Raw genomic sequence first — 144,179 nt, forward strand, 5'->3', positions numbered from 1 at the left:
CATCTCATCAAGACAGCAGAGTAGGTAAATACTGTGTTAGGATCCCACTACATCCACATCGGAATTTCAACTAAACTACAGAACAACCATCATCGAAAACCACCTGAAGTCTAGATAACAGAAGTCCTTCAACTAAGGATGAAAACAAGAAGGCACATCAAGACTAGTAGGACACATGAGATGTAAACAAACTGGTGCATGGTGGTTAGAAATCAGGAGGAATATCTTGGCTGCAGAGGTTCCCCTGAGGACTAAGAAGTCACAGACACATATGCACTCCCCAACCCAGGATTCCAGTGCTGGGAAAAGAAGTCCCCATAAATTCTGGCTGTGAAAACCAGAGGGAATTATAGCTGAGTAAGACAGAGTTGCCAGATTCTCAGGCAACTCTCTTAAAATGTCCATGCATGAACTTACTTGCTGACAGACTCACTAGCTCTGAGCTCCAGCACTGAAGCAGCATGTCAAAAAGCACAAGGGACAGAGAACAAGTGAATTACTTGGCTTCAGAGCAAGAGCTAGAGGGGCAGCTTTCTCCAAGACAGAGATCTGTAAAACACCATTGCCCTTTGCTCCCTGAATGTGTAGGCAAGTGCCTTATGTGAGTTTTCCTCAAGGGAGCTAACACTGTTCATCCTACCCTGAGACCCCCCACCACCCAACTAATGGGTCTACCCAAGCCATTTCTAGTGGAATTTCCATACATATGGCCTGTATTGGCTCATGCTGCAAACTTTCCTAAACTCTCTCAAAGGTTCACCAACCCCCAACAAGTAGTAGCTGGCCTTAGCATGCCCTGTACCCCTTACTAAACTGCCCCAAACCTGACACTAGTGGTAGTCAGCCTCAGTTCATAGCTTAACATCTCATAGTTACAGCCAAGCCCTGAACAAGAAGCAAACATCTGCAGATCATGCCAGGTGGCCCCAGGCAAAGCAAAGGCAGAGGCTAACTTGGGCCAACACCGGAGCCCCAAACCAGCACACCTAGTAGTTAGCTTCAGACCACACCATAGCACCAACCAACCATCTTCATTAAAGACACACCTGAAGGGTAGACTTGGTAGGCCCTAGAATCCTATCAAAATGCATCCTGCTCCATGAAGTCAGTCCTGGTACAACAGTTCCTCTGCCATAGTCATGACCAATCCTCATAGCCAATCAGCCTGAGGGTCAATCTCTCCCACTGAGGTATCTCAAGCCATCAATGCTCAACTACAATCAGAAGACACATAAAATACATACAAGAAACATATGTGGAGCACCTAGCTCAGATGAACAGGAAGATTGTGTCCCTGGGCCCATGAGACATCTACTACATAAGATCACCTACTAGAACTAGGAGCAGCTCTACTTTAATACATAGAAATAAACACAGGGAGGAAGCAAAAATAAGGAAACAAAGAAAAGTCCCAAATAAAACAGCAGAACAAAACTGTAGAAAAAGAATGAAACCAAATGGAGACTAGTATTCTGCAAGATACAGAATTCAAAACACTGGTTATAAGGATGTTCAATGATCTCAGTGAGAACTTCAACAAAGAATAGAAAACATAAAAAAGAACAAGAAAATTGTAAAAGAACCAGTCATAAATAAAGAATACAATCACTGACATGAAGACTACATTAGAGGGCATCAACAGTTAAATAGATGGAGCAGATAATTGAGTTAACAAATTGAAAAATAAAGTTGTAAAAAAATCCAATCAGAATAGCAAAAAAAAAAAAAGAGGATAGTTAAAGGGTCTCTGGGACAACCCTAAACATAACAACATTTGCATCATAGGGATAGTAGAAGGAGAAGAGAGAGAACAATAAATTGAAAGCCTTTTTAAAAAAATAGTGATGATAAACTTCCCTACCCTGGTGAAGAAAATACACATATAAATCAAGAAAAAGCAGGGAGTCCCAAAGAATATGAACCTGGAAAGGCCCACACCAAAATCTACATCATAATAAAAATGCCAAAATTTAAAGATAAAGAGAGAATCTTAAAAGCAGAGAGAGAAAAATAGTTACCTACAAGGTGGCTCCTATAAGACTGTCAGCTGAGTTTTTAAGACACTTTGCAGGCCAGAAGGGGTTGGCAAGAAATATTCCAAGTGATGAAAAGCAAGGACCTACAATCAAGATTACTCAACACAGCAAGGCTGTCATTTAGAATCAAAGAACAGATAAAGATCATCACCAAACAAATATTATAAGAAATATAGAAGGGATATCTTTAAGAAGAAAAATTTGAATAATAAAATGGCAAAAACTATATAACTATTAATAATTACTTTAAATGTAAATGAATTAAATGTTCCAATCAAAAAACAGGATTGTTGAATGGATAAGAAAACAAGACCCATACATTGCTACTTACAAACACCCACTTTGTATTGAAAGACACAAATAGTCTAAAAGTTAAGAGAGATGAAGGAAAAACATAGCTCATGCAAAGGAAAACAAAATAAAAACAAAAAAATAATCTGGGATACCAACACTTAGACAAAATAGACTTAAAGATTATATAATAAGAGACAGATGAAGACCTGGTAATTGCACTCCTGGATATTTATCCAAAGAAACCCAAAACAGTTATTCATGAAGACATATGCATCATTATGCTCATTGAAGCATTATTTGCAATAGCCAAGATGTGAAAGCAACCTGAGTGTCCATGAGTAGACTAATGGATAAAGAAGAGATGACCCATATGTACAAAAGAATAAAATCTTGCTATTTGTTACAAATAAGGAAAAGAGAAATACCATGTGATATCACATATATGTTGAATCTAAAAACAAAATAAATGATCAAACAAAACAGAAAGAAAGTCTGAGATACAGAGAATGTTTTGATGATTGCCAAATGGAAAGGAGGTCGGGGGTATGAGTGAAAATGGGGAAGGGATTAACATGTGCAAATGTCAGTTATAAAAACAGTCACAGGGATGTAAAAATAGCATAGAAATATAGTCAATAATATTGTGATAACTATGTATGGTGTCAAATGGGGGTACTAGACTTATCAGGATGCTCACTTTGTAAATTATATATATGTGTAGTCACTAGGTTATACACCTGAAACTAAGATAACATTGAAGGTCAATTGCAAATGAAAAATAAAAAAATTAAAGTCAAATTTTTTCCCTAGTGGGAAAAATTCAAAATAGTTTACTATTATAGCTATATTAAATAACACAAATTTTAATAATTTATTAATATAAATAAAGTGTATGTATCTCATATTATTAAAAATAAATAGGGCCCTAGCTGGTGTAGCTCAGTGGATTGAGCACAGGCCTGTGAACCAGAGGATCGTGGTTCAATTCCCAGTCAGGGCACATGCCTGGGTTGCAGGCCAGTTCCCAGCAGAGGACACACAAGAGGCAACCATACATTGATGTTTCTCTCCCTTTCTCCTTCCCCTCTAAAGATAAATAAATGAATAAAATCTTTTAAAAAATAAAATAAATAAATAATATTTGTAAACAGTAGAGGATTACATATAACTATAACCATAGGCAGCTGGTCAGAGAAGGTTTTAGAAGTATTAGTTGATTAATAAAAAGAATTAAAACTGAATATACTAAATTAATACTTTACATTCCCCTGATTTGAATTCAGACACTGCCAGTTATTGGAAAAGACATTTATCTACAAAAGTCTTAGTCTCAGAGCACAAAATAATGATAAAAATAATGAATATAATACTGTTTCTAATATTATTCTAGTATTACTAAATATTATTTAAATATTTCTAATATCTAAAGTTATTAAGCAATATTTCTAATATATGTAAGAGTAGTCCCTCGGCAAACTTTCTGGCTCCTCACATGCTCTACTTTGAAGGTAACTTAAGTCTGCGTGTGGTACAGGTAGCTTCAACCTGTGTTGAAATGTTGGAGATGAAGATCCAAATCCTGGAAGTTTTGATTTTTCCCAGCTTTACTGTACATAGTCTTCATTTACCCAAATTCAGTTGTACCTTTTCCCACTGTAGTTTATTTTATGCATTGACTACCTAGATCAAAGCTAATCCTTTAGTCATGTTGGGAAAGGCCCAGAAAAGAACAAAAGGATTTTCCAAGAAATACTGATAAACCAAACATTTTGTTTTGTTTCATCTAAAAGTTTGTTTCAACATTTTAATACTACTTTGTAGAAGCTGTTAAAACTGGAAAAATTTGGGAAAAAGAGAAACATGTGACTGCCAGCTGACCTGCTAGCTGGACTGCAGTGATTCGAGGTGCCCACCTCTCTCCCATTTTAGGAATGAGCATTCTTGATCACCTTCCCCTCTCCCAAAGCTTCCATATAAACATTTAAAATTTGGGGGGGGGGTGCAGAAAACAACTTATCTTGTAGCCCCCCAAAATAGGCTTCCTAGGTAAGTTCCCTTGCTCATTGAAGCTGCCATCTACCAATCAGGTGTGGTTTGCCTTTTTTGGTCTCCCCCTGTTCTCCACATACGGATGTTGGCTTCAGATTATAACCACCTCAAGGTCCTCAGGAGTTTTCAAAACAGCAGTCTCTTGGCACATCTATCTTTTACAATACATTGCACCAAATTTTTGAAAAGGAAAAATGCATCTTTATAAAAGTGAATTTAATGAATAATTAATAAAAATGCAAGAATTGTATCATTTGATTAGTGGAGGGAATTCCATATCATTACCTAGGTATTTTTCACAAACTCAGAAAATCTTTCCAATTTTCTTATGCCTAAATCCCAAAGTAACAGGCACCATTCCAGTTTTGTGTGTTAGAATCAGCCAGAAAGACCTATGGGTTGGGCAAGAGATTGTAGAGGCCTCAGTTCATCCTGTCCTTCCCCACTATTTCCTGCAAACATGCCTCGATGATGTTATAAAAAGAAGAAATGTGCTGAGATCACTTTTAGATACTTATTAAATGATAAAATATATCTATAGTGACAATACAATTTTAGGATCTGAAGTTCCTTTTGAATGAGAACATATGTGTTAAAATTATTTCCTAACAAGAAACAGGGATTTGCACTGCATGATTCCTGCTTTAGAAATCCTTGACATAAGAATGTTTCTGTTTCAAATATAAGGAATAAATCTAAAATAAATTGGTTTGTTGGATTAGTAACAGCTAATTTTCAATATCTATGGCTAGCAGTATTTATATTACTATTTCTAAATTTATATTAAGTAATTATCTTAAGATGGAAAAACAAGCACAACAATTTTTAATATATAATAGATATTGGAATTTAAATAACATTAGTCCCCTAGACTAGGAAGCTAAGTAGTTATGCCTGTTCCATAGAGGTAAGCAGCCATTTATTTATCTTCTCTTCTAAATATGAATAGCAACAACTCTGACTGGACTTGATTTGGAATAGTAGCATATGAGGTGTGGTAGACACAATTCCATAATGGTCTACATTTCTGCTTCTAGCGTATACATCTTGTATAATTCTCTGCTCTTGAGTGTAACTGGGACTGTGAATTTGAAAATTTTCACTCCATTAATTAAAGTATGTTATGTTGCAAAACTGCAGAAAGTCAATTAGGTGGGAGGCCTTAAAAGGGGACAGAGATTTCAAGTGTGAGAATTTCATCTGCTGGTTTTCAGGAAGTAAGCTGCTATGTTGTGAGAGGGTCACACATACCTAGGACTTGTGGGTAGCCTCTGGGAACTCAGACAATCCCTAACCAACAGTAATCAAGGAAGCAGGAAACTTAGATGTACAACCACAAGGGATTTACTATGTTCAACAAAAACAGGAGCTTAGAAGAAGACCTACACCTCAGATGGGAATGTAGCCCAGCAGAAACTTTGATTTCAGCCTACGGAAGTCCCGAGGAAAGAATTTAGACACTTCATGCTCAGACTTTGAGACATAGAAGTGTGACCTAATAAATGGATTTTGCATTAAGCCTTGAAGTTTGTAGTGATCTGCTATGAAGCAATAGAAAACTAGCGCATTAGTGGTAGCTATTTTGATTTTGCTATTTCTATCATTTCCTGTATAAAGGCCCATAAGCTATGTGAAAGCTATCACTTGGACTATAGATGTTCCATTCCCCAGGGAAATTATTTCATATAATTAAGGTTCAACATTAAATCTTAAATACATTAGTTTGGGATTAATACAATAAATAAATATATAATGCATAGTTTATTTAACTAGTAAACAAATATTTTCGGTATGCTCTCTATGTGCTGGGTATTCTCCTAAGTAGCAAGAAGTATGAAAGTGAATAAGACAGTGAAAATTATTTGGCCTCAAGGAACTTACATGTTCATATGGAAGATAGATATTAAAGATTTTAAAAATACCAAATAAATGCAAGGGTGGGAAAAAGTAGGTTTGCAGTTGTGAGTATGCATAACACAGAGTTTATTTTTGTATTATTATTTATTTACTAATCTGTATTATTTATTAGTTGTTTTTCCATATGAAAACCTGTAGCCGTACATTTACTCACCCCTGTATGTGATAAAATTAGGTAGCATAATTAATAAAATAAAGTAAAATTAGAATACAGAGTATAGTGAAAGATCATGCTTTAAAATACTGTACCTTGGTCCCTAGAGAGAGAACATTGCAGCAGAGAAGCTCAGTAAACAGAGGGAGCAGAAGCAGCACACAAATAAGGTTTGAAGTAAAGAGAAGAGCCAGCAGGAGGTCCAGAGGCGTTGTGTAGTTCAGAACATTTCAGTAATAGTTTGAACAGAGTTGATGAAGTAAAACATAGTAAGAGTTAAGGAGGGAACAGTGGCCAATAGCCAAACCATACAGGGACTTTTAGATTCTGAGTCTTTGAAGATATTTTCTGTTCAAACTCTTTGAAGATCCTCTCCATTTTAATGTTTATCTCATAAAAGTCTACATAATTTATCTTAGAGTTTGGTATATGAAGAAATTTAAGACTTTTCTGAAAGACTGCTGAGTTTTTGTTGTTTTTTTTTTATGATGAGAGCTTTGAAAAACATCATGGTACCCTGTGGTCCTGGCTGCCAAGACATACCAACTTTGGGCTTGGGCAAGCTAACATTCCTTAGATAAGGTTTTGATGTAATCCATCTCTCCTCTTTCACCATTATTTTCCATTGATTTTATGTTTTTATATTCCTTTTGGAGATAGGTGTCTTTGGTGGCCAGCTGGATATTGAGCTGGACAGGCCATAAGACAAAGGGAGTCCTGGGAGCAGGCAACACCAGGGCCCCCTTGGCAGGTTGATTGAAGCTGGAGTTGAGGTAGGTGTGTCTGTGGGAAGTCCCGGGAGGAAGCTGCACCAGGGTCCAGGTCTAAAGCTGGAATAGGTGAGACACATGCAGTAGACCAGGAGCAGACCTTGTAGAAGCCACATGGGTGGGTGACTGGGGCTAGCTCAGGCCATGAGGTATCTCAGTGTCAGTGTCACTGTGGTCACCTTGACAGGCTAGCTGGAACTGGAGTTGGAGGAGGCTTGGGCTGCAGGGAGTCCTGGGAACAAGCTGTACAGAAGGCCAGGCACAGAAGTAGGCAAGGGCCAAGGGTTACTCTGGGGGTAAGCTGCATTGTAACCACCTAGAAGGGCCGGTTGAACCTGTAGTTGAAGTGGGTGTGGTCTGCAGGAAGTCCCAGAGATAAGCTGCATGGGGGTCTTGGGTCCTGGAGATGAAGCTGGAAGGGGTGCGAGCCTCAGGGAATTCTGGGAGTAAGCTATGCCTGGCCCTAGACCTACAGTTTTCATGAGTGCCATGGCAGGCAAGTCAGCTTCCAGATCCTTCAGTGAGTGTTTTCTACTTCAGTTTGGTGCATTGGGGGAGGGGGGTCCCATGTACTGGGGCTCCATCAATCCTACCTGTTTCTATTTGATTTCTTTGTCATTTGTTGTGCAGAGGCATTTAGTCAGCCCTCAGTTTTTCTTCAGGGACAATTGCTGTCTGTAGAAAAGGTGAGTTCAGGGTTTTCCTGTGCCAACATCTTGGAAGAAGCACTGGAAATTATGAATAGAAAAAATATTTGAAGCAGTGGGAAATGCAAGGTGAGAATACAGGGATAGTTTCATTGAAAAATAGACTTCATGCAAGAATAAAAATGAATAGAAATGATAGTTTAGGACTTCAATAATTGTCTAAGAAGCTATAGTCCATATTCTAAGCAGTGGGTGCTAATGTTTAATTTTAAATAAATAAATCATAAAGTCTACTTTGCATTTATTTTATTTTATTTTTAAAATTTATTTAATTGTTATTTAAGTAGTTTTCTTTTACTCCCATCCCAGCCCACACTCCCAGTGCTCCCCACCTCCCTCCCATTCCCCCCCCCTTAGTTTTTATCCATGTGTCCTTTATACTTGTTCCTGTAAACTCTTCCCCCTTTCCCTTGAAATTCCCTCCCCTCTCCCCTTTGGTCACTGTCAACCTGTTCTGTATTTCAGTGTCTCTGGTTATATTTTTCTTGCTTGTTTATTTTTTTGTTTAGGTTCCTGTTAAAGCATTTTAAGAAGATCTGTCCAAAGCACTAGAAAGGACAAATGAGAGAAGAGTAATCCTGTATGCAGGAAAATCAATTAAGAGACTCTGGCAATAGTCAAGACTTGGTAATCAAAACCTGACTTAGGTAGATAGACAGTGAAAATGAAACACAGGAGACAAATGAGAAAGATATGGTGAAGTGGAGTTGTTAGAAATTAGGAGATAATTGGGTGTATGGGGAACAGTTTTAGGCTGGGCAAAGTATGATGATGTAATTTTACAGAAATTGAGAACACAAACTTAGAAATAGGGAAAAGGTAATGTGTATTTAAGGCAGCTGGGTAGAGATGTCCGTGGAAGGTTGATATGATGTAATATCACAGTGGAGTCAATCATCACACTGTGTAAGGGCTCCAGACATAGAGCCATGAAGACCCAGGCTCCAATCTAGCCTGGGTCAAGCCTTCTTAAAATCAATGCTCCAAGTGGAGCATTGTAACAGTGAGGTAAGTTACTTTACTAAACCTCTATTTAAGCTTGTAAAATTGTAAATATTAGTTTTATCTCCAGGAATTAAAAAAAATAAGTAGGATGATATGGATACTAGATTAGTTTTACTAGTATACAAAGAATTCTCAAAAATGCCAACTAAATTTACTATGAGTATTGAATTTAGGGGCAAAAATAGTTTGGGGGTTAACTTCAGAAGAGCTAAATTAGGCCAAGAGAAATACACATAGCCATGGAAGAGAAGATACAGGGAGAAAAGAGAAAGAATAAGCCTAGACCTTAGTAGATACCTACATTTAGAATGCAGTCGGAGCAAGGGGAACCCAAAACTGGACAGGGGAAGGGTAATCAAGAAGGTCAGTGTCTGATCTTCACATGAAAAAAAAAAACATGCATAGAAACAGAGGACTTATACTTAAAGTATAATCTAAGGGCTGAAGATCTTAATTCTAGAGCTTTGTTAGAATCTTTTGATTTACCCTAGATTTGTTCTACTCAATTTTTCCAATTCTTGAGGAAAATCGCGCAGAACTGCAATGCACTAGACACTACTTTGTGCAATTGTTCACCGAGAAAGTAGATACGAATTGCCTGATAATTACATGATAACACTGAGACATAATTTCCTAAGCAGAAAGTGCTGCAGCATGGAAGTAGTAATTACAGCAAGCCAAGGCTCTCTCTGACTTAAAAACCAGTGGGACATCTGCTTGGCTGCTACCATAATTGGCTATTGGCCTGTTGTTTTGTTGTGTTGGAGAAGGACTTTATGTCCTGTGGATATTATTTGCTCTTGGTCCAGAGGGACCCAAGTTTCCATTAGATTATAAACTCTATACACATAGCCAGATTTTTCCAAGACACTTCAAATTTTCTATCATTTAGTATTGGATTCTTTCAATTTCCTGTGTTTCCTCCTCTGTAACCATTATCTCTTCAGGCTTCTAGTCTCTAAGGTTATTACTTGGTATGTTGTTATTCTCCCTGCCATGGCCTTGTGAAAACTTCCTGCGACAACCCAAATGAAAAAGCTATATAATAATGTTGCAATATATCTGTTGGCTCTTGTTCATATTGTACTCAATTCCACTCAATCCCCCACTCCATTCAAGAAATGTTGTTTTATCACCAGCTATGTGTCAGTCACTGAGCTAGATCCATTTTCATGTGTTATCTGAAGAATAAATGTTTATGTTAGGGTGTAGAATGATTTCTAGAACAGCTTCAATTTAAAGACTTTCCTCATACACCACTACTTCCACCAAAATCTGTTGGATTTTTCCTGGATAAGATGGCTGGATACTTCCTGGATAAGATTCATATATATTCATTTATACACATATAAATAAAATAGCCATATTATACATAAAACAGTCATATATGTATAAATAAATGCACACTATGGATATACACTCACATACATATATTCATATATATTCATATATATATATATATACTTCCTTGACCATTCAGCTTAGCTTGTGGTATAAAACTTTCACAATGAAACTTTCTTTTCTATTCTTCCCAGTTTATGATAATCTCTTATTATTTGATAACACTAGAGTCTCTCTTCACTAAACAAAAAAGATACTTGAGAGCATAAAATTTACTTTTATTTAGCATTTTTCCTAAAAGAGTAGCATAATGCCATATAAACAAATAGAAACTCAATATATGTTGCTGTTGAATTAATAAATGGTTAAATGATTTCTCATCTACCTTAAAAGGGAAGGATGTTGCATTGGGGGTTATAATATTTTATGCAAATTCTTGATAAAGATTTTACAACTGATAAAGATGCTATTGGAAGAAAGTAAAAAAATAAGGGTCTAATATTTAGCAATAATTTTAGGCCTCGGAGATTTAAGAGCACTGCTCCATTAGATTATTTTCAATAGTAAAGATTCTCACAAATTCTCATTATTTTTGAATAATGAACATATAGCCAGCCCTTCCCCCTAAAATCAGTTTTGAGAGTAAATGACAATAAAAACTTTTCCTTAAATTGATGTTTAGAATAAAGACAATTCACACGTGTATAGATTTAAGTTGAGCAAGTTAAGCAGAGAAAATAAATATTAAACCTTTGACATAGCAATTCAGCAGGAAAATGCTCCTTCAGACAGTTTTGTGTGGAATTATTTATTACATGCTAACCATGCTAACATGGTTCAGTTAACAGACACACAAACAAATAGAAGACCCTGCTAAGAAGACCATGCTAATAAATCAGTTATAAACTAGCTCCAGCAGTTTTTTCAGATTCTGAATGTATCCTTTATGCAAACTGATAATAATCCAAGGGTGTTTTGCAAATGTGTTTTACCTAAAAACAAGTTAGCAGGTTAATGTGTTGAAGTATCTTGGTGAATATTCTTATGGTTTCCAAGTGTGTACAATGCTTATATCAAATTTTCCCACAAGGCCACAGACTATTTCTTTCCTTGTTATGTTATGCTACAGAGCCAGGGATTCAAGGACAATTTACTGTTAACTCTTACACAATGGACAGGAATGTGGAATAAAGGGCAAATCTTTAATTTAAAATTTGAATTTCTCTCAAGGGAATAGTTTTTAAAGATTTTATTTATTTACTTTTAGAGAGAGGGGAAGTAAGGAAGAAAGAGAGGGAGAGAAACATCAGTGTGTGAGAGAACAGTGATTGGTTGCTTTTCACATGCCCCCAGTGGGGACCTGTGGGGACCTGGCCACAACCCAGGCATATGCTCTTATTGGGAATCAAACTAGTGACCTTTCGGTTCTCAGGCGGGTGCTTATGACTCCACTGAGCCACACCCATCAGTCCTCTCAAGGGAAATTTTTCAAGCATCATATTATTAAAGTCCCAAGCACATCCATGATGACATACTTAAGGACGAAGTCAGTACTGTTAACAATCAATGAAGTACACTAGGTGATGCTAGCTGACTGGAGAAAAAAGCTCTCTGAAAGAGAAATAGCACCCTGAAAGCAACAGAAAAACTGATTTGGGGAGGTGTTGGGAAGGAGAGAAGATTGAGTACTACCACCACTGTATCAGTGATGCTTTGCATATGCACAAGGAAATTAAAGTGCTTGCTCTGAGAAATTTTCACACAGAAATGGGAAGTTACACAATATCTTGAGAAGAATATTCTATTAACAGCTGGCAACGGCTGCTGTGGGCAGCAGGACTGACTCAGCTTTACTGCCTTAAAGTTATACCACTTGTTGTGCAACAAAAACCAGATGAGGTTTTGATTTTGTATAGTTCAAAATTTTAGGGCTGTACAGACTTGAAAGGCCACCAACTTTTCGGAGAGAGAACCCTGGGTTTAACTGAAATTTTCTGATGAAATGTTTAATTCTGAAGTTAAATTCAGAAGAAAGTGTCTGATTGTTCTGTGGATGAAGAAGGTTAGGGTCTCGACCTAGTTATAAAATTGACCATCTTAACTATGTTTAAGAGTCTTACTGAAGTGCGCTACTGAACTGAAACCCATATTCAGAAATTTCCTTCTTTTAACTTTATTAGAATGTATTTCTGCCAGTTTTTCAACAGTTTTCCTTTTTAAAATATATTTTATTAATTATGCTATTACAGTCATCCCATTTTTTCTCCCCTTTATTTGTCTCTGCACTGCACCCCTCCTACCACCAGCATTCCCCGCTTAGTTCATGTCCATGGGTCATACACATAAGTTCTTTGGACTCTCCATTTCCCATGCCATTCTTAACCTCTCCCTGTCTATTTTGTGCATACCATTTATGCTTCTTATGTACTTTTTGGTTTTTAGGCTCAGTTTTTGATAGTTGTGAGTTTTTTGTCATTTTACTGTGCATAGTTTTGATCTTCTACTTCTTAGATAAGTCCCTTTAACATTTCGTATAAGGGTTTGGTGATGATGAACTCCTTTAATTTGACCTTATCTGGGAAGCACTTTATCTGCCCTTTCATTCTAAATGAAAGCTTTGCTGGATAGAGCAATCTTGGATGTAGGTCCTTGCCTTTCATGACTTTGAATACTTCTTTCCATCTCCTTCTTGCCTGCAAGGTTTCTTTTTAAGAAATCAGCGGATAGCTGATAGTCTTATGGGAACTCCTTTGTAGGTAACTGTCTCCTTTTCTCTTGCTGCTTTTAAGATTCTCTCCTTATCTTTAATCCTGGGTAATGTAATTATAATGTACCTTTTTGTGTGCTTCCTTGGGCCCATCTTCTTTAGGACTCTCTGAGCTTCCTGGAGTTCCTGAAAGTGTATTTCCTTTGCTAGATTGGGGAAGTTCTCCACTATGTTTTCAATTTCTTGCTCTTCCTCTTCTCCTTCTGGCGCCCCTATGATTCTGATGTTAGAACACTAAAAGTTGTCCCAGAGGTTCCTGAGCCTCTCCTTATTTTTGGAATTCTATTTTTTTTCATTCTGTCCTGGTTGAATGTTTACTTCTTCCTTCTGCTCCACACCATTGATTTGAGTCCCAGTTTCCTTCCTGTCACTGTTAGTTCCCTGTACATTTTCCTTTATTTCACTTTTAATAGCCTTCACTTTTTCCTCTATTTTGCAACCATACTCAACCAATTCTGTGAGCATCCTGATTACCAGTGTTTTAAACCCTGCATCTGATAGGTTGGCTATCTCTCCATTGCTTAGTTCTATTTTTTCTAGGCTTTGATCTGTTCTTTCATTTGGGCCATTTTTGTTGTTGTTATTGTCTTGGTGTGCCAGTTATGTAGTAAAGAGCAGGACCTTAGGTATTCACCAGGATGGGGCAACCCTGTCACTGCGTTGTGGTGATATATGTGGGGTAGGGGTCCAAAGGGAACAATGCTGCTTGCTCTGCTCTCCCCCAGCTTTCAGTCATTTTCTCCACTACCCACAAGCAAATTGGGCCCTTTTGGTGCTGATTCCCTGTGGGTGGGCTTGTGTACACTCTAGGACCTTTTGGGTCTCTCCAATGAACTCTCCTTTGAGGCTGGGAGTTTCTCCTGCTGCCTCAACCATCACGGGTTTTTACAGTCAGAGGTTCTGAGGCTTTTTTCCCCGCACAGTGGAACTCTGGGTTGTGTGGTCTCCCTCCCCAGTTGTTTCTCCTGGTTTATCTGCACGCAAACACGGGACCATCTGCTCTGCCAGCCGCTGCCTTGCCAAGAGTCCTCTCTGTCAGGCTGCCCATCTCCACCCCTGCTACCAGTCTGGATGAATGTTTCTCTAATTTCTCAGTTGTCAGACTTCCATACAGTTTGATTTTCTGGCAGTTCTGGTTGTTTTCTGTTTTTAAATTTTGTTGTTGTCCTTCTTTTGGTTGTGGGAGGAGGCACAGTGTATCTACCTATACTTCCATCTTGGCTAGAAGTCCCAGAAATTTTCATTTTGAAAAACAACAGTTTTCCATTTTCTCTCCCCACCAGCCCTTTTACTTTGTTTAAAAATAGAACACTCAGGTGAATCAAGTGTAAAACATTAGTGACACCAACTGAAACTTCATCACCTATTCAGATCTGATGTTGACTTATTGCTGGCATAATGTAGTCCTTTCTGTTTGCTGTGTTTCTCAATTTAATGCTAAAATTTTCAATTTAGTTGCTACCCCATGAAGTTTGAAAATGTTCTCTTTGAAATACTTTGTATAATTTGCTATATCTGCAACATATAAAGTATTTTTTAAGTTTTTTATTAAATTTATTGGGGTGACATTAGTTAATAGGATCATATAGTTTCCAAGCATACATTTCTATGATACAAGTTCTGTATATCTCACTGTGTACCCAGCACCCAAAGTCAAACCATCTTCTGTCACCATATATTAAGTCCCCTTCTGCCCCTCTAGCCCTCTGGCAACCACCACACTGCTACCTTGTCCATGACCTTTAATTTTATAACCCACATATGAGTAAAATCATATGGCTCTTAGCTTTCTCTGGCTGACTTGTTTCACTTACCATAATATTCTCAAGATCCATCCATGTTATCACTAATGGCAGTATTTCATCTTATGGCCCAGAGGTATGCCATAGTATATACATACCACATCTTTTTATCCAATCATCTATCAAAGGATTCTGGTTGTCTTCATATCTTGGCCACCCTGAATAAGGCAGCAATGAAAACAGGTGTGCAGGTATCTTTGTAAATGCATGTTTTCGAGTTTTCATGTAGAGGACTAGGAGAGGGATTTCTGGGTTATATGGTAATTCTATTCTTAATTTTTTAAAAGATTTTATTTATTTATCTTTAGGGGGGGAAGGGAAGGAGAGAGAAAGAGAATATCAATCTATGGTTGCCTCTCATGGGTCCCCTGCTGGGAACTGGCCTGCAACCCAAGCATGTGCCCTGACTGGAAACCAAACTGCGATCCTCTGGTTCATATTCTTAATTTTTTAATGAACCACCAGACTGTTTTCTATCAACCACAGTCTTGTCTTTTGTTATTTTTCTTTGTTTGCTTTTTTAGCTCAATTCATCCCTATTCTTTCTTTCACCGTATACCCCTTATAGTTGATGCCCTGGAGAAAGTGAAGAGTTTAATGATAATGAATATATAATTCATGGGAAAAATCAGGGTGTCCTCTTCTTATTTATGAGATATAATTTATATTTGAAAATAATGGTGCTTACAATGTTGGAGAAATGCTATGATACTTATTATGATGCATAGAAAATATATGTGATCCTGTGTTCACTGAATTTTTAGTTTTTCAGTTCTTTGGTAAGACATTTGTTTAACAAGTTTCTAGTTCAAGTAATAAAAAAACTTTTATGCACACAAACAACACTTTTTAAAAGATAATTTAAAGGCTGCTGATACTCTGCACGTCCATCCAGGTTGTCATAAAAGGTAAGATTTCCTTCCTTTTTGTGGCTGAGTAGTATTCCATTGTGTAAATACCACAACTTTTTAATCCACTCACGTACTGATGGGCACTTGGGCTGCTTCCAAATCTTGGTGATTGTAAAGAAAGGCTGCACTAAACATAGGTGTTCATATATTCTTTTGAACTAGTGTTTTGGGTTTCTTTGGATATGTTCCCAAAAGTGGAATGGCTAGGTCATAAGAAAGTTCCATTTTTAATTGTTTGAGGAAACTCCCTACTGCTTTCCACAATACCGCACCAATCTCCAAAATGACCCTTTTCAGTATGAAAAAAGTATTGGGGGGTGAAGGCTGGGTGGAGGTGGGCAAAGGGGAAAATTTGGGGGACATCTGTAATGGTGTAAACAATAAATATAAAGTTAAAAACACTATAATAAACAAAGAACTGACATGCATGTTGATTTTCAAATGTAAAATAAATGTTTTTTTAAATCAAAAATGCACTGACAATACATAACACTTTCTGCCACATGAATTGAGGTAAACAAAAAATACCATTACTACTGAAACTATATAACAGAAAAAATACTAGAAAGTTTACCAGAGATATTCACATTTCAAGGACTTCCCCACAAAAGTTACTAAAAATAATTTGTCAAATAAATAATACTTAATATTCACTATTGTCTTTCTCTTATACCTAATCAAGAAAAGAAATTTGAACCTGTCTCAACACTATCACAGAAAATAATCAAGGAGGGAAGCAAACTGATTATTAGTGATTGATTACTTGAATTATGTAATCAATTACTATTATGAATTACTATTTTTCTTAAGCACTGCAGCTATCTGTTAAGGGACATAACAAGTTTTAAAAGGAAAAGGATTAAAGGTTTCATTTTCCTCAACCAAGAGGCAAAATGAGTGAGATTTTTCAAGTTAACTTTAATTTCATCTGGCTCAGGTGTCAGGAATCTATATTTATCTTGAGTTAGGCAAGCGCCCGAAGTGCTGGAAGTCTCAGGATATCAATTGCTTTCACATGTCAGAGTAACCTTAAAGACAGATGAATGGTCAGGACCCCATGCTGCATTTCTGAGTTCTCAGCTGCTGTGCTGTAGGAATCATGTGTGTATTTTCTGCATCTCCTCCTCCAAGACTCTCTCTGAAGCCACTCTTAAAATCCTACATCCCGGCAAGCAAGATCCTCTAGAAACTGGTGAGCAGATTTATTTTTGTACAGTGATGTGGCTATAAATAATTAATGGGCTATCATCTAGTAAAGAATAATTATTTTTAACTCTTTAAAAAGATAAAGATTACATTTCCACTAGTCTAAATTCATCCTGTGAGATTTCCATTTGTACATTTTCATGCTTTTTATCTAGAAGTATCAGAAAACTTAAGTTTGTAATTATTTCAAAAAGTAAAACTTTACTGAAAATTTTTATTTCTTCAGGTTCTCTAAGTTGGTCTGACATATACTAATCTACACTAATTTTATACTTCTTCAAAAAATTTTCTTTACCTTCTCATAGACTTTAAAAAATATTACTCTAAAAAATAATCCTCTAAAAATCTGACCAATTTGATTTTGCTTTCTAAATTGGAAGACCAGCTTTTCAGTAAGACTAGAAGTTGAATGACCTTTGTTTATAAGACTATGAAAATGTCTTTTGCAGTGTTGTCAGGACTGACAAGTATATTTCACAAATAATTTAAAAGCCCCACTCCTCTTAACAAACTGACTCCTAGAAGGAAAGAAGAAAACAATAATCTTTTCATACATAAACTGATTGACCATTAGTAATCACAGAAGTTGCATTGACTGTGGGCGCAGGACACCTTCTTTTGGGGGCAAGAGATTTTGCTGCATAGCAGATTTTTTGTAGCATGGTGTGTTTCATAATGTGGCTGTAAAAGAAGAAAAGCCCTGCAAGGAATAATAGGGTAGTGACTTATGCTGAAAGGAAACTTTCTTAAGAGTTATATATACATTTAAATACAAAAATTAAATGCTGATACAAAAAATAAAGTTCCCTCTGACTCTTTAGCTCTCTACAAAGACTGGAAATGAATTGGATAGGCTTCTTTACCTTTGAGGATCGCTTCCTTTTATTCTTTGCAGAATGGTTGCTTGGAGTTGGGCTGAATTCTGGGGAAAGCTTTCTGGGTTGATATGGATACACGTGCTAACTTCTTGTCATTCCTGTGAGAAAAACTCAGCATTCAGGTGGGTTTTAGATCAGGTGAAGAGAAATAGGCAACCTATACCCAGGCATAGCTGACAGAATAATGAAAGGGGGATTTGTTGGACAATGTATGAGACTTCTCTAATCCTGACAAGGGAAAAGGAGAAATATTGTCAAATGATGCACAACACACAAACAGTAATTATTTGGAATCAGATCCTTTTGCAAAGGACAACTTTTCAGTGAACTCTTCTGAACATTTAAGAAAGCAAGCAAACACCTGAGGATAATCAAACAATTTTCACCTGGGAATAAAAAATAAGCTCCTGAACTTACAAAAATTATTTTTAGGAGGGAAAAAGGAAATAAAATTTAAAGTGCTAAAAAAATCAAGTGGCAAAAACCATGTAAGACTACAGAATGGGCTAAATAAAAAATTATGTTTTTCTTAGAGTGAAGAAATACACAATATATTGCTGTGGATGTGACTATACCTCAGTTCGCTTTGGGCACACATTGCTAATTAAGGTGACTATGGAATTTAACTTTCTTAGTATTTATAAACTAAGCTTTATCATTAAATTATTTGAAAAAACTTCACAAAATTATGAAATGAAAAAGCAATGCTTTAAAATGAACAAAAAGGGGGACATTTTTTATTGTCACTTGCCTATATGGTTTTGATTGCTTTTTAGGTAAAAAATTGTAAAGTGCATCACCACTTTACTACCACCTAAAAGGAATGATCTGGAATGAGGAGCAGAGAGGTATCAGAAGAGCAGGAGTGACTATGTTTCCATATCAGGTTGCTGGAATCCTGAAAAAAAAAATGCCTAATCCAAAGTGATTCTCTCAGCTCACAATGAATTGTTTATCAGGAAAAGGAAATTGTCTAAAATTAGGAAAAGTGAATAGAGAATATAAAAAGAAATATAGTAAATAATTAGTTTTATTGTTTTATTGGTGGTGTGTCAAACTACAAAAGTTGGCTAAGCCACTGGAAATTTGTTTTCTTTTACAAAGAGCAATTAATATGCCATTGCCTCTTTCCATATGATGAGCTTTCTGCCATTTGTTTATGGAGAAGCTAAGGTGGATGCTGCTTTGTCCCTTCTGACAAATTCAGTCTGTGGAGAATAAATAACAGTTTAAGATAGGTGCTTGGTGGTACAATGTTAAGTATTTTAAGATGTTTTGAAATATACCCAGAGACCTTTGTCACACAAACCCTATCATCTGAAGGAGGAAATGACAGAAAATTGGCAGGCAAATGGAGGGTACATAGCAGAGAACTTGGCTACATTCACTGAGGATTCCAGAGTGTGCTCAAATAGAAAAGTATTGTTTGTCCTTCAGTGCTTGTGGAGTTTAAAACTGAAATAAGGACAGTGTTTTTTGTTTGTTTGTTTGTTTGTTTTTTAAAGATTAGTTTCATCTCTCAATTAATGTTTTCTTCTCATTTAATCTTCTAGATATAAATCTTACATTTCTCTCATTTTAATTTTAGGAAATCAGAAATAGTCATGTCATGTTTTTAAAAATTAAGAACACAGTGTAATAGAATTTTAACTAGAGACTCATTTTATTCCATGCTGGAAATTCATTATTACTCTATTTGAAATGTAACAGATGCCATTATAAGGGGGCAATTTTGGCCTCATTCTAGGAAGTTTTAGAAATGATACTTCCCAGTTTTCTTTATATAGAATAAAACCTCTGGAAAGTTAAAAATAAAGTCAGTTAACTTTATAAATGATAAAAAAATATAGCGAAGGTTGAATTTTGTGGACAGGTTCCCCATCACTGCATACACACAGAACCCTTAATGAACCATCAACCTCCTGGAGAAAATCAGCCCGACTAGTGACTGTTACAGAGTTGCTTCCCTTGACCACTCTTAGCAACTTGTCGTGATGTTTCTAAATACACAATTTACTCTTAAAATGCTAAGTAACATATACAGCACATGGAATAAAATAGCTTAAAGTAGTATACATCCTAAACCTAGGTTTGATAGTTCTGTGAATTAATTTTGTTGAACTGTCTTGCCTGAAATGGGGAACAAACACTAATCTAAATTTTGGCTTGGTTTCATAAGGGAAAGACCTCTGGTTTCTATGGAAACCTCTAGTTTCTAGGAGTCCTGTCCTTTTTAAAAGTTGCCTGGTCAAAAGTTACATTTAAGCAGACAGGTAGATGGGCAATTGCAATGCAGGAGCACACAAGCTGTGATAAGGGCAATGTGCACGGACCTTTGCTGTTACATAGAGTTGGCGCCCGCTGCTCGGCTGATAACTCCGGGAAGACAGGGATCTTTTGCAACTTGGTATCAGCAATGCCCAATGTCTGACACATATTAAACACTCAGTAGGGAGATTTTATTCATTTATTCAAGAATATGATGTGTAAATCTTCTCTAACCTAAAATGTTTACCTGGCTGGTGTAGCTCAGTGGATTGAGCACGGGCCTGCGAACCACATGATCACTGTTCGATTCCCAGTCAGGGCACATGCCTGGGCTGCAGGCCATTTTCCAGCAGGGGACTCACGAGAGGCAACCATAATTGATGTTTCTCTCCCTCTCTCCTTCCCTTCCCCTCTAAAGATAAATAAATAAAATCTTTAAAAAAATAATAAATAAATAAAATGTTTACCTACCACTAAGGACTATAACTAAAATTAAAATTTTTTTCATCATTTTAACAATTTAAAAATCTATTTCTTGAATTTCTTATACTTATTCATATTGAAATATCCAAAAAGACACATCTACAGTTGGCCCTTGAACAGCATGAAGGTTAGGGGCATCTTCCCCCTGTTCAGCTGAAAATTTGCATATAACTTTCAACTGCCCCAAAACTTAAGCTGTTCCTCCATGCCCAAGGGGGATTGGTTCCAACACCCCCACAGACACCAAAATCCATGGATTCCCAAGTCTCCTACATAACATGATGCAGATCAATGCACACAGTTAGCCCTCTGTATCTGTGGACTCCCAAATGTCTACTGGGAAAGAAAAAACAGGGCAAGTATTGAAAGTGATTTGCATGTAAGTGGACCCATGCAGTTCAAACCTGTGTAGTTCAAGGGTTTTCATGTGAGAATCCTCAGGCAGGTAGTTTTATGGAGTGTTACCATCTTTAGCACCATCCTCCCCTTCCCAAGTGTTTAGTTGTTTGTTTTTGTGTGATATAGGGAAGATCAGCTATTAAAATCAATAATGCCATTTAATAGAGAAATATTCTGTAATTCAATTTACACTAAGTATTTAAACTTAGAGACACCAATGATTTCTCAGTGAGTCAGTACAAGAAGCTCATTTATTTCACTTAACTCCTCTGAAGTCCTAATCCTTTTCCTGAATCCATGTGACAAGCTTAAATGTGCTTGCTTCTGTATTCACTCTCTCAGATATCTTCACTGAGTGTACCCAGTTTTGGATAAAGCTAGAGGAAAACTCTTCACTTGGTCAGTTCCACTCTGGGTCCAGTGGTCATCTTCAAACTGTGCTAACCTTTCTCCAGGTGTGGGTTGTGATTTCTCCACTTCTAACTTTATGGGAAACAATGACCTGGGTAATATTGTTCTTTGCTAGGCTCCTCACACATGCCCCCGAAACTTTTCTGAGGGTGAAGGTGATGGCTGGCAAATGGTAGAAGTGCAGGCATCAGCTGTTGTCTTTCTCAATCTCTTGGTCAGAATTCCTTCCCGACTTCCCTGAGAGCCCCTGGAAGGTTTCTTCACCTTTAGTCTTCCACACCTCTGAGTAGCATCCTCATATCGCAGTCCTATTGTAACAGTTCACAGAAACGCTCTGCTTCACCATGTATAGTCAGGAAAAGCAAGATTGGTCAAGGAATAAAGTAAATCCTAGTAAATAAAGTTTACTATCATTATTAGCCCTATCTTTTTTACCCCATGAATATTCCCCTTAAGTGTTAAAGATGACATTTTGTTTTCTCACTAAAGTGCCCCATGCAGAACTTCTGTACATAGTAACAGCAAGAGCATGTCTTAGGCTGAAATCCCGTAGATAAATAAAAGCAGTTGACACAATCTGAATGGTCTTTTGTGAAAAAAAAGAAAACTACTTAACAGTTATTTACCACGGCAAAGCAACAGCTACGAAGCTGGGTTTTTTTTTTTGTTGTTGTTATTGTTTTCTGAGGTGTAAGGCTGGAACTCCTTCCAGCTGCTCTCCCAACATTAACATATTCACAGTAAAAGCTATAAATATTAGAAGTGGAAATATTAGAATACTCTCAAACCAAGATACATAAATTTTTACAAGTGAAGACTATGAGGCACATAGAATTTAAGTGAGCTTTTATACGGTTGCCTAGCCATTAGATAGACTGTCATCTCTCAAATTTCCCTTTTTGAAGTTTTTCTGTGCCTCCTTGCCCATCAATGCCTACTAAGAGATCTTACCTATTTTTATGTCTTCACCTATATTCTGTATGTTGAATAGATCCAAAGCTACATCTCAGAACCCTAACCTCTTCCCCAAGTTTCAGAGTCACATATCTGTGTGCCTGCTGGTCACCTTCTAAATGTGGATGGTCCACATCTTGAGTTGAAATGACCTAAACTCTTTTAACACATAACCTTGTCACTGTGTTCTGACTCATGATGTGCCTTTTATGTACAAAATTGAATTGTAAATATCCCCAAGGTAGGTATGTCTCTTAACTATGCTTGAATCAATGTGCATACATGTACTCTGTAAATACTTTATAAATAAATGGATGGGTTAAGTAACTATAATAGCTCGTTATCACCTACTGGGTCCCTGCAAGGCACTCTGATAATTGTTTTGCAAAGTGTGTAGTATTTAATAAGAAGCATTGTAAATTATTAGTTGAGGTACATTTTCTATTTTTTCCCAGATTTTAAAGCCTTAGTGCCCTTAGGCAAGTCACTTTATTATTTTTTCATTGTTTATTTTATTTCATTTTAGTATTAATTTCTCATATACATTATCACTGATGTACCTGTTCCCCAGCCCATTGCCCACCTCCATCCATCCCCCACCCCCTCTTCCCGCTGGTTGTCTGTGTCTATGAGTTATGTATATACCTGTAGCCAGACTCCATAGGTTTGAAACTTGGATCTGTTACTTACCAGCTCTGTGACCTTGAGCAAGTTAGTTGGTTCCTATGCTTCCTCTCTGTAAAATAGAAACAATAAAAAAGTATCTACTTCATAGAGTAATTGTTCAAAATAAGCAAGTCTCTATATATAAACTATGTAAGTGCCCTCCACATAATAAGTACCATAAAAGGGTTGACTGTAACTACTTAATTGTCATAATAAATTTAATGTGGGTAGTGTTATTCTCTTTATAAGAATGTGTGAACAGACTCAGATAGATTAAGTAACTAGTTCAGGATGCTGCCACTCATTAGTGAAAATGCCAGCTAGGACTAACTGACCCCACTCCCAAATCTAGTGATACTGTTTCACTCTCCATTTTCTTTGTCTTGTCACTCAGTCTGAAGCTACGACACATTCTTGATTTGTATTTCTCACTGCCTACCTAATTACTTGCCATGAGACTTAGCTATTCACACTACCTTCTAAATGATCTCCTCCCATATGTCTGAAATCTTGTTCAACTTCTTCTTCCCTAGCCACTGACTTGATTCAGACCATGTATTTTCTTGCCTAGATTGTTTCAAAAGATTTCCTCTGGCCTTTCCTCCAACACATTCTCCACATTATGCCAGAGACATCTCCCTAAACACAAATTTTATAGTGTACTCCTTCCTTGAACACCTTTGAGTAGCCCTATATTGCTTCCAAAATGCATTCTTGAAAAGAATTTCTAGGTATTCAAGCACACACCTGTCTCTCATGCACTGGGCATCATATTAGGTCTTGACTATGTCATCTGTGCCCGCCTCCCCAGTTCCCCGCCTTGTCTTTCCGCTGTACCAAAGCCTTACCAAAACACCTATACTCCCCAAGTTGTATGTTTCCTTGTGGAACTATCTTTTGGGGGAATGCCTTTGTTCACTTTACCCAGACCCATATGTTTTAAAACTTCTTTAAAATTCAAATTTATTGGGGTTACATTGGTTAATAATATTATATGGGTTTCAAGTATACATTTCTATGATACATGTTCTGTCTATTGCATTGTGTGCAAACGATACAGCTCAGAGCTAGTTCTTTGAAAAGATTAATAAAATTGACAATCCTCTGGCTAGACTCACTAAGGAAAAAAGAGATGTTCATGTAAACATAATCAGAAATGAAAGAGAAGTTACCACACATCACAGAAACACAAAGGATCATTCTAGAATACTATGAAAGACCATATGCCACCAAATTCAATAACCTAGAAGAAATGGACAAATTCCTAGAAATATATGAATCATGAAAGATTGCAAAATCTATATTTATAAAGTAACGGAAGGGATAATATTGGATTTTGCTGAGCAGGCCTATCTTGAAATGGTGACAGAAGACACTTCAAAAAGGCATTTACTGGTAACACCTTCTTTCATGTCTGGACAAACTACCTAGTGTCATCGATTACCTACCACTTACAGTTTCTGTAAGAAATACAAATAAATGTCATTTTGGTAAGAGATTAAGAAGTTGCAAAAAAAGAAAAAGAAAAAGAAAAAGAAAATCTGAACAGACCAATCAATGGTTAGGAAATTGAGACAAGCATCAAAAACCTCCCTAAAAATAAAAATCCAGGACCAGATGGCTTCACTCCGAATTCTCACAGACATTCAAAAAAGATTTGATACTTATCCTTCCCAAATTCCTCCAAATAACTGAAGAACATATAATACTTCCTAACACATTTTATGAGGCCATTGTAAGCATGATACCAAAACCTGGCAAGGATAACACAAAAAAGAAAACTATAGACCAATATTTCTGATTAATATGGATGCAAAAGTTGTAAATGAAATGCTAGCAAATCAAAAAGAGAAATTAAAAAATATATCACATATCATGTGGGATTCATTCCAGGGACACAAGGATGATTCAACATGTGTAAATAGATCAATCTAATACACCACATTAGCAAAACAAAGGGATAAAAATCATATGACCTCATCAACAGATGCAGAAAAAACATTTAATAAGATACAATATCTATGATTAATACATAATAGAATATTTATAGAGGGAAAGTACTTCAACATAATAAAAGCTGTTTATGACACTCAGGTAACATACTCAATAGTGAAAACCTGAAAGCTTTCTTCTAAAATGGGGCCATATTTATAACTCTCAAGTAAGCTATTACTTACTTCCTCTTCCAGCTCCTTCCCTAACCCAGTGTTCACTCTGCTCACTTCAGCGGAGGTGTCCCAGTGTTTTATAACTTTTTGAATCTGTCTTCCTAGTTGAACTGTGAGCTACTTCAAGGGAAGTATCAGGTTCACATTTTATGGATTCTGTCATTTTATCCCAATTAAAATTTCAGACTAAGAATGCTTAAGGAATTTATTTAATTTTACTCTTGCAAGGGCTGCAGATTCATGAAACATTTGCCAGTGCTAATGAGAAATAAAAGCATAAATACAAAACAAAGTTAATAATTCAAACTATGAGTATGATTTTTAAAAAGTAGCTTCAAAAGTCATCTGAAAAACTCAAGAATGAGAAAGAGTTTGAATGGGGAAATGAACCAGTGTTAGAACCAGTAAAAAGATTGTGTAGCAAGAGTTTGCATACCTTCTGGGTTGTGATCTGGTGGTGAAGGGAGATGTTGCATCAAGTTGCTGGCATGACTGTCCAGCAGGTGCCCACTATGTAGGCAAAGGGTTGAGGGCAAGATAAGATTAGGAAAGGACATGCACTAGGACAGATGAGCCAAACTCAGAGTCTAATCTAGTTTTAAAGCCTTCTTTCTTTTGGAAAACAGAGACTGGTAAGTGAATGCTGGAAACTGGAGAATGGGAAGTTTTATCTTATAGCTCACAGCTCAGTTTTAGCAGCTGTTTAAATTGAACTAGATTTAGAGCAGTAGTTCTTAAAAAGTGAGCGTGCATGAGAATAGCCAAAAATGTGTGGAACCATTGGCTTAGATGATGTTCATAATTTGTCTGTGTCCAAACAGGATTACAGAGAATCATGTTTTCTGTCTTGACCCAGCATAATCACGTGGCCTTGTGTAGTGCTGATGCTCTGTGTAATTGTTTACACTCACCGAGAGGAAATTACGACCTGACCGTGACTGCCAGCCCAGTTTCTGAAACAATAAAACTAGCAGATAGCACCAGGCCAAGCCCTGAATGTTGAAAGCTATTTTCTTTTTCTCATGGGAAAAAAAGTTATTTCAGTAATTAAACCTACTTGCATGTACTTTGCTTTCCACTACTTTGATGGTAAGATTCTAATAGATTTCTTTGTAACCTTCTCTATAAAACCTATGGTATGCTGAACACATTAAGTATTTTAACACGAAAGTCTTATGCTAGTAATTTGATGATCAATAACAAACACAAGAGGAGATTAATCTGTGTATATAATAACTATAAAGTACATGCATTGTTTAGGGATTTAATAAACTTTTATGCCCTTATCTCATAAAAACTAATTTATTATATAAATGAAGAAATATATACTATTGGTAGATATGAAATATGTAGAATAAAATTTTAATTTTAGTGAAAGTAACATGTGAAGTAAGGGCTCTTTCTACTTATTACATAAAGATCTTAATAATCTCTGATGAGAGATTATCAAGATTCTTTTAGTTGGGAATTATTATAAATCAACATATTTCTGGATTTATGCATCTAAGTTGAAATTATATAAATATAGTAAAATATATGCCAAACTTTTTACTTAGATATTCTTGATGCTTCCTAGATATAGGGATAAATGGGATAATCTCACCTTTGGTAATAGACTATTATTATCATAAGTTTCATTTAAAGAAAGCAAGATCTAGTAAGTGATTCAAGTTCATGATTGAATAACATTTAATATTTCTTTATTGTATGGATTTAAAGTGACTAGAAATATTAACATATGTCCCATGCTTGTAATTCACTTTATAACTTGTTATAAGTCTGTAAAGAAAATGAGATAAAACCATGAATTAAGCTTGATTTGGTAAATCATACATAGAAAACAATCTTTCCATAATGTAATATTTCAGACACTTTGAATGGTATTATAAATGCCACTTTCTTTGATCTATACATAAATGCTTTTTAAACAAGAGCTACATAATAAATCCAAGGTTTCAGTTACATATGTAAAGTTAAGCTTCCCTATTATTGAGTTTCTGTGTTTCATCTTAAAATATAATAAAGGCAGTATAAAAGAGAGAATAATGTTTAAAATTATTTATTTTTAGAGAGAGGAGATGGGAAAGAAAAAGATAGGGAGAGAAGCATCAATGTGTGATTGCCTCTCATGCACCCCCTACTGGGAACCTGGACTGCAACCCCAGCATGTGCCCTGACTGGGAATCAAACCTGTAACCCTTTGGTTTTCAGGCTGGCAGTCAATCCACTGAGCCACACAAGCCACAGCAAAAGAGAAAGTGATTTGTTTATCACCTCCGCTTTATCACATTATCTAGCTAATAAGGGGAAGTTATTTTGGCTGAACTTCATAGAATTTGCCCTTTAGTTACTTACTCTTAAAGATATGATCTTAAAAAAGAAGGTCACTTTTTACTTTCTCCTTAAGGTTTATCCTTTTTCGTGATCACATTTTATCTTTCCTATTTTCTAGAAAAACATGTAGTTTTGTTTTATGTGCACTGAGAACAGTAATTTACTGAAGAAGAAACTGAAATAGAGAAGTTAAATTTCAGCTAAACATTTTAACTTTTAATTGAAAAACAGGGCTTAAATCTTTTTACATTACAGATAGGCACCATGGCTGTGTTTTCTTCAAGTCTTTACAGCCAAAGGCAGCACTTTGGATCTTTCAATCTGAAGGATTCAATAGTTAAATTATAGTAGAATCCTGATAACTGACTTAATTCAGTTAACAGTAATAACGGGAGAATAATGTGAATAATATTAAAATAACCATTAGTTACTTGGGAAGTTAGCATTCTTGGAGTTCATTCTTCACTTTATTTAGGGTCAAACTTGCATAGTGTACTTTTGCTTATGATCTGTGGTATATTCTTTAACATTACTGTGTGCAAGTTTGCTACAGATGAGCACTCATGACTGCTTTTCGTGATGGTGAAAAGAGTACTTTCTGTGCCCAGCTTAGCACCAATGTGTGAGAGAAATAAAAGAGAATTATGGTCAATCAGTTTTCTTACCTGAAATATTTCCTATACTTGTGTGTTTCAGAGAAGTCTTTACACATTACATATATTTTTGAAAGTTGTATGATTTATGTTAGAATAGAAGAGCAGCTCTCTCTCTTTTTTTTTTCTTACATCTATTCTGTGTTTTGCCAGAGCATATAAGCTATAAAGGTAAACGGTGGTCACTTCTCAGTGGTGATTGCTTTTAATTATAAAAACTACCCAGATTATTTCTTGGGGTGTCTTCGTGTTTTCTGCTGGCTTTAGACTTAGATTCTCTTTTTGTTCTTTGTCTCTTTAAACTGTCATAATACATTTGTGTTTTATATACTCAGTGGCTGAACAAGATAAACTATAAATGTATTCACCAAAAGGCAGGTTCATATAGTCATTTTTTTCATTGCTTCTACCCGAAAAGGTCATTCTTTAACTGGATCCAGTTACTGAATCCAGTGACTAAGTACTGGGTTGGCCAAAAAGTCCATTTAGTTTTTTCTGTAAAATAAGACACATTTTTCATTTCCACCAGTAACTTTAGTGATTTGGATATTTTGAATATGTCCACTATCTCCTGCATGGTATAACATCGATTGTTCTCAATTAATTAATGTCTCACTTTGACTGTTTTCAACTTCAACTGGTCTATCCGACCACGGACCACCATCATCCTGCAAGAAATCTCCGGTACAGAACTTTGCAAACCACTTTTGACATGTTTGATCAGTCACACTTTCAGCTGCGATTTTACCTTTCTTGAAATAATAAAGCATTTTATGCCAAAAATGTTGTATATTTTATTCCATCTTCAATATTAAAATGGCTACACAAAAATTCACCAATTTCCGTAAGGTTTTTTTTTTGTAAGATTTTATTTGTTTATCTTTTAGAGGGGAAGGAGAGGGAGAGAAACACCAATGTATGGTTGCCTTTCGTGCGTCCCCTGCTGGGAACTGGCCTGCAGGGAACCGGCCTGCAATCCAGGCATGTGCCCTGACTGGGAATAGAACAGCAATTGTCTGGTTCGCAGGCATGTGCTCAATCCACTGAGCTACACCAGCCAGGGCTCAAGTTCAATACGTTTTTTTTTAAGTGCATGCAGATATGACAGCTGTCACAATACAATCTAACAAAATCATTTCAAATGAAGTTAAAGACAACTAAGTGCTACCCAAACCATCTTATGAAAAAAAGCCAAATCAACTTTTGGGCCAGCCCAATCAATCTAATGATGAGTCTTCACTTATGGGGCCTTGCAGCGGAGTCCTGCCTTTGTCCCCTCTCCTTACCCACTTCGCCTTTCTCCAAGGCTGTGACACGGAAGTGCCCTGATTCTGCACTACCCGGGGAGCCAAACCGGAGCCTGGAGTAAGTGAGGAGAAGGAGAAATTAGGAGACTCAGTACTTCCCTACATATCACCTGCAGACTGTGAGTGTCCTTGCTGTCTGCTCTACTGTTTGTTACCTTTATGCTCGAGTTGTCACTTCAACCAGAGCCAATATAAAAGGACTAAGAGCTCCCCATCTTTTCCTTTGGCCTTTAGTGTTTTACCTCTGCTTTAACTGGGACTGTTGCTTCAGTTCTTATTCAGTTTTTATGACCTTTCCTTTTTCTACCCCTGCCGTTATATTCCAGAGTGCTATGAAAAGAGTTTAGAAAGAGTATTTCTCCCACGCATGAGAATGACTCTGGGGCTTGCTCCTTAGTTTCACAGCCTCTTGGCCACAACCGCTGCCGTAAAATACAGGTGCTTTCCTGCTCAGGCCCACGGAGCAATCAACTGGGGCTCGACCACCTACCTAGAACAAATGAGTTGGGGGGACAAGAGGCATGAAGAATGGCAACAAAACAAAAGATTCTGATCAAGCTGCAAACTTTATTTTTCCGAACTGGGTATATATATAGGGGGGGAGGGAGAGGAAGGAGATTAGGTTGCTTGCTATTGGCTAGCTTGAGACAAAGAAGAGCCCGCTTATTGATTACTTAGGTGCAACTGGTAGGCGTGGACACCTCATGTGCCTGTAGCTGATTGGCTCGTGGAGCGCATGCACACCTCATGTACCTGTAGCCGATTGGCTCGTGGAGTGCACAGGTTCCTGTAATCAATGCAATGTTTTTAGCTAGAAGCCAGGTGTAAGGTTCCCAACACTTTCCTACTAATCAAAACTCTGTCCAGAACAAGCCTACCTTTTCTTCATTAGACAAAATGTAAGTTTTGGGTCAAACCTTACGTCTTTCCATACTGTTGGTTTTTCATCCCAATTTACTGCTTTTAAAATCACCCTTCAAAACTGAAAACTCTTATCCCACCACTTCCTCTACTTAAATTACTTAATGATTCTACTGTGTTTGTAGAATACATTTAAGCTTTTTAGAGTATCATGCAAGGGGCTTTGAAATCTGGTCTCTAGCCATTTTCCTTACTCTTTTTACTTTCCTAAAAATATTTTTTGTGATTTTCCAAATATATAATTTCCTCCTGCTGCTTCATTTATGCATGCTATTTTTTTTGGTTGTATGAACTTCCCCCCTCTTGTTTGATTGAAGCCCTTGCATTATCTTACAGTCTATCTACTCTCAATAAAACCAAAACTTACTAAAGACTGTATTCCACTTACCTTTTTGTCCTAGTGCCAAGCTCAAAGTCTGGATATAGTCTATAGTTAGTAAGTGTTTAAATGAATAAATGAGTTTTTGAACATCTTTTCTCCTTTCTAGCCCAAAGCTTAGAATTGTGTTTACTTCTTCTTTTTACAGTTTCTACCCCCCCCCCAAAAAAAAACCTTAGGGAGGAAGCTTCAGGAAAACTCTTGTAGTTTTCCTGATAGCAGTTCCCAAATGTATAAATTACTGGCTATATAGCATTGGGTGGATTTGAATTTAAGTGCTACATATTAATTTTGCTACATATTAGTTTTGTAAATTATTAGCCTATGTCTACTTCCCCATCTATAAAATGGGTGCAGATTAGCTCATGGTTAAGATTTTAAAAACTGTTGACAAAAGAATAACTGGCCAAAGAAAAAGTCTTATGAGAGTTGATTTGAGCCAAATTGATGATGGTTGCTATGAAGCAAAATCTCAACAGAATGTTCAAAAGAATGTCAATTTGGTAAGCACAGCCAGCCTGCACTTCCCCCTCCCCCCCCCTTTTACTGCCCAGGCATGTTGCCTTTACCTTTCTTAAGCTCCAAGGGCACTTTTTTCCTTGTGTGATGTATTTCCTGAGCCTGTGTCTAGTTGGCTTACTTTTCCTACCTCTGTGACTTTCTAAATAAACTTTATCTTATAAAAAATAAAGAATGGCAGTTTTGTAGCTTACTCTATACATTAGAATCTATGGAGGAGCCCTAAGGAGAGTTACATAACTATTCATTGGTGGTAGTTTATGGAGATGGGAGAAAGCAAAGTGAGGAAATGCTTGAGACTGGATACAAAAACAAAACTGAGGGATACATACTTTTTACGTTGGTGGGTAGTGGATAGTTAGTTGCTAATGACTGTTTATAACACATAGAGATGGTATGTGGGCAAGAAGATAACAATGTGGCCTTGTGCTCTGGAAAAGATTACTCTGATATTTTAAAGGTATGTTATCTGAGATGCACAAAGGTAATATACAATTTCAAAGTGAAAGATAAACCTTTGCCAAGGAAGGGACAGGCCTCAGACTTGACTACCCGCCATGACCAAGTTTTAGTTGGGAATTTTTATATTCAGACCTCCTGGGGTAGTGACTGTCTCTGGATTTGTAAGGCACACCCTACAGGCTTCCCCTGAGCTTGTCAGTTTTAGTGTTTAGAATTTCACAAAGCCAAACTGTGTATGAGCAATTTGGAACTCTGCTTCCTCATCTAAAAATTAAATTATTCAGATTAACTAATTGTTAAAATCCCTCTCAGATTTCAGAATGGGGAGATATGAATTGGTCTGTTACTACCTGTGACATTAAGAACTTTTAATGTCATCTCTGCTTCTTAGTTAAAATGGGAAGTTATAGCAGATAATCTATAAATAATCTTCCAATCTAAGTTTACTTGATCATCTATTTGAATCTATTTTCTTTCTTTAATAAATACTGTTACACTAAAGTTCCCCAAGTATGTTTTAAAAATATTGATGGAGATAATTTTAACAGGGGAATGTGTTCTAGATTTTCAGTGGAGCTGAATGGGAACTGGTAAGCAATTGACTATGATATCTCAGTCAAATTACCAAAAAAGATGTAAATGTTTGTGGGCTGATTGTATGATGTACAGAGTTATGTAACAACTGTTTATAAAGACTTCAATAAAATGTTTAGACTAAACAGAAATTTTGTCAGCAAAATGGCAGTTCTGGAAATTTCTAGCACCCATCTTCTCCTGAAAACATCAGTTTGAACAAGTATCCCCACATGAACACGTCTTCATAGGAGCCAAGGATTTGCAGGTGAGGGGTTATAGTGGTTGGGCAAAGCAAGCATTATATTTATGCAGAGATTTTGAGATTATGGAGTGGATGGCTTCAGTATTTTCAGAAAAGTAGAAAACAAAGCTGTAGTCTGAGGAGATAGGTTTCTAGGGAAATGCTTCAGAAAATGAAGACATTTCAGCAAAGTCATAAATAAAGGTAAGAGTCAGAAAATAGGGGGAAAAGTAAAGGATTGATAAGCAATTATTGAGCAGAGCTCAATACAAATAAAATCTTGCTTTAAAATGTATTTGAATATAAAAAAAGCTATGGTACATTCACATAATGGAATACTACACAGTAGAAAAAAAGAAGCAGCTCCTACCCTTCAAAATAGCATGGATGGATCTGGAGAGCATTATGCTAAGGGAAATAAGCCAGGTGGTGAAAGACAAATGCCATATGATCTCACCTTTAAGTGGAACCTAATCAACACAACAAACAAGCAAGCAAAATATAACCAGAGCATTGAAATAAAGGACATGCTAGCACTAACCAGAGGGGAGGTGGGAAGGGATAATGGGGAAAAAGGGGAAGGGTCATCAAGGGTTATTTGAAAAAGTCAAATAGTGCCTTAAAGTTTAAAGAAAATTTAAAGATAATTGCCTTATTTTTCCACCTTCTCCTATTCCCATGAAATGGGAATTCTTTTGAATAAATTCCCATTTCAAAGAGAAAACACTTTGAATGAATTCTAGATAACATGCTTATAGTGCTATTCCTTGATTTTTAAAAAATTGTTTTATTTTACACATTAGCCTTTTCTTTCTTCTTGTGGGAGAAAGCTTCTGGGTTTTATAGTTCCACGGCAAAACCACTTTACCCATTTTACCTACCATCTCCACCATGCTTTTCGTCTCCCAACTCAATTAACATAATTATTTTTTGATATTATTGAGTGTTTACATTATTATCATAAATTTTCTGAACAGCAGAGCTAAGAAGTATATAAGGAATGCTTTGTTTCTGGTAAAATTTATTTTTTTTTCCAGGGGTGATCATTGCTTCCTTCAGTCCTCTGTGCTGCTGCTCCAGTACTAACTGGTTTGTTTCCTAGGTCCCTGACCTATTTGTTACCCTGAAACTTCCCTTCAACTGCTTCCTGGAAATTCCCTTTATCTTAGTTATCAGATAAGCTATGGCCTCGATTATCTGTGCTCAGATTTCTATGCTTACTTCCTTGTTTTACTGCAGTTTGTATTTGGAGACTTCCTTAAGCTTCCTAAGAAAGGGTAAAAACAGAGGTAAAATTTGGGAACTTGTGTATATTAAAACATCTTTATCCTCATTCTTAAAACATTTTTTATGCATAGAAAAATAGCTGGAAATCAATTCCCCTCAGATATTGGAAAAGATTGTTCATTTGATTTTCTAAATTCCCAGTGTTGCTATCAAAGTTCGTTTTATCTTTTTATTTTCTGATTTGTGTGAGACTTTCTCACAAGCCAATCAGAGACTTTTCAGATTTTCTGTTTATTCTTGATACTCTGTGACTTTCTAAAGAGAGGCAGGTAGGCCATGGCCTGTGGCCTGTGGCCTTTGTAATTAATTGTGCTTAAATTCTGATGATGTATATCCCTCAACTCCAGAAAATATTCATGTACTCTATTCTTACTTCCCCATTTTGTTCTGGTTTTTACTGTGTGTTCTATGCATATCCTATCACATGGATGTTGGATCTGTTCTAAGAGCCTGTGTTGCCGTCACAGCTCCCTGTGCTGTGACGCTGCTGCTCTGACAGCCCCCCCAACTGTTCCGCTGACTGTGCTGTTTCTACAATCACTGCTTTAACGCTTTAACTACTTCATGGGTTTCTGTTTCCCTAGTGTCATGAATGCGGTATCTTCTCTTAGTTGTTGGAAAACATTAATCACAAAAATAGTTAGCGTATTTTTATTCCCTTTCCTTTATATGCATTCTTATTTTTTGCCTATTTGTTTCTAAATTTTGTCTTGCGTGTCAGAAGTGTTCCTGAAATGTCTGGTGACTGCCCATTTATCTAGTACTGTGGCCAGAACATAAAATCTCATTCTAAAGCTGTACTGTCCAGTATGGAGCCACTGCTACAGGTTGCTACTGAGAACTTGAAATGAACAAAGTCCAAATTGAGATGAGCTGTCAGCATGAAATAAAAACTGGGCTTCTAACACTTTATACCAAAAAAGTAAAATAGCTTATTAATAATTTTACATTGATTGAAATGATAGTTTTTATGATATTAGACTGAAGAATATATATTAAATTTAATATCAGCTCTGGCTGGTGTGGCTCAGTGGATTAAATGCCGGCCTGGCCTGAGAACCAAAAGGTCAATTCCCAGTCAGGGCACATGCCTAGGTTGCGGGCCAGATCCCCAGTTGGGAGCACCCGAGAAGCAACCACAAATTTGTTTTTCTCCTTCTCTTTCTCTACCTTTCCCTTCTCTCTAAAAATAAATAAATAAAACTTTAAAAATTAATTAAAAAAGAAATTTAATTCCAATAATTTATTTATGCTTTTAATATGGCTACTGGACATTTCACATATGAAGTACATGAGTATTTTTACAACATGAGGTTTATGTTGTACTTCTATTGGACATTACTGCTCTAGAATGATCAGATAAGGTCCTGATCATTTCAATATCCTCCTTTATTACCCCACTTCCATGAAAAAATAGTATGAATAAATCTTTTCTCTTGCTACAGTCAGTTCACTCAGAAAGAAATCCTGTACTTTCTTGCTTGGTTGAGTTCTAAAAGTAAGAAAAGATATGTATATGTGCATTTTTAGGTAAACTTATTTCTGCTTAGATCTAGCTCATTCACCCACCTGGGCCTCCAACAACCCTACCTTTAACAGGTGAAGAAGGAACAGTCAGGCTGTGTGGAGTATATAGGGAGAAGATCTAAGATTTGAGTCTTCTAAAGGTGTTCAACCGAGTTAGACCCTGGTTTCCCCGTCTAGCTCATGCCCTGCCCCCATGATGCTAGTTCATGGTCCTACCTAGGATTATATAGAAGATTCTTTTTGCTTCTCATTGTCTTTTTGCTCTAGGCTTATATGTTTAGAATCTGACACTTGATGATCCACTGAGCAATTATAAGTCCATTTGCTTCCTAAATATTGACTCATTTTCTGTTCTTTCTCAATGAAATCTGTGGCCAGAACATGTGTGTCCCAAATTCTTAGAAATTCTATTACTTTAATTTCAATGAGATTTTGGATGCGAAAAAAAAAATGTATTCAATCTGCCATGTTTAACCAGAGGTCTTGATCATGATTTTAAACCCTCAAATTATCTTGCATTCCCTTCTTCCATGTTTTGGCCAGATTAATTATGCTCTGTCATTTAAGTCTTCTGTAGGTGGGTTTAGAGGTATTTCCTTGTACCTGTAGATATGAACCTTCATCTCACACCAGATTTAGGTTTTTCACATGTCTTTTCTTCAACCATACCAGTTACACTGATAAAACTCTTTATGTAAGTACCTAATTTTATTTGCCGAAAATCCTATTTTCTCCTACTTATTTATATTCAATTAATCTAGGAAAGATTAAGAGTTCTGTGAACATATTCTTAGGATTTCAGTCCCCTTTAAACTGTCAGCTAGACTTCGGTCATGTGTTTGTTTCAGTTTATAGTGCTGGTAATGTAATAAACAGAGACCGTGAGGTAATCCATGTGGTTTTTGTCTCTCCCACCCTTTTCATTCTGTTTTCAGACTGCAAGATAGGAAGCTGCAAATTGAGGAAGGACTTCATTGGACAAAAGAAACTGACATTATGTTACTAAATATTTGGAAAGCAGCTATGCTTTTGGGTAGAAAGCAGCTACCCAAAACAATTATCCTCAATATAATCCCAAAATAGATGAAAAGGCCATAAACTTGGATAGAAGTGGGAACACGGGAGCCTAGATGCAGATGAATCCCAGAGAGCCACGTGACCTGGCCTGTAGCAGACTCATTCCTGAAGGCAAGCCTCCTGGCCTTTCAGCCCAGAGGAAAAGTATGAGGATCTCAGAGCAGAGATATTGCTCAGGGAGAACAAGCCTCAGAAAACATTGCACCAATCATGACAGCAGAGCAAGTAGAGTATTATGGGCTGTGTGTGTGGTGTGTAGGCAGCTATGTGTAGAAGCAGATTCATGGAGCCCCTGGGACCCTAAAATTGTTCTCAAGGCCCAAAAGTTTGTGAAAGTGAGCTAAGAAAAAGAAATCCATCATCTGCAAAGTGATCACAGTCAGGAGAAGGGAAGGGAAAGCCATTGTCTGAGTCTTGAGAGAGAGGGTTTGCGCTGTGTTCTTATCTCCTCTTTGAATGTAAGGCATGTTCAGAAAAAATATAATTGAGTTTTAATCTGAAATGACTGAGAAGTACAAAATATGGATATCTCCTTTAAATATGTGAAATGTGCTGCATCAGACAGAATGGAGGCTTGGGGTAAAAAGGAAATTTAGGAAAATAAAATTTCATTTCTTCATTCCTGAATTTGAGACTGTGAAATTCATTTTCATTTCGGTAACGTTCAGCCATTCCTGAAGTTTCCAAGTGTGATCTGTCTTTTGAGATTAGTTGTTCTAGGTTAGTTAATCTTATATTTCATATTCCCTTTGTCAGGATGGACAACCATGTTTCAGGGAATGATGGAAACTTGTACTTGAATTTTATTTTGAACTTTGATTTGGTTTTGCAGCCTTAACATGTAACATTTTTCTCCCATTAAAGAAAAGTACCCTTGTAGGTAATAGAAGATCTTGTGGCATTTCTATGGTCTTTATTTTGGGTTGATTCCAAATACACACAAATGCATATGCAATTTTGGTCAAATAATTATCAAGTGTTATCAAGTATCTTGTGTTATCAAGAGAGCCCAACATTTTTTAATTGGCTACTTTGGAGAAAAGCTAGCATTTTAGAAGCTCATACTTAATGTCAATATTAATGTTTCTTAATATTTATTGTTTGGCAAGTAGACATATGTTACCCAATATATTACATTGATTTCATTGGAATGCCCTGTTACTTGTAGACAAAAGCGTCATAATAGATTAAACTGAAGCTCAGCACTCTGAACTCGAATATTTTACTTAACCTCCCGGTCCTTTGGCCTCTCAGTGCTTTGCTACTTTTGTCATTTGTAATATTAGGAAAACAATAATACTTACCTCAAATGGTTGTTGTAAAGATTAATTTAAATAATCCACATAAAGTTCTTAGAATGACGTCTGGCCTGTAGTAAGTACCTACTCTCAGTGTTAGCCATCAATATAACATGACACAGTTTGGGTTTTTCAAAAAAATTCACTTTTGATAAGATTATCATTTCATGAATTAAATACCTAGTGATATTATAAGGAATAAAAGTGGTAATGTGACTATTTTCAGAGTCAGTCAACATACAAGACCACAACCCCTGGTCTCAGTGGGATTCTGGAGATAAACACAATGAATTTCAAAAATACTCCCCAGAAATAGCTTTGGTTGTACTTAGCCTAAAGGAGGAAGCATCACAGGACAGCCATTTAAGTCATATTTACAAGTAGATTAAAAATAATTGTGCCTTGGTGTCTTATTGTGGGAAGTTGTCTATATATCTGAACACTTGCTCGTGGACTTCAATGTTGAAGGTTAGTGAAGTTCAGGAGGAGTCTAGTTCCTGCCCCCAGGGACTTTGAAAGTTACATATTTGACAGAGGAGAGCAGCACTCTGGTTCTCATTACTTAATCCAGTTGAGCAACAGAGAAGTGGGAGAAAAACTCCAGGGCAAGCTGTCTGACAGAAGCCAGAGCCAGGGTGACACACACAGTCGGCTGCGGTCAAGCTGTGTCTGCGTCGTAAGGTTAGTAGAACTTGGGAAAGAATATGGCTAGAAATCATCATCCTTTGGTGGCATCTGTGGGGTAGATTTATGAATGGTGATCTGGAATTGTTGAAAGACTTTTAAAGTGAGGGCAGTAAAAGACAAAAGAGGAAAACCAGTACTTATTAAAAGCTGACGTCCAGGACAGGGCTACAATACAGGCTAGCCATATTTTAATAATGTTTTATGGGGAAAAATAGGAGAACAAAGAAATTTTATTTAAAAATATTTCCCCCTGGGCTTGCAAATGAAAATAAATTTCCCCCTGCACTTAATTTCTTGAAACATAGAATGCATTACTTTGGTTTCCATGTTATGGTGAATGAGTATTCATACAATGTCAGGTTTCTTGCTTCCTTAAGCCTGAATGTAAATGTTTGCCTTTTCTAACCCCTTACATTTAGGGTAAGATGATAGGACTATCCATAGGAGACATACAAATACACCCAGATCTTTTGGAAATTTATATTACTTAATGCAACAAAGACATTTGTAACTGTCATAAACATTTACCTTTTGATATACTTAGTTTAACTAGTTTTAGGTTTATAAGTTATTAAAGTGCTTCCAAATTATGTGTATACCCTTTGTCTTTATTATTTTCAAATAAGTTGGTATGGTTTTATAATAATATATATTCCCTCATTTTCTAAATTTAAATGAACATTTACCTATAAATTACCAATTAACAAAACAAAGACACTTGTTAAATTCATTCAGCATATTTTTTTTTCAGTTTTAAATAAAATTTTTGTGCTTTAAAGCAGAAGTTTTAGTTCTTCTGTTTCTTTATACAAGCAAAGTTATAACTTTTGGAAGTTTAATATAAACTGCTATTAAGTTCTAGTGTAAAACTATATATATCTATATATATGTTTGTGTGTATGTATGCACATATATACATATATATGCACACAAATATATATATATACATATGTGTATATATATATTTCCCTAACATTTCCCAAATAGAGCAGGCATTCAACTAATTTGTAATGAATTTTTCTCTCTCCTTATTTATTTTGACATTGCTTCAGGAACTCCTTATACTTTCTCCCTTGAAGTCACTGGCTTGTGGTACAAATCGCTGTCTTTCTAAAGATAAAGAACTATCCTCTACCGTTACTCTTTTCTGTGTTGGGAAACACATGGAAATTGATCTCAAAGTTATTCTCAATGAAAGAGCTGGAATATTAGTTCATTCTTCTGTGAAACTTATCATTGCTCCTAAGATCTCCCCTCTCTGTAGGTCTTCTGCTGCACCATAAACCTTCCATTATGCCACCTACTTTGCTATTTTATAATATTTTTTCTATGTGGCTGTCTGACCATTACTCCATCAAGTTAGGGTTTTATTTCATTGATTTTTATAATCTCTGGACCTAGAAATACTTGGTACTCAGGAGGAATAGTGTATTAAATAAGTGTGTGAATAAATGTGTTGTTTTAACTATAATCTGTGTATAAGTAGTGGAAATAATTCTAAAACATCAAAGTAGCAAAGCAAAATGCATCTGCTGGGAGATTTATATTGACAAAAGGTAAGGATTTGATGTCAGCAAGAAAATACTTGTACTCGACCATGTACCCTTATGTCATTCAACTAAGCTTTGATATTGTTTGTCAGCTGGATACATAAATTTAAGATCACCTACTTCATACTAACTCTGGAAATCTTATCACTTACCTAAATTCCCCTGTGTCACTTCTATTCTCTATAAAAATATGGCTAACAATACCTAATTATAGAATTTTTTAATCTACTTAAATAATGACACAGGGAAGAATTTTAACATGACACCTGACCAATGGGGTTAGGTTAAGAAATATTTCACCTCTCTCTTATTCTTTCCTAGGACTTTTTAAGTTGTTCCACTTGAAGGGAAAGAAAGAGAATATATTCATTAAATAAACATTTTTTTATTCTTATATGTAATAATTTAATTTAAATGATTTTAAAATTTAAATATTGAAAATAAAGCAAAATTTGAAAAGTCAAAAGAGCATTTTAATAATAGTTTTAAAAAATTAACTTTAGTAACAGGGTACAGTAAATGGGAATCAAAAACAGGTGTAAATTACTCCAGTTAACTAGCATTATTGAAGAAGAACAAAGAAGAGAAACGGTATACATAAAAAATTAAAACAATACTTTAACTAATACCAGTCCACAACCTGAAAAAAGGTCTGTTAAAAGGGGTGTAATTGGAGAAAAATGGAAACATAAAGAGAGAAAGAAAGTTATATTCTAGAAGAAGTACTTGTTTTTCTTCCTTAGTCACAATCCGGGCAATATAGAGCAAGAATTCCCAGCTATCTACATCTCTGAAACCTCATCTGTTAAATGATCAGGATGTGCTGATTCCTAAGATTCCTTCAATTCCTGTAATATAAGGTCATGAACAAGAAGAAAAAAATGTATCATACATAAAAATGGTTAAGAGCTCTTTGAGCTAAGAGTAACAGATATTTCTGAATAAATGTGAACATCCTATAAGCCCTTGGGACTTTGTGGTTTTCTACCTAGAATCTTTCTGTGGAATAGTCTCCATATGTGAGCTTCATCTCTGGTATGTGAGCTCCTGGAAAATATGTTTCGCTAAACCATTCAAGCTAGTGTGGCCACATGGGTTCTCAGTAAACATTGGCACCTACAATAAATAACAATAGGAGAGTTATAGATCTCTCCAAAATGGGAACAGTAAAAGCCCTTTCTGACTGGCTTCTGACTAAAGCAGTTGAATAGCAACTCTTCCATATGGTCCTTGAAGTCTCCATTCCCTATCCTTGTAGGTGTCCTGATAATTCTTAAATGGAGGGTTAATCAGAGGCATACACTTCACACTCTAACTATGGAATTCAGCTAACCACCTAGTCATACTCAGGCAACCAGGAATGGCCTGAAATCAAGGGCTAGACAATGGGCCATTTATGAACTGAGCCTTAGGCAAGTGGATTGTTATAGCCTGTGATGTAAGGGGAAGGTGTTAGCCAGTAATATTTATAGCCAATTCATAGGTATTTGAAACCAATAACTTCTCCTGTGAAAACACCATTGTTGTATTTATTATGTAATTTTCTAGATTTTAGAAGGTAAAGAGGCACTAACTAATAGATTTCAGTTATATTCTAAGTAGACAGGTCTTGAATGAATATTCACAACTAGGTAGCTACCCACATTGAGAAGGAAGATTAAAAGCACTTAATAATCACACATTGTATTTTCTATGGAAGCATTTGTAGTACATTACAGAAAACCTCACAGTAGAGATAATGCTTTCTTCCTCTTTGTAGTACACTTCTGGGCACACAGTGACCACATCATAAATCCTCATTGAGTATGTGTGTATATGAGAATGAATGTCATTAACATGAATGCCCAAACAGTATCACCTTAAATGATATAGGAAAAATCCTTTTTGTCTGATTTAGCATATACTGTAATGGTTTGATTTGTTTTTAGAGTGTCCTTATTTTTGTTCTGATGCTTTTTTATTCTTATGAGTTGCATAATTTTAGTATACCCACCAAATATTACCAGTTTTAGTTCTCTTTTATGGCAAAAAAAAGTGATAACTATTGTAAATCTGAACTTGTGCATTTTGCAAAGCCGTACCTCTAGCTTTCCATAATTGGACTATTCACTGATGCTTGTGTTTCTTATCTTAAATGCCCATGTGCATGTTGCTATGTGTTTCCTCCTAGGACTTTAAAGTCCTATAACTAAGACACAGGATAAAAAAGTCAGGGGAATTGCTATGAGAAAATAAGTAGGGATATCCCTGGAGAAGGAGCTGCTCCTGTGTTCTTTTAAACGTCACAAAGTAATTCTTTCTTTCTTTCTTTCTTTTTTTTAAAGAACGAACCAGGGTGAAGAGCAGCTCCTTTCCAAGCTGGAGAGATTGGCAAACACTGCCTGCAGGGTTTGCTTTGGTTTAGAAATCCCACTGCCTCACTGGAGTGCCAATCAAAATTCCATAGCCATTCTTGGCTACTTGGAGGTGGGACTGACTGATGTACAGCAGTGATTTGACCCAGTACTTGGGACTAGCAAAACCAATCATCAGTGTTTATCCTGTTGCCTTCCAACCAGCCTTCTGAAGGTGCATTAACACTGGGGGCCTTGAGCTTTTTCATCGGACTTCTAACTGGTAATTACACCTATGGAATCATTGTCAACTTATTTTACCTAACAATGTAGGACTCAAAACTTGTGCCTGCAATACTAAAATCTCTTTTATCTGATTTTTGCTTTGTTCTTGTCCACTTAAAGCTATACTTGCATTTTTCCTTCTCTCGGGAAATAGAGTATATGAGATATTGTAGACTTTCAGGCCTTCTGTACCAAGTTTTGAGATGAGAACTTGTATCTAAAGGAAAATGGAAGGAACAGGTCAAGTGTAGTAACTTTACTATTATCTTGTCAGTGATAACTACAGTAGTAAGTGGTAAGAAGGAATTCAAGATTATTTGAAAGTATCCATACCCTCCAACATACATGTACTTAAATACATGCAATAATTATAGTCAATTATATCTTAATAGAAAACCATAGTAAAAGGGAAAATTCATTGTGCAGCTATTTTTTATTCTTAAGAACGTACTCAGGAAGAGAGTTAATTTGTAGATGGTTGCTTTTTACCTGAAGATGCAATTATAATACATATCATTATGTAGCTTTTGGTTTGGACTTTATACTAAGATTGTAAGGCAGAGTGGTTGTCTTCCCGATCATAAAGAAAGAAGAATCTATCTCCTGCCCATCCTACCCCAACACGTACTTGTAGTAACAGCAACCAGTAGAAGACAGAGGCAGGTTTTACTGCTAGAATTCCTGGGATGCCTCTAGCCACCAGCTGGCTGTTGTTAGATCTGCTTGAGAGGTGACTTTGCAACTTTTTGTTAGTGCAAGGTTAGAAAACTCCTTCATGATATTGTAAACCTGACTTTGGTTCCGGCATCTTTGGTGCAATAGATTTAGGAAATAACATTAGAAAATTAACCATAAAACAGAACCAGTTTGCAGATCATTTCTATGACGTTTTTTCTTCATAATAATGAGCTACTTAGAATGATTATGGGAGGCATAGAAAATCAGATATTGGAATTCAGTAAAATTTTACAGGTTCTAGACAAAATTATTTTATGGTGACATATGACCATTTCTAGTAATGATATTTTATTTTGACCTGCATCACTATGTAATGTTCTATAGGGACAGTGTTATATGCCTCAACTTTATTTCATTGTGATTATCTTAAGTAGTTGGAAATTGAGCCTTGTGAATTGAAAGGAAGCACTGGAGGCAATTGTTCACCTCATTGTGAAGATAGGGCACTGAAGAAAATGTTTAACATAGACAGGACTGGAATATTAGTATGAATATTAGTATGAGTATTATTATTAATTCAATAGCTATCAATACAGAGGAGACTTTATAGGGACCACTGATTTACTGAGTAATCAGGAAGTCCTCCATTGAGTATGATAGTACAAGTTTTCATATTTCTCCTTCACGGATGATGAAAGATCAGTGGACTCCTTAGTATCGGAAGTCTGTGGAGTCTTAGGTTGCTTAGAAACTCAGTGATTATGGGCTTGCTATGGCAACCCAATATATCAGTGAATGCAAAACTTGGTTAGCTGGTATTGTGCCAAATCTTCATATTATGCTGGTAAAAATATGTAGATCAACTCCTCTATCATATCAGTACTTTTATTAGTCACATAAGCTAAATAATATTGTAACTCACAAAATTTTAAAAATAGTAATTTATAGTTTATAATAGATAAATTAAGCTAAAATTTACAATGTAATTTTAGTTATTTTAAATATATTGTCTGCTGGTTATTATCCCATTGTCTGTGTGTGTGTGTGTGTGTGTGTGTGTGTGTAATTTGCATTAAATTAAAAGCATGGGAAAGCAAGATTAGTATCATATGTAAAATATGTGGTAATAAGAAGGTTCTATAAATTTGACTTCTATTAATAGTTCAAAATAAAAATCTGCAAATTTATCCATATTTGTGTAGCATATTTCAATGGTATTTTCATTTTATATTATAAACTTCTTATTCACATATAAATACAATAAATGTGTTACCATATTATTCCTCTTTAAAATCTTATACCCTAAATAATATGCCATGTAATCCAACACATAAACATATTAGAAAATTAATTTATTCAAAAAGCTCATTTCTGCAATAATGACAAGGCGTTAAGGGATATACACTCATCCTCAGTTTGAGTATTTGCTTCCTGCAGTACATTTTTAACTCGTTTGCCCTTTCTGATTTTAAGCATGTTTTCAGATTTTAATGACACCTTCTATAAACTGTGATTCTTAATATGTTGGCATTATATTTCTCTTATCTTCCTATTGATTCCTACTCTTATGTTTATCACAGTCAATAGCAGAGGTAGAACCAGCAGCCTCTCTCTCCTGAGACAAGACTGCTGCAAGATTCTAGTTACTGTTCTTTTCTCCTGGGTTTTGGCATTTATGTATTTTGTTTTGCTATTTAAGAGTTCATCATATTAAAGTTTATCCTGGGAGAAAAAGAATCAGTCTGACTCAAGTTTTTGTGCCGTAAGGAGATACTTGGTGATTCCCCCCCCCCCATTTTTCTCTACACATCAGTCATTCTACAGAATTATGTAACCTATCACTTTTTAAAATCCTCTGTTATGGCAATTCAACTGAGCAATACCCAGGTTAATGATGATATGTCTCATCTCACAGATGGAAACAAGGGTAGAGATAGACCTCAAACTGGTTTTCCTGAATTAACTGCCATCAGAACAGAAAAGCTATTTCTAGAGTCCTTGTGTAAGGTCATACTGACTAGGCCACACTGGCACCCTCAACAGAGGTACATTCTGTAGTCAGATAAAGGCCCACAGTTTGTTGAAAAAATAAATGAGCAGTCCAGAATAAATCCACAAAAATAACCCAAAGGAATCAAACTATTAGCAAGGGATCACACATATTAGGCCATTAGCACAGTGGGCAAGGGAGTTGTCAGCATCTTTCAAGGAAGGATCTCTGAAGCCAGGCGGGCAGCAGGGCAGATGAAGTCCTCAGTCCAGCAGGGCACAGCCTCCAGTGGCTGATGCTAAGAGAGACCAGTATAGTGTGGAGCAGCACTCTGCTCTGTGCAGGTCAGCTTTCTCAGCAGTGGCCTGAAGCCTGCTTCAGTTACACTTTGAGAGTGGTGTACTTCATCCTTGTGGGTCTCTTGGTAAGTGTCTTCGCACTCCTGATGGCAAGTGGGGAATCTATGGGTGGTTCTTCTCTGCAGACACAGCTGTTAAGACCACATGTCCAGGTATCTTAGGTGTGTTTTCTTGCTGGCTGTGTCCAGCTTGACTTAGATAGTTTCCGATATGAGCCGGTATGTCATGGGCAATTGGCAGTCATCTTGGTTGACAAGAGTGATTCCATTTCATTTTATACACTTTATGCTATCTTGACTGGACCAGTACCATTTTATTGGTCTTGCTCCCCACAGTGGGGAAGAGATGATAGTAGAAAGATCAATTGCACCCTGGCTGGTGTAGCTCAGTGGATTTAGCTCTGGCCTGTGAACTGAAGGATCACAGTTTGATTCCCAGTCAGGGCACATGCCTGGGTTGCAAGCCAGTCCCCAGCAGGGGACCCATGAGAGGCAACCATTCATTGACATTTCTCCCCTTTTCTCCTTCCCCTCTCCTTTAAAGATACATGAATAAAATATTTTTTTAAAAAAGAAAGATCAATCACTAACAATGTTGACTCATGTGGGAAATTGCGTATTCTTGTAACAGTCACTTTTTAATTAAATAAAGAAAAATATTAAATAGAATGTTAGTATTTTTAGTGGCAATACCATACTGATGTGACTAAATGTTTCATGAATGAAAATGTGAAGGCAGCTTTGGAAGCTGTGGGGGCAACTTTGCCAGCAAGTCCCTCGTCCACCACAGATGAAAGTAAACTACCAGGACATGATCTGCTTAGGGAGGAGAGGCAGCCGGTCTCTCAGAGGAGAAAGGCCAGGAGCCCCTTCCTCAGTGGCTTTTATTGGGTTGTAATACACAGGAATACAGGCGGCCAGGATCAAATAGTAGATAACATTTCAAAGAAATCTGAGGGCTTAGTCTGAGTCAGTGTCTATCAGGAAAGGGGGTTGCAGAAACTTTGGGAGACATACTCATTTCCTGCTCAGACCCTTAACATATGAATGAAAGCACTCTTAGCGAAGTGGGCTTCACAGGACTTTGTGAATTCTTTCTTATGCCCGATTACCCCAGATCCCGCTCTGGCATGCAAGGGGCTGCACTGCCTTGCTTGCTCATCACAGGTTTTCAGGCTTAAGTGGATTAGAGCCAGGAAGCACTTCTCCCAGAAGACATGGGGACTTGGACTAAGTCAGAATAGCCGGGGGGCGAGGGTCCATCACTCCCTCTTTGTTGCAGCCCCCCAAGACCTTCCATGATGACCTCCCAAGTGATCGTGTCTGGTTTAGGTTGCCCTCCTCTGAGGGGTCTTACCCAACATTGACTATCCGACCATGCACTGGGGGTAAGGGGATGAAGCAGAAGCAGCGTTTGCTACCAGAGACAAGCTTTGTCTCCTTAGTGGCTCACATTTTGGAGGTAGCTCACTCAATCTTAGCCATGGGGGGGAAGTTACAACTCCTGAAACCAGGTAGAACGTTTCCCAACAGGAAGCATTTCTCCTGAACTCAGTATTAAAAGGGATTGCTCAAAGCAAAGTCAGCCATTTGTGGCTTCTGGAAGACAAGCTACTTCTCTACATAGGATGCACTAAAGATCTGAGGATGTTACATTCTTAAAGAAACACTACTGTTTTTTCCCTAGGAGAAATGGAAACCTTTCTTAGTGATTATGATTTAGTCCATCAAAATGGCTGGATTTAGTCAGGTTTATTCATTTTGTTTCATCTTAACTAAAAATTCAAGCTAATTCCCCTAAACACACCTTAACACTCATATATTGGAATTTTTTCAAAACATAGACATTGTCTATTCTCAATTTTAATTTTATTCACCTAGAATCAGATGACAATTGTCTGAAATTCACATATTCAAAAGCAAAATATTTTAATCACAGAAAAATCAGGTTTTCCAAGTAATTAACTTGCACCAAAAGACTGAAAAAGAAAATCACCACAGTATTTTCCCGATAACCTATATAACGTGGCAGATAAGCCAATGAAAATTTAGTAAATAGCACAGATTTTTAAAAAGATTTTATTTATTTTTTTAGAAATAGGGAATGAGAGGGAGAAAGAGAGAGAGACACCAATGTGTGGTTGCCTCTTGAGTGCCCCCCACTGGGGACCTGGCCTGCACCCCAAGCATGTACCCTGACTGGGAATTCAACTGGCAACCTTTTGGTTAGCAGCCTGCACTCAATCCACTGAGCTACACCAGCCAGGGCAAATAGCACAAATTTAACTTGTCATATTTTGAGCTTCATAGCTTGAAGAATTTAAATACTTTCTATTACATAGAATGATCAATATGAGGTTGAAATATAAGTGGCAGAAGAAATTCAGTTTTGACTAAGATATTTTTTGGTATATTTGGGAACCCAGGACTGTGTGTTGAACTGCCATCGAAGGCAGGATGTCTTTCAAAACAGAAATGTCTGTAAACATCTGTGAAGTGTATGTGCATATCCATAAAAGAAGTGAAGGAACAAAGGTTTCTCTTGATTTACAGGTAGCTGTGTTTTTGTAAGTGCCATTACAATAAGTTAATTTGGATACAATTTCAATATACATACCTAAAGCTATTATTTGAAAGAATATTAGATAAAAATGAGTTGTCTAGTAGAAGTCAGGACAGGTAAATATAGGGTGATAAAGAATAGAAGGAAAACTTAACACAGAGAACCTTGTGAAAGAAAAAAGTATATGCCGAAGCTTATAAAAATATTTTGGGACAGGCTTTTTAATAACATGGGAAATGTTTAATGCTTTTAAATTTTGAGTTGCATGAAATGGTATTTCCATGTTTTTGCAGATTTATTTCACCTTCAAATTTTACCCACTGTAGCGTTCTTTCCACTAACTTACTGTTATTATCCAGTTTTCCCTGAGGAGTTGTAGAAAATGAGAGGAAAAACAGGCCTAGCAACAATCTTGGATCATGTCCAGAAAATGTTTAGTCCTTGGAATACATGGAGGGTGCTTCTCCAAGCCTTGTATATACAGCTTGTGAAAACAATGATATTCTCAGTGTATTTTCTCCTGAACAGGAAAGCACTGTGTTCTTAAGAAAGGAAGTTTTAGAAGTACACTGAAACACATTCACACATAAGCATCTCAGTTCACTTTTGTATCTTTCCCCATTAACTGGCGTCATTGCGAAGTAGGACAGTTTGCTTACAGAAATGCAACTGAGAGAACTTGGGCCCCCAAAGCCAGGAAAGCAGTTGTATCCTAGCAGTCTCTCAGGATAGATGTACCAATTGAACAGTGTAAAACTAGCAGGAATAGCAGAGGTGTTTAAGGCTGACATTCCATAACAATTCAGATTCCATTACCTATTGTTTACTTAAATCACAATGTCAAAACGAAAGAGAAGGGTTACATTCAGTTATATGAAAAAGGATGGTTACTGTAAACATGTTCTGAGTCCTGTGGTGTTTGTTGAACAATGAGGATGACAGAAACTTGAACAAAGACAGGATTGATGCTCTCCAAATCTATCTAGTAGAGTTAGAAGGATAGAAGATTTCTTTCTACTTAACCACAAAGTAAATACCTTTATGAAGTCCATTGTCAGTGCTCCATAGTACTAAGCAAACTTTAATGCAGATGCTAAAATATCAGGGCTACAATGAAATTTAATAAGTCAAGCTTTATTACTCAAAATTTAACCATGAATGTTCCAAAGGGAAGGTTTTACTCTACTTCTGACAAATATTCAATTCCACTAATTCAAGGAGATAACCAAGTATCTCACACACACACACACACACACATGCAGGACATTTGTAAGGTGTTGACATTTTTGAATTATTCTGAATTTAAATGTTATCTGTCTTATGAATTACAGAGTAGTAGTCTGCCACTATTATGTAATTCTATCTGGATTCTAGTGTTTACAGTTTCTAGAACATAGTCATGGAAATATGTAAAAATGCAATTTAAACAATCTATAACATTCCCAGGAAAAGATTTGCTTCTTAGAAATCTTAAGAATATGTTTCAAGTTCTTCATTTGAGAAGTAGCACTTTAAAACAAACCTGTTGGTCTCTTGGATTATGGAAAATTCATGCTTTTCTAAGAGCCCACTGAGAGTCAAATTAGAAAAATGAAGGTTTGATTTACCATAGGGTTTGATAGACTTTTATATTACTTTAAAACTCCTAGCAAAAGTTGCTGTGTCATTCAAACACAGGGTTTGTGTCACATGTCTCTTGGAAGTGTCAGGGAGAAAGATCAAAGTTCTCCACTTCCAAAAAAGGAAAAAAGGATATCTAGAGAGAGGCATCTGAAATGTATTATTTCCTGTGTGGTGATTATTCAAATAAATTGTTGTTTTACAATATCATTCTTAGAAACATTTTTTTCAGCTTTAAAAAGAAATCTAATTAGGTATGCTTTCAAGTCCCAAGAAAGTGTTGTTGTGTGTGTGTGTGTGTGTGTGTGTGTGTGTGTGTGTCTGTGTGGATAGTATGTTTCACTCTTTCAGAAATCAGATGGTCAAGTGTTGGATATCTTTAAACTTAAGATAACAGACTTACAGATGGCATAAATGTCCACATAAATAAGTTTTTCCAAGACAGACTTGCTAGTATGGTTAGTATGTCTATTTATTAAATGGGTCAAAATCACTTTGTTTCATTGGTTACTTTATCTGATTTCTTTATATAAATGTTTCTCTTTTTATACATTCATCGTGCTCTTTTACTTTTTAAATGTTATTTATAAACAAAATAATAAAAACCTGGTATTACTTTAGAATTTTAAAGCATATCATTTTGATTAAGCCATGAGCCAATGCAAATGTAAATTAATTTCCCTAACTCTTCTTTAAAATATTTTATTTATTTCAGGATCCCACATTAAAGACCTTTTCTAGTCTAGATTATATTTCCTACTGTTAAAATTTGTTTTACCCTGAATTTAATGAACTTTCTATTTTCTGCTCTGTGAATTTCAAATGTATCGATTGCATAACTTTTTTCTCAAACTTTTTTATTTGGTCTTCATTAACTAAATGCTTGTTTTTTTTTTTATTAATTTTTTCTACTATTTCACCACACTATGTTTTAAGGCCTAGTTATTCTTTTACCTGAATATTTCTGTTTTCCCACCAATAATTTCCCATCTACCATATGAATACAAATTACACTGACAACTACGTTCATCATAACATTTCCTTATTTTTTTTAAATATTTTATTTATTTATCTTTAGAGGGGAAGGGAAGGAGAGAGGGAGAGATACATCAATGTATAGTTGCCTTTCGTGCATCCCCTGCTGGGAACTGGCCTGCAGGGAACCAGCCTGCAACCCAGGCATGTGCCCTGACTGGGAATCGAACCGCGATTGTCTGGTTCACAGGCCAGCGCTCAATCCACTGGGCTACACCAGCCAGGGTTGTTTCCTTATTTTTTCTTTGTTGATTTTTAAATTTTATTTTAAGTATATTTAATTGATTATGCTATTACAGTAGTCCCATTCTATTTTCTCCTCTTTATCTCCATCCACTTAGCACCCCCATCCCTCTGGCATTACCCGTCCCCCCTTAGTGCATATCCATAGGTTGCACATATAAGTTCTTTGGCTTCTCCATTTTCTATACTATTTTTAACCTCCCCCTATCCATTTTGTACCTACTGATTATTCTTCTTAATCTCTGCACCTTTCCCCTCATTTTCTCCCCATTGCCTCCCCACTGATAACCCTCCATGTGATCTCCATTTCTGTGACTCTGGTCCTGTTCTAGTTGTTTGCTTAGTTTGTTTTAGTTTTCTTTAGACTCTGTTGATGATAGTTGTAAGTTAGTTGTCACATTTAACTGTTTATATTTTTGATCTTCCTCTTTTTCTTAGATAAGTACATTTAACATTTCACATATTATGGGCTCCATGATGACGAACTCCTTTAAGTTGACCTTATCAGGGAAGCACTTTACCTTCCTTTCCATTATAAATGTTAGCTTTGCTGGATAGAGTGATCTTATATGTAGGTCCTTGCCTTTCATGACTTTGAATACATCTTTCCAACCCCTTCTTGCCTGCAAGGTTTCTTTTTTTCCAGAAATCAGCTGTTAGTCTTAGGAGAACTCCTTTGTATGTAACTGTCTCCTTTTCTCTTGCTGCTTCTAAGATTCTCTCCTTATCTTTAATCTTGGGTAATGTAATTGTGATGAGCCCTGCTGTGTGTTCCTTGGATCCAATTTCTTTGGGACTCTCTGAGTTTCCTGGACTTCTATGTCTATTTCCTTCACTAGTTTGGGAAAGTCTTCTGTCATTGTTTTTTCAAATAATGTTCTCCTTCTTTCTTCTTCTGGCACCTCTGTGACTCAGATGTTGGTATGTTTAAAGTTGCCCTGGCAGTTCCTAAGCCCCTCCTAATTTTTTTTTAATTCCTGTTTTTTCATTCTGTTCTGGTTGGATGTTTATTTCTCTTTTTTTTTTAATTTATTTATTTTTTTGAATTGATTATGCTGTTACAGTTGTTCTATTCCCCCCTTCATTCCCCTCCACCCTGCCCCCCACAACCCCACCATTACCCCCCTTTAGTTTATGTCCATGTGTCTCAAGTCCTTTAGGTTCTATATTTCCCATACTATTCTTGCCCCCCATCTATTTTCTATCTACTGTCTATGCTACTTGTTTTCTGTACCTTCTCCCCCCATCTCCTCCTCCCACTCCCCTGTTGCTAACCCTCCTTGAGATCTTCATTTCTATGTTTCCACTCCTGATCTAGCTGTTCTTTTAGTTTGCTTTCGTTTTAGGTGTGGTTGTTAATAACTGTTTGTTGTCCTTTCACTGTTCATGTTTCTTTAACTTCTTTTTCTTCGATAAGTCCCTTTAACATTTCATATAATAAGGGCTTGGTGATGATGAACTCCTTGAATTTGGTCTTATCTGAGAAGCACCTTATCTGTCCTTCCGTTCTAAATGAAAGTTTTGCTGGGCAGAGCAATCTTGGTTGTAGGTCTTTAGATTTCATGACTTGGAATATTTCTTTCCAGCCCCTTCTTGCCCGTAAGGTCTCTTTTGAGAAATCTGCTGACAGCCTGATGGGGACTCCTTTGTAGGTGATTGTCCCCTTAGCTCTTGCTGCTTCCAGGATTCTCTCCTTCATTTTAATTTTGGCTAATGTAATTATGATATGCCTTGGTGTGTTTCTTCTTGAGTCCAACTTTTTTGGTACTCTCTGGGCTTCTTGGATTTCTTGGAAGTCTATTTCCTTTGCCAGATTGGGGAAATTTTCTTTTATTATTTGTTCAAATAGTTTTTCCACTGGTGGTTGTGTCTTTCCCCCTTCTGGTACCCCTATAATTCAGATATTGGAGCATTTAAAGATGTCCTGGAGGTTCCTAAGACTCTCCTCATTTCTTTGAATTCTTGCTCCTTGACTCTTTTCTGTTTGGCCATTGTTTGGTTTCTTCTGGTCCACTGCATTGATTTGAGTCCCAGTTTCCTTTTCATCTCTATGGGTTTCCTGTGGAATTCCATTCATTTCCCTTAATTTAGCCTTCATATGTTTCTCTAATTTGTGGCTATAATCCACCAGATCTGTGAGGAAGCTGATGACCAGTGTTTTAAACTGTGCGTCTGAGAGTTTTGCTATTTCTTCGTCACTTAGATTTATCTCTGGGGCTTTGAGGTCTCCCTGCGACATTTTTTGGTCTGTTCTGGCCCTTTAAGTGGGAGAAGCGGCGCCTTGGAGTCCCAGGTCGCTGGGTTGTGACGCTGTATGTGGGGGCGTGGTCAGAGCGGGGAAATGGCGGGGCCCTGTATTGCCACCGCAGTCGCCATCTCCGCCGCTCTCCACCGCCGCCGGCCCAAACGCTCACTCCCTCACTCGCGCGCAATTAGGCAACCACAGTCAACAGGCTGCACCGCCTCCCCACTGTCTCCTCTGCAGTTGCTCACCCGGTGGGTTGCTCGGTCGCTCACTAGGTCCAATCCTGGGTTTGGAACCCATGCAACTGGATTCGCGTGTCTGGATTCCGCGCCCGGTCCGACCGAGCCCTCCTTTGTAACTCCTCACCCGACGCCGGTTTCGCCCCTTACCGGTCGGGCTGAAGAATTTGTTGTTAGCGCACTTCTGAAAAGTTCAGTTTTCCGTGTTCTGGTTGTGTTTTCTGATGCTAATATTTAGTTGTCCCTAAACTTGGTTGTATGAGAAGGCACGGCACATCCACCTAAACCTCCATCTTGGCGGAAGTCCCTGGTTGGATGTTTATTTCTTCCTTTTGTTCCAAATCATTGATTTCAGTCCCAGTTTCCTTCCCTTCACTCTTGGTTCTCTGTATATTTTTCTTTATTTCCCGTCGTATAGCCTTCACTTCTTCCTTTATTTTACAGCTATAAAATAGCTGTAATAGCTCAATGATTTCTCTGAGCATCCTGATTGCTAGTGTTTTGAACTCTGCATCTGATAGGTTGGCTATCTCTCGGATGCTTCATGCTTTGTCTGTGGTTTTGATCTGTTCTTTCATTTGGGCCATATTTCTTTGTCAGCACACCTGTTACATTTTAAAGGGTAGAGCCTTAGGTATTTGTCAGAGTGGAGCAACTTTGCTGCATTGTGGTGCTGTATGTCGGGCAGGGTCAGAGAGGGAACAATACCTCTTGTTTGGCTCTTGCACTGCTTTCTGTCACTTCCTCCACACAAGCAAATTGTGCCCTTATAAGTGCTGCCCTGGTGCTGATTCCTGGTTCAGTGGGTTTGTATATGTTCTAGGATCCCATGGGCCCCTCCAGCAGAAACTCCTGTGAGACCGGCAGTTTCTTCTGCTGCCACAACCCCCATAGGTTTTCACAACCAGAGTCGTTGAAGCTTTACTTTCCCGTGCTGGAACCCTGGGTTATGTGGTCTGCCTTGTTCCCCAGTTGTTCCTCCTGGTTTGTCTGCACAAAAATGTGGGACCACCTAGTCTACCAGCCACTGCCTCACCCTGCCAATCTACAAGTTGCTACCTTGTTGGGTTCTCTCCATCCTGGCTGCCCATCTCCGCTCCTCCTACCAGTCTGGATGAATGTTTCTTCTTTAACTCCTTGGTTGTTGGAGACTTCCATACAGTTTGATTTTCTGGAAGCTCTGGTTGTTTTTTGTTTTTAATTGGTTGTTATCCTTCTTTTGCTTCCTGTGTGAGGAAGCAAAGTGTATCTACCCATGCCTCCATCTTAGCCAGAGCTATTATTTTTTTTAGCATTATTTAAATGTTGACTATTTTTTCTCCTCTCCTTAGAAATTTAAGTAGGCTTTGTAAATTTTTCAAGTAAAGATTAGGTGTGCCAACATTTTTACACAGCCTATAAAATTTACATATTGACCTGACATCACCCACATAAGAATTAACCACAGAGGTGCTTTCTCTCTAATCTCTTTTATACACATTTCCTACCATGCCTCCTTTAAAATGTATGGGTAGGTTTATTTTATTTTAATGCAGTATTTTTGCTTTCATCCTGTGTTTCCATTTGTTAGACCACATGGTTTAAATCTAAACTTTAATTACTCTGATATTCTTCATTTTATATTTAATAATTCCCTTGAAATATTATTTTAAAGGTAATAGAAACCTCCATATTAGACTGTCAGTCTTTCACTGGTCTTACATTATACCATCATGTCTTATGCATTTGGCCTTCTCTTATTATGTTCATATATATTTATTTAATACTTATTTACTTTTATTTCTTTGTGTAAAGCTCTTCCTCACCATACAAAGCAGGTAGAACATGCCATTGTCTTAATACTTCTGTAAATGAACATGAGAGAAATTGCAAAAATACATGTATATTCACATATATACACACACACATGTGTAATCATAAGTATATATGTCTATAAATATGTGTGTGTATAAATCTCCATGGTTAGTTATCCACAAGAATTAAAATGCTAAAACAAACTTTACCTTATAGTTTTACAGTGGTAACTAATCATTTGAGATAGTTTACAGGTTTTGAAATGGATTTTAATTGTCTTATTTAATCTCAAAACAATTATGTTAATGCCACTTACAGAGTATGATCACCATTCATTCTTTGTTTGCTGTGTTTAGATAGCATTTTTCTCTTAATACAAGTATTGCACAATTATTTTAAATTGTTATTCAATTTATATAAATGTGTTGAAAAGTATATGTAAAATTAGTTATCAATCAAGGACTTTATCTTTTTGTTTTCTCTCTCAGAAAAGAATATAGGTTCTCAGCTAGTCCATGGGTTTTAATCCTTGTTTTGGCATGGTTAGTAAGGTGACCTCAGATAGTAGTCTAAAGATCCTAGTAAGGTAATATTATAGGTCAACAAGATAACACATGTAAACTTCTTAGTTTAACAACTAGCAGATAGCAAGCCCCCAATGTGTTAACTCTGCTTGTATCATCATCATAATTTATGTCTTTGCTTATTTATAAAATCTAGAATTATAATGTATGTTATACTAAAATTCTTTTCATTTGCTGAACTGTAAAAAAATGAAATTAATTATATTTTAAAAGATTGTATTTATTTATTTTTAGGAAAGGGAAAGAGATAGAGGGAGAGAAACATTGATTGATTGCCTCTTACATGCCCCAACTAGGGACTGGCCGGCAACCCAGGCACATGCCCTGATAAGGAATTGAACCAGTGACCTTTCACTTTGCAGGATGATGCTCAACCCATTGAGCCATGCTGGCCTGGGCAGAAAAATTAGCTATTTAAAAATCCTTACTACATAGAACCTGCATTCAGCTTTACATCTTTCAATTTAAATCTACCATCTAATTTAATCAATTCCAGTGTAGGTAAATCCATACTTACATTCTATTTAAAAAGAGAGGAAGTCAGGAATATGACTACTATGCATTACCCAATTCACAATTCTATTGTTGTTCATAAAGATGTGATCAGCATGTGAGCCATGTGATCCCTCTTTTAGAACTCTTATAATACTTCTATCATCCTGCTTCTCAGATATATTGCAATATGTATCTTACTCAACTTACTTTATTCTTCCTCTTTGATTTCACAACTGTTACATTCCAAGAGTCAGCTTATCTAAAATTACTGTTATAAAGAATTCTTAAAGACCATAAAAGTGTTAGAATAAGTTTTATTTATTTTATATTCTTGAAGTGGGAAAAAGGCTTTATACTTCAATACTTAAATACTTAAAATAACTATGAAAATGTCATAACAATTCAAAATTTTAGTAATTTAAAAATATAATAAAAATAAAGTTAAAATATATTTAAAAATTTTGAAATTGTCAAGGTCAGAAGACTATTTTCTTACTAGTTAATAATGGACAAAAAATCATACAAAAAAGATAAATAAGAATGTTATCACAAATATTTAAAAATACATATATGGCTAATATACTTAAGAAAATGGGTTAAACCTCACTTAAGTATTTACCAATAAAAAAGAACTTGCTAACAAACGTAATGTCCTGTATAAGCCAGCCTGAGTGAGGAATGGAGATATGCGTTCTCACACATTGTGTACATGCATGAAAAGACATTTGCCAAAACTCTCCTTACAGAAAAAAAGTACAAATTTTTAACTTAGAAATTATACCTTTCGCTATTTACTGGTCCCTTAGCATCAGTAAACAAAACTGTATGTACATGAATATTTAGCATGTTTTTCATAAGATCAAGAGTTAGTAACAATAAAAAAATCCATTAAATAGGAGATTGGTCATTTAAAAGACAATACATTATTCATTATGGAATTTTCTTTAATTTTGGAAAAAGACAAAGTTTATCCATGAGATGAGGGTATCTCCAAGGCACATAATGTGAGAACAGGCAAGTTGCAGATAGTATAATTCTGTATATGTAATACTCCATATACATATGCATGTAAGTTTAAAATTCACGAAATTCCTGGGGTGGAGAGAAATTAACTAAAATTGGTTACTTTGGAGCAATAGAATTGGGAGTTAAAAGAGATTTCCTGTTTTACAAGTTTCTATAATTTTTAATATTTCTTGGTTGTCCATATTACTTTAATAAAACTCTAAAATAAAAATTTGCTTAATAGACAATGATCACCATATCAATTATTTATTAAACAAATACTAAGTATCAGGCTCTGCACAAAGTCCTCCATATTATCACTCTCAATCATTACAAAAATTCCAAAAAACTGAAGATATTTCATTGCGACTAAGAGAGACAAAGTATTTAGGAAGTGATAAATGCCAAATTCAAACTCAGGTTCACTCACTTTCACATCAAATTCTTTATCTCAGTCAAACCATTGGTTATCATGGTATAAACAAGCAACATAATAACTCCAGGTTTCTAGTTATTCTCACTCCCTTTGAAATACTATTATGGTTATGATAATCATTGTGTGAGTTCATTCATTCAACCAGCTTGAGCCTGGTCTGGGCTCTTTAGATTCAGCAGTGAATTAAACAATGTGTGTCCCTCCTCACCCTCCTTACAAAGCCAACATTCTAACAGATGCAGGGGCTGGGCTAGAAAATAAGTCAGGTGCATGTCTCATGGTGCTATGTTATGTCATTTACAGAAAATAAACAAGGGAGAAAAGGAACAAGAACCCAATGGGAAGGGATGCACATTTGAGTGCTTAGTAATCAGACACCTGTCAAGTGTTGTACACAACTCACTTCATTTAGTTCTTATTATTACACCCTTACAGAGTTTTCTCTACTTTTAATAAAAAAAATAAGAATAAGTATTTACCTTCTAATCCCCAGTCATTGTAACAAGTGTCTGGTAACAACTGGATTCACTCATGTCTCTCTGATGCAAACCCTATGTGGTCTCTCACAAAAAGAAGAGTTCCCAAAGATCTGTGTCTAAGTTGACTTTATTACATTGAAAATTTTATCCTCCATTCTACTAAATTTATCCAGGGTTATGGTGAATTTACGTAAGGCAAGTGTTTATTGTCATGTAATAAAACACACCCCTTCAAAATACTGTGGCTATGTAATCCTGTAAAAATGAAAACTTCAATATTCTTTACTCTAAAATGGATGCAGCATTTCTCTGCCTTATTGTTCAGGGTGTATATTTTGCTCAAAATCTAAATATGTGGTTGTAGATTTTACTTAGCTGTGTGCTTTCCGGGTGTTGTGTGCTAAGCTACTCAGGAACTGTTGTCTACGGGATGGAACACTTAACAGCTGCTTCTGGGAATGTAGATTTGATTCTTTGGATTGCTCCTGGGAGTGTGACATTTTCCACTCCAGGAACAGAAGATTTGGGTGGGTAGCATTAGGCTTCTGAATAAATAGTTATCCAATAAGTTCAGTGTCAAATTAGGCATCTATTGATATTTTGCATGTAGTTATTCTGAAATACCTTTCTCTAATATTGTTCATATTTCATTTTAATTTAACTATTCTTTCAATATGTTTAAGATATGCTGTTTTGAAAAGATTCTATTCGAACTCCTGTGCTGGTAGCTATTTCCGAATTGTCGCATTTGTGTGTGTGTGCACGTACACACCTGTGAGAATTAGGTTGAGAAGAAAATATATCAAAGCAGTTTAAATAAATAAAATTAATATGCTTAATCAAAGTATTTAATTAGCTATTATGCTACTATGTAGTAGTAGTATGATATTCATTATGGAATAGTTTTACTAATACAACAAAGATAGAAGGTCACTATTATAAAGAAATTATCTTTTCAGGCAAATAAAATCTCTGTAAGTTATTCTTTTAAAATGAAAAGCATATTATAATAAGATTATGCAAGACCATTTCTACTTTACCCTAAGTGGTCTGAAATTTGGGGGAAAACCCAAATATTTAAAGTATTTTATAACATTATTAATTTTTAAATAAATGTGTCAGTAAAAATACCTTGGAAAAGAGAGCAATGCTGGAGGGAAAAAAAAGAAAAGAGTGCTTTGGATTCCTTTGTTCAGTTGTATTGAACTACTAACATATGATAGGATTTCCCACATGCCCAGAAGGAACAATAAGAGCAAGCCAATGGGAAGGACTGCTTTAAATACAATGTAATGAGCTAAATATATTTCTGCTTGTTTTCATTAAGTTGCTTCATTTCAAGTTTGAGTTGGAAGCATTTACTTAGAGGCCTGTCTGATAGGTGAGAATTTGACCCGAAGATTTTGATTTTTCTTGTGGGATTGTAAAACTTCCATTGTAAAAATGGATTCTTACTACTGAGCACCCTCCCACCCCAAATCACAAGGGCTTCTATTTTGATTAGATTTAAAATTAATGGCTTTCTTTTAAATTAATTCAGGAATATATGTATATGTATAATAAAAGGTTATTTTAAAGAGTAATTCTATTTAAAAGTAATTTAACAGTTGTATTTTGGCTGAAAAATTAAGAGAAATTTAATATTTTGATTTTTTAGGGGGATTTTGCTATACCCATGAAACTTTTATGAAACTAACAGGAAAAAAATGATAAACAGTTAAGCACTTCCTGTTAGAACAATAGACTTTCCTTTTTTAAAGTCTGTCACCCTTGTTGAGTGACAGAGTCTCCAACTATTTTCAAAATCATTATTTTCGATGCACTTCAGATTAGGGCTGCATAGAAAAGTGTGTTTTCTCTAAACTTCATGAGTTTAGCAAGATAATCATGACAGAGAAGAGGAATTCTGATTTACCTTCCTAATTTACACTTTTCACACTCGTACCCCCAGTTCATCATTTGGAATAATGATTGTGTGGTGAAACAGAACACGTTAGAGGCAGCTTTAGTTCCTTTTTTCTCCCTGGCTTCTGACTTACTTGGATGGGAATATAGCCAAAAATAAAAAAATATAATAAAATAAAATGCTGTCTATTATCTCAGATATAGGTAATAGGTCTTCTCCAGTCCAGCCGTGCCAGTAATGTGATATGTGTGGGTTTCTTTCCTCTTTTTTTTTTTTTTTAATTATCTCTAGCAACCAACCACTCACTGGGATTTGACGTGGTGTGTGTGTGTGTGTGTGTGTGTGTGTGTGTTTAAGCATATTTAAACTCACACACTTTCTGTAATGAGAGCTTCAGTGTAGATTTTTTTCTGCAGAATACCATTTGGCCCTACTAAGAATTATTTGTTCAAATGTTGGAGCATTTAATTGAAAAATTCTTCTTAGATTTTTTAAAGGTAAGTAATATGATTTATTTTAATAAAAAAGATTTCTATCTCACAAATGAAAAGAAATGACACTACCATATAAACACTCTTAAGAAGTTATGTAACAACAACAAAAAGTAGTTGCTGTTTTATTCTAGTTACTAGGCTTTATTTAAAATTAGGTTTGTGTTATTGTCCAAGTTATCAATCTTCTACATTTTATGTTTAAAAAATATTAAATCTTGTTTAGTGGTCAAAGATATTTCACTTTTTTATGTTTAAAATGTTTTTCTGTAAACATTTATTTGCTAATATTTTAAATGATTTACAATCCAGTTAAGATTGTTGTGGAACTTTCATTGCATACTTAGGTTATTCAAACATGATTTTTAATTTAAATTATGAATAAAATCATCATAAATGAAAATCAGTATAGTAGGATCAGTTCTTATAAATTACTTGCCACTTGTATATGAACTTGCTCTCTAGTATGCAATTGTTAATTACCTACTACTTTATATAGTCATTAGCTTATTTAATTCTCTATCTGAATGGCACAATTTTTGGTGAACTTGACTTTGTCTACATGGTTATATATAGTGTGTATTGGGGTATGTTCTTATTAAAATTTTTTTTTAATGTATAAGCATCGTAACTGCTCTGGGAATGGTAAATTATATTGATTCCAAATAACGATTCTAGATTTTATCACTAGCCCAAGTGTCAATTATATAAAATTTGGTGGCAGAATAAAAATAAACCAAAATTGATGGTTTGGGTTATTTAGGAAGCTTATCACAAATATCAGAAAATTATTATCTTGAATGGTGAGATCAAGTATAAATAAAACATAAATCATCATGAAGAAATGAAAAGTTTCAACTTAATTACAGTAAAGGAAATCTATTTATAACTATAAGTGGCATAAATTTTCTAGAATAAATCTGTTATTGGAATTGAGTAACATGTTAAAATATATATTTTTTAATTGTTTGCATGTATTTTTCAGTTCACTCCTATGTAATTTTATGTTAGTAATGTCTTGTGAATGTAAAGTCAATATTGTTTAAATATTGGTTCACAAAATAACCAAAATAATTTTTTTAAACTTTCATCATATAGAGACTCTAGGGGTTCACTGAAATTTATGAAAGAAGAAATATGAAGACATTTTTTAATTTATCAGAATCATTATGAAACCAGAACAATGTATCAGATCCACAGTCTTCATATAATAAGTTAGGATGGGAAGAAAATCACAATTATAACTGGAAAGGGACTTGGAAAGGCTATACTGAGAATTTTGTAGTTTACCTCAAAAATATAGTTGCAGTATTTATTTCTTACAAATATTTGGCTATGTTTACTCACATTTGAATCTTATGGATTTTTTTTGTTTCTGAAGAAACTAATTTTGTAACTGTTTTCTGATTTAATTACAATGTGTTTTAGTTCACCAGCTTAAATCATGGCTAAAAGTTTCCAGTAGCTTTTTCTAAACCTAGTAGCTTTCTGTTCATTTGAATGCCATTCTAAGTTTCTGTGTATAAAAAGAATAAAGCATCTCATCCAATTATATTATAACCTAACTGTTTTGCAAATAATTATTTCTATTTGCAGGAACTATATGCATTTATCAGTTGTTTATGATAATACTTGGTAAATATGAACTAACATTATGCTATGGTGGTTTAATATAACATTTTATAACATTTCAAAATAACAATAACATTTGCTATGATAGGAATTTTTATACATATCTCATTTAACTTTATTTGACATTTGCAACCTTATTTCATGTATAATATACCCATCATAGAGAAAGCTGAGTCACAGGGAAACTATAATATTAAGACTCAGAATTAAACCAAATTATTTGACTTCAGGGTCCAAAATCTTAACCATTACAAATCTTATAATATCTTACTATATAGTAGAGTTTGGGGTGGAAGATAGATAATAGCATTCCTGTCTAGGGTCCAAAGCTTAAGGACAGCTCTAAACCTAAGCAGCTATGACTGTCATCATTTCAAAGCCAGAGTCTTCCCTGTAATCAGGTACTCCAAAGAGTATTCCAGAAGACAGGCTTGTTTCTAGACAGACCCTTTCATATATGAAGTCCAGTATACTTAATGGTTTTAGTTATTTAAGACTACCATCAAAATAAGTTTTATATTGTAGATTCAAAAAGTGCAATTTAGTGTATTATTGTTTTATACTATACATTTTCTCTATTATATATTTTTATCTCCAGATATTTTGAATGGAATTGTGCATAGAAATGAAAAAGACTGTGTGGTAACTTCGATAAAAAAGAGGTTTGAGACCTATTAATCTAGTTTTTTAAAAACACTCTTCAGAGCACTTGGTTCTGTAAGGATGACTCCTTGGCCAAGAGAGGCGTGGCTGGGGCAGGAAATGGTCACAGTTTCTGCCCCCTTTTAACAGAATGGTTTTTCTTTGACCTATGTTTATATATTGGGATTATATATAAAATTTACTCTTTTATAACTTTATTATATTTTATCCCCCTTATCCCCTCTCACCTCCACCTTTCTTCCCCCTCCATAATCACCACACTTTTGTTCCTGAGTCTTCTTTTTTCTTGTAAAATTTACTTTGGAAGAAGAATTCTATCTTTAAAACAGAAGTTTATAAAGTACTTATCTGAAGCCCTTTATCTATCCACATGATAAATTATAGCCAGAGTTAAAGAATTGACTTAAATCCATTTCATTTCACTTGGATTTGAATCTGAAACTTTACCAAATCTGAGAAATCACGGCTTTGTCAACACACCTAGATATGGTATAGGACAAGAGTGCGAAAGGGAATTTAATTAATTTTAAAAGCTAACTCCCATCATTTATATCCAACATGTTCAACTAATCAACCCTCTATGTGAAAGTTCAAAGTGGGTTTTGTGAGCAGAGACTATATTTATTAGGTGGGGAAGACTGTGTGTCAAAAGAATAACTGTGTGTAGTGAAGAACACAGAGCTGTGTGGTTTTCTATTTTGAGGAACTTGCAAGGAAGGCTTACAAGTAGAATAGGAAATTTGAGGTACTGCTCCCTCATGAGTAAGAAAATACCATTCAGGTCCTGGTATTCATTTATGGTACAAGAAATCTTGCAACCCGAAATTCTTCAAGTTTTGTAGTTCACATCCCAGGAAGTTTTGCCATGCCATATTTTTTCTGGGTGGAGTTTCTTAGAAAACACAGCTTTATCTCACATGGGAATCGAGTTCCTGACAATGGGAATCTTCTGACTTTCTGACGTATGTATTGGAACGACTTCTGGTGGCTCAGTCTTTCAGTTTCTATGACTAGGTTTTCAACATAGTGGAAAGGCACAAAGATCATAAATTCATTCCAGAGATGTTCTAGGGGGTTGACAGTAGAAAAAGAAATATTCTATTCTTTATTCCTTCAGGAAATCCCCCGGGAATAAGATGCCCTCACTAATTCTACAAAAGGAATTGGATTATTATCTATAAACTGAGAAGATACAGCTTATTTTCCTTGTTTCTTACAGGAGTCTCAATAATAAGTTTTAGTTTAGCTACCTGTGATTAATCTGTGCTTTCTAAATGTAGGTATTTTAAGCAAGAAGCAAATTATTAAAGATACAAATGTCTATTCTATATGAAGGAAAAAATAATAATAAAGAATGAGAATCCCAAATTAGCAAGTGAGATAAACTACCTATTTTAATATGTAAAGAGCTGTGTTATTAAGAAGACCAAGGGCATAAGATTCAAAATTTGCATGTTCTCAATATCTAACTTTGAAAGAAAAGTGGGAACAAACTACATTTTTTTTCCTGAGAGTAAACATGAGTGGAAAAGCCATTGAATAGAATGTGCTACTAGCCCAAACTTTTCCCTTATGTTCTCAGTACATGTATTACATAATGTGTTTTGTTGACCTTTGCCTCTATTTAATAAAACTGATCATAATTTTGTGGTATGAAGCATAAGGTTAAAGTGCAATTACAGGAGCAATACTTAATTACTCATGATGATATCAAGTTACTGAAGAATAATAAATGAACCCAAGTATGTCCAATACTTTGCTTATGCTTAGGAAAACAATGTTGGAAACTTACAACATGTTAACAAAAGTGGGTCAATCAAAAAATCTGAAAGAGATAAACTTAATCTTGTTCTCTCTTTCTTTCTCAAAAATATCAGTATTAAAGCAATGTCAGATTAATACCTATTTCTTTGCATATAGATCATCCAGACTAGTGTTGGACTATAATAACTTTCTAACCACATGACTCTACAGAATAAATTTCCCAACATTTCTGTTTTCTGATGAACCTGATTCAGCAGCAGTAATTGTATACCTTTCACTTCAGTTTTCAGTTCACAGGAGGCAGAGTCTGGGAAGTACCCAGGTATCCCCATTACTTGACATATGCAGGCCCAGTGTCCTTAGTGGTCATAATGGTGAGTTTTCAGGTTTAGAAAGGGAGGCATTGGAGAACATGAGCTGCTCCCTGAGTCCTGAAGTGGATGCTCTTGGGACTGTTCGCTCCTTGTTGAAGCTCTTCCTTGCACTACAGGGAGCTGCTTTCATAAAAGAGGAACATTCTGGATCAGTCAGATAGATTCACTACTACAGTATGGCATAGAATCTGGAAAGGAGGAAATGTATGCACATGTATCTCTTTCAGCAACAATAGAATTGCAATTTTTAAATCATTTTATATTCCATTTGTCAGATTTGCAAATGACACTGATATTATATAATTTGTAGTGAAATTTATATAGGACATAAAATAACTTTCCTAAAAGGATGACTTAATCTTTGAGTTGTATTTTTTTTTTGATTCATGATGTTATATTAACAAAACTGGGTACTGACACTAGATTTCCTGTCTCAATTTTTAAATGGGCTTGCAAAGCCATCAGTCTCTATGGGGATTGTCCTAGAGCATTCTAAAGGTGGAAAGGAGAGTGTCAGAGGAACCAAGTTAGAAATCACATTCTCTAGGTTCCCACTACTGCTGCAATCATAAAAATTCTGTCTATTAATCTTCCATGTAAGAATTTGAGTGAAGACTGGATAAGCTGCTTAAGTTAAAAACTGATCTGATTTTAGCTCTTTTCTTTACACAAGAGGAAAATGAGGTATAGAGTGATTAAAAGGTTTGCCCATGGTCTCCTATCAAGAGTGGCAAATCAGTTTTTGGTTTAATCTCTGATATACTAATCTCAGTTACACCCAGTTGGATCCCGTATTTGACTGATAACTTGCAGATGAGCACTGGGGGATTGACTATGAAACAGGCATTCAGTAAATTTTCCTTATAAGCTATCTTGAAAATGGTTATTTGTTTAAAGTACACAGAACAGTGGGATGATATCCTGTACTCAGCAATTACTATGGTTGTTTAAAATATTATGCTTCAATAAAAAATTAAGGTGCTATACAGTTATACCTTGCAAGGTAATTCTACTTGATAAGATGCAGTCCTTTTATCAGCTTTAAATAACTTGGCCTGTTGTATTATGACAAACCTGTCCAAAGCTGTAAGAGGTAGCCTGTTGTATGATTTAGAGGGGAGGGCAAGCTATTCTTCGTACTTGACCGTCAAGCAATTAATAAAAAAACCAACCCCACTTGCTCAGTGAGATGAAATTCAACAGGAAAAGTAAGTCACATGTTTAGGTTTTTGTAATTTTCCATCTGAAAGACACGTGACACCAGTGACTATGCAAGTGTCTTAACCTCCAGGACTTCAGTGTGACTGGCTTTGTTGCATCCTGATGTACAGTGGAAGTATCCCAGGTATAAGGCGTAAGTAGAGGCATATCTCAATGGATAAGAAAAACCAAAAATGAATGAATAAAATTGCCATGGAAAAATTTTGTAACACTTTCTTCATTCTGGAAAATATATATATATTTTCTCTATTTCTTACCATTATTTTCTTAGCTATGCAAATAATATTCTTGAAAAATTAACTGGTTCCTTAGGTGGAAATAAATACTAATAAAATTGTAAGACTGGTAAAACTGATAAAGAAAACTGTGAAGAGAAATTTGAGACCATAACAAAATGTAATTTTTATTATTACATTTACAGTGTTGACAAAAATATGCCGTCATGACTTTCTTTTTGTAGCCTGCATTCTGTTGGCATTTATGTTTTCCTTAGCTGTAGGCATTTTGAAGTGGGAAGGTATGTTTATAAGCTACAATGCACATTCTGACTGCTTATCAATGTCAAGTTCACTCCATTTTTTAAAATGCTGTTACAGTGATGAAGCTCAGATGAATGTGGTTTCAAGTATTAGTAAGAAGTAATAAACTCTCATCAACCTTGTTACAAGAGGATTCACTCATTCCACCAATTGTTTTCTGCCAATCTTTATGAAATAGCCAGATGGTAAAAAGAACAAAAACTTAGGAGGTGAAATACATACTGACAGAAACTAGTTTATTTTAATGGATTGGCATGAATCAGTTGCCATGACAATATAAAGTATATTGCAAATGAATATGTAAAAATTCTTTGAGACTATTAACAAAGCAATGCTTAGCATTAAAACTATGCATATTTTCTTTGGATTATTTGCACCTTTAATCTATACAAAAGTTAATTATTAACAATAAAATTGAAAGTAAAGAACATTTCTTCAAAATATTTCAGTGTTTTCAACAATTCAAGAAACAACTTAGGCATGAGGTCAGTAGTCATGAAATGGGATTTTCTTTCATAGTAATGATAATTGGATATTACTATTCTAGTATTAATTTTCTAATATCGTATTTTCCCAATTTACCCATGTTTTTTGTTTGTTTGTTTGTTTTAACAGATAGCTGACAAATGATTAAAAGAATTGATTCTTTCTGAGACTCATCAGATTACTTTCTGTAAAGTGCACACCTTTCTGTTCATTTGCAAATAAGGTATCGTAAAGAAAAAGTCTTACCATACTTGCTTAGTTAGCACTTAGATGGAGAAGTCATCAGTCCCCCCACATGCGGTCTGTAGGAGATCTCCAGGCGGGGTGTGGATGGCTACTTGAGCTGAGAAGCCAGATAGAGGGTGAGGATGCAACCAAGTTGCACCAGCTGAGGAAAGATAGTTGAGGGTGAAAGTACAAGTAAAGCATGTTGTCCCTAGATAAGGCTTCAACATTACATATCCCTAAGAAGAAAATTGAAGAGGAGAGTTTTTGAAGAAATGCTGTATATGATATCTTTAATTTCTACCACTGGTAGGTAGTAAAAAGCAAGAAAGGGGAGGGTCTAATCTAGAACATCCATTTTTAAAACAAAAAGAAAAGTATGTGCTTCTTGACAACTGGGAAAATAATCTGTTTCAGTACTTTGTTTTCTTTGAACTTTGATCTGTTTGCATTGATATTCAAGCTTCTGCTTTATGGCCTCTTTCCAATCATAGAACCAGAGCTCTTGGAACCTGGGAGTTTAAAAGAAGCAGGTGCTGAACCTTAATTTTCCTCCTCAACAAGAAAAATGGGCTGTGATCGTAACTGTGGGCTCATCACTGGTGCTGTCATTGGTGCGGTTCTAGCTGTGCTGGGAGGCATTCTAATGCCCATTGGAGACATGCTGATTGAGAAGACAATTAAAAAGGTACAAGTAGCCTAAATTTTTTTTTCCTCATTCTGATTCATTCTATCTTCCATCCCTTATTTTCTTTGAGTACCTGTTTTACATTTCATAGTAACTGGCAACTTTGTGTCTTCAATACAAAAGTGATTATGAACCACCACAATGGTGCATGATAGAAAAATGTTCAAATTATAATGCATATTTACCAAGAATGAATTGCTGCCTTAAGTATAAATATTAAATTCTGATAAAAGCTATTAATAGGTACACAGGTTATTGAAGTAATTGTTTCTGTCTAAAGAGTATGATGGCATGCCTTTGAATAAAAAATAGGTAAGTGCATTTTGTGAGGGTACAAGTCTAAACAGTAGATGTACTTTGGTTAATACTGAGAAAAGTATATATCTATATTTATAATACATAACATATATGAATACATAAATACATATTATATAGTCACTGAAACATAATTGTGTTTCATAATGAATCAGGAGTTTTTAGTAAAACGGGTAAACTATTTTTTATTTGGTAAACTGCTTTTTATAATATTTGTAATAAAACATGCTTGTCTTACAAATATTTCCTATTTATAAAGCTTCATGTTTGACTCTTAGGAAATACTTTCAGAAGTGTTATTTAGGGCATGTCCCCGTGTCTCTGCACCAAGCAGACTTTAGTTGTTACTAAGTTACAGAGGTTTGTACAACAAACTAACATTTATTTCCCACCCTAGCAGCTTCTACTCAGTTTCACACTCACCAGTGTTAACTGGCGGAGGAAGGAAGACTAGGGTAAGGATACACCGACTGCTGAAGTCCTAAACCAGGGGTAGCGAGTTCAAATGGCTTCAGAAGTTTAGAGACAGAATTAAAGATAAGAAATAAAAAAGGGAAGCTACAAAGAACAAGATAAAATGGATGGGAACTATTGTGAACTTGAGAATGTGTGTCTACCTGAAGCCAGGTATGTTTCTTTTTTCAAAACATAATTCTGGCCAAATAAAACGTATCTGAGCACCAGCCTCAGCTCTCGGCCTGGTTAGATGTCAGTGGCTTAGACAGAGTGTTAATAAGTAGACTGCACAGTGGAGAACAGCAAGATTTAAACCGAAAAATGGGCCACACCTACCAACTCATACTGAACTTTCTGTTACTGCCAATGTTTTTATCTCCCTTACCCATTCATCAACACTTGGCCTCTTGCTCTTAACAGAAATATAAATATTTATATTTATAAATATATTTCATCCATTCTATTTCACTGAAGCATTGACTTAATTGACTATTATGAAGAATTACGTTTAAGTATAGTCATTCATAATGAAAAGTTATATTTTCTGATATGTCTTTCTTTAGCTAAAATTATGAAGGTTTTAAAATTAAAAGAAATCATCTCATTGTACCATTATAGCTGGCATTTTACTATAAAGATAAAAATATAGGACATTTTTAGGTTCTTATGCTTGCATGATATACTTGCTCCATAATAATACAATCATTTCTGGCCTTTCTGTCACTAACAAATTGTAAATCTTCAGTACTATGAATTTCACTGAAAAAAAATATTATCAATTGAATGTCATCTCCTTCTTTGGAATTCCCAATTTTCTTGATGTTACTTTTGATGTAGTTTGATAGAGACAGACAGACAATAGCGAGGTAAAGCTTATGTAACAGTGTGAATGGGCTTTGTGTTTGCTGACCACTCTGTAAACCGTGCTCCCTCCTGGACTTCCTGTGGAGAGAGACAGACTCAGTGTGCACACTAGCACATAGTCAGCAACTCCTCTTTTGGAAAGGTCTCCAGAATAGGGGTATCACAATGATCTCCCGCTGAACAGTGTTTTAGACTGAGACTATTTGTTTTGGATACATAACTGATGATCAGTAGCTAATTATTGATCATAATTTTTCTTCCTGCAGCAATATTAGTACATATAGACTCTCTGTTAGGTGGCAGACAAGCTTCTAGCATCTATTTTAATTGTCAAATATTTATTTCTATGTTCATAATAACTAAACCTGAGAAAATAAGTTTTGAGACATTAAAAATTTGCTCTTCTATAGGGACTAAAAGAATAAAATAAATTTTTTTCAACAAATTTAAGATTAAACTGGGGGGAAAGCATATTGTAAAAAAAAAAGTAGAAATGTGTGAGACTCTTAGGACTGAATTCTATAATGTGTAAATGAAAACATAAATGCTATTTAGAAATAAAACTTTCAGTGTATCCAATAGCTTCTGGAAGAAGGTGAGATTTGGGTTGGATTTTGAAGAACTGTAGAATTTTGAAGTTCAGAGAAAGCTGCAATTACAGGCATGAAAGGATTGATTAACATTATGGAAAAGTTGTGAAAGTTCAGTTGAATATTGTGAAGAAGAAAGGAAGAATATAGAAGATGCACCAAAAATATGGGGTTAACAAGGGATGATTAGAGAGACAACATTATGGGGTGAGATTTAAAATGCTTTGAACATGAAGCAGAAGAATATTTAATTATGTATAGCTAATCATTGTTGATGTACGTTTTCTGGTAGGTGTGTAAGATGCAACAAAACCTGCAGTTGGAGATCAATGTCATCAAATGGCTAGAATTTATTTAGTGGTGCTAAGAGTTTCATATGTATAATTTATTTAATGTTCATAAATACTATAAGAAATTATTATTATTTTACCCATTTTATAGTCACAAGACCTTAGAACAACTTGCCAGCTGACCTAGCCAAAAGGAGGAGGAACCAGTTTCCAAACTTAGGCAATCTCAGGGCAGAAACTAGTTGATACACCAGTCTTGTACTCCATCTACAATAGGAAAGTGTTGGAAAGTGAGAAGACCCAAAAGAGCAAAAGAAGGAAAAAACATGTAGGGCATGACCACTTTCAAGGAGCATGTGTGACTCTCCTTTAATCTTTGCACATTTTGTAATAAAGCCCATCTATTCCAGTGGGATACAGTTCATAGAAAGAACTGATGGGTAGTGAGATGCTGTGGCCATTTGAATGGAGGGACTAAGAAGAGAGAGGAGTACAAACTACATTGTATCCAGTCAAGTTACCGAGTGAAATGTACACCTTGGGAGACTGCAACACAGAGATTTTATGAATAGTTTCATATGAACATCAGTACCTATTTCAAAGGTCAGAGTTCAGATAGATTTTTACCATTATTATACAGACTACAGATAAAACTAAATAGTACCTTTGCTTGCCAGAGAGCTTGAATGTAGAAACAAAGGAGCAGAGAAATCACTATATGATTTGTGCATAATTTGGTGGTGAAAGACAAAGCAGAAAAGAGAAAGAAATAATTTTATATGAAGAAATAAAAACAAGAGTATAATATTTTGGCAGCTAATAGGTAACCAGAACCCCAGGAAAGAGAATGAAATGTACTCAGGCAAAAGAAAATTAAGGAAATAATGGTTAAAACATGGTCAGATTTTGGAGTATGACTTCAGTAGAATAGGGTCAAAAGAGGGGGTGAAATACAGAATAGAGTGTTTTCCCTTCTTGTTTTGAAATGAGGGTTTTCTGTGCAACTTTTTGCAAGACTAAAGGGAATAGTATGAATCTAGGCTCTGGAAGGAGGAAGGGATACAAAACTGAAATCTGAGAGAAAAATGAGTTCCAAAAAACCTATTAAAAATAGTTTGCATTGTATCCCAACTATGTACCCTTCGACACAAGCCATTATCAGAATCCCTTCAATGATCAGGGTCTGTGGTCCATTTACAACTGAGCCCGATTTTCGTCTCACATTTCTATTATCCATGTTGAGTTTGACAATTTTACCCATATAAAGATATTGGGACTGTTTTATTTGCTTAAATAAGATTCTTTTATTTTTCCTTTAGTATTACAAAGCTATATTTTTAATGAGGCTGGCATATGCATGTGTCCAGCATATAGTAAAAGTCAAATGTCTGAATTAGGTACAAACTCAGAGAGCCAGGTGTCTTACACCAGCTTCAGGAGCACTTAGGTTAACGCCGTTGTTTTACGAATATCTCACACAAGTTTTCATACTGGTCAGTTTTTTGTTTGCCATTAAAACTCATTGAAGATTATTTTCTTCCTTTAATTAATAGCACCTTGGAAAAAGTTATTACCTGTACACAAGCACCATTAAAAAAATTAAAGTGTTTAACTGCAAAATATCAGAAGATCATCTTATATTGCTGTTATTTATAAACTATAAAGTCAGAATTCTATGATATTTTCTAGTTCTAAAAGATGACACTCTGATACCAGAATTTGAAATGGTCTGAAATAGCTTACTTTCCTTCCTGTGTGTGTGTATTTTTTAATTTTCATCTAAGGCTATGTTTACTGATTTCAGAGACACAGAGAGAGACATCAGTGTGAAAGAGAAACATCGATCATTTGCCTCCCATACACGCTCCGAACAGGGATCAAACCCACAACCTAGGTATATGGTCTGACTAGGGACCAAACACACAGCCTTTGGAGGAGGTATAGGGTTCTGCTCCAACCAACTGAGCCGCCCAGCAAGGGCCATGCATATATTTTTCACTCTTTATTTACACGGAATGTTTTCTAGGGGCTTTATGCTTCTTTTTTATACATTATAGCAGAAAACCTTCTTATCAACATTCTATCCCGTGGTTCTTAATAGACTTGTGTCAAGTCAGTATGTTTATGCAGCCTTGCTAGGGAGACTGGAAGTCAATGGCCTAAGCTGCCAGAAATATGGAAACTACCAGGTCACTTTGAAAAAGGGCAAAGTTCTGCCACCACTTACAAGATCATCTGTCACTCAACTTTGTTTATCTCACTTGATAAAAATTTAGTGAATATTGTGTCGCATAAATGATTTTAAGTAAATTTTAATTTAGTTTCCCTATTATATTAACTATAGAACACCAAGAAGGAAATACGTTTTTTCTTTTTTACAAAATATGGAACTCTTCATGAATTTGCGTGTCATCCTTGCACAGGGGCCATGCTAATCTTCTGTGTATCATTCCAATTTTACTCTATGTGCTGCCAAAGCGAGCACTTTTCTTTTTATTGATCTATTAAAAGACTAATATTCAATTATATCATCATTTAATTATACCCTCCTTTTCTTCCTCCAGTTCTCGAAAAGAATAACTTTTAGTAGCTTGTAATAAATGCTTAGTAAATTAAAATAACTGTTTATGTTCATAAAATGACTAAATTTTTGAATCAATAGATCACATTTTAATAATATAAATTAATTTACATTTATATTAATGTCATAACATATGCTTATAATATTTCTAGATATAATAAAATAGTTTGTACATTTTTATAGTATCTAAAATGTTCAAAAAGAAATGCCTGATGTATTAGTCATTAAAGAACATAAACTTTTTAAAAATTTAATGACAACATATGAGTACATGAAAGAATCCAAAACAAATCTTAAATGAATATAGCAGTAAAAAATGGATTAAATGCTAGAACTATTTTTATTTTAACAACAATAAAATCACTTAAAATCAGTGTTTCAAGAAATAGCAGGGAGGAATATATAATCTTCTTCCTCTAGCCCAGAGTAATATCGACACAGTTTACTTTTCATGACAAATATACAAATCTCCCATTTTAGGTTCTTACATACATTCTAGCAGGCTAATTTGGGGGTTTTAGAAAGCTTAATTCAATCAGATTTAGTACATTTTATCCTGGGTATTCATTGATAACTTGATAATCTGAGACTAAAGCCAGTTTTTGATTTGGCACCACTCATATTCTAATGTCCCTTGTTTTCTCCCCGTGCACACACACACGTGTGCGTGTGAAAATGAGAAACACTTTTGAACATGGGGAAATTGCTTGTAATGGTTCTAATGGAGTAAATTGTGCTGGTGAGTGTGGAGAAAAAGATTACCTACTACAGTATGTTCTGCTTTTTAAGGAAGTTTTGATTTAGTTGGAGTACAAATGTGGAATGATTAAGTAGTAGAAAAACAAGTTTCACAGGATGTTACATAAGTTGTTGTCACATGGCTTGTTCAGCTAGTAAGTAATATAAACAAACCAGTTAGAACAGTTTAGAAGTAAATGATATTAGCATTTTTTCCTAAAGAATAGATAGAATTTGTATAGTGATAATAGCGAATATGTTTAATAAATACTGTGTTCAATGCTACATGGGCTAACAGTATCAGCACTATTCTAAGAGTTTATATTTATTAACACTTGTAACAAATTATGAGGATAATTATATAATTAAACTATATTCTGTTAATTCTGTTATAGTCAGTTAATTCTGACTTTCAGAAGTACTAATTTCATATGGTTTAATGCTATTATCTCCATTTTACAGATGAGAAAACTGAGGTACAAAATAATTTAGTTACTTGCCTGAGTCTAAATAGTTAGTACATGACCAAACTGAGGATCAAACTCATAGCATCTTAGATTCATTCTTTACCACTTCAGTCTGTGCTTTGAGGGAAAAAGCCACTGTGCTTGGTCAGTGTGAGGGTACAATAAGGAAATCTAACTTATAGATTAAAATTTGCTATCCATGATTCTTTCCTTCTTACTGTTTTACAATATCTTTGAGCAACATATCTTCTATAGCTATGCCTTCATACTCCACACATGGGAAAATATCAAAGGCATTTTAATAATTATATATACTAAAATTGTCAGTTGCATAGTACTGTTTCCTTATAATAGCAATAATCAAGTAAGCATGTGACTAGATAGAAGATATTACTGTCAAAAATGTCTGCCTTCAAATTAATGAAACAGAATAGAAATTTCATGGTCAATGTCTTTCAAACCCAACTGGAGACCATGCCACATGAGTCATCAGGTTGGAATCCAGCCATTTCTGTGGCTGAGTAGTCTGTATATTTTAAAATCAGGGACAGATACTGGTGCATGCATCAACCAAATGAGACAATCTTAAATTACATTGTTTTTTCTGGGCATGTCATGATCAGCTTCATACTTCAAATTTAGTGAAAGATTTGCAAAATAGTCCAGATAGTCCAAGTCCAATTTAAATTAAGGCCTTTTAAATTCACAAAGGACATAAAATCTTTTTGAAAAGTACTTGTGACATATCTAGTCTTGGTAGTCAAGGAGCGGCTGTACAATTTCCTAATACATAGAGTAGTGTTGGGACCAGAGGAAATGAAGTCCTATTTTGACTGCTTTAAAATTTTTCTTTGTCATTAAACAAATCATGATGCTGTGGAAACTGCACAAAATTGTAGTAAAAATATCTGGTCTCTATATTATCAGCTACTACATTGTTATATGTTACTGAACCAGAGGTCTGTTTTCTCTAGGACCCATTTCTACTTCTGAAAAAATGGGTGGGGTTAGATGATGCTAACTTTCACAGTTGATAATTCAATGCATGTATTTTAAATGTGTGTGTTTCAACGTTGCCATTTAAAAATATCATCAGATCAATGGTTAGGGCAAAGTGACTTGTGGCTCTTAGAGAAAAGGCATATTACACTTTGTCCTCTGGTGTTAAATACATATGCATTACAGTTAGGGATGTATTCTGTCCTGCCAAGAACGTTCTATCACAGTCTCTTTTCAATTCTGTAAGCTCTTATTGATTTTCCTTCATTAAGAACTAAAATAAAATATCTGCCTAGAGAGGTATATGTTAAATAATTGATATTGCATTAGTCCTTAAGATTCTTAGAGTGTGAAGAGTAACATGTAGATGAATAGGTCCGTGTGTGTGTAAGTCTCTTGAAATGGGTAAATTAATACATCTCTCAGCTTCTGTATAGATTTCACCTTCAACATCCTCATTAAACATCTTTACACTTAGAAAAATAGCCATAATACATTATCCATAGGTAATTTTGTCTTAATATTGGGCTTGTTAGTATGGAAATCAGACTTTCTGGGACCAAATGGAAGTTTTTCAAGGACAATTGGTGGTAAAAGTAATAGGGTCTACCAACACTTCAGCAACTCCAGTATACCCAGTGTAGATGATTGCAACAGAAGGATTTTGTAATGGTGTTTCAGATTGGTGCTGTGTTCTTCTCTAAGGAATTCCCTTCTTCTCTGCTTTAAGCAATAAGTAAAGTTTCCTGAAAATATGAAAGTCAATTTGACTTTTACCAACTACATACAGAGGGGACAGGAAAAAAAGTAATAGAGTAGGGTAAGAGAGGACTAGTCTAAGGGTCAGAGCCTGGGATTCTCTGTGTGATTCTTCTATGATATGCCTAAGTTTTCTTTGGGCCAGCTACCTGGTTTCTCAGGGCCCCAGCATGTTTTCTTAGAAAATGTGATGATAATATCCAATGTCCCTTCCTGATCCCTAGTTTTCTTCCTCTTCCTCTAGCACACTAAGGTAAGTTGAAACTTTCCATCTGGGCATTTTGTCCGAGGTTTTTAACTAGAAATACTGCCTGCTACAAAATCACCTTCATTGGCAGTAGGTACAATAGCTTCCAGCTCAGAGAGTGAAATCTGTGGAAGGCAATTTGGAGAAAAAATGAAACTCCCTTATTTTACAGAAAATGAAATTAACCCTGAGAGATTTGATGACTTTCCACTCAGTCCCACAGTTCCTAAAAAAAGGAACAATTTTCTAATGTAGGGTTTCTGATTCTATCACTGGCATTGTTTTTCTACTACATAAGGGCATCAACAATTTTTAATGGATTTCATGAAAGAATAGTAGGCCAACTTCCTTATTTAACACTTTTATTTAAAACATAGTAATCTAATAATAATGAATTAGCCCTGGCAGTGTGGGCCAGTTGATTGGAGCATTATCCCATACACCAAACAGTTGAGGGTGAGATTCCTTGTTAAGGCACATACCTAGGTTGCCAGTTCAATTTCTGGTTGGGGCAAGTATGGGAAACGACCAACTGATGTTTCTCTCTCACATCAATGTCTCTCTCTCTCTCTTCCTTCCTCTGAAATCAGTAAATATATCCTCAGGTGAGGATTTGAAAAATTTGATTGTTGTAACTTTTGAAAAAGTATCATTGGGTTGCTGCAAGTATATTGGGAGTTTAGAAAGCCATACTGAGCATGATTTTGAAGTGGGGGAGTCATATTTGTGCGTTTTTTATTTGGAAGCATCTGTTTTCTTAATTTAATAAATGTTAAGTGATTATTTCCCGAAGTGTCCAAGTTTTGAAGAAAAGAAAAAGGCTTCCGTTACCACTAGATTTTTCTCTCAGTTTTTCTGTTTTGCCTCATCAATCCAAAGCACTGAGGGCAGAAGAAAAGGTGATGTTATACTGGATAAGAACATTTCAGAACAGCTTTAATAAAATTTGCCTAGTAAATTGTGTTACTAACTGTTGTAATATTGCCATAGAGTCCCTCTGTAAGGCTTGACAATAGCTGGCCTTAAGATCAACAGACGCGTGTAGTATTACACACAGATTCTTTGTGTAAAAGGTTAGCTAAAGAAGTTGCTATAATATATTTTGTTGAAACACTTCTATTGCAAGTGTGTGGCAAGATTGCAAAGGTTCTCATGTACATAGCACTTACTCATGGTGTTTTCATTGGCTAACTAAAGGTTAAAATGCCCAGAAGTGCCCTTCCTTACTACCAAGAAATAACCCAAACTTGTTTTTTCTTTTTTAATAGGAAGTTGTTCTTGAAGAAGGTACAACTGCTTATGGAAACTGGCTTAAAACAGGCACAGATGTTTACAGACAGTTTTGGATCTACGATGTGCAAAATCCAGATGAAGTGATGCTTAACAGCAGCAATATTAAGGTTAAGCAAATGGGGCCTTACACGTACAGGTGAGTAAGTCCCCACAAGGAAGCATCACTCCTCTGTGGATCCTATGGATCTGTGACAGAGACTTCCGCTTAATAAATGCCATTGATTTGAAATGCACTCACACTATCTTGCCAATGGTATACATCGAATATTTTGTTTCTGCCTATTTAAAGCCTAATGTAAGGATTTAATGCTTATAAGAAATACAGATTTTAGTATAAATTGACTAGCATCAAATAACTGTCCTACAGTTAAGAAGTTATAGGTGTTTTAAACTTGTGGAATATATTCTCAACAACTGTGCACCATGAATGGCCGATAGGAAAAAAATCTCAGAATTTTTAAAACGGAAGCATTTTAATTTAAAAATCGTTAATTTTTTAATTGAATGGATAGGCTGTATAGGTTCTGCAAATGTGGTCCCATGGCCAGTAGCATCAGAAGCACCTGGGAATTTAGTAGAAATGCAAATTCTCAGACTCCACACCAAATGGATCAAAGACTCTTGGGTTGGAAACAGCAATAAGCTTTCCAAACCCCTCTGGGGGATTCCAATACACACTCAAATTTGAGAACCACAGCATTATGTTTATTTTACATAACTATAGTGCCTGCTAAGGATTTCTATTTAATCTAATTTTCACGTCAAAGGGAGGGCTCTATTAATTCACTATCATATGTTTTAATATACCACATAAGTAAATATATAAATAAATGCAAATATATATGTTACACATATAAATGTAAATTATATATTACATATTCAGTGTTATATATTCATTATTATATATTATTCCAGTAGTGAGACTGAATATGCTATATCTTTATCCTACATTCCTAATAGTTGAGCACACTTCCAGACAGCATCTTGGGCTATTAGAACTAAAGGGAAATAATCAGCCAGAACTTTTCATTTTGTAGTTAAATAACACCGACACCAAGGGATGGGATGGGATTTGTTCATGTTCACACAGAGCTAGAAACTGGTGACTCCCAGATTTTTGCATATATTTTCTCCTGATTAAGTTATAGACTATCTTTTTCCCCCACTATCAAAGTAAAAAATGGGAGAGAATGAGGTGTTAAATCACTAACCTTCACCAAGGATCAGGTGTGTGTTTACAGATCCGCATGGGAACACAATTGATTTCCACTGAATCGCTTGGTATACAAGTATGTGATTTTTTTCCTCAAGGATTACAATTAGTTAGACAACATGATCAGTTCTTACTACAAAATATGTATCTTAGTCATTTTTTATAATTCGTAATTTAAGTACATTATTTGTTTTAGGTCATCCACATTGTATAAGGTTCTTCTCTCTATGCATCACGTTTCTCAGTGGACAGCTCACACTCCAGTCCTAATGGAGTAAGGAGAGCAGCGAGGGTGGAGCTGTAATAGCACAGAACACAGCGGGGGCCCGAGTCTCTGGTCTCTGTGTGCTCATGTCTGTGACTATTTACAACTCCGCCAAAGAAAACTTGGCTTTTGTTGTTAGAAAACAAAAGCTTACCTTAGAAAGTATTTTTATTTCTTCATAAGCTTATAGTTTTATGTTACTATCAAAAGCCTACAAAAATGTTGTAGCTATGATGTGTCCCTTTGAAAATCTAGAATTCACATGTGACCTAATGAACATAAAAGCATATTGTTTAAAAATCATAGCCTGATAAATTGAATACATGTGAGGAAAGAGAATAAGTGTTAGAATTTGAAAACTTATGTTTCCTGTTTATATTTTTACGTTTTTGGGGAGGTTTTTTTTTTTTTTTCACTTTACAGATTTTACTTGTAATATGGGGAAACAGTCAACATATTGAATCTAGTGCTAGTCCCGCTCTGATAGCCGACGAGCACTATATTATTCCTCGAGGCTCTAACCTCTGACCCTAAAGGACAAAAGGGAAGGGTGGGATTCGAGAGACTGGGTTCATTTGTACAGGTAGTGATGGGAGGGTTGAAGAAGGGAAGATGGGTTTGCAGTTAATGTTTATAAACAATAATCTTCTAATTATGTAATAGTGTTACAGGGATTTCTGATCATGTTGGAGTCATCTTGTCTCCATGTCACCAAAATCGAGTCACTAGTGTCTGTTAGGTTGCCGTAAACAATGGGAAAACCACGTTTCAGAAAAAGTTAATAGCCTGCGAACCTTCCATCTGTTCAGGTGACCCCACCTCCTCCTGAATTATGCTCGAAATCCAGTGTAAATTAGACGTGTAGAAGGGTATTCTTTCTCATGCAGAATCACAGGCTCATTTGGACAATGGCTCCTTAAGTGACTTTCATGAAACTTTGTTGATAAATATGACATAGGTCAAAGGATTGAAATCTTAATTACATATATTTCAACCTACACCATTTCTATAATCTCTATGAATATTTAGTAGTTCCTTCAGGATATTCACAGATCAAACGTTTTTTATTCTTTATTATTTATTTGTTTGTTTATTTTTGTTACTTTGTTTTGGCAGGAATACAAAGAAAGCACTTTCGGGCAAAATATAAGGGGAATTTCTTCCTTTGACCTTCTTAGCCAATGCTTTCCGAAACCTGTATACATTGTAATTTTTCAACAACAAAAAATGATTATGTTCTTGTTTTAAAAGCACATTCTAATAACAAGCCTCAGTTTAAAGGATTTTCTCTCAGTGAGTGCCATCTACTGGTATAATGTTATAAGTACAATGTAAATAAGCTCTAGCATTTAGGTCAAAATATTTTAGCTAATACAGATACATATATGTTCCTGAAGATTGTAGTATTTCAATTCTAAATGTTAATAATATATAATGTAATTTTAAAAATACAGTTATATAAGAAGAAAATAGTAATTGTCTACTAGACAATTAACTGTCTTGGGTACTGTTTTAGATTTTTATATTTCTTGTTTGCCTTCAGTACCTAAATAAGATTAAATAATTAAGTTTTGATAAAATTATATTAAAAATAAAATATTTCTAGATGATTGGAAGTTCTGTGTTTTTAAGCTTTTTATTTATTTTTAGAGAGTGGGGAGAAAGAGAAGGAGAGAAACATCAGTGTGTGGCTGTCTCTCGCACACTCCCTACTGGGGACCTGGCCCACAAGCCAGGCATGGGCCCTGACTGGGAATTGAACCAGTGGCCCTTTGGTTCACAGGCTGGCAGGTACTCAACCCAGTGAGGCACACCAGGCAGGGGCAGTTCTCTTTTGAAAGAATGAGGCCCATTAATTAATTAATTTATTCATTCAAAAATATTTAATAAGAACTTATCATGCACCAGGCATTGTGCTGAGGTCAGAATACACTCATAATTCATACCCTATAGAAATTTACATTTTTGTTATACCCGAGCAAAGAGTATTGTTTTTTACATTTTACTTCCGTTTTTTTCACTCTTTATCTTAGTTATCTACTCACCTTACATCATACACATTCAAATATATGATAGTGCAATGAATGATGTATATATTATTTCATCTCAGTGATCATCTTGTAAGTTAAAATATTTTTCTCCATAATATTCATTCTTCAACACACTTACAAAATGTAGTTGGTACTTTGAAGCCTAGAGATGTTAGAGCCAAGAGCTTAGAACTAATCAGCATTTAATATATGGGAAGGGGAAAGAAAGTGGTCTGAGCAAGGAAATTATCCTTCCTCTCACTTTATAATTCAACCAAATTCAATCATTCGAATTTCTAAAAATACACTATGTTTTTCTTACCTTCTATGTTCCACTTTCTAACATATTTCACCTAACTGAATTTCTCTTTGTAATTCAGACCTCTTACATGGAATTGCTACAAAATGTATCTTGACCCTTATCTGTACCATGTCCATGCCAAGCCTAGATTTGTACCTGGTCTGTGTTTTACCATGGGCTCTGTGTAAACTTCTGTATTTACTCATATTACTTCTCTCCCTGCTAGGCAAATTTAAGACCCCCTTTTCTAATTTGCTAGAGACTCAGCACTGACATCTTTACCATTTGAACCTAATTGTTTAGCATTATTTCTGACATAGTCTACATACTAAAAAAAATGTTGCACTAATGAATAGCATTTGAGAACTAATGTTCACTTAAAACAACCATGTTGAATTTTATTCACTTTTGTATTTCAGAGTTCGCTATCTAGCCAAGGAAAATGTAACCCATGACTTTCAGAATAACACAGTCTCTTTTATGCAGCCCAATGGTGCCATCTTCGTACCATCAATGTCATTTGGATCAGAGAATGACATTTACACTGTTCTCAACTTGGCTGTAGCTGTGAGTAGACAAACAGAGCTATTTCTTTCGAATTACTCTAAAATCATTAGTAGAACTATCAATTGATAGTATTTATTTTATTCCTAGGTTGTTATATAGATTAAATTTTGGTCATTAGAAAAGATGAAATAATCAACTGAATCAACCACTTAAAGTGTAACATTAAAAAAACGGGGCTTAACTTTGACTGTCTTCTCCTTGTGGTTGAAACTGCACTCAAATGTATTCATTTAGGGACTAGACAAATTCTACTTTTAGTTCTGGCAAGATTTGGGAATAGTTTTGGAGATGCAGTTTTTTAAATTTTATTAAACTTAATTGTAGTGTTTAATCTATTTATTTGTTAAATATTTAATACTACAAATGGTGTCTTATATAGTGTTTTTTTATAGGCTATACCCTATGTCTATTCAAATGCATTTGTTCAATCGATACTGAATTCACTTATTAAAAAGTCAAAGTCAAGTATGTTTCAAAGGAGAACTGTGAAAGAACTATTGTGGGGCTATGAGGACCCATTCTTGAAAATCGTGCCGTACCCTATATCTAGTACAGTTGGTGTGTTCGTTCCTGTGAGTACCAAATATGAATGCTGATATTATTGTACTTTAATTGGATAAATATAATGGCATTTGAAATTCATAATACTATAATTTAGTGTGCTAACCCTACTTATTATCTTGAAATATATATTCTAATTCTTAAAAAGTATTTATCTCACATGGCTTCAGTTTTCTAAGTTCAGAAAATTTAGTTATCTGTTAAATTTCACAATTAAATTTAAAATTAAGAAGCTAAGATTTAATCAGGTTTTCATTACTTGATAATATGAAATTTGTCTAAAATTGGACTATAAGCTGGTGAGTCTTTGAGCACTATTTTCAGTTTTAATTTACCTTCTCAAAAAAAGTCAAGTTTAATGCCATATTTTTTATTGTGTTAAATGTGTTAAATTCTATCATTTCTTCTTTTCTACAACTGTTATAAATTGTTTAAATGTGAACTTAAAAGCCTAAATTTGCACACACCAGATTGATAAAATGTCCTATTTTATGGAGTTTTTTAATAAGAACTTCTAGTGGTCTATAAATGTCATGAAATGGCAGTTCGTACATTAAGGAAAGCATAAGTTCAGTGATAGACTTAGCTACAGCTTCATGTCTTATCCTAAATAGCACAAGCTGACCCTTGAGTTGGAATTTTGAATAGGATTTGGCATTCTATGTGATATCCATTATATTCCTCAGTTCACTGCTGTTATTCTACTTCCACATAGTGTTTATGTTTACAATATTACCCACCAATTAAAATTAAGTATCATTGTAGATGCCTTAAGAGATCAGAGACCCAGTTGTTATTTTTAACTCAACTATTAATAATTCTTTCCTTAGGTAATTCTGTTTTTAATTTTGTATACCTAATTTTTGGTAACTACTTATTCGAGATCATAACATTCAGAATACCCCTAGAAATCTATCATTGTTCTCAAAGGTTTTGTTCAATACCCTTTCACCTCAATAAAATAGTAGTAATCACAATTGTCTTGTTGGCTTAATTATGACAAAGAGCGCAAGAGTCTGAATTATATAAACTTCTGATTGATTCCTCCCTTTATCTCAGCATCTAGCATGTATTTCTAGGCATATTTTATATTCTCTCTTTTTAACATGTTAAAGACCAATAATTTTTAAACTTCATTGCATATATGTTTTAAATCATATAAAATAATCACGAATAACCAGTCTTTGAAAAGTGCAAAAGAGAGTTAATTAGATATTTTATAACTTGGAGAGTATGGGTTGTTTTAAAGCTATTTTTTCTTGTCTTTTCAGTACAATAACACTGCAGATGGAGTTTATACCGTTTTCAGTGGGAAAGATGATGTAAGCAAAGTTGCCATAATTGACACCTACAAAGGTAAAAAGTAAGTATCCAGGTTAAGTGTGTGTTTGTGTGTGTGTGTTGCTAGGTACTCTAAGGCAGGAGAGATGTTCAGTTCACTGGGGAGGCACAGCACAGAAACCCACCCACGAAATCTGCCTGGATCTCAGCCCCGAAGACTCCTGTTCTACCAGGCACTAACCCTACGGCTATGCCAGCTAGTCACACACTAGTGCACAGGTTCTCTTAACACGAAATCCAAAGGGACTATTTCCATTTCTGCTGCATAACCAGCCTTATGGAGCACCCGACCAATGAGATAACCACAAAACAAAAAAGGGAGAAAATCAATACATCAACTGATCATCTAGTAGGTATAAAATATTTTTACTGGGTTTTTTAAACTTTGTTACTCAGCGTATCAAGTAAAAATTGTTCATTTCATTGTCATGACCTAATGTGTCTATAAAGATAAAAGCTTAATGAATCCATGTAACTTTCCCCTTCAAAAATTTCTTGAAATAAGTTCTTATTTGGTAAGTCAGCTTTTTAAAATTCTTATCAATTCAAATGTAAAAATTACCATTTCAAGTAGTCTTAAAATTTACATATTAAACTTGAAAATAAAGAGCATGTCTGCTTTAAAGTGGTAATAGAATGGGACATGTTCATATAGCCATGATTTTCTTTCTTTCCATTGGTCCTGCCTGTGCAGCTGAAATATAGGTTATTTATCATATGTGTAAAATAAGAATCTTAATAAATGTTGGGGAAGAGAGTCTTTTCTTCTCCTCAAAGTTAATAAATGTGCTTTTAATCACTTATTTCCTGAAAAAAATATTCAAATTTGGAAGCAATGAAACATTTTTATTAATATTAAGTAATCATTTCCTCACACCTGAGTCCCTACATAAAAATTTACTACAATAGTTACATACTCACTAGTGTAGTACTTTTTCTTCTACAGAGTCCATAGTCGCATATTTTTATAAAAAAGTCCAGTAGAGCAAAACAAACACTTCTCAGTGTTCATTTCAGGGTAAACCACATCACTGTTTATATATTGAAGAACATGAACATTTCCTCCATTTCAGTATTATAGCAAGATTTTGAGGGCAGTTGCTAAGTGTTTCTTTTTTCTGTATTTCATTTTTAAAAATGTTATTGTTGTTCAAGTACATTTGTCTGCATTTCCCCCCACCATTCTTCCTATAGCCATCCCCACCTCCCTCCCTTGATTCCACTCCTGCCTTGGTTTTGTCCATGTGTCCTTTATAGTTGTTTCTGAAATCCCTTCCCCACTTCCCCCATTATCCCCTCCCACCTCCCCTCTGGTTACTAAGTGCTCCTAATTGGAGTAAGAATTTCCCATCAGTTTAAGATGATGATAAGGTTTGTTTGACTGATCACCACGACACTGAGCATGATTGACAGCTTATTCTGTTTTTAAAAAGAAGCATCAACTTGCACTGACATCTCACTGGCTGATGTGTTAGGAATAAAAAAAAAACATTTTTCCATCACCAAAGGTGGCTGAGGATACAGAGAAACTATTACTACCATGTTTTTTATTGCATATACATACATATACACACATACATATATATACACACATACATATATATACACACATACATATATACACACATATGTAGCTTTCAATATTATCTAGACAGCTCAGTATAAATTAATAAACTCTGCCCTACTTTAATGCCAGCTCATGCCAGAGTTAAAAGGAGGCAAATATGTAAACTGATTACCTACATGTTTCTCATCTCTATCGGTCAACCATCTGCTACTCTTTCTTTCCTCCTATCCACTCCCCTCTTCTCTCGCATACAGAGCTTACATCAGTTACCACTTAATATTTTCCTCCTATTCAGTTTGAACACTCAATATACTACCAAATAATCTATTTCTAGTACTGGGAAAAAATCCCTTGAGTAGAGAGCTGAATTTCTGGTCAACATTTCTTCATTTTCTTTTTTTTCAGAACTGTGTCTATTTCGAATTGTTTCTATTTAAGCAGTTTTTTATTTTATCATCTGTCTGCTTAATGGTACCAGGCACTTAATCTACTTCAACAAGAGGAAAACTTCAAAGAAAATATGGACTGAAGGATTAAGAACATTTCTTAATCTAAGCTTTAGTTGCACCTAAACTCTATCTTAGCAGAAGTATTGTGTCATAATAGATGAAGTAACATGAGAAAATGCTCTTGAAATGAGAATGTTTGTTTCTTTCTTTCTTTTTATTCATAAGGACTCTCGGTTACTGGCCAAGTTATTGTGACATGGTTAATGGTACAGGTAAGAGCATTTCTTTTGTAATAACCACAATGAACCCACGTCCCTCTCCCACGAGTTCACCATCATTACCCGCAGGATTCTGAAGATTAGATTACATGTTTACTTGTCTTTATATTCCCAGAACATACTTCAGACTCTCTATTCTTTTTTAAAATTATTTTACTTATTTATTTACTTTTAGAGAGAGGGGATGGGAAGGAGAAAGAGTGGGAGAGAAACATCATTGTGTGGTTGCCTCTCATGTGTCCCCTACTGGGGGACCTGGCCTGCAACCCAGGCAATGTGTCCTGACTGCAAATCGAACCGTCAACCCTTTGCTTCACAGGCCTGTGCTCAATCCACTGAGCTACACAGCCAGGGCAGACTCTCTATTCTTATATAGGTTTAGTAAATATCTGTTTAATGTGATAAAATTTCCAAAGATTAACCATCAAGGATTAACCTTTATTGAATTACTAGGGAAATATTTGCTTTGTAGAAACTTTACTTAATGAACTTCCTTCCTGGCAACAGAAATAAGGTGTTAAAAAAAAACTTAGACAACTGGTTACTAGTCACATCTTTTATAAATACTGTATAGGTAGTAACTGAAAATTGAAAAATATAAAAATACCAAAATTATTACAAAAGGTAATTACAAACAGTAACTCATAATTCCAAGTGAGGTTTTAAGCTGAGGTAAAATCAATGAAGTTGCAAGACAGAGCTGTCTGTTTTGAATAAGGTGATCATTCTGAGAGTGAAAAGGACAAAAAACAAGGTCAGATGTCTATGAGCCATGACAAGTGTATGAAAAGATGGACATTCTGGATTAGAATTGGGAAAAAGACAGCACTATGAACTTATACTATGGTTAGACATGGCTGAGTGTACTCCTTGAAGAAAGCAAAGTACACAAATGCCTATTAATTTAAGAATTAAGATTTTAAAGAGCAATGGGAACTGAATACCATGAGTAATTAAAGTCAGAGGTAAGCTTTTCACAGCTAAGAAGTAGAGGCAGAAGAATGATGGTTGCAAAGCTGGTGAGGCAATACCCTGTAGGAAAACAATATAACAAAGAAGAACATTAAATACAAAGTTATGCAAAAAATAGGGACCGAGAAAGGAAATGCGAGGGATATCAAAGTATTATTGACTTGGGCAATTTTATTTAATGTTGTTATCACTTCCCTACAGAAAAACAGGGGGAAAAAACACTTCGGTTTGCTTTGTAAAGCTTTGAGCCACGGGGGCGAATGAAAGAAAGGAAGAAATTTCTAAGTAAAGCATTTCTGCAGATAAATTGTAAAGTGTGCCAATACTACTAGTTCTTGTGTTTGTATAAGTATAATACTCCAGTCTTAAATGCAGACTAAAGGGTCCTTTTCGGCTTTAAGAAAAACAAATGTCATTAAACATTTCTGTCCAAAGCTAAGAAGCAGAGAAGTTTTAAAAGAGATGCTAGAGAAATCATTAATGACAATAGTAGAAATAAATGAGCAACTGGCATGGAATTAAAGTATCCCAGAAGAAAACAGAAGTAAAACAAACCAGGAGTGGAGGTAAATTGGAGAGTGCAGAGTACTCTGATGTGATACCTGTGAGATAGACTCTTGGTAAATGGCACTAGGGAAAAAGAGACAAGTGAAATAGAAATTCCAATGTGTTTTCATCATAATTTAAAGATGCTTCCTCTACCTTCTTCAGCAAGTTTGAAGACACATAAAATAAAAATACTGATATATGTTTAAATGTTTTTTAAATATTTTATTTATTTATCTTTAGAGGGGAAGGAGAGAAACATCAATGTATGGTTGCCTTTCATGCATCCCCTACTGGGAACTGGCCTGCAGGGAACCAGCCGGCAACCCAGGGATGTGCCCTGACTGGGAATCGAACTGCGATTCTCTGGTTCGCAGACCTGTGCTTAATCCACTGAGCTACACCAGCCAGGGCCTGATATACATTTAAATGTTTTTTTAATGCCCTCTAATATCAGCTATCTTTGGTAGTCATGGCCCATGGTAATGGCTGGTACTATTACGATATCATCTTCAGCGATATTTCAGATAGATTTTTAAAGCTTTTCAATGCATTATTTTTCTTTCATGGTTGAGGTGTTAGGAAGGCAGGTGTGGACAATGCCCATTCAAGGACCTGTCTGAGGAGTTTAAGCTAATCTTTAATATCCAATTTTCTGAATGCCAGGATCAAGTTCACTCTGATCTTGTTATATTTTACTTATCTCAAGCATATAAATGAAAGGGAATGACATTATAAGGTTGGTGACTTAACAGAAAAAGAACCTGAAATTCATAATTTAAGGACAGAACTTATCATTTTAAATAAAAACCTTCAGTTGTAGCTCACTTTGGTGATATTTACTTAAGGAGGAAACAGAGGGGTTATTTCTTTATTTCGTCATATACCCAGTGTGTACAATAGAGCATCAGCATAGCAGAAATTCAGTAAATTCAAAAGACACCCTTTCTAACATAATGGATATATTTTCAAACCATTTACAAAAAAATTTTGTTCGATGAGAGAACTTTAAAACATGATTAAAAAAAACATTAGCCCCCAGAGCAGATGAATGAATTACTATAAAACTTATAATGCAAACCAAAGAGGAGTTCTAAATCAATTTCATGGTAACAATGGTGTCACTCGACTGCATGTTTAAATGACAATATTTGGATATATTGGGTTAAACAAAACATACTTTTTATTTTTTTAAAATGTGGCTACTAGAGATTTTTAAAATTACAAATAACATATGCATTATTATTTAGTTGTTCATGCTGGAGTAGAGCTTTCTAGACTTTTCTAGGACACACATTACATCTAACCCCTTGCCACTGGATTTATTTTTAAATAGATGCAGCCTCCTTTCCTCCTTTTGTTGAGAAGACTCAAGTTCTGCAATTCTTTTCCTCTGACATTTGCAGGTAAGACCAAGACACTGATACATTTCTGAGTTAGAACTTTTTACTCCAGGTAACAAAATGCAGAACAAGAAGCTCATCCTTAGTAATATTATCTGAGGAAAATGAGATACACTTAGTGAAACTTTTCTTGATTTATTAAGAATAAATACCATATGGAAATAATAATGTGTTTATTAATAGCATAAAAAATAAAATACAATAAAAATTAAAAGATATAGAAGGATATTTTGCATAATATAAACCATCCTCTTATTATTTCTAAGCCAGAGCTCTTTCTTTTACTAAACTAGTATTATGTTTAATCACAGTCAAGTCTAGCCTTCCATGCCCAGTATTTCTAAAAATGTCCAAAGAAGTCCATGTCACTCACAGGACCATGTTGATTAATGTGCTCTACTACAGCATCTTGCCAAACTGACGGGGCCTAGTAGGTACCACACAACACTGGAGCCCAAAGCAATATGCTTGAATCCCAGCCCTGTTCCCAAAGGCTGTGTGGTTGTGAGCAAGTATTTACAATCTCTGAATTTTCTCCTTATCTGTACAATTGAAAAGAGCAGTATTTCTTCATCTCCAGTTATATGGAGATCAGAAGAAATATTTATTGAGCTCCAGAACATACCTGGGTCATGGTGGACACCTGGTATGCGATGGACTATAGGACACAATATACCAAGTATTGACATGCACACTCGACTGCAAGCTAGTGCCCTTTCTCTCCATGATGGTTTTGAAATTTTACTTTTTTTAAAAGAATTTATCTATAGAGAGAGGGGAAGGGCTAATGCAGTAGAGGGAGAGAAATATCAATATGCAGTTGCCTTTTGCAGGCCCCCAGCTGGGGACCTGGCCTGCAACCCAACCATGTGACCTGACTGGTAATTGAACCAGTGACCCTTTGGTTAGCAGGCTGGCATTCAGTCTATTGAGCCACACCAGCCAGGTCCTCAGACATTTTATTTTTATTTCATTGCACACAGAAAAAATGATTTGAGGCAATTATTTAGATAAGTATGGATAAATATTTAATCTATAAAGAAAATAAATTATGAGAAATGGCTTTGGTATCAATACACCATGGTACTGCAAAAGCAAAAATTATTCTTAGAAGTTTTTGAAAATAAAGGTAAAAATAGCCCTTACTAAGGTATTGGGTTCTGGTAGGCCTTAAAATTGCATAAGAACTTTTTATTTTTATTTTTTAAATACTTTACTTATTTATCTTTAGAGGGGAAGGGAAGGAGAGACGGAGAGAAATATCAATGTATGGTTGCCTCTTGTGCACCCCCTGCTGGGAACTGGCCTGCAACCCAGGCATGTGCCCTGACTGGGAATCGAACCTTGGTTGTTTGGTTCGCAGGCCCGCACTCAATCCACTGAGCTACACCAGCCAGGGCTCATAAGAACTTTTTAAAAAGAATTAAATAAGGAATTCTAATGAGTGTATTGGATTTGTCCAAGTTAAAGCAAGAATATAAATCTAAAAATAAGAAAAAGTGAATCTCCAGAATGTAGCTCAGTTCCCTGGAATGAAGCTCTGTCTTCTCTGTGTTTAGGTCCGTCTATGGTGTGTTCACAGCTGAACATGATCTGAAAGGAATTTCTGTGTTTAGATTTGGTCTTCCACCCAAGGCCTTTGCATCTCCAGTTCACAATCCAGATAACCAGTGTTTCTGCCTAAACAGAGAGACCACAAATAATTGTACATATTCTGGTTTGTTAGACATTAGCAAGTGCAAAGAAGGTGAGTAAATGTTCTCCATATTGCAGTGTGTGGCATAATTTACAACATTCTTTAAAATATTACCTTTACCCAGGATCCCTTTCCACTAAAAATTTAAGGTGAGAATGCAATAAGAACAGAAAGTAAGGGTGATGGTATTTTGATTTTGATTTTGATTTTGTCTTGTCTTTGAGGTTCCAATTGCATTACAGTGCTGCAAAAATTAAGTATTAGATAAAATCATACTAATATTTCCCTGTGCTATTTTAGGAATGGCTGTTTAGGCTCTTTTCCATTTTTTAAAATTAAGTTATCTATGTATGTATTTGTGTATTTATTTACTTATTTATTTGCTCTTTTTTTTTTAATTGCATGAGTTTCTTATAGATCTTGGATTTTTAGATTCTGTATACTTATTAGGTATCTGGTCTGCAAATATTTTCTCTCCATTCCATGTCATTTTTTGATGGTCTCCTTTGCTATGTAGAATACTTGTGCTTTTTTTTTTTTTAGATTTAGAGTAAAATAAAAATAATTCCCAAAATACTTTGAGTATCCCAATGTATGTATCTTCCATTATTTTCTTGAAAATAGTAAATAATAATAAATATATATTTTAGTATGTTTCCAAGATAAAAATTGACTTACACATAATTTGGGATCTGTCTTGTTTTACTCACCTTCTTCATATTGGAGAAGTATGAATTGAGAAAAAACCCTCTTAAATTAATTAATTCTCAATCCATAGAAATATTACTGCCTACAACATGAACATATATGGTTGAAACTCTTCATCAGCTAAACCTTACAAATTAAAAATTAACACTTAAGGAACAAACAACTGACTAGTTAATAGAATGGTTCAGAATTTTGTATTTTACTTTTGTACAATAGTAATCAGATGTTATAAGTCTTCACCCTCACCCCCGAAATTTGTGTTCAAACACAACTACGCATTTTTTAAATTTAAGATGTTGTATTTTTCAAGGAATCTTTTATGAGTGGTATGTGAAGTGGGGAAAGTGATTTATCTCTAATTATTTTAAAACTTGTTTTCAGGAAGACCCGTGGTCATTTCGCTTCCTCATTTCCTACATGCAAGTCCTGAAGTTTCAGAAAATGTTGTCGGTCTCAACCCAGATGAAGAAGAACACAGCACATACTTAGATGTTGAACCTGTAAGCAAATATACCATTAATCTGCCTTCTTTAATATTGTTTTTTTTACATAAAGTTGAAGAAAAAATAAATTCCTTGTCAATCACACTTACTGAATCACAATCTTGATTAGTACTTTTATTTAAGTGAAAACTACATTGATTTTTTTCTGTTGCTTTATAACATATCAAGGGAATTTACCATATTTTGCTGTTTATGATGCACACTTTTTTGTCTGAAGTTTTGAGGGAAAAATAAGGATGCACATTATACATGGGTAGTACTAGTACATGGGTGCACATTATATACAGCAAAATACGGCAAAAAGTTAACTTTTTTAAATTAAAGAACTTTTTAAACACTTTTTTAAAAATATATTTTATTGATTATGCCATTACAATTGTTCTATTTCCCCCCTTCATTCCCCTCCACCCTGCACACCACCTCCCCCACCATTCCCCCCTTTAGTTTATGTCCACATGTCTCAAGTTCTTTAGATTCTATATTTCCCATACTATTCTTGCCCTCCTTCCTATCTATTTTCTACCTACTGTCTATGCTACTTATTTTCTGTACCTTCTTCCTCCTTCTCCTTCTCCCACTCCCCTGTTGCTAACCCTCCATGTGATCTTCATTTCTGTGGTTCTGCTCCTGATCTAGCTATCCTCTTAGTTTGCTTTTGTTTTAGTGGTTGTTAACAACTGTGAGTTTGCTGTCCTTCCACTGTTCATATTTTTACCTTCTTTTTCTTAGATAAGTCCCTTTAATATTTCATATAATAAGGGCTTGGTGATGATGAACTCCTTGAATTTAATCTTATCTGAGAAGCACTTGATCTGCCCTTTCATTCTAAATGAAAGCTTTGCTGGATAGAGCAATCTTGGATGTAGGTCCTTGCCTTTCATGACTTGGAATACTTCTTTCCACCCCTTCTTGCCTGCAAGGTCTCTTTGGAGAAATCAGCTGAATGTCTGATGGGAACTCCTTTGTAGGTGACAGTCCCCTTTCTTGCTGCTTCTAGGATTCTCTCCTTCATTTTAATCTTGGCTAATATAATGATGATGTGCCTTGGTGTGTTCCTTCTTGGGTCCAACTTCTTTGGGACTCTCTGAGCTTCCTAGATTTCCTGGAAGTCTATTGCCTTTGCCAGATTGGGGAAGTTCCTTTTTATTATTTGTTCAAATAAGTTTTCCACTTGCACTTTCTCTTCCCCTTCTGGTACCCCTATAATTTGGATATTGGAGCATTTAAAGATGTTGTGGAGGTTCCTAAGCCTCTCCTCATTTTTTTGAATTCTTGTTTCTTCAAATTTTTGTTTGGTCATTTTGTTCTTCCTTCTGGTCCACTCCCTTGATTTGAGTCCCAGTTTCCTTTCCATCACTATTGGTTTCCTATGCATTTCCCTTCATTTCAATTAGTTTAGCCTTCATTTGTTTCTCTAATTTTTGACTTAAATCAACCAGTTCTGTGAGCATCCTGATCACCAGTGTTTTGAACTGTGCATCTGATAGGTTGGCTATTTCTTGGTCACTTAGAGTTATTGGCTGTGGGGCTTTGAGTTCTTCTTGAGCAATGTTTTTGTCTGTTCATGCCTGTTACATATGAGGAGTGGAGCCCTAGGTGTTCACCAGTGCAGGGCAACTCAGTTGCTGGGTTGTGATGCTGTATGTAGGGGCGGGTCAGAGAGGGGCAATATCGGTCCCCTCTGCTGCTTTCCGCCACTGGGGCCTGCACAGTCTGTCTTATTGCTTGCTCCTTTGCTGATTTATCTGAATGCGAATGTGTGACCGCAGTCAGTCTGCCACCCTGCACCCTCACTGGGTCCGCCCTTTGCCACCCCACACCTGGGATCCGCCAACAGTCGCCCACTCCTGGGTGGGTCCAAGGAATGTTTTCTGCCGAAACCTGCTCTGCTGCTGGCTCCGCCCCTCTTACCGGTCTGACTGAGTGGTTCATTGTTGTTGGACTTCTGTATAGTTCAATTTTCTGTGTTTTCGCTGTGTTTTTGTTAGTAAAACTTTATTGTCTTTAAACTTGGCTGTGCAAGGAGGCACAATGTTTCCACCTATGCCTTCATCTTGGCAGAAGTCCCTTTAACCACTTTTAATGGTTAATAGGTCAGAAGTCTCCCTCATAGGAATAATTCTAATTGGCTTGAAACAGTTTGCTATAAATTGTTAGTTTATGCTTATTTTATAGTTAACTACAAGTATTGCTTATGTGAAGAGACACTATAGTTATGTGGATCAAAGGAGACTTTATGGGTATATATATATATATATATATGAATTTGGGACAAGAATGATTACACTTAGTGTCAAAATATAAAAATTCTATGAGCACATAGTTTTAATTTTTAAATTGCTACTATATTTCAATTTAAAAAAATTAAATGAAAGGCCAGAATTTTAGTAGCAATGTTTTATTTTAAAAAATGACAATATTATTAAACTGATGATGCATAGATTCTAACGAGTATGTATTTGACTATGCATAGTTTAGGAACTACATAAACTGAATAAGCTCTTATGTTTCAATACTGATATTGTTGTTGTTGATTCTCCAAAACCATTTCTGGTAAATACCACAAATCTAACTAAAACCTTAAAATTAGGCTGGGCAAAGGAGTTCTATATGTATGTATTTGTATGTACACATCTGTGTGCATGTGTGTACAGGTGCCTACCTATATGCATATGCAGCTGATGGGATTATGGATAGTTATATAGGAAATATTTAATATGTCCAACTAAGTATTTAATACATTTTACAAGTCTCAAGTAAAACAGTTTCACCTTAAGTTCTATATAGCAGTAGAAATACATTTTGGATATTATAAAAAGATGTTTTAAAATTAAGTTAATAATTTTAGTTTGTTTTTTTCTTTAGATAACTGGATTCACTTTACAATTTGCAAAACGGCTGCAGGTCAACTTATTGGTCAAGCCAGCAAAAAAAATTGAGTAAGTTTCTTGACCAAGGTTATCCATGTGTGATTCTTAGTGTTTTCTTATAAAAATATGAGTAAATCTGTGAAAGTAATTGGAAAGAATAAACAAATTCAACTTGTCTTTGGCTTGAATGTCATTAAATAATAAGTATTAAATGCTTATAGCTTTCATTTGTAATTTAGAAGTATATATGGGGTTTAGTGAAATAACATTTTGTATATATTAGAATGTTTTGAAGTATTTGGTGGCACCTCTCATTTTGCTAGATTTCCAAATATTTCTATGACAAGAGTTTCTTGAATACACACCTCCCTTTAAACAAATTGTGAGTACAAGTTGTTTAAAGGGAAAATACGTGCTTAGAAAAAGTGAATCTAATTATAAATCTGTGTTATAAAGGTTTTTAGAAAGAAGGATGTCTGAGAAACAGCTTTATTAAAGTTTACAAGTCTCATTACAGGGAACAAAAATCAAGAAACTTAAGTTGCCAGAACAACTAATTTCTGAATATTTTTACACTGATAATTACTAAAATTTCTGTTATATATATATAATAACATATTTTTATTTTTTGTGTATGTTACAGGGCTTTAAAGCATCTGAATAGGAACTATGTAGTGCCCATTCTTTGGCTTAATGAGGTTGGTATTTTTGGTCTATGAGTCATTAAACCTTGTTGTATATAAACATGCTTTTAATCTTTCAAAATTGAATATACAGAGTGAGGCAAAAAGGTTTACAGTTGTGAGTAACTGAAACAGAGAGTTTATTCTCATGTTATTGTTTATTAATTATTGTATTTTTTCCATACAAGCCAGCTGTAAACCTATTTTTGCCCCATGCTGTATATGTATAGTATTTGAAGTTGTATGTTTTCATTGGCTATATAGATGAGTTTATATATTATTAATTATAGCTATTTGAGAGAATCAACCCACAGAAAAGTACCAAATTTGTGTTAGTTTTCAGTTTACTTTTAGAAAGATGAAGCACTTTTTATCATTTTATTTTCAAAATACTCCTATTAAGCATTTTTTTCTTTTTCATGGTACTTGTGTTAGGAGCCATTTAATTCATCTAACTCCAAATAATTCAAGACTCACTGAATATTATAGTTAATAAAAGCTAACCAAGCTTAAAGAAACCAGGTTAGAGCAGGTTGATGTCTCTCTCCTATTGCCTGAGAAGCTTATTTTTAGTATAAACAAATGAAATTGATTAGCCATAGAATTAGGAAATGCATTACATGTCTTTAGAGTGAATGAAATAGTAGACCCTTGTCATTTTCCTCTGTCACTAGAAAATATCCTTTGGAAAATTGTGAAAAATTTTATTAAGACAGTTCTAAAGATCAGTGGAGACTAGTATATTGTGAAGTGCCAGAGAACATGTCTAAAAGGAGGAGATTATATTTCACTCCGTATTCTACCTTGGCACGTATTGCCTTCTTTAACAAGTGAAGGGGATTTCAGTGGCTTGTCTTATAGATACAGATGACTAACACCTATATGAGTGTTTGGAGAAAAGAGTGATACATAAGAGAATTTTAACTATTTTGTTCCACTGATCTAAACAAATAATGCTAATTATTAACTTGATTACAGACTGGTACCATTGGTGATGAGAAGGCAGAAATGTTCAGAAACAAAGTGACTGGAAAAATAAAACTCCTCAATGTGGTAGAAATTGCCTTACTCAGTGTTGGCATGCTGATGTTTGTTGCTTTCATGATTTCGTACTGTGCATGCAGATCAAAGAAAGCAAAATAAGTAAGTATATACTAAATATATACATATATATGTATATTGCTTCAGTAACATTAGTTTATTTGTTACTTGTTTTCATTTTATCAAAGAGGGGTAATAAATGAGGTTGTAACTCTTTCTGGACATGTCAGAAGCTGTCAGGGCAATTATCATTTTAAAATATGTCCCTGAAGTTTTGAGATGCTTATTATGAATGAAGACATAAATGAAGACTAAATGAGTAAATAATACCTATGAATATCAAGCAGATTACTGTATTACATCTTTATTCTGAGAGGAAAGGGATAAAAGATAAAATTGTCACCTTTGAAAAGTTACAAGATATATAGTTTTCAAAATACTGATTTCATTTATTGATAATTTCTAGTTAATTATTTATAAAATAAAAAATAATTTAACATGTTGACAGGAAAAGCTTTTGTAAAATTGAAAATGGTAGATACTGGGGAGATTAAAATCTACAAGGGAAAAAATAAAAAGAAAATTAAGCTAGAAATTAGTAAGAAATTAAAAACTCAATAATAAATGATACAGATATGCCATTGTGAGTAAACACAGAAGTAAAATGAAATTCAAAATGAAGATGACCATAATATAAATACAGGATTGCTACCTATAGACAGGCTGGGCATGCACTCTCCAAAACCAAGGTATGTACCCTGGATGTTTAATATGAAAGCCAGTGGAACAGTTAAAATTCATGAGCTAAAATCTGAATATTACAGTACAAGGAAATAGAAGAAAATAGTGTTCAGCACAGTAAAACTAAATTACTCAGAGTATAGAGGAAAAAGCATGTAAATGTGGACAGTGTTTGAGTTGAGTAGAGGTAGTTCAGGCCTCTGTGTTTTAGATATTAGTGTCCATGTCACCTTGTACGTAAACAGGAATGAATGCCTGATTCTATCTTCCTTAAGCGGAAGCCCTTTTAAAAATAATTATAGACGCCATTGATGTGTCCTGTAGGGGAGAATTTTTCACTTCACCCATAGTTTTCACCAGCCCTCCCTTCCCAGGCACATAAAAAATGAGATAAAAGCAATACACTTCTTTAAAAACCACAACTCAAAACAAGTCTTCTTCCTTTACTTCCAATCAGACTGATGATGCTAACTTGTCTTACATAATGATTCTGGAGCTGCTGCTAATTATGGAGCTTTTACTATGTGCCAAGATTATGCCAAATATGTTACATATACTATCACATCTGATACCTTATACAACTTCATGAGTTTCCAATAGCCAGGGATTCATCAGCATCCATTCTATCTTTTGCAGAAACTCTAGAAAACTGTAAACGTAACACTGCAGAATTGTCCATTTTCAAATTGTGAATCAAATTGATGATTTTCGTAAAGTAGAATTTTCAGACCAGTATTTATTTATTTAATAGTTCTTTTCTTTCTTTCTTTCTTTCTTTCTTTCTTTCTTTCTTTCTTTCTTTCTTTCTTTCTTTCTTTCTTTCTTCTTCTCTTTCTTTCTTTGTGTGAGATTCAGGGCTTGTGTCTGGGAAGGTAACACAATCTTGTTCTGATCATTTCTGCCACTATTTATTCACTGAAAAAGAAGACTGAACAATTATGCATATACAGGATGTATTCAAAATGCTAACCTAATATATTCACATTATAATAAATAAAGGAAGTGTTGCATGACCTCTAAGACCATTAGCTCAGTAATAAATTTTGTGATTAAACAGAGTATTCATATAACCATTTATGTAATAGATAAAATAATCCACTGAAAATTAAACAATTTTTAAAAATATGTTCTAGTGGAAAAGCATGTTTTCAAAAGAGAGCATAGTAATTACATTTTTTGGTAAGTATTCTTTACTAACATTTTATGATAAATTTTGTTACTGCTTAATGAGCCCTGAATGTCAGATTCCTTGGATTCCCACATGCCTTATTTTTTCCTTTAGAAGTAGAGAGAAATGTTTTCTTCGAAGATGACTTGATTCACTAGATTTAGAAAAATCCCAGGAGATGTGTATTTTCTTTAACAAGCTTCAGTGTCAAATATTATAAAATTTTGCCTTTGGGAAGATTTGTAAACAATTGAAAAAACAGGAGGTAGATATACAAAATAAAATAAAAGATTAGATGCTGGAACTGAAGAGTAATTTTATCCAATGGATCACAAAGAGAATAAGCAAACAGTTATTTCAAAACTAGTAGTATATATGCCTTTCAAGGGAAAGTGGTCTTAAGAACCAAAAGTAGAAATGCTTGTTTGGAGCATATTAACTAGTTAGCACTCCTTGTGTGGCTACGTGTAGGTCCTGAGAGTTGAGAAGCTCATCCTTCTTGAATGGGCACATGTATTGTCTTATCTATGGAGTCTACCAGAGAACTTTTCTCTGCAGCTTGACGAATTGGGCTTAATAACAGAAAGTGTGGTATCACGGCGATGTGAAATTTTAGTATTACCTGTGTTTTTTTTCCCACTGCTTTCTGATAAACAGTAACATTTCTTCTACTTTCTAGACAGCAAATGAGCCTTTGCATTTATGTACCAGCAACATCAGGACCTTTGTTAACAATGACCTACAAAATGAAGATTTCATATACTTTATTTTTACAAAACCATACCTAATCTTATAGTTGAAGAAATGGTGGCACTATTCTTTTTGCAATAAGCAGCAATGCATTTCTGAAGGATTAAAATGTCATTAAAATCCACAATATGAGCAAGAAATCAGCACATTTTACAATGTATCATGTACAGTACAGTCAAATTTATTTCAGTGTCTATGGACCAGGATCAAGTGTAAACCAATTATTTTTATTTGGTACCAACTCACTAATTGGTTCCCTGGTGACAAATTCAGCAGAGGAGTGGACATTCTAAACAAATTCTGGATCCTGAACTCTTACCTTCTTCAAGGGAAAACACTGTCCCTCTCGGGTGACATCCTGTTCACGTGAAGCAGACCCCAGGACCTGCCAGTACATCGCATCTCATGAGCATCCATTATTTTTGAAAGACATTTAAGGATGGAAAATAAATTATTAGCTTCTGACTCATTTACTAAACATTACTTAAGTTTCTTTCTCTGTGAAATTCTTTGTATAGCAAACAGCAAGCATTATAATTATGTTCTTACTTTATAACAACGTGGGCTTCTATTTTGTCACTGATATGCAAATGGAAGTCATTTTTTTTTGCAATTTTGGCTCTCCATAATAAGGACTTTGTCGTTTTCCACATTCTGCAGCTCCTCTGGAAATCTGAGTAGACTTTGATCTTTTTACACCCTATACTTCACAACTGCAGAGTGCTGTGTAGTATTAAAGGATGTAAATGAGAATAAAGGAATTATTGCATGAAACACAACAAAGAAGAGACTGCATTAATAGTTATTTGTTGTAATTTTTCTGGTCTTTATAGTCACCTCAGAAACACTGATTTCAACCATTAAAAGATGTTCTTCCTTAAACTCCTACACTTTGCCTAGTTCCTGTTATGCCACAAGCCATTTACCCGAACTTTCTGTCAGAAGTATTTTCTTTGAATCCATACTTCTTTGTGAATCCACATTTCCTTCTGCAATATTCTTTCTAATTCAATATTGACATCTTGTCCTAGGCTATTTTAGTCAACTGAAGGAAAAGCAAAAAGATATTTGGTTTCATACTTTACAGCAGTGTGACTTTAGTCCTAGACTATGAAAATCTTCCTTGTTTATCAGACATATTGTTAAGTAATCCTACTTTCTTTAGCAGGAGTTTACTTATTCAGAGTACCAGTCCACCTAAAAAGATCCTCATAGAAAGAAAAGATGGCCCACATTCTGTCTTGTGTTTTACACACAGAAGTTTATAGACACTGGTTTGTTTGCATATTAAAATTAAGAATTACTTGTCTTCTCATGTTGGCTTACAGGGTAATAATAAAACCCCAACCAAGATACCACCAATTCAGATGAATGTTTTGGAAACTGGAAGGTACTCAAAGCATACTAACTTATATCTCCCCATTTAATTGGGAGTGGAAAAATGTATCCCCCTAAGACACTGATGTTTTCATGTCAAGCTATGTTTAACCACCACCAAGCTATAATTGTTTATAACAAGTTTGAAAATCTATAGCATGGACAAAGGGCTTAACATAAGTTAGAGAATCTACAGCACCTGCACATACATTATGCTTACTGTTGCTGACAAGTGCATGAAGAAAGAGAACAAAGCTTTTGGATTTTAGCAGAAAAAAAGAATGAAAGCGAGTATCATTTCAGGAAGAAAACAGTTTTCCCTGAATATTCACTCTGGTCATTCAGGATATTTGTGTTTGGATTTATATGTGTGAAATAATCTGTCAATCTCTTCACATGTTTTCAGTGTCAGAGTTGTACAATCTCTTTCTAGCCAAAGTTGTTTTAGGTATGTTCTAACCGATAAGTCAGTGTTTCTGGTTGAAGTCTAATGTTTGTGACACTTTGGCTGCTCTCCATTTGCCCCCTCTTCTGGCTTATCTACCATTCTAAATGGATTTTGAACTGTACTTAAATAATCACTGTTCATTTTTTTCTGTAAAGATCAACAGAATTACCTATGATTGGTTTTTCTGAGTTATTTGAAGTGATCTGAGTAAATGAACTAAAACATGAATGTTTTATATTTGTATCCAATATATACATGCTTTTTTTTTGCAGCTGCATATTTAGGTATTTGTAAAACTACAGGCATATCTTGTTTTATTGTGCTTCACAGAAGATGTGCTTTAAATTTTTTGTGCATATTCAAATAATACTTTATTTTTAAAGTATATCTTAGTGATTATGCTGTTACAGTTGTCCCAGTATTTTTCTCCCCTTTATTCCCCTCTGCCCTGCACCCCCGCTCTCCTGCATTCCCTGTCTTAGTTCATGCCCATGGGTCATACACATAAGTTCTTAGGCTTCCCCAATCCTATACTATTCCCCCTCGTCTAATTTATACCTATTTGTAGGCTTCTTATTCCCTGTACCTTTTCCCCCATTCTTTCCCTGCACCTTCCCTGCTGATAATCCTCCATGTGAAAGGACCTTGCCTTTCATGACTTTGAATACTTCTTTCTAGCCCCTTCTTGCCTGTAAGGTTTGTTTTGAGAAATCAGCTGATAGCCTTATGGAACTCCTTTGCAGGTAACTGTCTCCTTTTCTCTTGCTGCTTTTAAGATTCCCCCCTTATCTTTAATCTTGGCTAATGAAATTATGATGTGTCTTGGTTTGTCCCTCCTTGGGTCCCATTTCTTTGGGGCTCTCTGAGTTTCCTGGACTCCTGGAAGGCTACTTCCTTCACCAGATTGGGGAAGTTCTCCATTATTTCTTCAAATAAGTTTTCAGTTTCTTGCCCTTCCTCTTCTCCTTCTGGCACGCCTATGATTTGGATGTTGGAGCATTTAAAGTTGTCCTAGAGGTTCTTAAGCCTCTCCTAATTTTTTTTGAATTCTTGTTTCTTCATTCTGTTCTCATCAGATGTTTATTTCTTCCTTTTGTTCCTAATTGTTGACTTGAGTCCCAGTTTCCTTTCCTTCACTGTTGGTTTCCTGGATATTTTCCTTTATTTCACTTTTTATACAGCTTTCATTTCTTCCTTCACTTTGTGACTGAATTCAATCATTTTTGCGAGCATTCTGATTACCAGTGTTTTGATTTCTGCATCATCTGATAGGTTGTTTCTCTCTCTTGTTGCTTAGTTCTTTTTCTGGAGTTTTGGTCTGTCCTTTCATTTTGGCTATACTCCTTTGTCTCAGTGTACCTGTTACATTGTAAAGGGCAGAGCCTTAGATATTCGCCAGGGTGGGGCAACCCTCTTCACTGCCTCGTGGCACTGTCAGTCTTTATGACTGTTTCTTTAACTCCTTGGTTGTGGAACTTCCATGCAGTTTGACTTTCTGGCAGTTCTGGTTGTTTTTTGTTTTTAAATGGGTTGTTATCTTCTTTTGGTTGTGCAGGGAAGGGAAGCATTTCTCCCTATACCCCCATCTTGGCCAGAAATTCCTCAGATGTTGCATTTTTTAATAAATTGAAGGCAAGACTCCTCCATTAGCAAAAAGATTACAAGTTGCTTTTATTTCGCCACTCGTTTTATAGCAATGGTTTGGAACTAAGCCCACAACATCTCTGAGATATACCTATAAATACTTTTCTAATTAAAAAAACTTTGCTTTTCATTTTTAATTTTTGGATATAGTTAACTTCAATGTTATTTAATATTGCTACTACAACTTTATAGTGGCTGTTATCTATTTATGGGTTACGTACATATTTCTCCTATATTCTCTTGGAAACTGTTCTCAGATGCTAGTAAGCTTCTGTTTACACACTTCAGAAATGCTCCACTGTACACATTCATGAAGGGAAACCGACAAAGCTAGGACAAGCACAAATGTTTTACAGTATTTTCCTTTGTACTAAATCTGAGCCAACAGCCTCAGAATCTCCTGCAGCCTTGTTAAAAATGCAGAATCTCAGGTGCTATGCCACACCTACTGAATCAGAATCTACAGTGTAACAGGATTCCCAAAAGATTCATGACTGATTGTTTAAAAAGAATGGTCCTGCCCTGACAGGTGTTGCTCAGTTGGTTGGGTGTTGAGGGAGGGGTCGCCAGTTTGATTCCAGTCAGGGCACAGGCCCGGGTTGTGGGTTCAGTTCCCCGATGGGGCATGTGAGAGAGGCAACTGATCAGTGTTTCTCTCCCTCTCTCTAGAAATAAATAAATACATACATACATACATACATACATACATAAAATGGTTCCTAATAATAAAATGGTTCTCTGTATTGCATACTAATTTAGTAATTCTCCTTTCCCCACTCCCCATTCTCTTTTCATCGTGCCCCTGCTACCAGAATGCACTATGTAGCATGTTTAGTAGAACTGCAGGTAGAAATGGGGATAACAATAAAGCAAGCCATTCCATGGACAGTTGTATCACATGGATTCTGAAATTCCTCCTGCAAATCGCTTCGGGCTGAAATGTGTTCTTTTGCTGTATTATTATGTTTGCTCTGTTATTTAGGAATCTTCATCCCTGGTCCAGTTTAAGACAGTGACAGCCTAAACTCACCTTCTACACCAGACAAACCAGATCTATAGCTACATATGGAAAATTTCCTCTGAAAAAACAAATAAGAACTAGCTGACTAACTCCTACACTTTGGGCAAATGAACAAACAAAAAACAGATTGGAGAGGATAACAGAGGCTAAGACCCAAACTTGCCATAAATCTCACCCTGGCATAGCAACACACTTTCAAGAGAGGCCTCAGCACCTGGAGCTTCTTTCCCAGATGATGAAGGATTTCAGCCCTACATCTGACACTTCAGGTTTCAAGACCTGTACCTGAGAGATGAACTCCCAAAACATATATCTGTAAAAGCCAGTGGGTTTCTCATCCGTAAGACCTACTAGGTTATAGCACCCTGAGAAAGAGTTTTTTTAGGGCTTGCATACTAGGACTCACCTGACTCAAAGACCAGTTCAGAAGTAGCCAGTCAAGAGGCATCCAGAATTTATGTAAAATGGGCTCATTTTTCAATCTTCAAGTGTCAGCCTGAGGGGCAGGCATCTCATTGAACACACATTAGGGGCCTGCTGGGGTACTCTCCAGGCACAGAGGGTGACAGGCTCCATCTTTTGTTTTCACCCCTGGACAGGCACTATCTCTATAGTTCCCATCCACTTCATTCCAGCCTGTGGGCAGCAATTTAAAATTCTTCCACTGCTGTACTACAGAGCATTGGTAGCTTCTCAGGGGGGATTTCGCATACATCTGTAACCCTAGTTTTTTTCTGGTGCCCTAGTTTTTGAGACTATTGCCCGCTGGACCTCCCTTGATTGCTGGGCTCTAGAAACCAGGGGGGGCTTGGGTTGCCATGGTACTGGACCAATCAGAGTGACAGTTCTTGGCAGACTACCACCCCTAGGGCATTGCACAGACAGAGAACTGAAACATACTCCCAGGTTTTTTGTGAAAGAGGCCTACTTGCTTGTCCTAGAACTTTGGCCTAAGGGGAAGGCTCAGGTTTGGTACATATCTAGAGGAATATAAATATACTCTCAGGAAATGCAGGCCTGTGAACACCACCTTTGTGTTCTCCCTTTGCCTCAATATGGCTTACTGGCATCTCCAAGAAAGGAGCTTATACAGCTGTCTGGAGTCCTACTTTTGGCACTGTCACCCAGGGACACCGCTAGAGAACCTGGCTGTTTGTCCAGTGGGGCTGACATGTGTGATCCCACAGGACTGCGTACATTTGTACACTTTAAAAGCTGCAGCTTGTGGTATGGCTTCTAGTTAGCCCAAATCTAGGTGCTCAAAGAGATTCTCTCCTCTGGGACACTGACATGCCTTGGCACACCCTCAATTACTGGGTGACATTAAAAATAAAATAGGCTGATTGGTCAATGACAGAGGTTTACAAGGCAAACAAGAGTTAGGGTACTGTTGAGCAATATGTTTCATCTGCTACACAAAACCCTCCTTCAAGACTGGTGGCTATTTCATCTAATGCATAGAAACCAATACAGATAGTCAAGAAAAATGAAGAAATAAAGGGTTGTGTGAAAGAAAAGGAAAGAACAAGATAAAACCTCAGGGCAAGGGAGGGGGATGAACCTTAACTAAATGGAGATAACTAATTTACCTGATAAAGGGTTCAAAGTAGTAGTCATAAAGTTGCTCAACAAATTCACAGGAAGAATAAATGAACACAGGACTTTAACAAAGACATAGTAAAGTACCAAATAAAAGCCACAGAGCTCAAGAATATAGTATTGAATTGAAAAATATATACCAGAGGGGTTCAGCATCAGTCTGTATAAAGCAGAAGAAAGAATCCATGAACTCTAAGACAGGGTAGCAGAATTGACCTAATCAGAACAGCAAAAAGGAAAAAAAAAGAATTAAATATTGTGAAGATAGCTAAAGAGACTTATGGAGCAACATAAGACAGACTAGCATTCACATTATAAGAGTCCCAGAAAAAGAAGAGAGTGAGAGAGGGGCAGAAAACTTACTCGAATAAAAAACTTACTGGAAACTTTCCTAAATTAGAGATGATAACAGACATTCAGATACAGTAAACAAAGATAAGTCTAAATAAGGTAAAACCAAAATTACCCCACACTAATGCACATTATAATTAAAATACCAAAATGAAAGAAGAAAAGAATCTTAAAAACAGAAAAAGAGAAAAAAGTCTGTTATATACAAGGAGACCCCCTGTAAAATGAGCAGAATTTTCAGCAGAAATTTGGCAGGACAGAAGGGGTGGCACAATATATCCAAACTAATGAAAAAAGGAGAAAAACTTCCAACCAAGAATAGTCTACCTGGCAAAGTTGTAATTCAGAATTGAAAGAGAGATAAAGTTTCCAGACAAGCAAAAGCTAAAGAAGTTAATCACTAAACTGGCATTATAAGAAATGTTAAAGAGAATTCTTTAAACTGAAAAGAAAGGGTGTTAATTAGTAACAAGAACACATATGAAAGTATACATTTTATGGGTAATGGTAAATATATAGTGAATACAGTAGAATAATGACTTATAAAGGTAGTATGGAGGTTAAAAGACAAAAGTAATAAAAATAACTAACCACAATAATTAGTTAAGGAATATGAAAGATAAAAATGTAAACTGTGACATAATGTAAAAAGTGAGGGAGTAAAAGTATAGAGCTTTAGAATACATTCACACTTATGTAGTTATTGACTTAGTTAAACTGTTATCAATATAAGTTGTTATATGTAAGCTTATGGTAACCACAAAGCAAAAGCCTGTTATAGATACACAAAGTATAAAGAGAAATAGATCTTAGCACACTATTTAAGAAAGTCATCAAACCACAAAAGAAGAGAGCAAGAGAAGAAAAGAACAAAGAGGAACCATAAAACATCCAGAAGATAATTTATAAAATGTCAATAAGTACATATTTATCAATAAATAAATTTAAATGAACAAAATTTAAGTATGTGAACTAAAAGCAACATAGAGTGACTGAATATATTTATATATATATGACATTCATATGCTGCCAACAAGAGACTCACTTCTGATATAAGAACACACATAGACTGAAAGTGAAAGAACTTAAAAAGATATTCTAAGCAAATGAAACCCAAAAGAAAGCTGGGGTAGATATACTGATATCAGTCAAACTAGATTTAAAACAAAGTCTGTGATATAATAAAAGCCATATATGACAAGCCTACAGCTAACATTATATCAGTGTTGAAAAGCTGAAAGATTTTCCTCTAAAATCAGAAAAAAAGACAAGGATGGCCACTCTTTTCACTTAGAGTAGAAAGAAAAAAGAATGCAATATTTGAGATAAATAATACCCTGAAATGAATAAACAGTAAGTTAGATGAAGCAGAGGATTGAATCAGTGTTTTGGAAGACAAGGCAGAAAAAAAACAGACAAAGCAACAGAAAAAAAGAATTTTAAAAAATGAAGAGAGTTTAAGAAACATTTTGGACAACATGAAGCATAACTACATCCACATCATGGGGATATCAGAAGGATAACAGAGCAAGCAAGGAATCAAGAACCTATCTGAAGAAATAATGACGGAAAACCTCTAATCTGGTGAAGGAAAAAGATGCTCAAATCTAAGAAGCTCAGAGAATCCCAAAAAAGTTGAATTCAAAGATGCCTACACCCAGACACATCATAATTAACATTATAAGTCTTAAAGACAAGAAGAGAATCCTAAAAGACACAAGAGAAAAGCAGGTAGTTATATACAAGGGAACAAAAATTAGACTGACATCTGACTATTTAACAGAAACACTTCAGGCCAGAAGTGAGTAGCATGAAATATTCAATGTGATGAAAAGCAAGGACCTGCAACCAAGGCTACCTTAACCAGCAAGGCTAGCATTTAAAATCAAAGTAAAATCAAAGAAAAAATAAGGAGCTTCCCAGACAAGAAAAAGCTAAAGAAGTTTGTTAACACCAACCATTACTAGAACAAATGTTAAAGAACTTGCTTTAAAGAAGAAGAAGAAAGAGAGAAAAAAATCCAGAAGATACCAGTGTTACAATACAATGGCACTGATTGCATGTATATCAATAATCTCCTTAAATGTAAATGGCTTAAATGCTCTGACCAAAAGACAAAAGTAGCTGAATGGATAAGAAAACCAGACCTATATACACGCTGCCTCTGAGAGACCCATCTCAGATCAAAAGACACACAGACTAAAAGTAAAGGGATAGAAAGGGTATTTCATGTGAATGAAAAAGTAAAATACTAGCATGCAGTACTTGATTAATGAAAAAATAGACTTTGAAACCAAGGCTATAGTAAAAGACAAAAAAAGGACACTATGTAATGATAAAGGGAACAATCTAACACCAGGATATAACCATAGTAAACACTTACACATCCAAGATAGAAGCACATGTAAAGCAAATTTTGATGGATATAGAGGTTGACAGAAATACATTCATAGTTGGAGACTTTAATACCCATTGACTTCAGTGGATCTTCTAGGCAGCATATCAACAAGCAGAGAACAGCCTTAAATGACAATCTAGATAAATTGAACTTAATTGATACCTTCAGAGAATTTCACAGCCAGGCAGAAGAATATACATACTTTTCAAGTGTACATGGAATGTTTTCTAGGATAGACCACATATTAGGACACAAAATAATTCCCAATAAATTTGAGAAGATTGAAAGCATATCAAGCATCTTCTCTGAGCCAATGCTACTCTGAGACGATACAATGAAATTAGAAGTCAATAACAAGAAGAACACTGAAAAACACGCAAAGACATGAAAGCTAAATAGCATATAATTAAACAATGAATGGGTCAACAACGAGATCAAGGAAGAAATTAAAGGTACCTTGAAACAAACACAAATGAGGCTACAACAAACCGAAATCTTTGGGGCCCTGGGAAAGCAATCCTAAGAGGGAAATTCATAGCATTACAGGCCTATCTCAAAAAGCAATAAAAATTAAATAAAAAAATCTAACTTGACACTTAAAGGAACTTCAAAAAGAACAACAAACAAAACCAAAGTTGGTAGGAGGAAGGAAATAATAAAGATTGGTACACAAATAAATGAAATAGACTTTAAAAAATAATACCAAATATCAATGGATCCAAACCTGGCTCTTTGAAAAGATAAATAAGATTGACAAATCTTTAACTAGATCCATCAAGAAAAAAAGAGAAAGGACACGAATAAATAAAATCAAAATGAAAGAAGAGAAATAACAACTGACAAAAAAAGAAAAACAAAGTTTGATAAGAATATATTGTGAACAATTATAGGTCAACAAACTGGACAACCTGGACAAAATGGATAAATTCCTAGAAACATACAATCTTCCAAAACTAAATCAGGAAGAACCAGAGAATCTGAATAGACAGATTATACCTAATAAAATTGAAGCAGTAATCAGAAAACTCCCAACAAACAAAAGCCCTGAACTGGAGTTTCATGGGTGAACTTTAGCAAACATTCTGAGAAAATTAAACACCTCTCCTTCTCAAGCTATTTCATAAAATTCAAGAGAAGGGAAAGCTACCAAACTCATTTTATAAGGTCAACATTATCCTACCTCCAAAACATGATAAAGACACTACAAGAAAGAAAATTGCAGACAAATATTCCTGATGAATATAGATGCTAAAATCCTCAACAAAATATTAGTAAACCAAATATAACAAGGCATCAGTAAGATCATACACCTTGATCAAGTGGGATATATTCCAGGAAAGCAAGGTAGGTACAACATTCTCAAATCAATAAATGTGATTTGCTACTTAAACAAAATGAAGGATAAATACCACATGATCATATCAATAGATGTAGAAAAAGCTCTTGATGAAATTCAGCATGCAGTTATGATCAAAATGTTAGCAAAGTGGGAATAGAGGGAACATATGTAAACACGATAAAGGCCATATATGACAAACCCACTGCCAGCATCACACTCAATGGGCAAAAACTACAAGTGTTCCCCTTAAGATTGGGAAAAAAGATAGAGATGCTTGCTTTCACCTCTCTTGTTCAACATAGTACTAGAAGTCCTAACCACAGCAACAAAGGGCATCCAAACTGGAAAGAAAGGAGTAAACTGGCTTTATTGGCAAAGGACATGGTACTATACCTAGAGAACCCCATGAATTCTACCAAGAAACTACTAGAACTGATCAATGAATTCAGCAGATTAGCAGAATACAAAGTATCCAGAAATCAGTTGCATTTTTATATGCCGACAATGAACTAACAGAAAGGGTAATTAAGATAACAATCCCATTCACAATTATTTTTAAAAAGAATGAAATGCTTAGGAATAAACCGAACCAAGAATGTAGAACTGTACTCAGAAAATTATAAGACACTGAAAAAAAAATTGAAGAAGATACAAATAAGTAGAAATACATACTGTGTTCAAGGATAGGAACAATTAACATCATTAAAATGTCCATACTACCCAAAACAATCTATACATTCAATGCAATTCCTATGAAGATTCCAATGACATATTTTACAGATATAGAATAAGTACTTCAAAAATTTATATGGAACCACAAAATGTTCAGCAGAGCAACAGTGATCCTGAGAAAGAAGAACAAAATTGGAGGAGTATGCTGCCTAATATCAGACTATCATATAAGGCCATAATAATCAAAACAGCTTGGTACTGGCATAAAAACAGACACACAGATCAATGGAACAGCTAGAGAGCCCAGAAATAAACCAACACCTTTACAGTCAATATTCAATAGAGGAAGCAAGCACATACAATAGGCTAAAGATAGTTTATTTAATAAATTGTATAGGGAATATTGGACAAATATGTGCAGAAAAATGAAACTAGACCAACTTCTTATATCCACATAAGAATAAATTCAAAATAGATAAAAAACTTAAATGTTAGATACAAAGCCCAAAAATTCCAGAAGAAAACATACACAGCAAAATGTTAGACATCGCTCATAGCAATTTTTTATCAGTTATATCTTCCCAGGCAAGGGAAACAACAATAAAAAAGATAAATAAATGGGACTACATCAAGCTAAAAATGTTTTCACACAAAGGAAATCAACAACAAAATAAAGAGACAACGCACAGAATGGGAGCACATATTCACCAATATATCTGATAGGGGCTAATATCCAAAATTTATAAAGTATTTATAAAACTCAACTCCAAAATAAAAACCCCAATTAGAACATGGACAAAGGACCCAAATAGACACTTCTCCAAGGAGGATGTATAGATGGCTAACAGACATGAGAAGATGCTCAGCATCACTAATCATCAGAGAAATGCAAATTAAAGCTACAATGAGATATCACCTCACGCTTGTCAGGATGGCTTTCATCAATAAACCAACAAACAACAAGTGCTGGCAAGGATGTGGAGAAAAGGGAACTCTTTTGCACTGTTGGTGGGAATGCAGACTAGTGCAGCCACTGTGGAAAGCAGTATGGAGATATCTCAAAAAATTAAAAACAGATCTACCTTTTGATCCAGTGATCTTACTTCTGGGAATATATCCAAAGGACCCCAAAATACTAATTTGGAAGAACATAAGCACCCCTACATTCATTGCAGCATTATTTAGAATCGCCAAGATATGGTAGCAGTCCAAGTGTCCATCAACAGATGAGTGGATAAAACAACTATGGGACATTTACACAAGGGAATACTACTTGGCCATAAAAAAGAGGAGAATTTAACCTTTGTGACAGTATGGATGGACCTGAAGAACATTGTGCTAAGTGAAATAAACCAGTCAGAGAAAGACAAATGCCATAAGATTTCACTCATACATGGAATCTAATGAATAAACTTAATTAACAAGCAAAACAGAGACAGACTCACAGATGGAGAGCAGATGACAGCTAGTGAGGGGGCATGGAGAGGTGGAGGGGTTGAGCAAAAGGAAAAAGGACTCATGGACATGGACAACAGCGTGGTGATTACTGAGAAGAGGGTGGGTGTAAAAGGGGACTAAATGGTAATAGAAAAATACAATAAAGATTAAATTTAATTTAAAAAAAACATAGGTTAGCACTTGCTGGTGTCACTCAGTGCATTGAACACCAGCCTGCAAACCAAGAGGTTGCTGGTTTGATTCCCGGTCAGGGCATGCGCCTGGGTTGCAGGTGAGGTCCTTGTTGGGGGTGTGGGATAAGGAATCAATCAATGTTTCTCTCACACATTGATGTTTTTCTTCCCCTCTTTCTCCCTCTCTTCCCTTCTCTCTAAAAATACACAAATAAAATAATTAAATAAATAAATAAAAATGTAGGTTGAAGATAAAGACATTAAATTATAAAAACACATAGATTGGGGAACTTCAGGGAATTCCTTAGGATTTACTTGTGGTTTTTTGAAATTCCAGTAGATGGCAGAAGAAATCAATCTTAAATATAGTGGCAGTGCCCAGGGAGAAAAATGGTCGAGACTATTGAAAGGCCGGGATCCTTACTTTGACATGTTTAGTCAGTTTACTAATGTAACTAATACACAGAGATAAACTTCATTTGAAACAATCACTATACATAAGTTTGTTTAACATTGAACCAATGGCGTAGCTGTGTATTTTGGTATAATGGAAGGAACATAAAAACAGGCTTGGGTCCTAGTTATAGTTTTGATACTAAATAGAGGAATTATATTGAGTAAATTATCTAAGAATATGAGATTCATATTTGTAAGGTGGTTATATTCTTACCATTAAATTGTGGATAACAGATAATAAAGCACTACTTAAACTGTAGGGTTAAAGGGTTTTATAGAAAATTGTTTTGCAAACTATAAAGCACGACACAAATGTTGATCACTGCTATTATTTCAAAGTCTTCCTCTCCTTTTCTGACTGAGATGGTGGGTCTGTGGACCTCAGGTCAGGTACCCGCCCTCCCACCCCTTAACTAACCCATCCTCCAACTCTGGTAATCTCCCTCAGGGTCCACAAGCTCCAGGAATCATCGGTTTTCATGGATTCTGGCTGGTGTCCCTATTTGGCTCCCAGACTCCTTTGGACTCTTGCACCAGGAGTTTCTCTACACCAGGTAAAATATTCTATTGGTTCTAATACTGTATATGTCAGGACATTTGTTCCCTCTGAATCCAGTCCCTCACTTGGCTCTCATGAGATAAAAACAGGAAACCTCTACAGAGTCGCATTGCTAGAGTCACTTAATTTTAAATCTATGGGACAGAAGCCAGATAGTGTCATACTTGGCCCCTCACACTTCCTTCTGCCCTTCTAGGATCCTTTCTGTAGAGGTTTTGCTTCCCTCCTTGTACTGTCGAAACTCCAGTAATTCAGACTGAGCAATAGCCCCACATCCCTCTGTATTTCCAAGAAGGGCACAGAGTCATACTTGCAAACCACATCCGAACAATAAAGCTCAGTTTGAGATTCAAGTGAATGACTACAGTCTGAGGTCACACAAAACATGACTCAAAGCTCTAACTGTAGCAGCAGCAGCACGTGAAAATGGTCGTCCTATTCCATCTGGGAGAAGGGGATGGAATGTGACTTGTCAGACATAGCTGGACAGCGCAATAGGCTGTAAAATATTCCCAGCAAAGGTTGTGGCCAAGTCTTCCTATTGGAGAGTGTGGCCCAAGTGTATGTATCAGAGGTTGTTCTAGCCATTCCATGCTGATAGGGTGGAAGTCTTCTAACACTGAAAATTCTAAGTAATAAACTCTAAATTCAAAATAACAAAACATTTATCAGCTATTCACAGGCAGGTGTTGAATATTATGAAATTTTTTTCTTGCCTTTTTGTTAATAATTTTCACACTAAAACTCAAACTCTACAGTTGTTAATGTTATTATTAGGAGAAGCTTACTCTCATTGTGAAGGTGAACTTGACCCACCGTGATTTCCCTCTGTTCACACAACACTCCAATTCCTAGCAATGCCCTACATTCAAGTTTTTCTTTTTCCTATCCATCAAATCCTACTTCCCAAACTTGCATTTACACTGAATGATAAGTACCTTATAAGTTCAGAATAAATGAAATACTCTTTCCAAAGACTTTTACATTTCAAAGAAAGCAGAACAGGATAAAGCAGGAAGAATGGCTGAGATTTTTAAGCAGTTCTTCAGGCCCCTAAAAGTCACCCCTGTGGTCTCCTAGCATCTTTTGGTGGTCTATATAAATATATCAAGTTTCCGTCCTTTGTTACTAGATAAACACGAGTGATAGAAAGAGTTGCAACAAACTGAAAGATTATGTTTGGAATGATTTGACTTGACATGGGCTACCTGAGAATGTAAAATGGGCTTTGACTCAACTCAGGAACACATCTCAAAGTAGGTGGGTGGCCTCCAGAGTAGAGGCAAGTAGGGGACAACTGAAGGTCAAGGTGACTTCCACCTGAACATAGAATCCCATACAAATTAGGATACTTCACATAAAGAAAAAACACAGTGCTTTCCTTTGAAAATCACTAAATTGTAAGTAGCAAGGACACATTATCCAAAGTACAGGTGCTGATACAAAGTCTGTTAGATAAAGCCCGGCCATTGTTAATATAATGAGAATGGTTTGCATGACATCATTGTAACCTGGCAGCCAAAGAGAGTGGTCTGGAATGTACACATGTGAACAGCAATGACTTCACTGCACTAGTCAGTAAGGGTAGTAGATGCATTGAGTGAGCATGTGTACTATGTGGCCATTGCATTAAAAATGACTAAGTAGAGCAATAAATCTGCATCAAATTTCACATTAAGCTTGAACATTGCTCCACAAAATCTATTCAGATTATTCAGAAGCCTGCAGCTATAGGTAACTGGTGATTGGCAGCTTCATCATTACAATGTACCCACTCATGAGTGATGTCTTGTGCAGAGTTTTTTGGTAAAACATCAAATCACCCAGGTGACTCAGCCCCCCTACAGCCCAGATTTGATACCCCGTGACATCTGGCTTTTCCCAAAACTAAAATCACCTTTGAAAGGGAAGAAATTTCAGATCATTATGGAGACTGAGGAAAATACAATAGGGCAGTTGATGGCAACTGGGAGAACTGTGCGAGGTCTCAAGGTGCCTACTCTGAATTAGACTGAGATGTTATTGTCCTATCTGTAAAGTGTCTTGTATTGTCTTCAATAAATGTTTCTATTTTTTCATACCACATGGCGGGATACTTTCTGGATGAACTGTGACATGTCATTAAGTAGCTTTTCACGTGAGGAACTCCAGAAGGAGTGGAATTATTTACACAGACTAAGCAACAAGAAGGAGGGAAGGTAGCAAATAAATATTAATAACCTTGTCTATTATAGTAATATTAAACTCACGTAAGTAAAAACACTTCTTGCATATTAGCGTGTATCAATAGCAGAGTTTAAAGTGGTGTAGAATAACTTCTGATAAGTTGTCAACTTGGGCATATTAAGATCACATTCCTTAAGGGTGTTGGCTAGAGAGTGAGGGACAACTCTCCTCCTTTCATGTCTTGCTTAGACAGCCCATGACTTTACCCGCTAAGTCAAAGAGCAAACAGGCCACTGTGTCAGAAGTGTCTCGGATTGCTTTTTACCCACCAACATGATTATTACCATGTGCTGCCATGTAAGTCTCTTTATTTCTGTATCAGTACAGAAGTAGTCTCTTGCACTCGAGCACATAAGTATGCTGAAATATTCACTATCTTGAAACTGAAACAAACAAAACAATCCTTTCAATACTGCAATATTCTAGACAAGTAGCCAAAGCCACTTGTGTCTTTCATAACTAGAAAGGAAGCTTCCATCCTTGTCATTTTCCATATCTCCTACCCCCAGTCTATTCTCAACCCAGGATTCAAAGGTCCCTGTTAAAATTTGATCCATGTCACTCCTTGGCCTAAAACCCTCACTCAGAGTACATGGTAAAGTTCATAAAATATCCTTCAAAATTCCAGGTGACCTGGCCACAATACATCTTGAACTCTGACCTCATCTTCTAGTACTCGCTCTCGGCATCACTCAGTTCTAGAGGCCCTGGACAGCGTGTCCCCCTTTATGTATGCCAGGTACCCTCCCATGACGCGGTCTTTGTGTTTGCTGCTCCCTTGACCCAGGGTTGTATCTACATGCTCTAATACCCACAAGGCTTGTTGCCTCACCCAGTCAACTTTTTTGTTTAACAATAAGCTTCTTTCCTAATTATTTTATTTAAATTTGCATCCACCCCTAATCCTTTCATTCTGGCTCCGGAATATATGTGGAATGAATGAAATGGCCATAGTGGTAGGGAGTAAGGCTGCTGGTCGTCCTAGTGGAGAGGATGGATAGATTTGTCAGAATCTGTAAGTGATGGGATATGGCACGTTAGAGGAGAATGAGCTGTCGAAGGAGCGTGAGAGGCAACCAAACAGCTAGGAGAGAAGGGACATAATGAGACAAAGAATCAATTCTTTCTGTAAGGTAGGGAAACAGTGAGGAATATTAAAGAGATTAAGGACTAAAAGACATTCTATTGCATATGGTGACATGAAGAACTGTATGAGAAGGCATTGAACGTAATTCCACAAAAGTTCCATGATCACTTTTCCATGATGCTCCTTCTCATCAAGCAAGCCTCCTTTTCTGCCTTCTCTTCTGTCCAGCACACAGACATATAAATCCAAGTGTCACCCACGCACATGGATACTTCACTGGGTGTGGTGGCATTAAAGCATGTACACACATTCTTTGATATTTCTTCGGTCAAGAGGTAGCGTCACATTCTCCTCCCCTTGACTGTGGGTTGGCCTCAGTGACTTACTGAAAGTGAGGCAGCCAGACTGCTGAGGATGAATCATAAAAGCTGACACAGTTTCTGCCTGGCTGTGACTGGCTAATGAGCCGTGTTTTTTCGGAGCACTGGGCCACCCCATAATAAGGCTGACTACTGTGAAACCACAGTGCTGGAGAGACCAGGTGGAGAAAACAGAGAGATGGGAAGTGCCTGTGGAGCCCAGCGCTTTCCATTCCAGCTGTTCGAGTCTTCTCAGCCCACTCCACCATGGCAGTGAGGAAGCTTTGGAGATAACTCCAGCTTCAAACATTATCTGATTATAACCATAGTAGAGACCTTCTTAAATATTGATAGTAATAGAAGTTTACTTTATTAAGTAAAAAAAACTATTAATTTTATATTACTATCAATCAGCAGAGGGTACCATAGCAAAATAACACAGACTGAGTGGTTTCAACAACAGGAATTTCCTCTCTCACAGTCTAGAGGCTAGAAGTCTGAGAACAGGGTACCTGTGTGGTTGGGTGGAGAGCTCTCTTCCTAGTTGGTGGCTGGCTGGCTACCTTCTCCCTGTGTCCTCACATGCTGTGGGTAGAGAGGGAGAGCAAGATCTCTGCTGTCTGTTTCCAGAAGGGCACTAATCTCCTTATGAGAGTCCCGCCCTCATAACATCATCCAACCATAATCACCTCCCAAAGGCCCCATCTCCAAATTCCACCACAAAGAGGGGTAAGGCTTCAACATACAAATTTGGAGGGGACATAAACATTTAGTCCTTACCAAAAATCATGATCTGAAATGTTACCTGAGGCTGGTCCTCACTGGAACCACAAGGGATAATAACAAATGGCTGTTGTTTAATGCCACTACTTTAGAGATAATTTGACACACACTGATAGACAGTTAGGAGACTGGATGACTCCTCTTTATCTTCCAGAGAATAATTTTTTGTACTATCATTCCTTATTTCTCTCATCTGGGTATAAGGTAGCTATTTGTTATAAACTGCTCTGTTTGGCTTCAGGAATTGTAACTACTTCCTATGGCTAAGGATGAGTGAGCCACCTCCAGAATGGAGCCTCAGGAGACAAAGCTTGTCTCTGGTAGCAAACGCTGCCTCAGTTTCCTCTCTGCTCCCAAAGCATGGTCAGAAGTCCATGACAGGTAAGTCTCCTTACAGAGAGAGGAGCAACCTAAGTCAGACTCAATTACTTGGGAGGCCATCATGAAAGGACTCTGGGGGCTGCAACAAAGAGCAAGCAATAGACCCTTGCCCCCCAGCTATGTGACATAGCCCGAGTCCCCATGTCCTCTGGGAGAAGCACTTCCTGGCTCTAATCCACTTAAGCCTGAATACCTGAAGGGGAGGGGTGTAGCTCCTTGCCTTGTCAGAGTGGATCCTGGGAAAAACCTGGCATCACAAAGACTTCCTGATAAACCTGTGAAATCTGCTCTGCTAAGAGTGTTTTCATTCATATGTTAAGGGTCAGAGCAGGAAACCCTAAAGTTTCTGCTAACTCCCTTCCTGACAGACTCTGACTCAGACTAAGCCCTCAGATTCCTTTTAAATGTTATCTACTGTTTGATCCTTACTACCATGTATTCCTATGTATTACAACCCAATAAGAGCCCCTGAAGGGCACTCAAGGCCTTTTCCCCCTGAGAAACTGGCTACCACTCCTGGCCTCTTTTTCCTCAGAGAAACTGGCCACCTCTCCTCCCCAAGCAAATCATGTCTTGGTAGTGTTTACTTTCATCTGTGGTGGATGGGGGGGACTTGAAGGAAAAGTCTCCCCCACAGCTATTCCTCCTATGTGCTCCCCCAAATCCTTCACTGCATTTTACTATGGCATTTAACATGAATGAGTATAATCTAGTTCTCCATGAGAGTCTCTGAAGGCAGACAATACAGAAGTTATTACAGAAAGTTTGTTGAAATGATAAACATGTAAACCCCTGCACATATAATATCTCTGAAGAGTGCCTTGTGGGTAGAGAGGCATTAGGACAGTACCAGATGTGGAAGGAGCAATATATTACTCCTAAGGAAAACATCTGTGTTACTCTCCACCTGCAACCTCTAACAATTTGTGTGTGTGTATATATATGTGTGTACAAGGGTATCTCACAAGACTGGGTGAATTTTAAGAAGGCACAGACCTAGAGGAGAGCATCACCAGAGGTAGCATAATTGTTTTTGACATAGTTATATATAAATAATTAAATGGGGCCAGAGATGGTGACTAACATTGCAAACATTGAACAGAAGATCCAGGTGTAATCAATTAATCAAAGCATATCTACTGAATATCAGCTATGTGTCTGGACTATCTTATTTGCTGTGGGAGAAATGAGAGAATTATAAGGAAACCCCAAAGAAGTGATTACCTAGTTATTGAGATAAGACATAAATATAAAAGAAAATTAATAATAGAGGCTTATTTAAACATATTAAGATCTGATACAACCCAGTAGGAAATAATCAATTTAATAAGTAACCAGCACTATGCTCAAAAATATTTTTGTAAAATTGGGACATTTAAGATTTAGGAATATGAGCTATACCAAGCTGAAACATAAGAGGAACTAACTGTTTATATTTATACATTTTATTAATACCACAATTATAAAAATACCCCAAATTAGGAACTCTTTATTCAATTTTCTAATTAAGAAAAACAGAAATGATCTCCTATGGGATCAAAAAGCACATTTACTTATTAGTTTTCCTCTTTCAACTTTATATCATTTAAAGGATGTTTATAGATTTCTCCCTGGTATTTTTAAGACCTCAACATCAAAGTTTTCTTATGACCCATGGAAAAACACTATATTAAATTTCATTCAGGCCATCAAGTAATATCTGAACATTTCTGAACTATTTTCCCCTGAAATTCATAATCACATTCTAAACAATTATTACTTATTCTTTTCAGGCTTCAAGGGTCAACTGGATAATTTCTGTTAACAAACATTGCAGTTTTTACCTTTATATATAATTAGAAGTCAATAGAAAAGCAAAATCACTTAAAAAGTGCACCAAACACATAATGAAGAGATTAAAGAAAGCAAATAGAAATGTGTTAAACTAAGTTATCTTTCCCTGTTCTGTCCTTTTCCTTTATTCACTGTGTTAGTGATGGGCTCCATCATTTATGCAACTGTAAAGATCAACTTAAGTAGCTTTAAATTTAGTAGGGCTATAAATAATAAATAGGAAGTTGTAAAACATTGCTCGCTGCTATAATCAGGGCAGAATAGAAGGCTATGGAAGAATCAGACTGAAAGAAATAAAAAAGAAACAGGAAGAATCAGAAAAACATGGTTAATAAAATCAAATCAGGCAGAGTTCTAAGCAGAATTAACATTACAGAAAAAGAGGTAAGGAGAAGGAAGATTAACCTGCAGGAACAAAAGGAAGCTTTATATGGCTACAGTCCCAAGTACAAGTGGGGGACTGGCAAGAGTGGGGCTGACGAGACAAAAAGGAAAGAATCTGTAAAGCTAAGGAGCATTGGACTTACTGAGGGCAAGGTGGACACACTGGGGGTTTTAGGTAAGAAAGTGACATTTGCTTATTGATTTTCCTGTCTATCCTGCTGAAAACTAATTGAAGAGTGTTAAAAATAGCTCAGTGAAAGTAATCAGTGATCTGAACTAAGGTAGTTGGAGTTTGCAAGGCACATGGAAACTATTGAATGAACAGGATCTATTGATTAATTTTGGGGGGATAGAAGACGATTTTATTTAAGGTGATTAGGCAACCTGATGGATGGACTTGACAATCCCTGACAGAAGCAACACAAATGGAGGTTTTGGTTGGGTGAGGTGATGTGCTCAGTCTTAGAAGGGATGATCGCTTCCAACGCATGCAGAGTTTGTAAGTGGAACTCAAGACGTGGAGTTGGACAGAGCTATTACACAATTAAAGCTGTGGAACTGAATGGATTTATTCAAATAAAGTGTATGAAGTAAAAAGAGAAGCCTAAAGAGAATCCAAAGAAACACTAATTTTACAGAACCAGCTGGGAGATGAACATTTTCAAAATATCCCAGCAGGAAAGCCAGGAAGAGTGGGAAAAGAACCACCATGGAAACTAGGAAAGGAGTGTGTTTTCAGAAGGAAGCACTGGAGAGTAGCTGCCCCGTCCTTTTGCTAGACGTTGGAGAGGAACAGGGGCAATGAAGTGGTGGTGGTGGAAACCATATTGCCCAAGAGTGAGTGGAATTTCAGAAAGTGTAAAAATAAAAAAAGAAAGAGAAAGAAAGAAAGAAAGAAAGAAAGAAAGAAAGAAAGAAAGAAAGAAAGGAAGAAAGAAAGAAAGAAAGAAAGAAAGAAAGAAAGAAAGAAAGAAAGAAAGAAAGAAAGAAAGAAAGAAAGAAAGAAAAGGAGGGAGGGAGGGAGGGAGGGAGGAAGGAAGGGAGGGAGGGAAGAAAATGTAACTTTTTCAAGAGTTCTGGCTGAGAAAAAAGGAGGTCATCAACTAAATCTCATGACATAGAATAATTTTTTAAAAATTAAAAGAAGGTAGCCAGAGTGTTGTGACATGTAGGAAACCTCCTATTTGTTGCTCCTTTACTGAAATCTAAGTGAAAACGTTTATCTTCTCTGCAAGAGGTTATCTTGATGAACTTTAGAAAGCCTCTGAACTTCAACTCAGCAGTCATGTAAAGGTGCTGCTCCTATAAGTGTCCTTCTCAGCCTCACACAACCAAAGCTACAGTTCTTAAACCCCGGCCTTTTCCCTTCAATGGTAACCAAACATTGCATCCTCCAGTGGGACTGGGCTGGGGTAGTATGTGAAAGAGGTCACTCAGGCTGGGGTTTGGTGTGGACCTTTTCTCTCTTACAGAACCATTTAGGAAGACCTGAGACTTCAAAAAAACTTCACCTTCAGACTTCAGGATCAAGGAAAATAGACTCTAACTTGGCCAGCCCTTTATGGCATTTCAATACTATAGAAAGCTTGAGTCTAAACTTGGTGAGGGGCTTTCTTGTGGAGTTTGGGGACTCCTTCCAATTAACTTTGGTATGGCCTCTTTTAACGGCCTTTGAAGGGATGAACACAGTTATCTCCATGTCAAGAGCTACCCTAACTGAGTGTCCCACTTAGTTCTGGAGATGAGGAAGGCAAAGATAAGTGACATATGTGATAGATACTCACATTACATTCACTCAGGATAACCTATCACCAAGATAAACCCGGCCAGCAACTTAGCTATTTCTGTGGATACATTTACCCTAATTCTTTTGATGTGAAATGGCTGCTTACAGTAGAATTTCATCTGAATAGGAAAAGCCACTTTATTCAAAATAATGAATTTGCTTGAAGGTAAGACTTCTGGTATTTCAAAAAACAAATAGAAAGTGTAATATGAGGTGGAGTCACATATCTCAACTTTTTCAAAAATGTGTCAGCTACTTTTGGTGAATACTTTGTATAATTAGACATACAGCTATTTTTATATGAATGTCACTTCCCCTTTTAAGAATTTTTCTGATCTGGCATAGGTCAACAGGATAGAGTGATTCACCAGAATTAACATATACTTCAGAGGTTTTGAGAAGTACTAGAACACTGAGGTTTAGAGCATGAAGTTTTGAACTTGAATGACTAGGTTCAAATCCCATATTCATCTCTTATTAGCTGTGTGACATTGGGCAAATTAGTTACCCTTCCCCACCTGCAAAATGAAGATATTCTTGGAATCTTGCTTATTACATTGTTATGAAGATTAAATAAGTAAATATTTTAAAGGACTTAGAACAATTCATAGTACCTAATAGTATGCATAGTACATAATAGGTGATAAATAAGTATTTGTTAAGCAAAATAAAGCTTTTTAATCTAGACTTAAATCACATCGAAATTGAAATTTTCTTGAGAGAAGTTTTTTTATATCGTTATCTCTCCTGTATTATATGGCATGTTTGTACTTAGGACTTTCTCGATAAGAGTTTATTGATTTTAATTTTATTCATAATAACAAAATCTTAAATAACTTTGGAGAATGAGAAGCAGGAAATTTTCTAACTGCAAGTCAAGAAGACAGTAAAATGGCAGCACATTACAGGAAGCCCACAAGATTAACAACTGTACCACACATAAGTAGTGCTAATTTCTGGTCCGAACTACAATTTTTATGCTAATAGCAAGCCATTTCCAAATGCTGAAAGTGTGATAAATACTGCTGTCATGTCTGTTATACATTTTTATTTATTATTGCCAAGCTGTTCCAGTCTACAACTGCATTCTCGCTGTGACCTAACTGTCCCTTCCTTGTGTACGTAATTGACCCAGCTTGGCTTCTCAGAATCCCTGGGGCACCCTCTGTCTCCGTTCACACATAGTCCCTCCATGGTGTATTCAACACATCACACATCTCATTGTCAGGCACACCCACCTGGGCCCATTCTCCTTCTGACTTACAAGTAATACTGCCAAACTCCTCATCATCTTCTTGAGTCACTATTCCTCTGTGGTCTTACATCTGGCCCAGAGACTTGGAGAGTCAGGAGTCAGATCTGAAATTCCTGGATAACTCTTATTGCCAATTGGGATTAATGTCTGGGCTAGGCTAAGCATGCTTTCAGCTTGTATGGGTTATAGAACACAGTGGACCCAAGTGCATCCAGCATGAGAGCTGACCAAGTCTTGAATCCACAAGCAAAATTTAAGCCTTCTTTAGCACGCAGCCAAGATTTAGAATTCCTAATTTTTACCTCTCATTCTATTGCACTAGGACATTCCCATTTCCTCATCCTAACTACTACACACGAGGTTAATAATACTCAGTGTAACTTAAAGACCTTCAACTTGTCCAAGGGTTAAAAAGCCAAAGTAAAATAATTTTAAAGCAGTATAGAAGGTTTCTAACTTGATAAGGCCTATTTTACTTTGGGCATGACTTTTATTATGCTTTTAAAATTTGTATCAAGTGTATAGCACAGTGGTTAGAGAATTGCGTGATATACAAAGTGAGCCCCCAGGTAAGTCTAGCATCAATCTTGCACCATGCACAGTTATTATAATATTATTGACTATATTCTTTCTACTGTACTTTCACCCCTGTGACTATTTTGTCACTTTTCACTCCCTTCACCATTTCCAATCATTCTCCTCACCTTCCTCCCATGTGGTAATCCACATATTTTCACTGTATCTATGAGTCTGTTTCTGTTTTGTTTGTTCTTTAATTTCCACATATAAGTGAAACCACATGGTATGTGTCTTTCTCTGTCTGACTTATTTAACTTAGCCTAATACCCCCTAGGTTCAGCTGTGTCGTTGCATATGGTAAGATTTCATTCTTTTTTACAGCTGAGTAATAGTCTACTGTACATACATACCGTACCATATCTTTATCCAATCATCTATTGATGGGCACTTGTATTGCTTCCATATCTTGGCTATTGTAAATAATGCTGAAATAAACATATGGGTGCATATATCATTTCAAAGTAATGTTTTAAATTTCCTCAAACATATGTCCAAAAGTGGAATTGCTAGGTAATCAGGTACTTCTATTTTTAATTTTTTAAAAAATTTTATTCACTTATCTTTAGAGGGGAGAGAAAGGAGAGAGGGAGAGAAATATCAATGTAGAGTTGCCTCTCGTGTGTTCCCTGCTGGGAACCGGACTGCAACCCAGGCATGTGCCCTGACCGGGAATCAAACCACGATCCCTTAGTTCGCAGGCTCGCACTCAATCCACTGAGCTACACCAGCCAGGGCTATTTTTAATTTTTTTGAGGAAGCTGCATGTTGTTTTTCACAGTGGCTGCACAATCTGCATTCCCACCAACAGTGCATGAGCTTTCCCTTTCCTCCACATCCTCACCAGCACTTGTTTGCTGTTTTATTGATGATAGCCATACTGATAGGTGTGGCTAATATCCCGTTGTGGTTTTAATTTGCATCTCTCTGATGATTAGTGAGCATTTCTTCATATGTCTGTTGACCATCTGTATGTTCTCTTTGGAGAAATGTCTATTTAGGTCAACTGACAATTTTTCATTGGATTGTTTGGGTTTTTTGATGTTGAATTGTATGAGTTCTTTATAACTTTGAATATTAACCCCTTATTAGATGAATATCTTCTTCCATTCTGCAGGCTGTTTTTTTCATTTTGTTAATGGTTTCCTTTGCTATGCAAAACCTTTCTAGTTTGATGTAATCCCATTTGTTATTTTTTCTTTTGTTTCCCTTGCCTGCAGAGATATATCAGAAAACAATATCACTAAGAGCAATGTCCAAGAGTTTACTGACCATTTTCTTCTAGAAGTTTTGTTGTTCCAAGTCTTACATTTAAGTCTTTAATCCAAATTGAATTTATTCTTATATATGGCATAAGAAAGTGGTGTAGTTTCATTTTTTTTGTATATATTTGCCAATTTTTTCAATATATCTATTGAATAGACTGTCTTAACCACAATGTGTATTCTTCCCTACTTTGTCATAGATGAATTTGATCATATAGGCACGGGTTTATTTTTGGACTCTCTATTCTGTTCCCATCGCTCATGCCAGTGCCATGCTGTTTTGATAATTATAGCCTTGTAATTTAGTTTGATACTAGGTAACATGATACCTCCAATTTTGTTCTTCTTTCTGGGCCTTTTGTGGTTCCCTATAAATTTTAGGGTTACTTGTTTTAGTTCTTTGAAAACAGTGTTCTTGGTACCTGTGGGATACCACTACTTGAGGATCAGGTGTCCTGGTACTAATGAGTTTCCACACTCTGAGCAGTAGTATTATTAAACAGTGTGCCTCAAAATAGCGTCTACTGCTACGTATCAACAAGGGCATTAATAGTTCCTTAAAGCCTAGCAAGCACAGGGCTCATTTTTCTTCTTCCAAAATTAGAGAGTATTATATGGAAGAGATGAGAATGGAAAGCTCTAGGCTCAGCAATGACTGAGGATTGTTTCATTGTCTGCAGAATTGATAGAAGAATGGAAGAATGAATGTATTATCCACTATAGTAATACACTAAATATTAATCTATTTTGACAGAATCTTTTATAAGTGCATGTCACATAAATTGTATATTTATTTCATATTTATTATATAACATATTATACAGTTTCAATATTTTCATAATATAAAATATTTGTAAAAGAAAATGTTGAATACAATATAAATTAATAGTGAGACTTCTGCCAAGATGGAGGCATAGGTGGAAGCACTGCACCTTCTCACACAACCAAGTTGAAAAACAACAGGACTTCCGCCAAAATTAAGGCATAGGTGGGGACGCTGTGCTTTCTCACACGACCAAGTTTAGAGACAAGTAAATATTAGCAACAGAAAACACAGCCAGAACACAGAAAATTGAACTTTTCGGAAGTATGATAACAAATTCTTCAGCCTGACTGGTAAGAGAGGCAAAACCAGCAGCTGGCGGAGCGGGGTTGCACAGGAAAACTCGGTCGGACAGACTCAGGCACGCGGAACCCAGGTGCAGGGTTGGACCTAGTGAGTGACCCAGCAAACGACCGCAGGGAAACCAAGAGGGAGCAGGGCTGCGGGTTGACCGTGGTTGTGCATTCATGCGCAGATAGACAAGCAAGGGAGTGGGCAATAGACGGGACCTAGCAGGCCCCAGCAGCAAGCCGCAGCAGAGGACCCTGCCATTTCCCTGCTCTGATCCTGCCTCCACATACAGTGTCATAACCCAGCAACCTGAGTGCCCTTGCCCTGGTGAAACACCTAAGGCTCTGCTCCTCACCCAGTGGCACAAAACAGCAGAGGGGGTCACCATTTTCCCACTCTGACCATGCCCCCACGTACAGTGTCACAACCCAGTGACCTGGGAGTCCAAGGCTCTGCTCCTCATACTTAATGGGCGCAAACAGACCAAAAATGACTCAAGAAGATCTCAAAGCCCCAGAGCCTATAAATCTAAGCGATGAAGAAATAGCAAAACTCTCAGACGCACAGTTTAAAACACTGGTCATCAGGATCCTCACAGAACTGGTTGATTATAGGCACAAATTAGAGAAACATATGAAGGCAAAATTAATTGAAATGAATGAAATTGCACAGGAAACCAATAGCGATGAAAAGGAAACTGGGACTCAAATCAATGGAGTGGACCAGAAGAAAGCAAATAATGGCCAAACAGAAAAGAGTCAAGAAGCAAGAATTCAAAAAAAATGAGGAGAGTCTTAGGAACCTCCAGGACATCTTTAAATGCTCCAACATCCGAATTATAGGGGTACCAGAAGGGGAAGAGGAACAGCCACCAGTGGAAAACTTATTTGAACAAATAATAAAGGAGAATTTCCCCAATCTGGCAAAGGCAATAGACTTCCAGGAAATCCAGGAAGCTCAGAGAGTTGCAAAGAAGTTGGACCCAAGAAGGAACACACCAAGGCACATCATCATTACATTAGCCAAGATTAAAATGAAGGAGAGAATGTTAGAAGCAGCAAGAGATAAGGGGACAGTCACCTACAAAGGAGTTCCCATCAGACTGTCAGCAGATTTCTCAAAAGAGACCTTATCGGCAAGAAGGGGCTGGAAAGAGGTATTCCAAGTTATGAAATCCAAAGACCTACAACCAAGATTGCTCTATCCAGCAAAACTTTCATTTAGAGTGGAAGGACAGATAAAGTGCTTCTCAGATAAGATCAAATTCAAGGAGTTCAGCATCACCAAGCCCTTATTATATGAAATGTTAAAGGGGCTTATCTAAGAAAAAGAAGTTAAAGAAACATGAACAGTGAAAGGACAACAAACTCACAGTTATTAACAACCACACCTAAAACAAAAGCAAACTAAAAGGACAGCTAGATCAGGAGTGGAAACATAGAAATGAAGATCTCAAGGAGGGTTAGCAACAGGGGAGTGGGAGGAGGAGAAGGGGGGAGAAGGTACAGAAAATAAGTAGCATAGACAGTAGATAGAAAATAGATGGGGGGCAAGAACAGCATGGGAAATATAGAATCTAAAGGAATTGAGACACATGGTCATAAACTAAAGGGGGGTAATGATGGGGACGGGGGGAGGGGGAGGGGAATGAAGGGGGGAATAAACAAAGAAAAAAAGAACTTGAGACTGTGGTCATAAAAAGGGGGAGAATGGTGGGGGAGGGGGTGTAGGGTGGAGGGGAATGAAGGGGGGAATAGAACAACTGTAATGGCATAACTAATACAATATATTTAAAAAAATTAATACTGATGTCACCAAGATGGCAACATAGATCTTTCCTGACTTCGCTGCCTCTCAATTGAAAACAACTAGCAACTCTACACATATAAGACACCACTGAGAGAGCCCTAGAACACAGGATGAGGCTGAAGCACACCCCTGCACCACAGAGACCAACACAGACCACATTAGAAGGGTAAGAGGAGCAACTACACACTGGTCGCATTGCCCCTCCCCCAGGCCAGTGCAGCCCCATGTGGAGATATCTCCCCTGGTTACAGCTCCTTAAGTAAGAAAAAAGAGTCTAGGATCAACATCTGCTAGTGTTGTGGGTCACTTCTTGGGGCCCCCACTCTGGTCTCACTCCATGGGGAATAACAGGGAAATCTGCACTATTTGACCAGTGGGAATCTGATTGTAAGGAAGAAGGCTGGGGGCACTAATCACAACCAGCACTCAGACAATGGCAGACCAAGTTCCTACCTGCTCTGCTTAGCGAATATAGTCCAATGAGCAGCTTTGTTCCTCTGGAGAGCCCTGAGGGCGGCACAGTCTGACAAGAGTACTTGGTAGGGGATAGGTCTGCCTGATTCGGATCCTCAGATGAAGAACTTTGCCAATCCCAGAGCCTGATCTTCCTCTGTCTGAGCAGGTGAGATGAGCCAAAGCCCAACTCAATGCTGAATGTAGTTTCCAGTTCCTCCCTGACTGAAAGCCTAGTTAGTCACACTTGGAGACTCCATGGCCCAACAATGCTCAAGCACAGTCTAGCGGGCAGAGGGGATCATCTGCAGAGCAGCCAGAGACCTGGGGGACCAGGTCTGCTTCAGTTAAGATCACAAATGAAGAACCTTGAAGAGCTTGAAGCTGCCTTCTCTACTCTGCCCAGTCAAGGAAACTAATTTGTAACCCATTGATGGATACAGTCTTCAGGTCCCAAAACCAAGGACTCTAACCAGAGGACACAGAAAGTTATATATCCCATTAAACAGTTCTGTTTACAGAGGGACTGAAACAGAGAGGACTGCCTGTGAACTTCCCATTTGCAGACATAACTGATAGCCTGTCTGGTCAGGGAATTCAGTGCAGTTTTTCTTGATCTGGGTACCCAAACAATAAGCTCTATAAGCCCTGGAGCCCATTCTGCTGTCCTGCTAGGGCAAGTAAGCCTAATTCATAACCCTACCTCTGCTTAAGTGCGGTACCAAGTCTGACCATTTAGTAAGCCTAGCCAGAAAACCCAGCCAACAGCAGAGCACCACCTACAGCTTCACTTGGACAGGGCACCACACCAGCATTTCTAGCCAACTGTTATTATCCACTGGCATCCCTACCCCTGACCCCAGAGCTTGGGCAGTGACATTACCCCAAAACTGACCTTGATGGTAAGCCCCGCCCTCATCAGAGATGTTACCAGAAGACATGTCCAGGAACCCAGATTGTGAGGTCCGGAGAAGACCACTTACTCAAATGCACAGATACCAACATAAGGAATAAAAGATCACAAAACATCAGGTACACATATTGCCACCAACAGAAACTAATAAAATTCCAATAACTGACCCTAAAGAAATGGAAATCTATGAACTGTCAAAAAGGATTTGTAATAATCCTTTTAAAAATCTTAGTAAACTACAAGATCAAAGAGACAAATGACTAAAATAAAAAAGCAATGCATGAATAAAATGAGACATTCAGAAAAGAAATAGAAGCCACAAAAAAGCAGCCAGAAGTCCTAAACCTGAAAAATATAATGACTAAACTAAGTAATTTAACAGAGAGATACAAAAGGAGATTCACCCAAAGAAAGATAGCAGTGACCTTGAACCCAGAGCATTTGATATTATCCATTCAGAAGAGGAAAAGGGGGGAAAAAAAAGAATGAGAAAGAATGGGGAAAGCTTGAGTGGGGCTTCTGGAACACAATCAAAAGAAATAATATCCATATTATGAGAAATACAGGAGGAGAAGGAAAGAAAAACTATTTAATGCAATAATTATTGAAAAATTCCTAAATCAGGGGAGAGAAATGGACATCAAGGTCTATGAGGCTATAGGATACAAAACAGGTTGAACCCGAATAGGGCTTCACCATGACACATTATAATTTAATTGTCAAAAATCAGAGACAAAGCATCTTGAAAGTAGTAAAAGTTACATAGAAAGATAATTGGCAGATTTCTCAACAGAAACTTTTCAGACCAGGGAAGAATGGATGCCATATTCAAAATACTGAAGAAAAATCAATGTCAAGCAAAAATTCTATTCTATATCGGCAAAGCTGTCCTTCAAAAATTTTCCTGAACAAACAACAGGCCTGAGGGATATCATCACCATTAGACATGCTTTATAAGAAATGGCAAAGGGAGTTCTCTAAGAAGTAAAAGAATGCTAATTAACATCATTAAAACATAAAAAGATAGCATAAAACTTATTGGTAATGATAAGAGTAGAGTCAAAGTTAGACCCTGTAATGCAATAATGGTGGTGTGTAAATCACTTATAATCTTTGACTAAAAGTTAAAAAACAAATAGTGAAAATAACCATCATTACAATAATCTATTCTTGGTTGTACAATATAAAAATATGTGAACTATAACATCAATAACCTAAATTATGGGAGGGTAAAAATTAAAATTATAAAGATTAGAAATGTTATTGAAGTTATCAGTTTACAAAATAGGATGCTACAATAAATTTAGTATTTTATGTAAGCCAAATGATGACCACAAGAGAAAAACCTGTAGTAGTTACACACACACACACACACACACACACACACACACCTCAATAAAGAAATCAAAGCATATTGATAACAAAAGACAACCAAACACAAAGAAAAATGGCAGGATAAGAAATAAGTAATGTTGGATCTAAAAAACAGCCAAAACACAATTAACAAAATGGCAGTACTTAGTCCTTAGCTATCAGTAATTACTTTAAATGTAAATTGATTAAATTCTCCAATCAAAAGACAGAATGGCTGAATGGACAAAAACAAAGATCCAGAGATGTGCTGCATACAAAACATCTACTTAAGCCTCAAAGACTCATAGACTGTGAGTGAAGGCGTGGAAAAAGATATTTCAAGTGAGGTAATCAGAAAAAAAGCATGGGTATCTCTACTAAAAGCAGACAAAAGGCTTAACCAAAAGTGGTTAAGGAACTAAGGCAGCCATTTTATGATGATAAAGAAGTTCGTCATCAAGAAGATAAAACAACTGTAAATACTCATGTACCTAACATAAGAACACCAAACATATAAATCAAAAACTAACAAAGTGAAGAGGAGAAATAAAAAGCAATACAATAATAGCTGAGGAATTTAAGCACTCCACTTTCAACAATGGACAGATCATCCAGACAGAGAATCAATATGGAAACCATAAATTTGTACAATATTATACAGCAGGTGAACCTTGTATCCTGTGACGGCAGAACACACATTCTTCTCAAGCATATATGAAACATTTTGTAGGATAAACCATTAGGCTACAAAACAGTTACTAGTAAATTCAGGAAGATTGAAATTGTATCAAGTATCTTCTCTTACCTCAATGGTATGAAAATAAAAAACAATAGGAAGAAAGCTAGCAAACTTGAATACACTGAAATTAAATAACACTTTTTTGAACACCCAATATATGAAAGAAGAAATTAAAAAGGAAATTAAAAAGTACCTTGAAACAAATCAGAATGAAAATACCACATATGATAATTTATAAGATACGAAAAAATGGTTTTAAGATGGAAGTTTGTAGCAATAAATGGTTACCTTAAGAAAAAAATTACAAAAAAACCCCCAACCTAACTATATACCTTAAAGAACTAGAAAAAGAAGAACAAACTTAACCTTAAGGTTAGCATAAAGAAGGAAATAATATTAGAGTGGAAATAAATGAAATTGATAACAGGAAAATAATAGAAAGTATTAATAAACTGTTTCTTTGAAAATATAAAATTGACAAACCTCTAGCTAGACTAACCAAAGAAAAAAGTGAGAGAGGACCCAAATCAACAGTTATAAATGAAAAAGGAGCCATTCGAACTATATCTCAGAAATACAAAGGATCATAAAAGGCTACTACCATTTACAACTACATGCCAACAACCCAGACAATGTAGAACATATGGAAATATTCTTAAAAACATATAAACTAACAAAACTAAATTAGAAAAAAATAGAAAATCTAAACAAAACAATTATTATTAAGGGGATTAAATCAGTAATTTAAAATCCAACAAAGAAAAGCCCAGGACCAGATGGCTTCACTGGTGATTTTTACCAAACATTTAAAGAGTAATTAATGCTGATTCTTCTCAAACTCAAAAAAGCAAAGAATGAAACTCCCAAACTCATTAAATGAAGCCAGAAATACTCTGATACCAAAGGCAGAAATGGATACTACAAGAAAATTATAGGCCAATACCCCTGAAGAATGTAGATCCAAAAATTCTCAATAAAATGCTAGCGACTTGAATTCAGCAGCACATTAAAAAGATCACTCACGGTACTCAAACAGGTTTTAACAACGTGATACATTACATAAAGCTTCTTGATACCTACCTATCGTATAAATGTTCTGGCCCTTCTACCACCCTTTTATAAGGACCATTGTGGTTTTGTTAGGCCCACCTGGATAATCTAGGACATTGTCTCCTATTTTAAGACCCTTTATATAATTGCATCTGCAAATTTCCTTTTACCATATAATCTAATGTATCTACTAGGTCCAGGGATTAAACATCTTTGGGGAGCTATTGTTCAGCCTACCTCAGTGACTCCTTATTTTCATTGCTCTGGTGTCAAGAATATAGTACTTAAAGCTAAATACCATCCTATTAAAGAAAAAAGATTCAATATTTTAACAATCATTTCAGGCACATGGTTAAGTGAGCTAACTACAAGTTTTAAAACTAGTATCAGAAATTCATTATTGAGAATATAGGGCTTCAAACTTCAACGTGCGTTTTATATATATATGTTTAAACTAGGAAAATACCAGTGTAGGAAATCATTAGCTGAGAATAGACAATAAAAACTTTTCCTTTTAAATCCCTTATAGTAGGGAGATGAATTATCATAAGCAAGGTCGATGGAATGTTTTCTTGACAGATGAAATTTAAAATTCTAAAAATAAATAAATAAGAATGTTAAACCAAATTTAAATGATATTTTAACTGTGCTCTAATTTGTTGAACAAAGAGCAAAGCAAGTTGACTCTTGGTGTTGAAACCAGAAAAGTTGGCATTCCTGCTGCCTGTTACCACCAGAACCAATAAATAGATATACAAGGATTAAATCTTTATGGGCACTTTAATCAGATGCCAGAGATCTGAGAAGATGGCAGGTTACGTAACCTCAAAAATGTCTTAACATTTCATCTCAAGTTGACATTTTTAAAAATATTTTATTTATTTATTGAGAGAGGGGAAGGGAAGGAGAAAGAGTGGGAGAGAAACATCAATGTATGGTTGCCTCTCATGCATCCCCTGCTGGGAACTGGCCTGCAACCCAGGCATATGTCCTGACTGAGAATCGAACCTCGATACTCTGGTTTGCAGGCCCGCGCTCAATCCACTGAGCTATGCCAGCCAGGGCTCAAGTTGACATTTTTATAAGGAGAAGAAAGGATAGGTAAGGGGTTTGGAAAAACATTTATTGGATTAAAGTTGCCATCCTGCAGTGATTTTCCTAGTACTTTTTTATCTGTCAATCAACAAATCTTTGTCTGCATCATGGACATTCTCTCTTGGGAACACAATGGCTCAGATACCATCTCCAGGGCTGGCAGGTCACTTGGAGTGCAAGGCTGAATTGCTTGCCAACTTTCTGGAGCCACATGGTCATTCATTTCAGTTTCTAGAATAAAGCTTTCCACAGGCATTAATCACTGAAGCCTATCAACTACAACTGAACTCTTTACAACTTAACTCTTCAGTTCCCTTATCAGTATAGCATTTAAAAAAAATGTATTACTGCCTTCATATTAGACTTCTGTGAATGATCTTAAAAAGATATTTCTGAAAACTTATTTGGGGGCTACAAAATAATTAAGCACTTCTAGTAATAATTCACCTCTGAATAATCTATTTTGTTATCATTTTTACAAATATTTTCTTTATTTAATAATTATTATGCCAGATTTTCATTTCTTCATAGGATTTGATTATTTTTCCAATATTATTTTCATCAATTGCATTAAGTTTTATTTTCTCAATAATGAGGTTATGTTACTTCATGGTTGATTTGAATCATATTTGCATAGGTAACCTGGTCATAACAAGCAAATAACTACAATTAAAAGTCTGAATGGGCAAAGATGTTTTCACAGGTGATGCAGTGCACTCCTAAGTAACAGAAAAGGGATATTTGAGCATGGACTGAGTCAAAAACTCTAAGTAAATTTATATCAGGTAATAACAGTTTCTTTCCTATGTATATTACTATGGGGAAGTCAAATAATGAATAACCAGGTGACAAATTCAAGCTTTTAGTTGAATAGAGTTGTAATCATTTGAAAAAAATAAATATTTTTTGAGACTAAAAGTCACATTAAAGTCGCCTTAAAATTTTTGTTCCTTATTTCACTATTATATTAAGTACATTTAATAGAAAAGTGATTAATTTTTAATAATATTTTTCTTACATAAAGTCTCCATGAGGGAGTAATTATGTCTATATCACTCACTATTATGTCCTTAACACTAAAATAGTATCTAACATAGAGCAGACACAGCATCGGGGAGGAAAGCACGATACAGTTTTTAAAAAAGTGATTACATTAAAAGAGTAGTCACTACACTGTACTATTTACCATAGAGAATGTTATATTTATATCAACAAAGAATTCATTGTAGAAAGTAGGAGAATTGAACTAAATATTTTATTATCAATTTAATGTAGAAAAAAGTATAATATTTAACTCCTTCTCCTTCTACTATGACAACAGTCTTGGGCATAATTTAAACTCCATATTTCCAATAATTCTTCCACCAAACATAATATTAATCAAGACAGACATTTAGAAACAGTAAATTTTTATACTAGACAAATTTGGATATAATATACTATACCCTCCTCTTAGAGTTGTAAAGACTCTGATAAATCCTGTTATAAAACAAAGCAGAACAACATTTACAACATTTGCTGTACTTATTTAATAAGAAAGGATTTGCCCCCCTCAACTACTTACAGGGACACAGTGAGTGTATTTAAAACAGTCTTTGGAAGTGGTTTCTTTTTTTCTCTTCTTCTCCTCATTCCATCTGTTCTTTATTACTTTGAGCTGTAAGAATCTGGCAATTGAAGAATAAAGGTTAAAACAATAGAAATTGGGTGGAAAAAGGAGGAGGGGAGAAAAGTTTGAAGGGTAGAAATGTTCAACACATGTGGAGGAGATGGGTGAGCAAGAGGCTGTGCTCTGGAGCCATGGTCATGGACAGAGGACAGACTTGGAGGCCAAACTGCAGAAGACTGAGATGGGTTGTCATCATCCACAGGAAGGTTTTTGCCTGAGGAAGCTCTCCCAGTATCTAATGGCAGGGTCACAAATGTTTGTGGTTGTTTGCAGGGAACAGCTAAGGAGTAAATATTTGGATCTTTTCCCTCTCGGAAATCCCCTAAGATTGTTATGCAAATGATCCTTCCTCTCCCTAGAGTTTCATGAGCCAGGGAGTCAAGAGAGACCCAGGAAATCAACTGATTGGACTTGGCACTTATAAAACTACTGAACCCACTTAAATAATTCTTTAAAAATAATTTTATGTATGCTATTATGTATGTGTTTATATGTTCACGGGTATGAACAAATTTAAAGAAGAACAAAACAAACACTTGCGTTCTCTGCAATGCATAAAGTTAACAACCTCTTGGGGACCTCCCATCAGCATGTCTCTGACCACAGCTTCTCCTTCCCTCCAGAGACAACCGGAGCCTTAGTTTCTATTTACTATGCCCCTGTGTTTCTTTGTTAATTTACCACACATGTATATAGCCCTCAGCTATATATTGTTTAGTTCATTATATTTATTAAACTTTATTTATTTACTAGTATTTAGAGAAGAGGGGAAGGGAGGTAGTAAAAGAAGAAGAGAAACATTGATTACTTGCCTTCAATATTTCTCCCCAACATGGACTGAACCTGCAACCTATGGATGTGCCCTGACTGAGAATTGAACTGGCGATGTTTCAATTTATAGGATGATGCCCTATCAACAGAGCCGCACCAGCCAGGGCTAGTTTATAATGTTTTTGAAATAAGATGTGCCTTCAAACTGTGTGTTCTTCTATGGCTTGCTTTTGTTGTTGAGCATTGTTTGTTAAGATTTATCCATATTTGACATTGTAGTTCTTGTTCACTTATTTTTACTTTGTTAAATCTATTGCATAACCATATCATAATTTATGCAGTCATTTTCTATTGCTGGATATTTCTATTATTTTCACTCCTTTTGCCAATACAGTCATGAACATGCTCATTTTCAGCATATACTTAGGGATTGGAATTATTTAGTGCAAGCATATTAGCATTCTGAATTTGCTATATCTAAAATTGTTTTTCAGGTAGGTGTAACTGTTAGCATCCATTTTTTCTCAAGTCCCTCATTATCTCGACTTTTATCTTTATCCTAGGTTCTCTCAACCCTAAACTTTAGCTCCATTTCAGCAATTTTTTAAAGATAAAAAACAGCTAAAACAAAGTTGGTCTCTTACCTTAAAATAGGGAGATCCTTAATTTCATCCTTGGGTGAAAAAAAAAACCTCACCCAAGTTTACTCAATGCAAAGCAAGGAGCTGATGGGGCACAATGGGCCCCTGCTTGTAGCTAGCACAGATCTGGGTCTGCAAGGTGGTCCTGGGTGGGCCTCTCTGGAATCCTGCCATGCTACACCATGATAAAATTATCCAAGTTACGACACCAAATGTTACTGGGCTTTAGACTTAGGCTCAGCTGTGCTTCAGACAGAGCAAGTGCTGGGGAAAGTAGGAATGGGGAAAGGGGAGATTTCAACAGAATATTCCTCAGCTTTCCATGTGTTTTCTCTCGGGGTTGTGGTCTCCACTGATTGGTTGGCACCAGGGAGAGGGGCTGTTAGTGATCGCAGCTGGTCCTGGCGTCAGTCATAGTGTTGCCCCACCTGGACTTGCTGCTTTCCTGAGCCGGGAGCTGGTATACAACTGGGGCCTAGATGTTATCTCTAGTTTGACCAAAACCCTGTCTCTGTGGCTTTGTTTCTAAGATTATTTGCTGTGGGTCAGAACCTCATCATCTCGAGGCCTTAATGCGAGTGGTAGTGCAAAGGCTTATCTGGGAGTTGTGAGGCTCTTCTCAGACCTTTTTCGCCCCTCCTCTAAAGGGGTCTACCACAAAGCTGGGGACACGTCAGGGGAGGAAAAGTCAAAGGAGGGTCCGAACCACATGACCAATGATATACTAGAGGAGGAAATGTCAGCCTGGGGCGAGGTTCCACCTTACAACAGCCCATTGCTAGGCACCCAGGGGGGCATTCCACCCTGGTGACCTTCTGTACCTGGCCTATCACCTCATGCCTACCTAACTGCCTGCTACATAACCATTTGTACTGTTACTAGCAATTTATGAGCCTTGCAGTTTATCTACGTCTTCAAGAACACCTGGTTTTGTTACAGTTGTGGCCAATGTACAGCAGGGCAGCAGAATTTACTCCACAGTTAGGTGCTGGGTGGCAGAGCTTCTGGAATTTTGAGTTTACCCTTGAAGAACATCTCTGTGCTCTCATGTCCTTGTGAGTCAGCATGAGTTCAGACCCAGTCCCTGTGCTATACTGTCCTTGTTTAGGAAGTAATGTCTGAGAAAATACATGTTTTCCTATGATCTCTGTCCTTGAAGCTGAAAGGTAATCATTACTCCACCCTGTGCAGGTACCTGGACTAGCAAGGGCACCTGAGCAGGAGGGGAGAGACATCCTCTGACTGCGTGAGATGCCCTGACCAAACCAGCGGAGGACGTCAGTTAATCTGACTTTACAGGTCCCTCTTCTCTTCGTCTGGTGTTTGGTGGCAGAGCCATTTGCCTTGTGTTGGTCCTGGGACAATTCAGTGGGAAATTGACGACCTTATGTAGTGTAAGGAAACTTGAAATCTCTGACAACTAACTGGAATATAAGAACTGTAATTGTATTTATATTGCAAACATGTTAAACAAGTGATGCCAAATTCGTATTATTTGGAGGCATAAAAATGGTCCGTGGACCTCTTATTTCATGCTAAATCTAACTTAAATTTCTCTGACAAGCTGCACCTCAACTGAGTCTTCTTATTAGTACCCAGCCTTATTTCTCACAATCCCCTCCAAAATTTCACCTCGTCTTATCAGTCTGGTGTTCTCAAAGCCTTACTGATACGTGAAGGTTTCATTATCACTATTTCCCTTTCTCTGGAATGACCTCTCATCACTTCTTTCTCAACATAAGTAGTCTGAGGTTAAACTTGAAAGTTAAGGGGAAAAAGGGGGAGGGTAATGGGGTGTGGGAGCAGCAAAAACTGTACTTGAAAAATAACTAAATAAAATTTAAAAAAATAAATAAATAAATAAAAATAAATAAAAATAAAAAAAATAAAATTAAAACCTTAAAATTTAATTGTAAAAAAAAAAAAAAAAGAAACTGTGCTTTAAACCACAATAGCTACAAGTCTATACCAACCTTGCTAGCAGAAGTTGAGGTTTTGTAAGGACTTCCCTTTTCTAGAAATTTCCAACATTTGTTTGTGGTGAATTATAAAATATTTGTCAGGATCCAAGGAAGCAAAACCTCAAATAAAACTCTAAGAGGTCACACCCCATTTCCAAATCCTTTTCTTCCATCAGCTCATCGTGGCCTTTGCAGCATTGCCAGTGATTTGTAGCTGTTCTCCCCAGTGATGCAACTAGACATGACACCTTACTGCTAACTCTGCTGCAAGCACTGGCAACTCTTCAAGTCTGAGGCTCACCTAAACGTCAATCACCTCTTCCTGATCCCTAGTACCACGCTCCCCAAGATCCTGATGAAAACTTTTACAAGTGGCCTTATCATTCCTGTTTCCTCCTGTGAAAGAATGATAGTCAATGCATTAATAAAGAAACCAAATCATTCCAAAAGCAATTTCAAACCGCCTTAAGTAGTGAGCAAGCAAGTTAGTAAATACTGAGTCATGTACCTGAGAAGTCATAGCCTAAGATAGACTTTGACCAGATTTCATTTCAGGATCACTAACCAAGCTGTCAGGCTCAGTATCTCTCAGTTCTGCTTCACTCCATGTGATGTCTTTATTCTTATTCAGTATTTTTCACATAGTAGATAAGATGACTGTTGGCAGCCTCAGGTCAATATCTCCATAGTTCATGAACCATAAGAAAGAGAGTCCCTGTTTTTTTCCAGTGTCTAATCTCATGAAAGACTCAGAAAGGTACTGCTTGAGTTGCATGTCCACCCCTTGGACTATTGCACTCATTGATTAGGGAGATGGGTTATCCTGATGAGCTAGGGCAGATCTGGGGCACAGCCCAGTGGGCCAAGGTGATGGTGGAGCTATGTGATTGACAGGTCCCCTTAGAACCTCACTGAATGGGAGAATCATTTCCAAATGGAAAGAGTAGTGATGGCACATGAAAACATTGTCATACACACATGCACACAAAGTGTCCATCGCGCCCCTCTAAAATAAGTCCAGTTAGGGGTCCTAGACAAGAGACTTCCATGGCCACATGTAGAAGAGCTCTTTAATGGCTCTTTCTTCTGGCACACAACTGTGAAACAGTCAGTTTCTAAATTTTCCCTCAGTGTGAGTATGACTGCTTAGAGAGGTTCTGAAGTTAAGAGCACAGTGTTCCTAAAATCACTTTCTCAGATAAGTTAGATCTTGGCACTAAGTATTTTCCACTGGTCCAACTTCTCCTGAAGCGATAAGTTTCTTTGGGAAGAACTCAAGTTTGAAAACAGCAAACTCCACTCAGTCCTACTCTGGTCAATCAGATAGGCTGTAAGCCTTTAAATCTCGGTGATCAAGGAGCCGGCGCCCTTACTTCTAGGAGAGTCCTAAACACAAATGTGAAACAAGATAGAGGTGCCCCCTACACCCACCACTGACACCCAAAGCCTAACCGTGGAGGTGATTGGTGCCTCATTGCCTCATTCCACTGTTCTGTGTAATCTGAACCCCAAGTTCTAAGACTCCAGAAAGATCCATATTGTTTTCCCTTAGGGTCCATGAAGGTCTCTTCTGTATTTTTATGTCTTCCTTGCCTATTTCAAATGCCAGTGTTATACTTTTTTCTCTGGACAGTTATGCATTTATAGTCTTTAGATCACTGAACACCTATGCACAATGGTGAAATATATGTTTAACTAGACTGTAGTTACAAAGTAAAATCTTATCATACTGCTTGACGTATATATACATTTAGTGCATACTTTTGAATAGTCTTGAGAATATAAAAATTGGTCACATAGTTCAGAAAGAAATTCTGACAAATTGGTTTCCCAAGAGATGGTGGAAATCTCTCTGAAACATACTTTCCTCCTTTTTACCTCAACTTTCTTGGAGTGAAACAGTCACTACTTTGAATCATGTTCTTCCAACTGTTCCAATAAATTGACATTGGTTCTGCAAGATGTCTGTCAAAAAACTTCCAGAGCAATGCTTACTCTTCTGAGCAAAATTTTTCTCTTTTGGAGATTTACAAATTAGGTTAGCATAATAAAAATTCTGAATGTGTCTGCACTAAAGAAAGCTGCTTAACTTAATTTAAACCTAGTCCTTCCAAAATTATTCTAGCAGAGATTGTTTTTACATGAACTGTCTATTAAAATCAAGTGAATGTAGTGCTTAAGGAACCTGTATGGGAAAGGCTGACCCATTAAGAGACATAGACTTCCCCTTCTCAAGACATTTCTGAAATGTTTTGCTAGAAGACAGCTCCTTCATTCAAGATGGAAAGTAAAGGATTAAAGTATCAGGATGGTGTAAGAAAATTTACCTGGGAGATCTGTGATCTAGGCTCTAGGTCAATCATACGACATTAATGTACAAGTTTCACTTCTGATTCTGTATCACCTTATTTTTTTCTCTAATTTATTTCTTTTTTACTTTTAATTTGTTATTTGGTTGTATTACTTGTCTTTAGGTTGTTTTAAATTTATCCTTTAATTTACTCAAAAAATGTATTGAAAATATGTTCAGACTATGTGCCCCATGTAGGAGTGAAAAATTAATCAATGTATAAACAATACAGTTGAGGGCCCTGGCTGGCGTAGATCAGTGGATTGAGCATGGGCCTGAGAACCAGAGGATCGCAGTTCGATTCCCAGTCAGGGCACATGCCTGGGTTGCAGGCCAGTTCCCAGCAGTGGACGCATGAGAGGCAACCATACATTGATATTTCTCTCTCACTCTTTCTCCTTCCCTTCCCCTGTCTAGAAAAATAAATAAATATTTAAAAAAATACAGTCGATTTTCCCGTCCACTGGGAATTCTAGATAGGTAAGCAAGCTATAACAAAGTGTCATATGGGGGATTCTAAGGTACTTTAAAGAGTATTATCTCAAGCTTGGATGATCACTTAAGTTTTCTTGAAAGAAATCAAATCAGCCTTGGTTGTGTGGTTCAGTGGGTTGAGTGCCAGCCTGAGAACCAAAAGGTCACTAGTTCAATTCCCAGTCAGGGCACATGCCTGGGTTGCAGGCCAGGTCTGGTGTTGGGGGCATGTGAGAAGCAGCAAACTGACATTTCTCTCTGCACATCTATGTTTCTCTCCCTCTCTCTCCCCCTTCCCCTCTCGCTCTAAAAAATAAATAAATAAAACCTTAAAGAAATCACATCAAAGACTTCAATGAATGAGTGACAGTGAAGTGACCACATGTCAGCGAGCAGTGTTCCAAGTAGGGAGAATAATAAGTGTTGTGTTGAAAGGAGGTTCAAAGAAACATACCAAACTAAACATTTAGCATGACTGCAGCACAGAAGTGGTTTTTGGTGGGGGAATGGTGCATAGATGAAGAAGGGGCATACAGGAGCCTTGCAAGTCATTTTTAAGAGTTTGGACATGGTCAGATTTGCATTTTAGAAAGATAATGCTGACTACAGTGTGGAAAATGAATTGAAAAGATGTAAGACAAAGCAAGGACATCAATAGTGGAGCCTATATAATAATCAAGGGATGGGGGAGGGTTGATTTTTAAATCGAATGTAAAAGTTCCCCAGATTGGAGCAACTCATATAAGATACTCTGGCAGCCAATCCCTGCTCTCTCTGGCTCCTTGTAGCTTCAGCTAATGGGGTCATGAGGAATGGCAGAAAGCATGGTCAACAGAAAAAGGCAACAGGAACAGCCATACAGTAGTCTATGCTGAAGATACAACAAGTGGTCGACTTATAGAACAAGTAGGTACAACTCATAACAGTGTATCTTGATTCTGCTGTTCTTTCGAACCACCAGAGAATTATTAAAATGCTGATGTTAAGGCAGACATTCTGATTTGAATGTTCTGGATTAGGGTCCTGAAAACATCCCCAAGTGGGATCGGTAGGCAGGACGAAGATCCGATGAGAACTAGAAAGTTAGACCTACATATTGTAGCTGTTGTAGTTATAAACAACCTACATATTGTAGTTGTTCACAAATGTTACTAAGCATGGAATTACATGGGGAACTTGTTAAACTCAGAGGGATTAGCGTTTCTAATTCAGTAGGTCTGAATGAAACCTGAGAATCTGTGTTTATAACAAGTACTAAGGTGATGCTGCTGCTGGTCCAAAGACCAGACTTGGAGAACCACTGGTCTTAGGCAATCATATTGGAAATGAGAAATTTTAAGAGTAATTTACTTTTTACTGCGTTAGGATGGGTGGGGTAGGACAAACTACCAGGTGGCTGAACTACAACCTGGAAAAGATAGCTGACATCAAACCAGAGAGCTGAAAGGGCGGGCTTTATCCTCATAGCAACCTGAGCCTGAGGAGAACCACCAATGATATATTGCTGCTTCGTTCAAAGGGGACCAATCCCCAGCTCCCACAAAGAGAGCCAACCACAATAAAACCCCGCCACATCCCCAGCTTGGGCGTGACTTCCCTGGCCTCACTACTGAGGAACCTCGCCCAGGCAAGCAAACCCCAATAAAGCTCTACACCCTAACTTGGTGGCTGATTGGCATTTCTTCCTCAGTGGAGCCTAAGAAAACCTTTCATAGTGGAGGAAGTTTCCTTACTTCATTAATTTGTGTTTGTGGTGTCTTTGTAGTTTCATAGCCTGTGTACTGCACAAAGACCTAAATTGAAAACACCAAAGATTTAAAAGGTATCATACGCTTTTATTGTTTTATAGCTGTGATAAGTAAATACAGAGTTTTGAAGAATTTCCTCAAAGTACTTTGTATGCTGATTCTTTTGCTTTTAATAAATGTTATTCTGATTCAAACAAGGAAGGTCACTCATGTTTCTAGAATGAGACATATATAATGGGTGAGTATTTAATAATCTAAAGGTTCACTACTGCTTATGAACTAGAAGTCTTTCCACCACAATCGTTGTTCGTCCGACCTACATTTCTGTCTGAAACAAGCCTACAACTTACGAAAAACCCCAGGACCTGGACATCTCATTACTCAGAGTCAGAATAAAGTACATCATATTCTGATCCTGCTACTTCATTATTCTTTTTGTAGAATTATTGTTCTTTCAATTCTCTAGGAACCTTGGTTAGTTTACAAAGACCTTTTATTTCCAGCAAAATATGACCAAGTGAAATTTGATTTTTTAGCTAAGCTTGATATGTTTCTCAAATGCACACAAATCATTTCAAAGGTCTTGTTAAAAGTCAAATCTACTTTTTCTTTACTGTGCTTGGTTTATCATATAATATAAAGTAGGTCAGAAATTTAATGGCTTTTTAAAATATAAAATAACTTTCATTCTTTAAAAAAGTGAGTCCCACAGTGTCAATGCTTTTAATATTACTCTCTCTGCTTAGCTCATTAACATTTATTATGCCAACCAATGAAGAAAGTCTTATGGAGAGGCAAGGAATTTCCATATTAAACAATGTATTAAAAAATCAAGTTTTAAAATATTTGGCATGATATGTACAAACTATACATTTTATTGCAACAATATTATTTTTAGCAGTAACAGAATGAAATCTACTCAAAGGCCAAAAACATAACAATCGTTGTGGACTTTTATTTCTAAAAAATGTACCAATATCAA

The 144,179-nt window shown here is 36.1% G+C and overlaps 1 protein-coding gene and 1 non-coding gene across 8 annotated transcripts; one reads left to right on the forward strand and one right to left on the reverse strand.

Annotated features, from left to right (window-relative positions):
- The first annotated feature begins 16,769 nt into the window (after positions 1 to 16,769).
- Positions 16,770 to 100,515, forward strand: CD36 (CD36 molecule). Of its 7 annotated transcripts, none has more exons than XM_053668919.1 (17): positions 16,770 to 16,945; positions 42,329 to 42,620; positions 60,709 to 60,789; positions 67,592 to 67,685; positions 68,182 to 68,375; positions 77,950 to 78,110; positions 82,203 to 82,350; positions 82,743 to 82,922; positions 84,183 to 84,274; positions 86,494 to 86,540; positions 89,401 to 89,470; positions 91,027 to 91,214; positions 92,253 to 92,371; positions 95,240 to 95,313; positions 95,888 to 95,942; positions 96,906 to 97,070; positions 99,557 to 100,515. In XM_053668919.1, the coding sequence occupies exons 5-16, from the start codon at positions 68,256 to 68,258 to the stop codon at positions 97,068 to 97,070; spliced, it is 1,419 nt and encodes a 472-aa protein (XP_053524894.1). In that variant the 5' UTR covers positions 16,770 to 16,945; positions 42,329 to 42,620; positions 60,709 to 60,789; positions 67,592 to 67,685; positions 68,182 to 68,255; the 3' UTR covers positions 99,557 to 100,515. The 7 variants fall into 7 exon arrangements, with proteins under 7 accessions (XP_053524894.1, XP_053524895.1, XP_053524896.1 ...); XM_037137018.2 differs by lacking the exon at positions 16,770 to 16,945 and adding an exon at positions 38,335 to 38,448; XM_053668920.1 differs by lacking the exon at positions 60,709 to 60,789.
- Positions 73,269 to 73,375, reverse strand: LOC119043136 (U6 spliceosomal RNA). The gene has a single exon (XR_005081368.2). It is a non-coding gene; the product is annotated as a U6 spliceosomal RNA (small nuclear RNA).
- Positions 100,516 to 144,179: the final 43,664 nt, after the last annotated feature.

This window comes from Artibeus jamaicensis, unplaced genomic scaffold (genome assembly GCF_021234435.1).
Source record: "Artibeus jamaicensis isolate MK-2021 breed Jamaican fruit bat unplaced genomic scaffold, CSHL_Jam_final contig_518, whole genome shotgun sequence".
Lineage (NCBI taxonomy): Eukaryota > Metazoa > Chordata > Mammalia > Chiroptera > Phyllostomidae > Artibeus > Artibeus jamaicensis.

Excerpts from the sequence above, each read along its gene's own strand:
- CD36 (XM_053668919.1), top strand. The coding sequence starts at position 68,256 with ATGGGCTGTGATCGTAACTGTGGGCTCATCACTGGTGCTGTCATTGGT. Across the intron at positions 68,376-77,949 it reads TTGAGAAGACAATTAAAAAG|GAAGTTGTTCTTGAAGAAGG; the intron begins GTACAAGTAGCC and ends CTTTTTTAATAG. Across the intron at positions 95,943-96,905 it reads CCATTCTTTGGCTTAATGAG|ACTGGTACCATTGGTGATGA; the intron begins GTTGGTATTTTT and ends ACTTGATTACAG.